Source organism: Geotrypetes seraphini, chromosome 2, assembly GCF_902459505.1.
Source record: "Geotrypetes seraphini chromosome 2, aGeoSer1.1, whole genome shotgun sequence".
Lineage (NCBI taxonomy): Eukaryota > Metazoa > Chordata > Amphibia > Gymnophiona > Dermophiidae > Geotrypetes > Geotrypetes seraphini.
In genome coordinates, this window is record NC_047085.1 from 264402878 (window position 1) to 264547056 (window position 144179).

The 144179-nt window shown below is 45.0% G+C and overlaps 1 protein-coding gene across 4 annotated transcripts; it reads right to left on the minus strand.

Moving 5' to 3' along the window:
• Nucleotides 1-2891: 2891 nt before the first annotated feature.
• PICK1 (protein interacting with PRKCA 1) lies at nucleotides 2892-74251 on the minus strand. 4 transcript variants are annotated; one of them, XM_033929551.1, is made up of 13 exons: nucleotides 74183-74251; nucleotides 63549-63628; nucleotides 50301-50412; nucleotides 49924-50046; nucleotides 45570-45636; nucleotides 43711-43800; nucleotides 40370-40423; nucleotides 22613-22675; nucleotides 13114-13247; nucleotides 9739-9831; nucleotides 8345-8395; nucleotides 7440-7584; nucleotides 2892-5707 (listed from the first exon to the last, which is right to left on the minus strand). In XM_033929551.1, the coding sequence occupies exons 2-13, from the start codon at nucleotides 63587-63589 to the stop codon at nucleotides 5490-5492; spliced, it is 1191 nt and encodes a 396-aa protein (XP_033785442.1). In that variant the 5' UTR covers nucleotides 63590-63628; nucleotides 74183-74251; the 3' UTR covers nucleotides 2892-5489. The 4 variants fall into 4 exon arrangements, with proteins under 4 accessions (XP_033785442.1, XP_033785438.1, XP_033785439.1 ...); XM_033929547.1 differs by having other exon boundaries at nucleotides 49918-50046; XM_033929548.1 differs by having other exon boundaries at nucleotides 49918-50046; nucleotides 74169-74234.
• Nucleotides 74252-144179: the final 69928 nt, after the last annotated feature.

A 144179-nucleotide genomic window follows, 5' to 3' on the forward strand; every position in this document is an offset into this window, starting at 1 on the left:
TGTATTATATTACCTTTTCCTTGCAGTAACTAGTAACTTCAATATATTATTTTTACAAAGTAACGTGCCCAACACTGCCTGAACATCAGATTTGAACCATGCAATAAAGTTTGTTGTTTGACACAATGGGGAAAGTATCTATAATGTCCAAGTAAGCACCCACCTGGTTTAGTTTGATATAATAGCTAAAGTGGAAGGCAGCCACACGAAACTCAGAGTTCTTAATTTCAAATGTGTGGACTTTAGTAGCATGGGGGAGTATCTGAAGAAAGAGCTAATAAGATGGGAAGTCATAAGGGAAGTGGAAAGGCAGTGGTCCAAGCTGAAAGGAGCAATACAAATGGTTACAGACCTTTATGAGAGGAAAATAAACAAAAACAAGAGAAAAAGGAAACCAATATGGTTCTTCAAATTAGTGGTGGAGAAAATAAAGGCAAAAGTGTTTGGCGTTTGTGAATATAAAAATACTCAAGAAGAAGAGCACAAAAAGGAATACTGGATGAAAATGAAAGAAGCTAAGAGAGAGATACATCTGGTGAAATTGCAGGCAGAAGAGCAAATGGCTAGAAATACTGTATAATAAAAGGGAGACAAAAATTTTTTCAGGTATATTAGTGAAAGAAGAAAGATGAAAAATGGAATTGTGAGACTGCAAGAAGCTAGGAACCGCTATGTGGAGAGTGATGAGGAAAAAGCAAACATTCTAAACAAATACTTCTGTTCTCTGTTCATGGATGAAAATCCTAAACTGTGATTGGCTGGCAAAATTACAAATGAGAATGGCGTGAATTCCGCATCATTCACAAAAGAAAGTATTTATGAATAACTTGAAAAAATTGAAGGTGGACAAACCATGGGACCAGACGGCATCCAACCAAGGATATTGAGGGAGCTCAGAGAGGCTCTGGTGGTTCCACTTAAAGATTTGTTCAATAAATCCCTGGAGACAGGAGTGATTCCAAGGGATTGGAGAAGAGCAGATGTGGTTCCTCTTCACAAAAGTGGTCACAGAGATGAAGAAGGAAACTACAGACCTGTAAGCCTCACTAGAAAAATAATGGAAACATTGTTGAAGGAGAAGATAGTGAAATTCCTAGAATCAAATGGATTACAAGATCCAAGAAAACATGGCTTTACTAAATTGTGCCAAACGAATCTGATTGAATTCTTTGACTAGGTAACCAGAGAATTAACATAACATAATTAGATCAAGGAAGTGTGCTAGATATAATTTACTTACATTTCAGCAAAGCCTTTGACACAGTTCCTCATAGGAGGCTCTTGAACAAACTTGACCGCCTGAAGTTAGGACTGAAAGTGGTGAACTGGATTAGAAACTGGTTGATGGCCAGATGCCCAAAGGGAGTGGAAAATATGAAAAAGGATTTGCAAAAATTAGAAGAATGGTCTAATGTTTGACAACAAAAATTCAATGTGAAGAAGTGCAGAGTGATGTACTTGGGGAGTAGAAACCCAAGGGAGCCGTATGTCCTGAGAGGATGGGGAGAGGGACCTTGGATGGATGGGAAGAGGGACCTTGGGATGATAGTGTCTGAGGATCTGAAGGCGATGAAACAGTGTGACAAGGTGGTGGCTGTAGCCAGAAGGATGCTGGGCTGTATAGAAAGAGGCATAACCAGCAGAAGAAAGGAGGTGTTGATGCCCCTGTACAGGTCGTTGGTGAGGCCCCACCTGGAGTACTGTGTTCAGTTTTGGGGGCCATATCTGGCTAAGGATGTAAAACGATGAAGTGGTCCAGAGAAAAGCAATGAAAGTGGTATGGGGCTTATGCCAAAAGACATACATGAAGAGATTGGAAGACCTGAAAATGTATACTCTAAACAGAGGAGAGCAGGGAAAGGGGAGATATGATACAGACGTTTAAATACTAGAAAGGTATTAATATAGAAACAAATCTTTTCCAGCAAAATGAAAATGGTAAAACGAGAGGGCATGAATTGAGGTTGCAGGGTGGCAGACTTAGGAGTAATATTAGGAAACTCTTTTTCCACAGAGAGGGTGGTTAATGTCTGGAATTTCCTCAAGAAACCATGAATACAGAGGATCTCTAATTAGAAAATGAATGGTATAAACACAAACTAAGGCAGGTACTGGGTAATCCTGTATGATCTGTGTCTCAAATATGGTGATTTGGTTTAGAATGAGCTGGGGTGGGTTTTGATAGAAGCTCCAGTGACAGGAAAGTTAGGATAGGCTGGAGAGGGCTTCTATAGCAACTCCAGCAGTAGGAACTTAAAGACAGTACCGGGCGGACTTCTATGATCTATTTCCCAGAAATATTAAAGAAAAGACAATTTAACCATGAATATATTGCATAATGAGTGTGACTACTGGGCAGACTGGATGGACCGTTCGGGTCTTTATCTGCTGTCATTTACTATGTTATTATGTAACCTTTCCTCTCTATAGATATGAACAGGTAATAGCTCAGGTATGGCTCTTACATCTCTCACCTAAATTAAAATAATCACTGCACTTAACAAATTATGGGTTCTTAAGTGGTCTATGACATCAATTTAGAATCCCTTCTTTCTTCTTCCTATACTATAAATTTGGTTTGCTATATCTGCTAACCAAGAGGCAGTTGAATTTAGTGTTTTTATCCCAATGTGCCTCCAATTAATGCTTTTGATAACAGGGTTCACCAAAAGTATGTTTCTATTATACAATCTTTCGACAAAGCCATTGGATTTGGTTATCTTCAATTCTGTTACCACTTCAGATGTTTTTTTGTGGAGGAAACGCTATTTCTATGGATGGACAGATTTAATAGGCTGTATGGTTCTTATCTGCCATCATTTTTTGTGTTTATGTAATGTTGTTAATTGTCTAGAAATCAAGCTGAGAAGTAACTCAATTCACAGTCCTCAAACATTTCTCCTTTTATTAGACATATACAGTAGTATGACAGAATAACATTGAGGTTGACCCCCCCATAGTCCAGTGTATAATGCCAATATTTCCACAAGGGAAACCAGGACTCTGGAACCACCTTGGCTATATCATTTCGTAGCACACACTGATGCCTGTCCAAGAGCAGATATGCAGCACCAAGAGGCTGGTCTGTCAATTATACCCCTCAAGGCTGAGAACCACAATGCTCCGAGGCCTCACATACTACTTCACCAACAGTCACCAGGATATTCCCCTGACTGGATATACTCCTTCTGTGGAACAGATAGCCATAGGAACAGGAGTGAAGTAGTGGTCTGAGTTATGAGTGAAAAAAGGCCAGAAAAAAAATTAAATAAATAGAAAGGCAAACCAACTAAATTCTACATTATTGGACTTAATGTTTCCAATGTAGGGGTTTTCAACCCAGTCCTTAAGGACACATCAGGCCAGTCAGGCTGATAGCCACAATAAATATACATGAAATAGATTTTCAAGCACTGCTTTCATTGATTGCCAAGTTATCTCGTAATACTAAATATGGATATAATGAAAACCAGACAGACTGATGTGTCCCGAGAACTGGATTGAAAACCTGTGCTCCAGGTAGCAGAAAGGTTGGGGCTCACTGCCCTTTTAGCACAGAAAAAGACAGAGAAAAACAGAAAACAGAAAATATTCCCAACACAAGAATATATAGTTCAATAAATTAACCCCAAACCACACCAGCTAACTATGCTTTCAGCTGGCCTAGATTCTACATTTGTGAAGGGTATGTAGTGTTTCTCAGTAGCATTATGCACTTTACTCCGAAAAAGAAATATGGCTGTAGCTGCCTTAAAAAGTTGCTCAAAAACAGCAGTGGTTTCTGCTGCCAGTCCAGTGGCAGAACAAATTACAAACTGATCAATAAAAATTACTGCAGCAGCCAAGAGAACCAATTACAAAACGGCTTTAACCCACGCATGTGTAGAAATTTATCAAGAGCCTGCCCTAAATGTATTACGTTAGTTCAATAAAGAGGTACCACCTACAGCTTTGTTTGCTGACCCTTTATTTCCACATAATTCTTTTCAAAACGAGAATGTGGGGTTCTGCTCCATCATGTAGCTGAGGTACTTTTCCCTAAAGTAAACCGGCAACATCCCCAGGTTTTAGATGCGGTTGCTTTTTGTTTCTAAAGTAAATGAAAACTTTTCGATGTTAAAATCTCTTTTTCTCTTCAGTCCCATCGTTATGGATCTAGATTTTCTAAGACAATCCAGAGACTATGACACTTACTCTTACTGAGGAATTTTTTACTGATGCACAGGAATTGTTTCTATCACAAGCCCACTTAGGATCCCCTAGAAATATTCACCACATACTGAACTACAGGCAGTTAAAATATATTAGCTTAGATCCATCACAAAAATTAATACTTCTAAGGGACTTTGGAGCAAACCTCTGCATTATGGTTCACACGCTCAGAGAATATAAATATAAAGTAGGTTCTTGTTCTTTACTGATGTGCAGAGATTGTTCTAACAGTGTTAAAATATACTATTCTTTCCATACTGATATGGGGAAGGAAGCACCAACATGCCACCCAGTCTTGCAAAGCTGGGTTGCCCAACCTTAATGTATTCAAGATGTGTTTATGTTTTGGTCTGGCAAGGTATTATTCTGCTTAATCTCATCTTTGGAAAAACAGAGCAACCAATTGATAGCAACAGCCAAGCTCTCATTTCTGCCTGAAGCCACAGATGTGGTGTTTTGGTGTTAAAAGCACTTGGGACAAGAATTGACCACCCTATTCAATGTTGCAGGCTGCAAGGCTTTTGGTTGTGTCTAGTGTATAGGAACAAACTCTATAAGTATGGGAGTGTTCCACTATAACATCTAAAAGGTTTCTTTTTAATTTAATGAAAACAAATGCTATGGCTTACAAATGTGTATTATAAGGCTCCCAAACATTCTTCATAGCCCAAATAGAAAGATTTTGTTTGCTATTCTAGAGCAGAAGAGATTCTGATTTTGTCTTCCTGAATGGTACATCTGATAATGGAATCTTTGGTCGTCTCTCCAGAAAAAGCAGACTGCCAGAACATCAAAATGTTCCAAGAGCAGGGTTTCAACATTAAGTTTGCATTGTGCTTGCCTTTCAGTGAAACTGATTTAAAAAAAAAAAAAAAAAATCCCCCACGCAAAGTCTTAAAACATACCTTGGTGGGGCATGGAAGAATCCCTTCTTACCTTTAACTGCTAACCTATCTCTGAATCTAGAATGGGACCACACTGTGAGCATCAGGGAGTCACAGAGGATCTGGCAAAATATGGACCTCAGTCATTTCTGCAGAACTTTCCATGACTAAATGTGCAAAGAAAATTCTCATGAAAAAATCTCCTTCTAAACAAAGTCAGAAAAAAAATAGAGGGTAAAACAAGGAAGGTGAAGAAAGGTCTAAATTTAAAAAAACAACAAAAAGCAACAAAACAAAACATATATACTGTGACCTTCCCAGATTGGAATGTGCGTAGCTTCCAGTGCTGTTTCTGCTGGGCCATGAAATCTGTAGGATCCCTGCACAGTGCATCTAAGCATCGTCGATGAGTTTCTCCTCATTCTCTTCCACTTCCTCTTCCTCCTCAGCATCATCCGTGAAGATGTCCTTCTGCCCATAACTCAGGGTGGTGCGGGTGAGGTCCACCTCAATGGGAAAGACATCAGCGTCCTTCAGCACAGCGTAACAGTCATCGTAGTATTTGGACATGGTAGAGACAAAGCGCTGAAGCTGGAACACAATGTCTTGAACTAGGAACACAGTAGAGGACGCAGTAGTTACTATCAAAAACTGTGCCAGCGCTATCCACCCTTCCCCTTTATATGCCAAGCAGTGTTGCCTAACCAGACTGTAAGTACAATTCAAACCATCATCATCTTTTAGTACTTTCAGCACAAGCCTTCATCTTTTTCTCCCCCTCTAGACTGATGTGTTAGGAGAAAGAATGACCTATTGATTACAGTAGTGCACTAAGAACCAGGCAAGCCAGAGTTCAAATCCCACTTCCACCACTGCTTATGATTCTGGGCAATCCACTTGTATTTCTTTCTGCTGCAGGCACTCGCTTAGACTAACCCCTCTCCCCTTCCCCTTTTTACAAAACTGCAAAAACGGTTTTTAGCACTGGCCGGTGCGCTGAATGCTCTATGCTGCTCCAAAGCTCATAAAGTTCCTATGAGCATTGGGAGCAGCGCAGAGCACTCAGCGCGCCGGCCGGCGCATAAAAACGCTTTTGCGTTTTATAAAAAAAAGGGGGGGGGAGGGATAAGCTTATTGTAGTTAGAACTTATTGTAAATGAATTGTAAAGAGCTGTAAATTATCCCAAGCATCATTTGTGGGCTAAAAATTCAGAATTTTTCTATTATACTAGTCTGCGCATCCCATCACACTCTCTCTTTTCAATCTCAAGCATCTCCTGTTTTTGCTATTCCCCATGCTGTGACAATTCTCTTTTCTTTCAAGGGGAAGTAGGAGGTTGAGAGAAAGTACTATGGGCTGGATAAAATTGCTTAGCAGTCTGAACATGACTTTTTTGCACTATAGTTTAGGGCCCTTTGCTACAAATCATCTTGTTACTACTATAACGTGCAATAATTTGCTGAAGCCTTTTCACCAGCCTATTCCTTACAGCTTCTAAAATAGTCTCTAATTTCTGTATTCCTTTATTTAGCAACACAAGGAAGTGGTGATGACCAGGAGGGAAACAAAGTACTCAAAGGACACCTTAGCTATACGTGTTTATTGTAATATCTAATATTGAGGCATACGGCTCAATACAACACAGTTTCAGCATAGTCTGCCTGCATCAGAGGTCTAGGACTGAATATATGCCAGATCCAGTAATTGGGACACCAGGAGCACACATCACCCAGCCGGAAACAAAAAATCAGACACTCTTGATTGATGCTCCAGTACTGCAGGTCCAGCTCTGTCTTTTGCTGACCACTTTCCCCCCCTCATCTTCTCTAACCTGACTTTTGATAGGAGAAAGCAAGGAGCCATGCCAGCATTCTATGCCTTCCTGCCGCTGTGTGCCGTGTTTATACCTGCTCTCAGATGCCACAAGATAACGTTGTCTCTCTAACTATTCAAAAATAAAAATAAAAGCACCCATCTCCCTATACCAGGGATAGTTCAATTCCAGTCCTCGAGAGCAACAGGCAGGTCAGGTTTTCAGGATATCCATAATAAATATGCGTGAGATAGATTTGCATCTCCAGGAGGCAGTGCATGCAAGTCCATCTCATGCATATTCATTGTGGATATCCTGGAAACCTGAACTGCCTGTGACTCTCGAGACCGGAATTGCCTACCCCTGCCCTATACAGATAACATATCAGAATCCAAAATATACACCACTGAACACAGCCTTAGCACTGCAAGAAATTCCCTACAAGTGAGTTTCTGCAGAAGAATTGAAGCTTCTATATGCTGGCAGCATCTAGGGGTGAAAAAATAAAATCAAAACAGGTCAGACTTACCATGTTTCTGATCCAGGAGCTCAACCTTCTCCAGGACATCTTTCCTCATTTTGGCAAATCGGGAGCGAGCCTCCTGCCGGCAGCGTAAAATCAGACGGTATTCATAGTTGCCTGTGCTGACCCGATACAAGGGTTCACCCAGGGCCTGCCAGACAGCAATAGTATTAGGCAGAGGACTGAACACATTAAGAGGGTAATTTTATAACAGGATGACTAGAATACAAGAGATTCACGAGAACTGACTGCAGCCATTCTGAAAGCAGGGCGGGCCCAGGCAGCAGCGCAGACAGCACACTCCTGCCGGCCCATACGCCGCTGGACCACCAAGCTTAAGGGGCACTTAAAAAAGTACTGCGGGGTGAAGGGTGTTTTAAGAAGAAGGGCGGGCAGGGGTGTTTTAAAAGGAAGGGCCAGCGGGCATGCCATGTTTTAAAAAGTAGTACCGTAGGGGGGGAGGAAAAAATTGTTAGTCAGCTGGGACAGATCCCTCCTGTTCCAGCCTACCACTAGACCACCAGAGGTGAAGGGGGTGATAGGTTACAGGTCAGGGAAGGGGGGGATAAGGTGCAGAGCCTGGCAGGGAAGGGGGGACAAGGTACAGAGCCTAGAAGGCGGGGGGACAGGGTGCAGAGCCTAGCAGGGAAGGGGGGACAGGGTGCAGAGCCTGGCAAGGAGGGGAGGACTGAGTGCAGAGCCTGGCAGGGAAGGGGAGATAGAGTGCAGAGCCTGGCAAAGAGTGTGGGATTGGGTGCAGAGCCTGGCAGGGAGGGAGGGAGGATGGGTGCCCAATTTGGTTGAGAATGTTTTTTTTCTTGTTTTCCTCCTCTAAATCTGGGGTGCATCTTATGGAACGAAAAATACGATACATATGTATATACTAAAGGTATACATGAACCAATACTCACAATGCAACTGTATTCCTCATCGTCCATCTCCTTCACCTTCAGACAATAAGACTGAAACAACAACATTCAAAGTCTTAGTGCAAGACAAAGCTTTCTTATTCACAATGAAACCCCAAGAGTTAATCACACCACCATAGAAGAAAAAGAAAAATGGGCACAAAGGGCCTGATACCATAAATTATGCTTCTTGGCGTGGCGCCTTTTACAGAATCAAGCCTAGCGATGCCTAAGTGTTCTTAGGAATCAGTAGGTGTCCTTATAGGGTTTTCCTGGCCTAATTAACTGGTGCCTAAGACAGACACCTAATGATGCCTAAGTCCTACCATGCCTATTCTCTGCCCCTAACCATGCTTACTTTGCGGGTAGGTGTGAGTAGGCACACATAGGCTCTGAATTCCAAACGGAAATCTTGTTTTTTTAATTTTTTTAATGAGCTTTTAATGGTGTGCACAATTACTACGCCAATTAAGCTCCATGCGGAATTCTGCTAGGTGTTCCCAATTAGGGCACCCTTTATAGTACCTGGTCCAAAAGTACATAAAAATGCTTTATTAGGTGGATATGTACTATATATTTTTTTCAGACAAGCTTTCAAGAGATGCATTGCACACCTTTCAAAAAGTTAAATGCAAGCAGGGCTGTCACCTGAACCAACTGCACCCAAGGACTTTTACAGTGAAACACCACTTGTATGTGCACCATTATTACACAGTCTGGATTATGCATGAGAGCAAATGCCTTCAAATGATGCTGGGTTTATATGTGGGACTTGTTTTGTTTGCAGCATAACTTAAAAAAAATCAGCAGTCTCCTAGAGTTTGCCTACAAAACACGTCAAAAAGCACACACACAACCAGGTTTCTTTGTGGCCTTCTACCTTCTGCATGAGGCATTAAAGCATTGGATCACTGAAGGGTGACTTTTTTGTTTTTTCACTGATGCCATGGGAGGGATGACCTACCCCAACCCACAACACCCCTCTGGCCCACAGGTCCAGGATTTCCAACCATAAATCCTTTCTCCACCTAGGTCTTTGGTGCTGGCAGCAATTCACACAGGCTATTTGCCCTCTGCCATAGCAGAAGCAGGAAGTTAGTCATAAGGGGATGTGGCACAGCAGAGAACAGACTCTGGGCTTGGGAAGGCAGCCTGTGTGAATTGCTGACACTGTCAAAGACTTGAGGCTGGGGAGGAGGGGGAGCTTTGGGAAAGATGCAATGAGATACAATACTCAGAGGAGGTGAGGGGAGAGAGAGAGAGGACAAAAAAAGAATGACTCTGGTCACCCAGTCAAAGAAATGGATCAGGGCAATAGGTAAATGGCCCACCACATTTCTAGCTTGCAGCTTCTCTGATTATTATGGTTACTGAGAACAAATGCAGGGCCTACTTACCAAATACTCAAACTTAACATCCAAGTACTTTCGGATCGTGAGCTTTGTATCAGGAATAGCTTTGTTAAGATAAGTGTTCAAGTCATTCAACATCTGCATCAAAAAAATCAAGCAAAGAGTTAAAACTGGTCTGCTCAAGGGAAGGGAACACCTAAAGAAACTATCTTCAAGTCAAAGGTGATATTACAGCAATTTTTAATCCTTTGCAAGGGCTAAGCCCCATGAGGCAGTCTTACTACAGAACAGAAACTCCTGCTATTCCATTTGTATGAAACAGTAACTGCAAGGGACGGACTGTTTCCTGTTACTACCAAGACAGTGTACATGGAATTGAGTACTTTCATTTTTAATCCATACTAATTTTAAAAAATACAGAAAGGGGCCACAAAGAGGAAGAACACTCACGAAGGAGCCATGGATGGAGGAAATCAAGACAAGAGAAACAGCACTTGAGAAAGGCCTTAGGGGACCAGCATTCAAGAAAGGATTGTGCTGGGCAAATGTAAGCAATAGAAAGGTAGAAGGGCCAGTACTCTGGGAGAGACCATGAGGTAAGGCACCTAGGAAGACACTACTTGCAAGCAAGCAGGAGAGGACCAGGGAAGAGTTGCAAGGGAAAGAGCAGGAGAGGGAAATGACCAAGGAAGGGACAACAGAGGGAAGAGGGCAGAAAGGAAGGCACTCAGAAATGGTCCTGAGGGAGGACAGGAGAGAGAGAGAAGACTGGGAAATAACCACCAAGTATCATTTTGATTAGTAACCACAGATTTTAAATGTGGGGATAAAAACCAGAACCACTACCAGTCCTAGAATTTTTAAAGGGAAACTCTGGTAAGTTTCCTTTTAAAAAAAATTCACTCATAGACCCATAGGTGACAGAGAGAAAAAAATTTAGTGAGGAGATCATTGAGATGGAGAAACAGAGAGAAAACTTAGTGAAGAGTAGCTGGAGAGACAGTGATGAGGCTTGGCAGACAAAATATTAGAAGGGTATCAGCAAGACTGGTGGTGAAGGGCTGGATGAGACTGAAAAAAGAGCAAGACTAGTGGTTTGGCAACATAGAAGGGCAGGGAGCCATTAGTAAGGTAAAGCAAGAGAGAGAGGATAGTGGGGAGAAGAGGGTGGTCAGGTAATGGAGATAGACTAGTGAGGTGCAAGCTAGAGGGATAATATTCTAAGATGAGAGAGATGTATAAATCTCACAAAAAAAGAAAATATCCCTGACCAGTGATTGGACCTAAGCGGGCCTTAAGATCCCCCCAAAATGAAGAAAACAAACTTGCCAAGGAAAACTAAGGAGCAAGGGAAAGTAAAAAAATAGAAAGAAACAAAGACACACACACACAAATAAAAGAATAAAAACAAACACATGGAGGGATTAAGGATGGTTAAGGAAAAGAATGTGCTGTCTGCTTGTGAAGCCCTTTCTCCTGAGAAAACAATCTGAATGTGAAACAAGGCTCTTGTTGAAGAAGGGTTTGTTTTGTTTTGGTTTCTTTATTTTCCATTGGCTGTGAGTACACTCTGGGAAGTTTGTGAACAGTTTGCCTTTGGAATCAAGTGTGTGCTACAACTGAAGTTGGCTCCTGTGGGAACTCTTTGTAAGAGTGTGTGGAAGCACGGCTAGTTTTTCTTTTTTGTACTTGCTATGTGCTCACTGTGCTGCCAGCCATTGTGAGACCAGAGTGTGTGCAACTGGAGTTGAGACAGTTCCTGAACTGACCTGGAGGACCCACTACTATTTTTTCTCCCAGCTAAGTACTTGGCTTTTTTGTATGAGTGTGTTTTGTTTTGTGCACTTTTTTGTTTAACTTTGTGGCACACTGCTGTGTGACTGTACACTGGTGATTATACCTTACTCTACAGTCAGGTAGGGTTCAGGTTTTTCTCAGACTGTGTCTGAGTTTTTTACTGAATTTCCCACCTGACATGTAAGAGGAGTCGATGATTTAGGACATGTTGCCTTATTGGCTAAAACTACCTGACTTATATATTCAGTCAGTGTGTCTGAGACTCGTTTGATTAATCTCCTTTACCCTTTCCTCTCTCCTACCTACCCACCTTCCCTCTCTCCCTCCCCATTCTCTCGCCTCTCTTTATAGTCGCCTTGAGCCAGTATAGGTATGAGCGACGCACAAATAGAAGATTAGATAAACACTAACCACATTGAGGTGAACACTTACAGAGCTGATTTTCAACAGACTCAGAAAGGCATACAAGCAGTTTTTTGTGTAGGACAAGAGAGAATCTAGGATCTTATCTAACACCAAACAGCACACCTCCTCCATTTGAAAGCATAATGCCTCTGGGTGGAGTCTTTCCTGGAAGCCAGTCAGATCTTGGAGACATCCTCAGACAGCTGTAGAGATATAGATTCTCAACATCCAGGCCATGAAGGCTAGGGACTGGTTGTAAGGATGCAGGAGACCCTTGTTCTGCATAATGAGGGTCAGAAAACACTCCAACCTCCACAGTTCTTAAGTCTGAAGCAGTATTGACAGACCTTGTTGTTGAGATGAGTAGCAAAAAGATAAACCGATTTGGTGCCTCACTCTCAGAAAATCTTGCAGACAACACCCAGGTTGAGAGACCACATGTGTGGTTACATCATTCTGCTTAGTTTGTCCGCCAGACTATTGTCTCCTCCTGCCAGATATGTGGCTGGTGGCCCACTGACACATCTCAACTGCTTCTTAACACAAGGGGAAGGAACCTGAACCCCCCTGTTTGCTGACAAAATACATGACAACTTGTCTGTCTAGATTAGAATAATGGGTTCATCAGCCAATATCTGACAATCCTTAGTGCATTGCAGATTACCCATAAAAATTCCAAGGACTTCACGCACTTTACATTGTGACATTTTGGGAGCTTATTAATTTTTTCATTGCTCCTTTTCCCCTGGTGAGAATGTTTGAAAATGAATTACACTATTTAACTACACAAAACAGGACTAAATGATGTATGAGGCAGTTCTCATTTAGACTGATGTCTGGTGCTGGTCACCCATGAGTTTCTGCCTGAGTCCACAATCCCTCGTGTCGAATCTGAAGGGCTCATACTGATGTCCATCACTTTAAGTATTTTTTCTTTTCATACATTCCCCCCAGGAGAATTAGAGTGTTAGCCAATTCTACTTTTAGATTATTGAACGGACAGTATTGGCAGTACTAGTGTTCAAAGGGTTTTACCATTTGAACTAATACTGAATATCCAGGCATAACACTGGTAAGTGGTAAAAAAAAACGCTGACTACCGCCAGCTGAATATTTACCCCAAAGTTAATAACCTCTAAAGGTTTGGACTATTGAAGGATTTATATTTCACAGCAGTGTTATTTGTTCAGTTCATATTTTGTTCATTATTTTATTTACCGGTTTGATGGTCTTCAGCAGCCGGATTCCAAACTTCTCAATACTTCGGTGTGCATCAGCAAATTTTACAAAGGCCTCACTGGCAGCAGGCTGGGGCTCCCGCACGCCAATCACAGAGAAAACATCTCCAAATACTGTAGCAAAACCGTAGATAGGGTAAAAAAAATAACAGAGGTTAGATGGGGTGCAATGGCCTGCAATTGCTACCTCAGACACGGAGGTTCGAAGCTGAGGGACACTAATTTGTTGAGGCATGAATGCACAGATGCAGAAGAACACATGGCACCATGGGGCTAGGAATGCTTTTCTTGTATCATAAAAAAGATATAAAAATGACCCTAAGTGTTTGTGGTACCTCTACTTTTTATTCCAACTACCCCAAGTGATACACAAGGGCACTCAAAAGGAATTTTCCAAAAAGATGACCTAGAAATGGTATTTCTACCTGAAGCAGCAGTACCCTTATTGAGGCACTGGTAATACTGATCATATAGGAAATCAGATCTTGATTCTCATGTGTGGTTTCTGCTCCTTTTACCAATACAGGCTAGGAACACTGTAGGAGCAGCGCTCAGAATCTCTGGGGGAAAATGTGTAGGATTCGGGGTGCCTCTATATACTAGGTCTTCAAAGGAGAGTCAAATATGTGGATCCCTACTCAGAACGGTCTATGACAACTTGATTGTAGAGGGAGAAGGGTAAAGCCTAAGAAAGACAAAAGACACTTAGGGCCAGATTCTCAAAACAAAAATATACCTGTGGGAAGTGCCTTAAACAACCTGGGCCAGTCAGAGCCTTAGGCCCCTCTATGGATGCACTGGGACGGGGTTTAAGGCTTTGATTGGCCAAGGTTGTTTAAGGCCCCTCCTATGGGTGGAGTCTTATGTGTCTAGGCTAGAGTCTTAGGCTCCTACCCGGCCTAGACGCATAAGGCTCCACAGATAGGAGGGGCCTTAAACAACCTGGGCCAATCAGAGTCTCAGGATGCACTGAGGAGAAGGCCCACAATTTTGAAGAGGCAGGCCAGCTGGCCAGAAGGAGTAAGCATCCCTCTGGCCAGCCATCTAACAAAGATAAGGGAGAGAGGGCAGGGGTCATCGGAGGCACAGGGAGGGAAGAGTGTTGCATGGCAGCGGGAAAACATGGCCATCTCTCTCGCTGCTGAGGGGTGTTTCTTGGCAGCAGGAGAGACTGGGCATCTCTCCTGCTGCAGGGGGAGGGGATGGTATTGCATGTCTGTGGGAGAGCGTGAGTATCTCTCTCACCACTGAGGGGTATTGGGGGGGGGGTTTCTTGGCAGCAGGAGAGACTGGCCATCTCTCCCACTGTCGGGGGGGGACCGGGGGGTTGATGGGTGTATTAGTAGGCAGCAGGAGTAATGGGCATCTCTCCAACTGTCCGGTGGTGGGTTACTTGTCTTGGTGGCTCGATATTTTTTTTGCATTTATTCTGCGCATGTGCCCATCGCTATCACCAGCGATGGGCACATGCAAACTTAGCGAATATTCGTTACTTTCCACCAACCTCATTAGCATAAGCGTTTTTTGGAGAATGACTTGCTGTTTTTAAAATCAGTACTATAATGGCTGCGACAGCGGCCCACTTGGATTTTTGAGAATCTAGCCTTTAGTGGCTGTAAATGAGCACCAAGGATGTCTCAGCTTTAAACTACCACCCTCCTCCCAACTCTAAATGGCTGAGTCAATAAGTTGGAGGTTCAGGTAGGAAGCAGGTGAGTCAAGCCAGAAAAAGGGGCCATTTTGGTATGAGTCATCAATTAACCTTAGTATAAGACAAAACAGAATATTTTTTCTGAAAAAAATCCTGTTAAAGGAAAGCAATATAGCCTAGATAAGTGGAAGCTAAGAAAATAGGCAATAGATCCTTTTTTGTCTTCCTCTCCCTCCTCATTATCCCCCCACCCACTTTTACAAAACCACAAAAGTGGTTTTTAGTGCAAGCCGGCATGCTGAATGCTCTGCACTGCTTCCCACACTCATAGAGTTCCTATGAGCATTGGGAGCAGCACAGAGGATTCAGCGTGCCGGCCTGCACTAAAAACCACCACTGTGGTTTTGTAAAAGGGAGAGTATATATCTAAACGCCAACTGGATGTAATAAATGGCAAAATGCAGCTTGCTAAAACCGCTTCTCATGTTCTGTGAGGTGACAGCAACAGATACATTGTAAGCAGAATAGAGAGTTGCACAGGGACAGAAATCTAACCCATTCCCACTTGTCCCCATTAAGATCCTTTCTATTCCCACCTATCCCTGCTAAGATCCTTTCCATCCCTGCCTGTCCTCACAAGTGATCTCTTCCATCTCCACCTGTACACATAACCTTCAGAAATAGTTATTTAACTTTGTTCTATAGGATGCATCCTTCCATAAGATGCACCCCCCTGTAGAGGAAGAAGAACCAAGGAAAAAAATTCTGCCCACCGCCCTGCCCTTTACCCTGTCCCCCATCTGGTGGTCTAGTGGTAGGTAGGGACAGGGTACAAGGCAGGTCTAGTGGTAGGCATCCCCCCCCCCCCCATGCCAGGCATAGCAAGTCCATGCAGATGGCCCTGGTCACTGCCTGGATATCTTTATATACCTCTTCCTCAGGCACCCCCCTGATCCTCAAATTGCACCTTCTGGAGCGATTCTCCAGGTCCTCAGACTTGTCCCACAGAGCTTGCTCATTCTGGTATGTAGAGCCCAGTTGCTGTTGTACTGCAATCGCATCTTCCGTCACCTCATCTAGCCGAGTCTCCACCATCTCATGTCTATTCCGCAGGACTTCTATCTCAGATTTAATATACGAGACTGCTTGCTTTAAGTCAGAGCGCATCGAGTGTAACTCCTTTCATCTCTTGCATCAGCCCCAACAGAGCACTCCACATTTTGATCTGCGGCGTCCTCGTGTTCTTCTATCGGCGCTGCATCTAGAGCCCCCCCTTTTACTAAACTGTGCTAGTGGTTTTTATCGTCAGGAGCCGCACTGAATGCTGTGTGCAGCTCCTGACACTCATAGAGTTCCTATGAGCATCGGAAGCTGCGCTCAGCATTGAGCGCGGCTCCTGGCGATAAAAACCACTAGTACAGTTTAGTAAAGTTTTTTGTGCCACCATCTTGGATGCCTTCGTGGGACTCACCGGTGTGTTTCTATCGGCCCCAGCTACACCACTTGTGTAGTAGTAAGCCTCTAATTTTTGCTGTGTTGTCATTGGCACTTTAGAGAGTAGGGTAACACTTATCTGAGCTTTTACGTTTGGGGGAGGAGGTCTTGTTTGCAAATGTTTGCTAGGCCTCTAAAGAGCTTTCCTCTTAGGCAACCAGCTGCCCAGCGAGGGACAGGCAGGAGCAAGGAAAGCTCCTGCCAATACAGCGCTGGAATAGTAAAAAAAAAAAAAGGTACCAGGAAGGGGGTGGGGGTATTCGCTCCATAAGACGCACCCTTATTTCCAACCATTTTGGGGGGGAAAAAAGTATGTCTTATAGAACGAAAAATACATTACAATAAATTATACAACAAACCAAACAAAGCTCATTTTCTTGTATCTATTAAAAGAGATTCAAAACTTATTCCCATCTCTCACCTTCCCCTCCTCCTATCACAATGTATTTTCTAGTATAACTTGTTATGTCAGTAAAATTAACCAATAAAATTACAGCAAAATTTCAATTAAGCTTTCCTTTAGGCCAAAAATATAACTGAACATATTTAGCAGAACCCAACAATATCTCTACCATTCTCTACCCAATAACCCCCAACAATGTCTATCAGCCCAGATCAAAAGCAAAAGAAGAAAGCTGTGGAGCCAATGTTCGTGATACCAGGATTTACTGAGTTAATATATAGATGTAAATGTATACACAATCTCAAAAATCCACATTGACTTGGAAAGTGCAGACTGGACATGGGCTGTGTTTCAACTTAACTGTCTTCTCAGGGGTCATAGGAATAAGCATAAGTGTCTTTTGAAAAAAATCTATATGTGAAACAAAAATGAGTGAATGTAGAGGAGTGAAAGTGGGTGGGGTGGTAGATATTAAATGTGATGCATTTGCAATCACGCAACATCGAGATGTGATCTAACCATAAAATGGTATGGTGCAAAAAGAAATGTGAATGTGATCTAGCTACATGAGATAAAAAGAATGTGAGCCCAGTCATTTTGTGGATGAATGAAAAACAGTGCTCTTGATAATAAACTATGGATAATGATAAACTCTTTGAGAATCAAAATGGATTTTCTTGACCAAGAGACACAAAATTGTGTGTAGATACCATTGTTCAGATGGTGATAAAAGATAGGAACTAATTATATCTGTGAGGGAGAACAATACATACCTAAGAAATGAGGTTAAAATAGGCAAATGTGGATGATGGTAAAATGCGCTAGAGCACCTCAAAAATAAAAAGAGAGTTAATAATAATAATAATAATAACTTTATTTTTCTATACCGCACCAATCTTGCGACTTCTAGGCGGTTCACAAAAAAGAAGAGCTGTACAATCAGCGAATTACAAAATAAGTGATAAAACTAATTTATTAAAAACATATAGAAAAGCGATAAAAACTTTTGTATTATAAATGGTACAGAAATAATGATAAAAAGCTGAAAACAGAATGGACACTTGGGCAATCTAAAACATGCACAGTTTTAGTATGGGTGAAAAAGACATAGCCATGGATGGGCAATATAAAAATGACTTATCTGAACATGGAGTGATCAAACGAAGAACTGATAAATGGACAGCAATATCAAGACTAGTGCTACTTATGACATGTGAATGGAAAATTATATTCTGCAAAAACGTATTGCATAAAAAAATCTATTACAGTGATTTTATAGACTGTTATATAAGCTAAAAGAAATTAAAAATTAAAGGCAGAGCTGACAATAAGCCTGCACGGAGCACAACTAGAGACTGGTACAACCGTGATCAAGAAAATTTGAATATCTGAATGAACTAAAAAGTAAATGCGACAGAGGTAATATATACTGAGGAAGACAGTTAAGTTGAAACACGGCCCATTTGGGTTTCCGTTTTGTTTGTTATCAGCCCAGATCAAAAAGGAAGAGAAGTCTTCAAAGGGAAAACAAAGAAAAAGCATCGCAACAAACTTAGCATTATCACTAGTCTCCGTTATTGGAAGTGTAAAACCCCTCCCCCCTCAAAAACTCCCAGCCCCATAGTCCCAAGTCCTCACCTATCATCTGGGAAGAAACTAAAAATTGTAGTATTTTAGAAGCTCTGGCAGAGAACCATTTACAAAGTTTACAGTTTATTTCGAATTTGATATATTGCCTAGCCCAATCAGTGTATAGGCGATTTACAATATATGTACACATAAAAATACTAGAGAAAAGAACACCAATATAAAAATAGGAAAGACCTATACATTCAACGAATCACTGCCACACAAAGATCCCAAAGGTCCCTCCCCCTCCCTTTCTGTTTGTTTCTTAGAGCACTAATACCATATATACTCGAATACAAACTGAGATTTTGGGGTCAAAAAAATGAACCAAAAATGGGGGTCTCGGTTTCTATTTGAGTGCTTGACTCTGTGCCCCCTTCCCCAGACCTGTTTCAGGTCTTCCTTAAGCCCTGGTGAGCCGGGACAAGAGCAATCCCTCTTGCATCCTGTCCCAGTCAACTCTGAACCACCACACTGTCCTCCCATCTCCTTGCCCTCTCTTTACCTTACCTTTAAAGCCCTGGTGATCCAGCGGTGAAGCGGGACAGAAATGATCTTCCTATGCTCCTGCCCCATGTAGAACTGTGATCAAAAATGGCTGCTGAGAGTTTCTGCGGTGGTCTTGTGAGCTCCTGTGGTCTCATGAGGTTGCTGTGGGAACACACAGCAGTCATTTTTTATCATGGCTCTGCACGGGGCAGGAGCATAGGAAGATCGCTTCTGTCCCACTTCACAGCTGGACCACCAGGGGTTTAAAGTTGTAGAGGGTCCAGGAGATGAGAGAGAGGCGGGGTGGTTCAGAGTCAGCTGGGACAGGACACGGAGGGATTGTTCATGTCCTGGCTCACTGGTGGACTACAGGGGTTTATGGAAGGCCTGTGAGAGGCCTGCTGTGAGCATTGCAGTTGGGTGCAGAGCTGGGCAGGAAGGGAATAAGGGAGGGGGGAGGGAAGGAAGAAAGGAGTGCTCCCTATCTACCATTACTATCATACTGACAGACCCTCACCAAATAAGGAACAAGGGATCACAAATTAGAAACAAAAATATATAGACAAAAATTGAACTGGGAACCTCAAAAAATTTAACTCAGCAGGTACTTCAACACTGGAGAAATAAAAACAGAAATGCATTTATTTTTCTATTGAACACAATACAAAGACATCTGCTATACACATTTCCCAAAGTTAACATATTTGTATTTCAGGCAATAAATTCAAAATAAAATGCTTTTTTTTTTTTTAACCTTTGTTGCCAGGAAATGTTGTTTCAGATTTCTCTTTTTTGCTTTCCTGTCTACTGCAAATTTTCTTCAAGTGGTTGCTGTTCATTTGTCTCTTCTCCTTTCTCCTGTCTTGTTCCATTCCCTCACTACAACTACCTCTGACATATTGACCTTTCCATTTGGCTCTTTCCTCCCTTATTTTTTTTCTACCTCAGTCCACTCAAATTTCATCCTTTCTCCCATCTCATCTTTAATTTTCAGCTACCTATCAAATTTCCATCTTCTCTCTCACCCACTCTTCTGTTCTATCTTCAGTCTACTCCCCATTGCCATATTTTTACCCACTGTAATCACTATTCTTTGCTCATTCATTAACACCTGCCGACACACACACACCTCTCCCACAAGGTACCACCATTCCAAGCTTCTCCCTCCTTTCACTCTTCCTGCCCTGCATCTGCTCCCTCTTTCTCCTCTCCCCACAAATCTCCTTGTTCTTCCCATTGCATCCCCCCCAGCATCCTCCAGTCCCGTCTACTGTGGTCCAGTATATCACCCTCTTTCGTCCTTTCCTCACTCCCATTGTACAGCATCCTCATTCCCTTCTGTTCATGGATCCAACATCTCACCCTTTCTTCCTTTCCCCCTCCTGTACAGCATTTTTTCCTCTCTCTCTCCTCTGCTCCCATGTCTCCTTCTTTCTCTTTGTCCACTATCTCTCTCTCTCTCCCTCCCTCCCTTGCTGCACAGGGAGTAGGAAATCAGAGAAAGATTGGATCCAGGGATCATCTCTCCCATCCCCTCTATATGTTTTTGTTGTCTATATGTTTTTGTTTCTATTGCTATGTCCAACATTCATCTCTCTCTCATCTTTACTCCACCCCATGCAGCATCTCTCGCCCCTCCCCACCAGCCCCATGTCTAACATTTCTCCTTCTATCACCCCTCTCCTTCCCCCCTTCCCTTCTCTCCATCACCATGTCCAACGTTTATCCCTCTCACATCCCTTTTGATTCTCATGCAGGATCTGTCCCACCCTTCCCTCTCCACCATCATCATGACCTGAGGTTGTGGGTCCAAACCCATGCTGCTCTTTGTGACCCTGGAAAGTCACTTAATCCCCCCTTTGCCCCAGGTATATTAGTTAGATTGAGAGCCCGCCAGAATAGACAGGGAAAATGCTTGAGTACCTGAATAAATGCATGTAAACCATTCTGAGCTCCCCTGGGAGAACGGTATAGAAAATTGAATTGAATAAATGCATCTCTACCTCCCTCCACTCCACCACCATACCCAACAATTCTCCCTCTCTCCCCACTGTACAGCAAATTAAAGACCTATTTATTTGACAAATAAGAATATTAATTTTGATATATTTAAATGAGGTCTTTTGTTTCTATTCTTATTGTTATAGTATGTTTTAATTTTTTAATAATTTTTAACATTGTACTTGAATGTTTTTAACAATTGTATTACTTTTATTATATAATTTTAGATTGTACGTAGATAGTGTGTTCTATGAAACTGTACCATGTGTTGAAATGTCTCAGTATTCTCCTGTTATGAACCACTCAGAATTACTGGTTGGGCGGTATACAAGAAAATAAATTAGACTCCAGCTAATCCAGAATACTGCAGCCAAACTGATCTTCTCAAAACGCAAGTCTAACCATGCCTCCCCACTCCTTGCCAAACTTCATTGGCTCCCAATAATCTCCAGAATCCATTTCAAATGTTCCTGCCTGGCTTTCAAGATCATTCACGGAATCCTGCCTCCTCTTATCCCACTGTCTTTCAACTCCTCCAGTCCCGACTCCTCCAGAACTGCCCAAAGGCTTAAACTAGCCTTCCCCTCTCCACGCGGCATCCACTATTCAGGCAAACTGGGAAAATCCCTTCTCTTCAAAATCACAGGTCTTTGGAACGACCTCACCACCCCGCTGCGGAACCTGAGCTCCCTTCAGTTATTCCGCAAACAACTGAAAACCTGGCTTTTCAGCAAATTGTAGCTCTATCCTTCCCCCCTTTCTCTCCCCCCTTCTACACATAAGTTCATGTAATCCTTTTTCTTCTTCTCTACTCACTATTTTAAGTTCTTGTAAAACCGTGTCGAGCTCCATTCTCATGGAGATGATGCGGTATATAAACTTAAGGTTTAGATTAGATTAGATTAGATTATTATATCTTTTTGTCTCCTTCCCACCCACTCCCATGCCCCAAAATTCTCTCTTACCTTCCTCCCCATAACTAACAATTCTTCCTCTTTCTTCCTTTCCTCATATGCACCATCTCTCTTTCCCTCTCAGTCCACACCCATGTCCAATAATTTTCCTTTTGTCTTCCTTACCCACTTGCAGCATCTTTGTTTCCCTCCCATCCCTCCATTCTATGTCCTAACAGTTCTCCTCTCTTCCTTTCCATTAAGCAGGTCTCACTCCCTTCTACCTTCATGGCCAACAATTCTCCCTCTCTCTCCTCTCCTTCCCTTGCAGGTATCTCTCTTGAAAAGGCCATGGGCAGTGGTTCCTACACATTGCTGATGGTTGACTTGGAAGCCTTCTTTCTGATGCATTCTGCCCGAAAGCTTCAGAGGGAAAGCTTCTGGGTCAGCTGCCAGTAGCATTTAGGGAACTGCTACCCATGACCTTTTGAGCAAAAAGCAAGTGTGGCTATGCTGAATTATTTACAGGTAGGAGAAGCCAGTACTTGGATGTTTTGGAGGACCCTAGGCAGGTAGGTGGGTCACTAAGAGGTATGTACACTCATGCAGAAACCCTGCATGAACTACTTCCATCTCCGCAGGATTCCCACAACCCTGGAGGAGATCCTCATGGGTTTCTCATGAACCTGGAAGGGAATCCCATGGGATTCCCACCAACCCTGTTCCCATGCAGCTCTCTAAAGCAGACATCATCCCTCCTTTCTTATTCTCCAGGGACTAAGTGCTCTGTTAACAAGGAGCAGAAAAGGGTCTAATAGATGTCTTGCTTGACAACACACAATGGAACCAATATATATCTGGTCAGTTTCCTCTGTATAGAAAACACACTGGGGCCTAAACATATACCCAGATTGCTTACCTCTGTGGGTCTGAGACAACTCATAAAAGGAGCGCAGGAGTCGTTTAGTGTGCTCCATCATCCCTGAAGGGAGAGAGATGCAAAAAAAAAAAAAAAAAAAGTAATCAGTAATAGATGGAAGCAAAAAAAAAAAAAGACAAAACAGAAATGACAAAGCATGATGTTTAGTTTTGGTTTATTCTGTTATTTCCAATATCACATTTTGTTCAAAAATATAACAAAGCTGTCTAGAGCAGAATTATGAGAGAAACACAGTAATCTGTATAGTGAACCCTGAGACACAGAGGGAGATCTCATGCCTCCAATAGGCCTCAGCAAAAAAGTAAGTTTTAACATTAGTTTTAACATTAGGTGTTGAGGACTCTCTCCTTAGACCAACAGGTACAGCATTCCAGAACAAGGGACCAAAAGTATTTGAAGGCAAAGTTTTGGGTAGTGTGAAGGCAAATAATGGAGGGCAAAAGTAGTGATAACTGATTAAATGCCAAGATTAAAGTGCGTGACAGGAACGCAGGGGAATAAGAGACTGTTTAAGCAATGAGGAATTCCAAAAATAAGTAAGCTTTATCAATCATGAAAGATCACTGAGATCACCCTTAAAAAAGCACAGCAAGTTTCATGTTTCAAGTTTATTACAGTCTTGATTTATTAATAATAATAATAATAACAGTTTATATACCGCAGGACCGTGAAGTTCTATGCAGTTTACAATGGTTACAAATGCTACAAATTAAATAAAACTAACAGAGTAAAAGCTAGTGATTAACAGCTCTAGAGATCAGTTATTGTGGAATAAGATTGTACAAGTCAGCTACCCAAGTACTTCAGGAACAGATATGTTTTTAGGTGTCTCCTAAATTCCCCATAGGTATTAGTAAGCATAAGTAATTGTTCCAGATCTTTACCCCATAATGCTGCCTGATATGAGAAAAGATGTTGATGATGTTTTTTAAATTTACATCCTCTAACCCAGTGTTCTTCAACCTTTTTACACCCGTGGACCGGCAGAAATAAAAGAATTATTTTGTGGACCGGCAAACTACTAGGACTAAAATTTAAAAACCCCGTTTACGCCCCATCTCTGCGAGCTCGGTCCCCGCAAACCATCTGATCCCATCTGCACAAGCCGCAATTATGATTTTATATTGAACGTATTTTATTAAAGTATAAAAAGAAACAATATTCTGAACAATTGTGATTTTATAAATACAAATATACAGAGCACGGACCAACAAAACCCCTGTCTCCCCTCCCCTTCACATATATCCCCTCTACTATCAAGAAAACTGAACAAGCCAAGTTATTATAGAATACTACATAGAAATATCATGCTAACAGAATACTGCAGTCCCCAGTTATGTCTCTAGCAGGATATATATTTCAAATCTGATATATTCTAATGACAAAATAGAAATAAAATTATTTTTTTCTACCTTTTGTTGTCTCTGGTTTCTGCTTTCATCTTCTTTTCACTCTTTTCCTTCCAGCATCTGCCCGTTCCATCCAATGTCTGCCCTCTCCCCCTTCCATATGTATCTGACTTCTTTCTATGCCCCTCTTCCCTGTCCATCCAGCCTGTTCCTCCTCTCTCCTTTTTACATCATTCATTCCAGCTTCATTGCCTTCTTCATTTTTATCTCTCCTACAAAAGATCTAGCATCTTTATCCCTCTCTCATTTCTCTGCTGACCCCCTTTCCAGCATCAATGTCTCTCTACTTTCTCATTCCTCTCTCTCCCCTTTCCCTCATCTGATCTCTCCATTCCACCCTGACCCCCTTCCCCTCCTGTAATCTCCCTGCCAGCTGTTTCCTTCCTTTTTTCTTTCTCCCTTCCCTCCTTCCTTTTTTTCCCTTCTCCCTTCCCTCCTCCCTCTATCCAACATTAACTCTCTTCCCATCCCTTTCCCTCCTCCCCTCCCAGCAGCATCTCTCCTTCTTCTCCCTTCCCTCTTCCCTCTATCCAACATTAACTCTCTTCCCATCCCTTTCCCTCCTCCCCTCCCAGCAGCATCTCTCCTTCTAATTCTCTCCAAGTCCACTAACAGCTCTCTCTTTATCCAGCAGCTTCCCAGCCTCCTACAGTGGCTTCCTCCCCTTCCAGCAGCTCTCAGTACTTGCCTGCAGGAAGTTGCCGGTAAATCACTGCCATGGCAAGTAGGAGAGCTGGTGGGAGGGGAGACAGCCACTGTGAAGGCTCCCCAGGATCTTGCTCGCACACGCTGACCATCTCCCTCTAACTGCACCTGTATCTACAGCTCTCTCCATTCTACTTGCGACTTCCCCGCGGCCCTCTTCAGCAACTCGGCAGGGGCGGCGATCAAGACAGGCTGCCGACATCGGGACCTTCACTCTCTGAGTCCCGCCTATTTTGTTTCAACTTCCTGTTTCCTAACAGGCGAGACTCAGAGAGGGAAAGCCCCGACGTTGGCAGCCTGTCTTGATCGCCTGAGGCTGGGAGGAACATTAGTCGGGAGGAACCGCAGTACAGTGGCGTACCTAGGGTATGTGGCACCCGGGGCCCATCATTTTTTGACATCCCCCCATGTAAAAAAATATTTTTTGTAATGACCATGAAACGGAATAAATGGTCAGAATAGAAACAGGCAGTGAAAATTTTCTTATATTCCAAACATAACATAACATAAATTATGTCTGAATTGTCATGACATCAGAAGTACATATGGAGTAGTTGCAGGTGATGCTTGGGACAGTTCTGATTGTGTTAGTTCGGTTTTATGTGTTTTTTGAAAAGAAGGGTTTTTATTTCTTTTTGAAGGTTTTGTAGTCTGTGGTCGAGGTCAATAGGTTGTAGAGTTGGGGGTCGAGTGTTGCAGCTCGAATGGCTAGGAGATTGTCGAACAGTTTTTTTCTTTTGACGTTTTTGGTTGGAGGGTGTGTGAATGGTGTGTGAGTTCTCCTATGTCTGTTTGAGGTGGATTGAATTATTTGGCTGAAGAAATTAGTTACCCCTTCATCCCACACACATTAATTCTCTTCCATTTTTGTTCCCATTATTAAAAACACTGATAAGTTCCCAGAAAAAAAATACATTAAAATAAGAAGTGAAAACAAAGGCCCCTACAGATGAGAACATAACATAAGAATAGCCTAACTGGGTCAGACCAATGGTCCATCATGCCCAGTAGCCCATTCTCATGGTAGCCAATCCAGGACACTAATACCTGGTCAAAACCCAAAGAGTAGCAACATTCCATGCTACCGATCCAGGGCAAGCAGACACTTCCCCCATGGACTTTTCCTCCAGGAATTTGTCCAAATCTTTCTTAAAACCAGCTACACTATCTGCTTTTACCATAACTTCTGGCCACTTCATTTTTAAGTTTAGATCTTTCCTTTCAAACAGAGACCTTGCTAGATGTCAAATACAGCACAAGGTAACTTCACATGGACTTAGCTGTGCAGGAAATGTGAATCTCCTCATACACCCACCATATAGTGCAAAAATGTGCAAAGTTCTGGTTTTTTCTTTCGATCACTACATAGCCTAATGCCACACAAGCAGCGCTGTTACAAACATATTCTGTAGGTCAATGCTAAGGATAACAAAGTTTCCTTCCTTGGACCAGAAGGAGATACTGATAAACCAATGGAAGAGATCCCAAAACAACACCCAAAGACCCACTCAGTGTGTGAACCAGTTGAGTGGAGTGGACTAACTAGGGGGTGGAAATGGGCCCGGAGTTTGCTCAGCAGAATTTCCCAGACCACCTCTTCCTCTCAACACATTGACACTCTGCCACCACCACCACTAGGAACACCTTACTGGGTAGGCCAGCTATGCTATAAACTTTATAAAACACATTATTATATTTTCTTATAAAGCACATATTTTAACTGAGCTCTCTGACATCCTCAGCCTTTCCATTCACAAAAATAGAAGGAAGAAAAGTTCCCATTTCCTGCTGTCTCATGTCCCCGGCCTATACAATATTTTTTTTCTGCAGACCCTTCAAAAGTCTGACCAAATCCTCGTTTCACTTGCATTATAAAGTACTGAGGATGCCATCTTTCCCCAATCCCAGGTCCTAAAGTCTAAGACAGTAGCGCAAACTAATGCTGCCAGATTCAGGAAAAAAAATTTAGATTCGATTCAGCCTATTGAATTGTTTTTTCAATTCGATTTTCCTGCCCAGTTGGGTGATTTTTTTCAAAAATCCTGGTGGGTTTTATAGCTTTTTCACCCCCTTTGGCTTCTCCTAACCACACTGGCGCTGTGGTGTAAATAAAATAAAGAAACAAAAAGGACTTTTCCTCTCTCTGTTAAATCCTAGCTCCTAGTCCAACACCAGCTCTGGCAGGATACACATTTCAAATCTGACATATTGTAATCACAAAACAGAAAATAAAATTAATTTTTCTACCTTTTGTTGTCTGGTTATATTTCAAATCTTGTTGGTCCAAGGCTTTGGTTTTCTTCTGATAACTTGCTTGCCAGGGTCTCTTTCTTTCTTCTTTCTGCATGCTAACCATCCATCTGCCAACTCTGTCCTCCCTTTCCATTTCCCTTCCCTCCCCAGGAAGTCTGGTATCTTTCCTTTTTTCATCTCCCTCCACAGATCCACCTTTTCTTAACTACCCTTTCATCCGGCATCTCTCCCTCCTTCCCCACCAACCCAGAGTCCACCATCTCTCCCTTTCTTTTCCCAATTACCCTCCTATCCAGTATCTCTATCCCTCCTCCACACCATCCCTTGTGTCCAATTTCTCTCCCTTTCTGTTCCTTCCCTCCCTAAATCCCATGGTCCATCATCTCTCTCCCTCTCCTCTATTTTCAGACCCATTATTTCTCCCCCCCCCCCAAAGTTTGGCATAAGCACATCTCTTTGAAAACCCCCTTCCCTCCATGTACTTCTAAACCAGGGTCCCCCCAAAGGCCTGTCCCCCCTTAAAGGTCTGACTGCCCCCCCTTGAAGGCCTGTCCCACCCCCTTGTAGGCCTGTCCCCCCCCTTGTAGGCCTGTCCCCCCTCCTTGAAGGCCTGCCTGCCTGTCCCCCCTTGAAGGCCTGCAGCCCCTTGAAGGCCTGCACCCCCCCGAAGGCCTGTTCCCCCCTTGAAGGCCTGTCCCACCCCCTTGTAGGCCTGTCCCCCCATTGAAGGCCTGCCTGCCTGTCCCCCCCTTGAAGGCCTGTCCCCCCCCTTGAAGGTCTGCACCCCCCCGAAGGCCTGCACCCCCTCTGAAGGCCTGTCTCACCCCTTTGTAGGCCTGTCCCACTCCCTTGTAGGCCTGTCCCTCCCTTGAAGACCTGCTTCCCCCTTGAAGGCCTGCACCCCCATGAAGGTCTGCACACCCCCTGAAGGCCTGTCCCCTCCCCCTTGAAGGCCTGCCTCCCCCCTTGAAGGCCTGCCTGTCACCCCCTCCCCCTTGAAAGCCTGCCTGCCTGCCTGCCCGCCCCAACCTGAAGGCCTGATGCCCCGATCCACCCCGAAGGACCGCTCGCCCCCCTGGCCTCCCCGCACCACCTATGAAGCAGCCTGCAGCAGGATCGCGATGTCAGCGATCCCTGCGCTGCTTCGGCGCTGCTTCCTGCGCCGCGGTCCCGCCCCTCCTCTGACGTCAGAGGAGGGGCGGGACCGCGGCGCAGGAAGCAGCACCGAAGCAGCGCAGGCGATCCTGCTGCGGGCTGCTTCATAGGTGGTGCAGGAAGGTCAGCGGTCCTTCGGGGGTGGGGGGGACTGAACGGCAAGGCCGGACCGCCCCCCCGTCCCCCCTTAGTACGCTACTGCTGCAGTCGGCAGGAAATTTAACTGCCAACTGGATCTCGCCGGTCCTGTGTGGACCGGCAGAAATTTTCTGCGGACCGACACCGGTCCGCGGACCAGCGGTTGAAGAACTGTGCTCTAACCGGTGGAGAAACAAAATTCAAGTGTGAGCTTCTCTTATGTATATTGGTTGAGAAAGAGAAAAGGTCAGTGGGGCGAGCGGTCCTTCGGGGGTGGGGGGGACTGAATGGCAAGGCCGGACCGCCCCCCCCGCCCCCCCTTAGTACGCTACTGCTGCAGTCGGCAGGAAATTTAACTGCCAACTGGATCTCGCCGGTCCTGTGTGGACCGGCAGAAATTTTCTGCGGACCGACACCGGTCCGCGGACCGGCGGTTGAAGAACTGTGCTCTAACCGGTGGAGAAACAAAATTCAAGTGTGAGCTTCTCTTATGTATATTGGTTGAGAAAGAGAAAAGGTCAGTTATATATTTAGGGGCTAAACCAAATAGTACCTTAAAGCAAAAACATCCAAACTTAAACTTCATACGCGCCTCCATCAGCAACCAGTGCAGAAGTCGGTAGGAAGGTGCTACATGATCGAACTTCTTCAACCCAAAAATTAGCCTGACCGCCGCATTTTGCACCAGTTGTAATCACCACATATTCTTCTGGGAAATTGCCAAATAGGCGATATTACTGTAATCAAGTTGACTCAGTATAAGGGATTGTACCAGAATTATAAATAATGAAACATCAAAGTATGCTCTAATGCAGGGGTAGTGAACTCCAGTCCTCGAGAGCCATATTCCAGTTGGGTTTTCAGGATTTCCCCAATGAATATGCATGAGATATGTTTGCATGCACTGCTTTCAATGCATATTCATTAGGGAAATCCTGAAAACCCAACTGGAATACGGCTCTCGAGGACCGGAGTTCCCTACCCCTGCTCTAATGGACTGAAGCTTCAATAGAGTAAAAAAACCCTTTCTAACCAAAGAATCCACCTGGTCCTTCATGGTTAGGCCCTGGACCAGTATTACACCCAAAACCTTTATAGTAGATTGAATAGGATAACTAAGTTTATTGATGCACAGTGATGTTTTAGTATCAAGTGGGTGTGACGAAGCTACAAAAATTTTGTTTTTTCTGAATTAAGCTTCAGTCTAAATTCAGTCATCCATTGCTTCATCAAATTTAGTACTTCTGTTGCCTTAGGAATAACTTCAGAGAGAGAGGTAGCGAATGGGATAATGATCGTAAAGTCATCTGCATAACTAAATAATTTTATCCCCAGCTGGGACAATTGCGCACCTAATGATGACATATAAATATTGAAAAGCAATGGGGATAATGGTGACCCCTTGCAGAACGCCAATGGATTGCTCCAAGTATCAGACAGATCGTAATTAAAACGTACTTGATAGGTGTGGGACATAAGGAAACCTCGAAACCAGTCTAACACCTCTCCTCTGATACCAATTGTATTCAAGCAATGTAACAGTTTCCCATGGTCCACTAAGTCAAAGGCAGAACTCATATCAAATTGCATAATCAGAGCATTAAGGCCCCTACTAAACAAGAAATATAAATTATCCAAAATGGCCGCAATTGCTGTCTCAGTGCTAAACAAAGATCTAAAACCAGATTGAGTTTCATGTAAAAGAGAGAACTGATCAAGATATTCCATCAGTTGGGTATGTACCAATCCTTCCATGATTTTTACAAAAAATGGAATGGATGCTACTGGTCTATAGTTAGTTACTAATGTTAATGATTCTTTACGATTTTTTAGAATTGGACTTACCGCTCATCAAACTATCTGAGCGGTTTTTCTTATTACCCTTACTGAAAGTCTGGAGGGAGGTGAAGGGACCCATAATATGAAGGATGCTGTTAGCCTTTTTAGTCTTTTGAAAGATAATTTTCCATGGCCTATGGGCTACTTTTGCTTTTCTCTGGACTGGATTAGAGAATGTAGGATTGTTTAAACGTAAAGAATTATTTGTTCAAGAAAATGTTCTGTCACATGCCTACTTGCAGGATTTGTTGCATATGAAAATCCCATTTTATAAATACTTTCAAGGTAGAATTCTTCAAAACTCTGCATGACAGGAGTGCATAGAGAGGCACATTTAATTGAAGTTTTGTTGTTTAAATCTCAATGGAGGAGAGTGGTGGAGAGCTGGAATGCTCTTCCGGAGTCTGTTGTAGGGGAAAACACCCTCCAGGGTTTAAAGACTAAGTTGGACAAGTTCCTGCTAAACTGGGACGTACGTACACAGGTAAGGCTGGACTCATTTTAGAGCACTGGTCTTTGACCTGGGGGCTGCTGCATGAGCAGACTGCTGGGCACGATGGACCTCTGGTCTGACCCAGTAGCGGCAATTCTTATGTTCTTATGTTCTATACACCCTATGGTTAGACCCTCCTCTGGGAACTGTGGGAAGAATGGCTGGGTATTCCATTGTCTAAAGCGGAGTGGGTTAACATTTACCTCTGTGCTCACAAATGTTACTTAATGGAAAATTATGTTTCTACCTCGATAAGCTTCCTTCCAGTAGAAAAACACATGAGTCCTGAACTTATAGGTAGTGCATCTTCGCCTGCAAGTTTGCAGAAGGATTCATCTACATTTTCAATTCCACCTCCTTGCATAACCAGGTACTGCCCTCTCTCCTCAGTTTGTACCAAAGCAGAGATAACCCCTGAAAGAGGAGATATAACAAGGAGGGGCACAGAGAAACTCCCCCAATAACAAACTTTTGATCTGCTCTGCAAGAAACACAACTCATTAACAAATGCAACTTAGCATCAACAAGGCAAAACAAAAACATAAGAATTACCATACTGGGACAAACTGAAGATCCCTCAAGTCCAGTATACTGTGGCCAATCCAGGTCCCAAGTACCTACCTAAATCCCAAGTAGTAAAACAGATTTTATGCTGCTTATTTTAGGAATAAGCAGTGTATTTCCCCAAGCCATCTCAATAATGGCCTATAGACTTCACTTTTAGGAAATCATCCAAACTCTGCTAAGCTGATTTCACAACATTCTCTGGCAACGGATTCCAGAGTTTAATTACACATTGTGTGAAGAAATATTTTCTCTGGTTTCTTTTATCTGCTACTTAGTAGCTTCATCACATATCCCCTAGTCCTAGTATATTTGGAAACAGTAAACAAGCAACTCACATCCACCCCTTCCACTCCACTCAGCATTTTACAGACATCTATCATATCACCCCTGAGCCATCTCTTCTCCAAGCTGAAGGGCCCTACCTGCTTTAGCCTTTCCTCATAGGGAAGTTGTCCCATCCCTTTTAACATTTTTGTCGCCCTTCTCTGTACCTTTTCTAATTCCACTATCATTTTTTAGCTACAGTGACCAGAACTGCACACAGTATTTGAGATAGAGTCATACCATACAGCGATACAACAGCATTATAACATTTTCACCTTTGTTTTCCATTTCTTTCCTGATAGTTCATAATATTCTATTTGCTTTCTTAGCTGCCGCCACACATTGAGCTGAGGATTTCAATGTATCATCAACAATGACATCTAGATCCTTTTCCTAACATAGAACCCAGCACAGAGCCCAGAACTCTTAACATAGAACTCAGCATCACATAGCTATAGTTCGGGTTCGTCTTTCATTTATCACTTTATACTTAAACGTCATCTGCCATTTTGATGCCCAGTAATGCCGGTCTGCTCCTTGTTTTCATGCAGCTGAATCAGCAGGCGCATAAAAGATTCCCTCTGTATGCTGCTGTTGGCTTTACCAGACCCACTGCTGGGCAATTTGCTTGAGTACCTGAATAAACTCATGTAAACCGTTCTGAGCTGTCTTAGGAAAATGGTATAGAAAACTGAATAAATAAATAAATAAATGCTGCAAAAGGAGAAGAGACTGAGCTGGCATGGAATGAAGGGCTGAAATCAGGCCCCAGCACTCACCCCACCATAAGGCAATACCTCAACTAGAGCCATTGCCACTACTGCCATCCCTCACCCCCCCTTTCTGAAAGCTGCCTTGCTACCACCTGTCACTTGCCTATACCTCAGCTGCCACTGAAGACAAACGAAGACACAACCAACATACCGGAACCTGAGCAATTCTTCAATGGAAATTAAGCAGAAAAATTAACATTCATGGAAGTGAGCCTTGAAGATGTGCGCAGGCAGATAGATAAACTAAAAATAGACAAATCTCCAGGTCCGGACGGAAACCATCCAAGGGTTCTGAAGGAACTAAAGGAGGAGATAGCAGAACTACTGCAGCAAATATGCAATCTATCCCTGAAAACAGGCGTGATCCCGGAGGATTGGAAGATGGCCAACATCACGCCCATCTTTAAAAAGGGATCAAGAGGTGACCCGGGAAACTACAGACCGGTGAGTCTGACCTCGGTTCCCGGAAAAATGGCGGAAGCACTGATAAAAGAAAACATCGATGATCACTTGGAAAGAAACAAACTTCTGATAACCAGCCAACATGGTTTCTGCAGGGGGAGATCATGCCTAACCAACTTACTACACTTCTTTGAAGGAATTAACAAACAGATGGACAGAGGTGACCCCATAGACATCATATACCTTGATTTCCAAAAAGCCTTTGATAAGGTGCCCCATGAACGATTACTCCGGAAACTGAAGAACCATGGGGTGGACGGAGACGTACATAGATGGATCAGAAACTGGTTGGCAGGTAGGAAACAAAGGGTAGGGTTGAAGGGACACTACTCTGACTGGAGGAGGGTCACGAGTGGTGTTCCGCAGGGCTCGGTGCTCGGGCCGCTGTTATTTAATATATTCATAAATGATCTAGAAACAGGGACGAAGTGTGAGATAATAAAATTTGCAGATGACACCAAACTATTTAGGGAAGCTCGGACTAAAGAGGACTGTGAGGAATTGCAAAGGGACTTGAACAAACTAGGAGAATGGGCGACAAAATGGCAAATGAAGTTCAACGTTGAGAAATGTAAAGTATTGCATGTGAGAAGCAGAAACCCGAGGTACAACTAAACGATGGGTGGGATGTTATTGAATGAGAGTACCCAAGAGAGGGACTTGGGGGTAATGGTGGACAGGTCAATGAAGCCGACTGCACAGTGTGCAGCGGCCGCTAAGAGAGCGAATAGAATGCTAGGTATAATCAAGAAGGGTATTACAGCCAGGACGAAAGAAGTTATCCGATGGTGCGCCCACACCTGGAATACTGTGTCCAGTTTTGGTCGCCATACCTTAAGAAGGATATGGCTTTACTCGAGAGAGTTCAGAGAAGAGCGACACGTCTGATAAAAGGGATGGAAAACCTTTCATACGCTGAGAGATTGGAGAAACTGGGTCTCTTTTCCCTGGAGAAGAGGAGACTTAGAGGGGATATGATAGAGACTTATAAGATCATGAGGGGCATAGAGAGAGTAGAGAGGGACAGATTCTTCAAACTTTCAAAAAATAAAAGAACAAGAGGCCATTCGGAAAAGTTGAAAGGGGACAGATTCAATACAAATGCCAGGAAGTTCTTCTTTACCCAACGTGTGGTGGACACTTGGAATGCGCTTCCAGAGGACGTTATAGGGCAGAATACAGTACTGGGATTTAAGAGAGGATTGGACATTTTCCTGCTGGAAAAGGGAATAGAAGGGTATAAATAGAGAATTACTGCTCAGGTCCTGGACCTGTTGGGCCGCCGCGTGAGCGGACTGCTGGGCAAGATGGACCTCAGGTCTGACCCAGCAGAGGCATTGCTTATGTTCTTATGTTCACTGTCTACTATATCCCCTTTCCTCTCTCTCTCTCTCTCTGACCATGGGGGGAGAAATGAAGAGGGTAGGAGCACAGGAAGATTTGTTGGGAGAAAGAGGTGCAGATGGGAGTAGGGTGGTGTTTGAGAGGGCCAGATTCTGAAAATAGGGATGGAAAAAACAAGGGTAATGGAGATAGAGGAAGAAAGGAGAGGGAACAGAGAAGAGGTTAGCCATGGAAAGGAATGGAAAAGAAAGGAAAGGGAGGGAGATGACGGTACCCATGAATGGCAGGAAAGGGAAGAGAAGAGACAGAAACTAGACAGATTTGAAAAGGAAGATGAAAAATAGAAGAAAAGTTGATTGTGAAAGATGAATTTAGGGCAGGAAGTAAAGAAGAGGAAACAAGAAAGACAGAAGTAGAATCAGAGATGCAGAACAAGATGATTAGAAAAATAAAATCACTTGACAACAAAGGTAAGACAAATGACTTTATTTTTAGTTTAGTAAAGGGGGTAATGGGATTTGATATACTACCTTTCTTTGGGACAACTGAATTGAAATGTGTCAGTTTTGAGAATTTACGTCTGCTATGTATATATTGCACTGTACAGGAGGAAATGAAAGGGGGCACTTTATGTTTGCGCCCGCATCTGGAGTACTGTGTCCAGTACTGGTTGCCGTACCTCAAGAAGGACATGGCAATACTTGAGGGAGTCCAGAGAAAAGCAACTAAATTGATAAAAGGTATGGAAAACCTTTCATACGCTGACAGGTTAGAAAAGCTGGGGCTCTTCTCCCTGGAGAAGCGGAGACTTAGAGGAGACATGATAGAAACCTTCAAAATCCTGAAAGGCATAGAGAAGGTAGACAGGGACAGATTCTTCAGACTGTGGGGAACTACAAGTACAAGGGGGCACTTGGAGAAATTGAAAGGGGACAGGTTTGGAACAAATGCTAGGAAGTTCTTCTTTACTCAGAGGGTGGTGGACACATGGAATGCGCTCCCGGAGGTTGTGATAGGGCAGGGCACGCTACGGGGGTTCAAGGAAGGTTTAGATAAATTCCTGAAGGATAAGGGGATTGAGGGATACAGATAGAATTAGAGGGTACAGATAGATTTAGAGATAGGTTATAGGAAATGGCAGGGACCACTTAACAGATCATAGACCTGATGGGCCGCCACGGGTGCGGACTACTGGGCGCGATGGACCTCTGGTCTGACCCAGTGGAGGCAACTCTTATGTTCTTAATCACGTGATTAAAAAATTTAATCATGATTAATTGTGCAATTTAAAGTTTTAATCGAAGTACAGCCCTAAATTTTAAGTCAGCTATGCTCTTCTGAAGCCAATCAAAAGCTCGTCCCTTGCTTAAACTTAGGAGCTGGTTAGGACTTTTAGGCCTGTTGCTGCTGTGGTTGGGAGCGTGGGGCATGGGCCTGCTGTGAAGGACAAATCATGGAAGTGAACTTACGCCTTTGAGAATATAGGAACCCTTTTGACTTCCACCCAAAACCTCTGAGAAGTAGAGGCCACAGGAACAGAAGGTTGAGACAGGGACTTGATGGTATTGGTCATTTTCTTAATGAGCGGCCTCTTCCATCTAGTTCCCCAAAATATTGTCTCCTCAGGGATCATCCACCAGCTTTTCTTGAACTACCGGCTCTAGGTCTGAAACACGTAATCATGAAAGTCTGCGCATACCGGTACCTAAAGCAGAAAGCCTGAATGCCATAGGTTGCCCAAGCTTTGTGTTTCTAACACTCCTGCTTGGCTACTAGCTGATGGAGCTCTGTGGATATCAGCGACGCCTGTATCCTGGAGCTCCTGGCACTGTGCTTCTTCACTTTCATTTGACACACAACATCAGGATCCCTCGATGCTAGCAAGAACGAGCAGAATCCTCATGCATCAGGTCTGAGTAAGGGGGGGAACCTCCTTGATGCCAATGCATCTCCAGTGGCTGGTATAGTTACTGAAGCCATAGAGATAGATGCCACTGATGCCAATGGACCAGATTTCAGCATGCCAAAAATTTTTCAGAAGGGCTTCCTAACTTTTCTGGGTTCTCTTCTGCATTTGAGCACAAAGAAAATAGTGAGAGGACTTACAATCAATCAAGGACATTCTACTACTACTGTTCCATCGCATCTGTGCACTTCTTAAAAACATCAGAAGGCTTCTGGGACATAATGGGGAGAACAACTGCAGCAAAATGAAATTGCTCAATTGCAAAATCTTTATTTTTTGAAAGACATAAAACCTGGCTGGGAGCTCAGGCCTAAGGAGGCTGCAAGTCGCGGAAAAAGAATGAAAGCTTTAAAAAAAGGCAGAGAATACTATAAAAAATAAAGGGGGCTAAATAAAATGAAAAGAAAAAATAGTCCCAAACTATTCACATTAAAAAACAGAGAGGCAGGAAAGCAACAGCAAACTCCCTGAGAAAAATCACACCATAGGAGAGAGAAGACACGTCTTTATTGTTCAGCAGAGAAAATGAAACTGCAGTTCCCGTGCCAGTTGGGCAGGTGGGAAGGCAAACGAACGTGTGCAGCTGGACCTGACAAAGGTTTCTAGAAGATAAATGAATGCTGGGCAGTATCTGTGCAAAGCTCTATGGATGAACGTTACCCACATGTGAATACGCTACACATGTGAATGTCTTTATACTGACGACATTCAATTCCTGTGGAAAAATCACAGGATAAAGCATACCTGAATGACTGTTTTTGAGTCATTCAGGAACGGATGTCGCAAAATCAATTAAAGTTGAACGTGGCCAAAACCAAAGTTTATACCTTGGTCGTGGAAAGAACTTGGGTTCTTGTCCATCTGAAATTTCACTTACTGGTGAGGTTGTACCTGTGCGTTGGCAGTATAAGTATCTGGGGGTAATGTTTGATTCCACTTTGTCCTTTAAGGCCTAAATTAAGGCAGTGATATCTGGTGTATTCTTCAGGTTGTGTTTATTACGGAGATTGCGTGATTATCTTTCTAATGATAATTTTTGAACAGTCATCATGATGATGACAAAACCTTTGATTGACTATTGTGATTCTATTTATTTAGGATTGCCTAAATGCGTCTTGCAGGCGCTGCAGTTGGCACAGAATGCTGCTGCACGCCTTATTGCTCGTGCTTCGAAATTCGATCACATCACCTCGATACTTCAAGATCTGCATTGGCTGCCAATTGGCATGCGAGTCGAATTCACGGTCTTGTGTGTGATGTTTAAGGTGCTTCAGCATAACTATCCGTCGAGTGTTCGCTCTTTGTTGCAGTGGCATTGCCCTTTGCGTGAACTACGGTCCTCAGACAGTTTAAGTTTGGAAGTTCCGTCATTAATGGTTGTGAAGTTTACTGGGAGCTGCAAGTCCATATTTTCTGTACAAGGCTCAATGTTGTGGAACACCCTGCCTCTGTCTTTGTGCCAATCTTTCACGTTCTTGCAATTTAGGAAAGGAGTGAAAACTGTGTTGTTTGAGTGCTTTCTTGGTGAGAGCCATGTGAAAGCTTGAGCGACAGTGGTTTTCTCCTGTTGTTTTTTATGCTGCTTTTTGTTTTGTTATATTGTTATTGTAATTGTATGTATTATTTATTACGTTGTATGTGATTTTGTTCCCCGCTTAGATTTGTGGATAGGTGGGTTATAAATATTTTTTAAATAAATAAATACATACATACATCCTATCCCGCTTATCCTTGGAGAACCTTAATTTAATTTGATTTATTATCTTAATATATCACCCCTTACTTTAGGTTTAAGAGTGGCTTATATTCCAAATAAACAATAGCTTAACAAGTAAGCTTTACACCAGGGGTCTCAAAGTCCCTCCTTGAGGGCCACAATCCAGTCGGGTTTTCAGGATTTCCCCAATGAATATGCATGAGAACTATGTGCATGCAGTGCTTTCAATGCATATTCATTGGGGAAATCCTGAAAACCCAACTGGATTGCGGCCCTCAAGGAAGGACTTTGAGACCCCTGCTTTACACTCTCATACATTAGAAAATCACAGTGTTTATTTACTGAAATAGAACTCCATAAAAATGATGGCCTATCCTTACATTAGCAAACAACTCTACTTCTAAACATATTAATAGTTGATACTCAAGTCTTTAAATAACATTTTAATAACCAATTACTCACTTCAAAATTAATTTGCTTAAAAAAGCTTAGGGAAACAACTAAGGTTTCAGCACTTTATGAAACATAAGATAAATACTCAAATCAGAAATCATAGCAGGCAAGGTGTTCCAGAACTTGGGACCTGCATAACTGTAAGATCTATTCCTAATAAATGTTAACTTTATTACATGTAAAGAAGGAAGCGCTAGCAAATTCCTTAGAGAAGAATGAAGCGTCTTACCATGTTTAAGTTCTAATAATTTACTTTTAAGATAACTTACTTAATGTAAACAGAATGCTTTAAATAACAGACAATTTGAACATGATTCTTTCAGAAATGGGCAACCAATGAAGTTCTTTAAGTATTGGCGTAATATGATCGTACTTCCCCTTAAATGCAATCAAGTGGACAGCTGTGTTCTGAACCAATTTAGGTCAGTCTTCGAAAGACCTACTTATAGGACATTACAAAAATCCTATCTGCTTATAACAAAGACAAGAACCAGTTTCATCAAATTTTCCTTTGTTAAGAGTGATCTCAGATGCCTAATAAGTCGAAGCTGAAAACAGCAAGACTTGACAACTGTAAAAATTTGTCAAACTTCAGTTTAGAATCACAGCATACGCCAAGTGTTATTATAATCTCTGATTTCATGGGAATTAACTTCCCTCCCAAGTCTGGTTGAATCTGTAGTACGTTGTGTTTTTCAGAAAGCCACAGTGGGACACATTTATCAGTATTAAGGAACAAATCACAATCCTGAAGTAATTTCTCCAATGAACTGAGCTTATCATTTAATTCAGACAAAGGGCTCCTTTTACAAAGGTGCGTTAGGGCCTTAACGTGCGTTAAAATGCCGTGCACGCTAGCCGCTACCGCCGCCTTTTAAGCAGATTGTAATTTTTCGGCTAGCGCTCGCTAATCTTGTGCATGTGCTAAAAACACTAGCGCACCTTATTAAAAGGAGTCCATAATCTCTAATTGATCATCCTTCATGTAAATTATTATCTGAATCAAAACAAAGCAAGGAAAACTGCAGTAACTTGTACAATGATACAGGCAAAGTTTATTAAAATAATTGCGGTTAAAAACAACACCTTAAAATTAAACCACGGGACCCAACACGGTCCGTGTTTCGGTACACGCCTTCTTCAAGGGTCCTAGGTTGGAAAGGAGTCAAATTGAACCGCAAAAAGCATGCTGAAGCCTGTGTGAAGACGAACGTCGAAGAGCAGCTTGTATGTGGGCTGACAGATTTTGAAAAAAAATTATTATCTGAATGCCATCTGCAAAAAATATGAAACTTATAATTCCAGTTTTTTAACAGTCTGGCCAAAGGTATCAAGTATAGGTTGAACAATAAGGGCAAAAGGAATGACCTGTTTATCCCCTCCCCCACTGCAAACTTTCTGGGTTGTTACAAGAAAGAATGCATTTTTTTCATCCTTATTCACCTACTATGGCATTCCCACCCAAAGTATATTCAGCTTGAGCCTACCCTGCTGAGATTTAAGGCATCTTTGAAAGTTTATTAATTTCAATAAGCTTCTGGAAGAAGCTGAATTGGCCAGGGATGGCTGGAAGTCTGGCTCCTCTTTTTCAACCACTCTCTTTTCTCCTTGAGCTCCCTTCAGTTATTCCGCAAACAACTGAAAACCTGGCTTTTCAGCAAATTGTAGCTCTATCCTTCCCCCCTTTCTCTCCCCCCTTCTACACATAAGTTCATGTAATCCTTTTTCTTCTTCTCTACCCACTATTTTAAGTTCTTGTAAACCGTGTCGAGTTCCATTCTCATGGAGATGATGCGGTATATAAACTTAAGGTTTAGTTTAGTTTAGTTTAGTTTAGTTTGAGCCTGACTTTCTTTTCACTTTGTTTCCCACTCTCTGTTACTATATTATATTCTAAACTGCACTGACTTATTTTGCAATGCTATATTTCAAGTCTGTGAATAAACAAAAAACCAGCAGACCTCACCAAATTCTTCATATGAGTGCTGTGGTTTCAAGAGCAGTACTGCTTCTGACTTCTGTGGTTTCTAAAGCATTTTTATTATTGAGAATAAGTGGCAATAACCTGCACATGACAACTGGAGTCAATGATAAAAAAACAAGCACAAATGCACGTGCTGTTTCTTCCTGGGACTTACCTTTGTACAACGCTGCTGTCCTCTCCAGCTCCTCTAATCTCTTCACCAGACCATCTGTGAACACAAAATTGTTAGGATTAAGCCTATGATAGAAACACAGAAAAATTAAAGCAGATAAAAACCATATAGGCTATCCTGTCTGCCCATCCATGCCATTTACTCTCCTTTAGAGATCCTATGTACTTGTCCCAAGCTTTCTTAAGTTCAGATACAGTTTTCATCTTCTACAAAATCCTGAGTGGTGTAGAACAGGTACAAATATGTTACTGGCCGTACTGAGGTAGAAGAAGATATATTTTTCCTTACAGGACCTACGGCAACAAGAGGGCATCCATTGAAACTCAGGGGTGGGAGATTTCATTGCAACACTAGGAAGTATTTCTTCTCCGAAAGGGTGATTGATCGTTGGAATGATCTTCCACTTCAGGTAATTGAGGCAAGCAACGTGCTCGATTTTAAGAAAAAATGGGATAAGCATGTGGGTTCACTTCGAGGAAGTGCTTAGGGGGGAGGGTCCTTAGAGTGGGCAGACTTATTGGGCCGGTGGCCCTTTACTGCCGTCATATTCTATGTTTCTATGTTTCTAATTTCCTACTCTAGCAAAAATTACAAAGACTAGGAGACACTCAGGGCTCCTTTTACGAAGGAGCGCTAAGCATTCTATAGTGCTATAGTGCGCGCTAGCCGAAAATCTACCGCTTGCTCTAAAGGAGGTGGTAGCGGCTAGCGTGTGTGCTATTCCGCGTGTTATGGCCCTAACGTGCCTTCGTAAAAGGAGCCCTCAGAGTTGCACGGAAATACTTTTAAAACCAACAGGAGAAAATATTTTTTCACTCAGAGAATAGTTAAGCTCTCGAACCCATTGCCAGAGGATGTGGTAAGAGCGATTAATATAGCTAGTTTTAAAAAAGGTTTGGGCAAGTTCCTGGAGGAAAAACCCATAGTCTGCTATTCAGATAGACATAGGGGAAGCCATCGCTTGCCCTGGATCGGTAGCATAGAATGTTGCTTGAGTTTTTGCCAGGTACTTGTGACCTGGATTAGCCGCCATGAAGATGAGATACTGGGCTACATAGACTATTGGTATGACCCAGTATGGCTTTTCTTTTGTTCTTATTAGATTCACAATCCACCATAAAGCCATACATCTCTCAGTTCAGGGTAGTGCTGGATTCATAAGCTAAATAACAGCTTGGGGTCTCACAATCTGCAGGGGCCTCATAAACGTTTTGGGGGCTCTGCAAAAATTTATGTGGCTTATTTAAATGTTCGAGAGGTGGAATTTCTTTCATCTGTACTTTTAAAATGGCTTCCTATGCAAAGAATTTAGGTAATATTTTAAGCATAAATCTTCAGGCTTATCAGTTTTCTGATTTTGCAAACAAGTTCATTATTACTTATATTAATAAAAGTGATCCAAATTACTAAGGTGTCCTTTTATTAAGGTGCGCTAACTGATTTAGCACATGCTAAATACTAAGGGCTCCTTTTACAAAGGTGCGCCAGCGTTTTTAGCGCATGCATAAGCTGAAAAATTACTGCCTGCTTAAAAGGAGATGGTAGCGGCTGGAGCGCGCGCTTGCACCTTTGTAAAAGGAGCCCTAAGGCGCCTATATATAATGGATGCCTTAGCATTTAGCGCACACTAAATCAGTTAGCACATCTTAATAAAAGGACTCTTAATTTTGTCAGCATTATATATATATATGCATCTTATCCTGAACCAGTGCCGGATTTAGACTTGGCGAGGCCCTAGTTTGGAGGTCCCTTAAACAATATGTAAATTGAATTTTTAAAATAATTTTAGCATGCTTTGGTTTATATATACTTTGGTGTGTATATGATGTGTGTGTGTGTGCGTATATATATATATATATATATATATAAAATTTAATTTTGTCAGCATTATATATCATACATACATACACAATCATCATACATACATACACACATCATATATATACAGCAGCTGTAAGAAGGAAATTTAGATTCGTGGTTAAGGACAGGGAGGTTTGTCAGACCGGGGCTGTTGTCGGTCTGTCGGTCGGGGAAGCGCCATAAAAGTAAGGGGACCTGGCCGGCTGTGCTGCACCCAGGGCGAGAGAGAAGGAGGGGGGAGAAGGACGCTTAAAGCACTGGGGAAGACAAAGGGGTGGAGAAGGATGCTGAAAGGCCATGGGGAAGACGGGGGGGGGGGAAGGACACTGAAAGCATTTGTGGAAGACAGAAGGGGGAGAAGGACGCTGACAGGACATGGGGAAGACTGGGGGGGGAGAAGGACGCTGAAAGCACATGGGGAAGACAAAGGGGTGGAGAAGGACGCTGAAAGGACATGGGGAAGACGGGGGGTGGGTGGAGAAGGATGCTGAAAGGCCATGGGGAAGACGGGGGGGGTGGAGGACGCTGAAAGGCCATGGGGAAGACAGAGAGGGAGAAGGACGCTGAAAGGACATGGGGAAGACAGAGGGGGGAGAAGGACACTGAATGAAAGGACATGGGGAAGACAGAGGGGGGAGAAGGACACTGAATGAAAGGACATGGGGAAGACAGAGGGGGGAGAAGGACACTGAAAGGACATGGGGAAGGCAGAGGGGGGAGAAGGACGCTGACAGGACATGGGGAAGATGAGGGGGGAGGAGGACGCTGAATGGAAATGGGGAAGAGAGAGTGGGGAGAAGACGCTGGCAGGGAAGAAGACAGAGATGCCAGACTATGGGGGGAGCGGAGGGAAGAAGATGGGTGCCAGACCAATTTGGAAGGGGGGAGAAAGGGAGAGGCACAGTAACAGAGCAAATGGAAGACGCAGAAGGAAGAGAGACAGTGGATGGAAGGAACTGAATGAGAGCATGAGGAAAGCAGAAACCAGGCAACAAAGGTAGGAAAAGAATTCTATTTCTTTTTTTTTTTTTTTGCTTCAGGATAAAGTAGTATATTAGTTGTGTTGATAAAAATTTATAAACAAAAGAGGCTCTGGTAGAAACCCGTTTACAAAGTATGTATTCTTCCCAATTAATATTTCCAAATTAATAAAGTCTTTTTGCTTATTTGTAAATGGGTTTCTACCAGAGCCTTTAATTCAGTAGCATAATTAAATGAAATAACTATTTCTGAAGTTTATAGGGACGGGCGGGGACGGAGGGGATTCCTCACGGGGACGGGCGGGGATGGAGGGGATTCCTCGCGGGGACGGGTGGGGACGGAGGGATTCCTCATGGGGACGGGTGGGGACGGGTGAGACTTTGGCGGGGACGGGTGGGATTTCTGTCCCCACACAACTCTCTACTGCCTACATGACCTGGCTCATTGTTTATTTTGACTCAATGTGAGTCAATGGCATTTACCATTACACAGGATGGCACGGCTCAGTCCTAGGGCATCTGCTGTTCCCGAACTCATGTTCTCCACCAGTCTGTGTTTCACTTTTTTTAACACTGAATAAACAGGAAAAATGTCATGTCATAAATTGTACTTTAGGAACATAAAAGGACACATCACATAAAAAGAATCAGTTGGAAATATTGATATGAATTGTGTAATAATTAAATACTCAACGGGATGAACAACTGATTCTGTGTTCGCCAGCTGCTAGGTTCAGGATAGTTAGGAATGTGTATGATTATACTGTTATAATTATTATTATTTTTTTTTATAATTCTTTATTAATTTTCAAATCAAGTACAAAGTGCAAAGAATATATAACCAATTAATACATCAAACAGCACTTGTATCTCAACATATAATAATACAAAGTACATTTAACCCCTCCCTGGATGTGTGTAAAAATCAATTAGGAATTAAAGGCTTATTCGATTACTCAGTTTTAACAAATTCCGCTAATGGGCCCCATGTTTCCTTAAATTTTTTATTTTGTCCCATTTGTTCAGAATTCATTCTTTCAAATTTATAGTATTGACATAAAGTTTCCCACCAAAAGTTAAAGTTCAATCTGTCCCAGTTCTTCCAGTTTCTTGTTATTAGCTGCATAATTAAAAGAAGTCTGTTTTTTGTTGTTTTTTTTTTGCATCAATTGGACTCTTAGATTGCAATAGAGTCCCAAATAATACAATGTCATACAACATTGGGATAGAAGCTTCCAATATCCTATTAATTTTACCCCAAATAGATCCAAAAATTCAGTATCAAGGGACAATAAAACAACAAATGGTCCAGTGTCCCTACTTCAAGATGACAGTGCCAGTATCTATTAGATTTTGAACAGTCCAACTTTTGCAAACGAACTGGGGTCCAAAAGATTCTATATAACAGGAAAAACCAAGTTTGTCTCATAGATGCTCATTCTCCAAGTCCAAATCTGTGGCCATTGAGTAGCAGAAATCTTCTGCTTTATCTCACTGCTCCAAATATCTTTTAAGCTTGTTTTTGTTTTTTTATTTAAATATTCAGATATTAATTTGTACCACTTGGTGGCCTGATTCCCTTGCAAATCTGTCTGGAAACATAGGCCTGGCAAGCTATACTGATTTTTTTTAAGGTGCGCCAATCAGGGAACCCTTTCAGAATGGCCTGTTTCAATTGCAACCATTTATATCCTTGAGATTTTGAATGTTATAATTATATTGATTTTTTATTCTTTATTCCTTGCTTTGGAAATCTACTTGATAAAATCAACCTAATAGAAGAAGACCATACGCCTCATTGTAAAATAAATTGCTAATGAGCTGTTCTTAGCCCAGCAATACCTTCAATCTTCTGCACCTCCAGTTTGGGCTCCTTAGGCTGTGTGTGCTACTGAATTTTTGCTGTCTGCCACTAAGGTCAGGGATAAATCAAGAACTCTATCATACCACTAGTTGATTATAAAGTAGTAAAGCAGGCCCAAGGTAGCTGCAACCTAATCTTTGGGAAAAGGGAAGTGTTTCTATTCAGGTTGGGGAAGTAAATTTGAGATATATGATCATTATTTCTTCTAGCAGTATCCCACATACAACCCAAAAGCCATATGAAAATAGCCCTGCTCCATTTTTAACACTAACAATTAGTGTGTGCTAAACGCTAAGCTGTCCATGAGAATATAATGAGCTTTAGCATATGCTAAATTCCTCTCTAAAGCTGCCTTAGGTTTCTCATCTGGTTAACTCCCATCTCTGGATGTTTACTAGGAGCACAATGATCTCTGAGAAGACAAAAACTAAATTTCAGAGGAGAAGGGTGCAGGGTAACTAAATAAATCACCTCATACCAATATCCAAAGACTTCCCCTGCTTGGGATCAGCCTGCAGCTTATTGTAGTGAATGGTGACTTCAGCCTAGGAGGAAAAAGCAAAGAAATCCTTTAAAGTCTTCACTTGAAAGGGCAGATGGTCACAAAGTACAAACTTGATTTTAACCCTTTCTCTACCCTAGGTATGTATATATAGCCATAAACAGATCATTCCAAACAAGACACTTTTCCAGCACCTCAGCTTCCTCAACACAAACAAGGGGAAATTTTGACGTATGGTACCTGTTAAATATCCTTTCTTTGATTTCTGCCAGATGAGTTGGGTTATGTCCCTCCGCCAGCATATGGAGCCAGAGATAAACAGCTAATAGTTGACTTCACTCCCCTTTTAGGGAGCCGATGGCGCCTTCAGCTCCTCAGTATCCTTCAATCAAAGCTAAGATTACTGAAAGCAATTCTTATGTTTGCATTTTTCAATTCACACCTGAAGGCAAACCTGGTACAATCAGAATCATCAGTTCATGGTCACTAACCCAGGAATGAGAGTTAATAATATACAACAAGGAAGCAATTACCTTCTGAGTGGGTTACAAACATACATTTAATTCCTGAATTTGTCAGTCCTGAGAACCTTTGACTCACATGGCTTCCATGATTGGGTTCTGGCTTGGTCTGGAAGGACTCAAGGAAAGGAAATTAATAAGTTCAAATATCCCTTTTCTTATTGTCCATGCCAGACTTGGCCAAGCAAGTAGGATGTGCCCTACCTCCATCTAGACTAGCAGGAGGAAGCCATGATAGAGCTCCTAAGCAGTCAAATACCCGGACTTGTAAAAACACACGGAGGTATTTAGTGAAGGGGAGCAACAGAGGCAAGGGCCAAGTCCTACCACTATCCTGTGGAAGACAGAGTCTAACTCTACCTACAAGGACCCTTAAGCACTATGAGTGGGCTAGCTACCTCTCTGGGACTTGATCACCTCAGCCCCCACCAACAAGAGTTGGTATCTTCTGCATGGAGGAGTAGCCTAATGGTTAGTGCAGTGGCCTGAGAATCTGGGGAGCTGGGTTTGATTTCAAAATGAATTGAGATGTAAGGAGACCAACGATCAAATTAAAAACACCGCAGAGGTCTACCCTATAAATAATTAGTAAGACAACTTAATTGCACCCCAATAGACATTTATGAGAGGAAAATGATCTCAGAAACCCAAAAGAGCTGGGTTTGATTCCCACTTCATCTCCTTGTGACTCTGGGAAAGTCACTCAACCCTCCATTGCTCTGGGATAAGAAATTGTATATAATATGTAAATCACTTTGATTGTTACCATAGAAAAGTGATATATCAAATCACTTCCCCTTAACTTTGTAACTTCTTAAGGATTCACCTAAGGAGTCGGCACCCAAGAAAATGATCTAGGTATCATTGTTAGCTTAAATCATTTGTCCAGTGTGTGGCGACAGCCAAAAAAGCAAACAGGATGCTAGAAATTATTAGAAAAGCAATGAAAAATAAGGCTAAGAATATTATAGTGCCTCTGTATTGCACCATGGTGTGACCTCACCTTGAATATTGCATTTAATTCTGGATGCCATATTTCAAAAAAGATATAGCAGAATTAGAAAGGTTCAAACAAGAGCAACCAAAATGTTAAAGGAAATGGAACGCCTCTCATATCATATAAGGAAAGGCTAAAGAGGTTAGGGCTCTTCAGTTTGGAAGAGAGATAGCTGAGAGGATGAGATGACCAAGGTCTACAAAATCCTGAATGGTGTATAACGGGTAAGTAAAATGATTTTTAACTCTCAATGAAGTTATCTGGAAGTACTTTTAAAACAAATATGAGGAAACTCATTGCCAGAAGATGAGGTAACAGAGTTAGCGTATCTGGGTTTAAAAAAAAAGGTTTGGACAAATCCCTGAAGGAAAAGTCCATAGTTTGCTATTGAAATAGACATGGGAGAAGTCACTGCTTGCCCTGGGAACAACAGCATGGAATTTTGCTACTATTTTAGTTTCTGCCAGGTATTTGTGACCTGCCTTGGCCACTGATGGAAGCAGGATACAGGGCTAAATTGTCCATTGGTCTGACCCAATATGGCTATTCTTATATTATGATCTAACTCCTCCTGGAATCAATGCCTTAGAATTTCACTTTACATTATTAGGACACAACAGGGAACCCACACACACACACATAACAATCCCAAACCTTAAAAACATCTCAAAAGAGATAGACAACAGACCTTTTTTTTTTAACCATCAGAAGACAAAGCCTGATTCTGTCAAAACAAAGCACCACCCTCAGAAAAGGGGGGAGGTGGGAAATCTCCCAAGAAGACCAACCTCTGCTCCAAGATTTAAGATATGTTACCTTGCTTCCAAATAACATTGGGCTTTCTGGACTGGCCACTGCCAATTCCAGCCCTCTTTTCTGTTTCCAAGGTGAGGGGAGGGGGAATCTGTCTCAAAGAACATAAGAATTGCCGCTGTTGGGTCAGACCAGTAGTCCATCGTGCCCAGCAGTCCGCTCCCGCGGCAGCCCTTGGTCAAAGACCAGTGCCCTAACTGAGACTAGCCCTACCTGCGTACGTTCTGGTTCAGCAGGAACTTGTCTAACTTTGTCTTGAATCCCTGAAGGGTGTTTTCCCCTATGACAGACTCTGGAAGAACATTCCAGTTTTCTACCACTCTCTGAGTGAAGAAGAACTTTCTTACATTCGTACGAAATCTATCCCCTTTCAATTTTAGAGAGTGCCTTCTCGTTCTCCCTACCTTGGAGAGGGTGAACAACCTGTCCTTATCTACTAAGTCTATTCCCTTCAGTACCTTGACTGTTTCGATCATGTCCCCTCTCAATCTCCTCTGTCCTCTGTTTGAGGGAGAAAAGGCCCAGTTTCTCTAATCTTTCATTATACAGCAACTCCTCCAGCCCCTTAACCATCTTAATCGCCCTTCTCTGGACCCTTTCAAGTAGCATCATGTCCTTCTTCATGTACGGTGACCAGTGCTGGACGCAGTACTCCAGGTGAGGGCGCACCATGGCCCGGTACAGCGGCATGATAACCTTCTCCGATCTGTTTGTGATCCCCTTCTTTATCATTCCTAGCATTCTGTTCGCCCTTTTTGCTTGCAGCATCTCTAGACTCAATCTGTGCTCCACCAAGAAGATGAGCCTATAACTTTTTCTACTTATAGTTGCTGCACTAGGCCACATGTTTGCACTATCTGCTGAAACCAAAGAATACTGAGGAGCTGTAAGACAGGTGGTCAGCTATAAGATGTTTTTCTCTGGCTCCATCTGCTGTTCTCACCAAGTTACACATTGCACCAGCACATTAGAGAAACATAACAAGCAAATGATTGAGTTAGAGACTAAAAACATGTACAGTAAGTAGCTACTTAAATTGTTACATGTTCATTGTTTGACGACTGATAGAAAAAAAGAAAAAGAACTGACACCTCGCTTTCAGGAACCCATCTCATAACAAAGCACTCATGAAGCAATTTTCATGAGCTTTCCTAGGGTTACCATATTTACGGTCCAAAAAGAGGACACATGACCCTGCCCCCACCCCAGACCAACTTCCTACCAGTCTCGCCCCTGCTCCACCTCAACTCCCACCTTTCATCAGCCTCGCCCCTTCCCATCTTCAGTATCCTTTTAGTGCTTCTCTATTTCCCTCCTTCCAACCCCACCGTGGGTGCTTCTCTCTCTCCTTCCCATCAACACCCCAGCAGGTACCTCTCTCTCTCCCCCCTCTATCCTCCCCATGGGTGCTTCTCTCTCTCTCTCCCCACAACCCCCTTCCCTCCTACACAGAACAGTGCTCTCTCTCCTTATGGCTTTCCCCTGTCCCCCACCTACCTCCTCACCAAAATTTAATCTTTGGGCCAGTCGCAGCAGCATCAAGATAAGCCTGCTGCCGTTGACCTGTCCCAGAAGCCACTTCTCTGAAGCATCCCACCAATGTGGGAAAAGGAAGTTGCTCCACAGAGAAGACTTCCAGGGAAGTCTGATGGCAGCAGCTGTCAAACAGCCTGACGATTAAATTTCAGCAAAGCTGGTGGTAGTTGGGGGATAGGGAAGAATACCCCGAACAGGGCAGAAAGCTGTCCGGACACCTGGACAGTCCTCTAAGAAGAGGACATGTCTGGAAAAATCCGGACATCTAGTAACCCTAAGCTTTCCCAAAACTCTGGGGCAAGTTCCTGTAAATCCTTTTCAATCTGAATCAATTCTCCCATGAAATAATTAAGCACACACAAATGCCCTGAAGTAAATTCTGATAACTTCCTCCTCACATCCCTTTTCTGATAAACATTAACAGTTGACATGTGCCCCATGCACAACACCCTCTGACCTTTACATTTTGGATCATCTTGGCCACCTCCACTTTTGTTTTCCCTTTGACAGACTTTCCATTAACACCAGTGATCTCATCGCCAGCTGCCAGGGTGCCATCAAGGGATGCAGGTGTGTTATCAAACACCTGCAAAAGAGCAGAGGAGGTCAGAGAATGCAGAAAACGGAAATAAAGCAAGATTCTGTGTCCTATCTTACAGAAACCCATGCCAATCCTATTTCAGCTGAAACCACTTGCTAGCCTAATTAGAAATCAGTTTTTCCCGATCATTGTTCCACAATCTTCAATTTCTGAATAGGGCCATAGTAGTTTGGACCTTTAGGGTAGAGCAGTACTCCAACCACATCCTTCTAAACTGCAACTATGAGATAAGGGCCTACCTGAACAATGTACAGACATGGGCAGTACTGGGCTCCTCCTCCGATGCTAATCCCGATTAAATTCTGGGCATCCTTTTTCAGTGTCACTGTGCCAGGAACAGTAGGAATTCCTCTGTAAGAAAAGGGAAAGCAAGAGAACAGTTATGCTTACCTGAAAATTGTCATTCCTTCAGTCCTGCCAGATCAGTTATCTCCTCTGCCAAAAGATGGCAACAGAGAAAGTGCTTGTCTCCTGCATATCACTCAATATTCTCTGTCCATGCTACGGAACATTTTGAGTGCTACTTGCAATGTCCCGTTTTATACCAAACACGATTTTTTATGCCATAGAGCATTCAAGCAGGATCCACCACTACTAAAATATCCTACAGTTCCATTGGTCAGTGCTTCTCAAACCAATCCTCGGGGCATACCCAGCCAACTGGGTTTTCAGGATATTCATAATTAATATGTATGAGATAGCAGTGCATGCACTGCTCCTTGGTATGCAAATTTATCTCATGCATATTCATTGTGAATATCCTGAAAACCGAACTGGCTTGGTATGCCTCGAGGACTGGGTTGAGAAGCACTGCCATAGGGGCATCTCAGCTGCTATCCACTATAATAAAACCGTTAGCGCGCATGCGCACTTCAAACTTCGTGCCTCTGTGGTAGAGTGCCGCATATGCGCAGTGCCTGCCTCAGCTGATTTCCTGCCCTGATCTCCAACGCTGGCTGACTTTCTGCCTTCTGACTATGCTGCTGCTGCCGGGATGCCTCTTCTTCTCACCCCCAGACCAGCAGCAGCAGCAGCCGCGGTTTCATCAAGAAGCTGTGGGGCATTTGTTAGGCTGACCCATTTCGATAATGTGAGGCGGGCCGGCCTAGCAAAATCCCCAAGGCTGCCCTGCCTAGTGGATGCTGGACAAGCAGGGAAGGGAGAAGAGATACTACTGGACAGGGGGGAAGGTAAAAGTAAGGGTGAAAGGCTACTGCTGGACAGGGGGAGCAGGGAAGGGGTACTGCTGGAAGGAGGAGGTAAAAGGAAGGGAGAAGGGCTACTGTTGGACAGAGGGAGCAGGGAAGGGGTGCTGCTGGACAGGGAGGAGCAGGGAAGGGGTAGTGCTGGACAGGGGGGAGGTAAAAGGAAGGGAGAAGGGCTACTGCTGGACAGGGGGAGCAGGAAGCAAAGAAAGAAAAAGAAAGAAAGAAAGGCCTCAGTGCCCCATTGTGCTAAAAGTTTACACATCTATTCTAGCACCCGTTAATGTAAAGGGCTTAAACACTAGTTCAGCTATAATGTCCCTGTAGAGTTCTAGAATCCTAAGGAATATCCCCAATAACTCATACCATGGAAGCCATGACCTTACAATCACTCAACCCTGTAAGGCATCTCACAGTATGCCACTGCCCCACAGAATTACCTCTTGGCCATCCAGGTAGGAGAACAGACTTCATTTTGGTAGAAAAGACTCCTAAGAACTTGCTGTATGCTGTGCCATGGGAAATTGAACCGGAGGGACTGCTAACATCAGAGACTCCCAGCACACAAGTATTGAAAGCCCTTTGCAGCGTGTTTCAGAGCTTGTGCTGGACTATCGCTGACACGCCCCCTTTTGTGACATCAGCCTAGAGGCGCAGGGTTTAAATTGCACAAGCTCTGCGCCTAAGGTGTGCTCCTTTGGATGAGACTATGGTGAGGTTTTGGGTAAAGATTTATTTAAGGAGTATGTATAATGAACTGATCACTGTTTTAGAAGGGCAGGGAGACTATGGGATATGCCTTCTTGTAGACGAGAACTACCGGGTGTGACTATAGATTTGAAGAATGTAATTATGCTGAATGAATGTCAAGTTAGGATTAAGTGTAGGTGTATAAATGTTAGATCAGCAAGGAATAAGGTACTAATTTATGATTTATTAAATGAAAGTGGATATGACTTATTATGTTTAACAGAATCTTGGTTCCTTGAATCTGATTTAGTATTAATTAGACAATGTTGTCCACTGGGTTTGATTGGGAATGGGCATGTCGGAAAGGAAAAAGAGGAGGGGGGTGTGGTAATTTTTTCAAGACTGAATTTAGGATTTAAGATGGTGGATGAAATGATGAAGTGACTTGGGTGAATGTGTGGTGGTAAAGAATGATTTTTATGTGTTTGGTCTATCTTCCTCCGGGGGTAGCTGCTAATCATGGTCTCTCATGTTTAGATTTTATAATGGGTTTAAATCTTGATCTTAGTAAACTCTGTATTTTAGAAGATTTTAATATTCCTTTAAATCCTCAGGAATTTAGGGCTCCTTTTATCATGCCGCGCTAGGGAGGTTAACGCGCACGACTTTTCATCACGCGTTAACCTTTGCGCTGGCCAAAATCTACCGCCTGCTCAAGAGGAGGTGGTAGCGGCTAGCGCAGCTGGCAGTTTAGCGCACACTATTACGTGCGTTAAACCCCTAGCGCTGCTTGATAAAAGGAGCCCTTAAAGAGACTGATCCAGATCGTGTTGTTTTTGTGACACTTTCTGCGTTAAACTTGGAACAGGTAGTGAAAGAAAACACACACCAAGCGGGCCATGTATTGGACCTAATTTTTATGTCCCATGACTGCATGAGGTTGCTTGAAGATACTTTGCAGATTGAACAGGTTGATTGGTCTGACCACAAGATGTTATCTTTTGTGTTTGGGCCAATATATAAGTCAGGAGAAGAAAGATGTGCATTAGATAAGACCAGGTCAACACAATAACTGGCTGGCCCACATCATCTCACGCACTTCATCCTACTTAAACTTCAGGAAACTACTAAAAACTAATCTTTTCACCCGATTCATACCCTAAGACCCCTATGCCCACCCTGGCCCCTTCTATCTCACCATGTCCTTTACGCAGATTGTCTTGACCTTCTTCCCTGTACCATTTTTCATTGCCATAATTGTACCCATCTTTGCTGACTGTACCATCCTTCGCCGATTGCACCACTGTTCGCTGATTGTTCCATTTTTTCTCTCTGTTTGTACCATTTTTTTCTCTGCCACCTATTTTCTCTGATTGTAACATTGTACCATTTTCGCTGATTGTCCAGCCCTTCTTTGTTGTAAACCGCCTCGAACTACTATGGCTTTGGCGGTATATAAGAAATAAAATTATTATTATTATTATTATATTTTGATATAAAAGATTTAGAAAAGGAATTCTCTTGTGTAAAGATTGATGAGAATGATTCAGTAGATGTGATGGTGTTTAAATGGCATAATGTGCTGAATGTTGTTGCGCCTGAGAAAATAGTTTTGATGAAGGGACAATACAAATCTTGCCCATGGAGATCTGAGGTGATAGTGAAGGTTAGAAGTGAAGTTAGAAAGGCAGAGCATCTATGGCATAGGACGAAAGATGTTGAGGACTATGATGGTTTTAAAAATACGCTTTATGGAATACCTTAGTTTGTGTGAGAATGAATGGAACCAATATTATAGGGAATGGGTTATCCAGGCTTTGAATAGACCAAAAGAACTGTTTAATACAGTTGGTTATTTGATCAATGGATACGATGGTATAGTTGAATGCTATGACCTGGATGTTGAAAAGTATGCTCAGTTTCTAGTGGAGAAAATGGGAGGAGAACAGGAGAATTCTGTTGAATTTGATGTAAGAGTGGAGGAAAATGTGGGAATAGAGAAATTGGCACAGTTTGATAGAGTGGATGAAATTGAGGTTCATAAAGTTATTTGTGACTGTACGCCAACCCGTGCAAAACAAGGCCCTTGCTCTTCAACAGTTATTAAATGCGTGGATGAGGAGATGGTGTGAGGATGAGGGATTTCTCTTCGTGAGGAACTGGACAGCGTTCTGGGGAAAGAACAAGCTCTACAAGAAGGATGGTCTACACCTGAGCACAGCGGGAACTAGGCAACTAGCAAATAACATCAGAAGAGCGATAGAGCAAGCTTTAAACTAAGCAGAAGGGGAAAGCTGACAGTCGACCTGATATCGACGGTTCGGGAGACAGTACCCAGTGAAGGTACTGAGGGGGGAAAATGCTGGGCAGACACATGTGGACAGCACCATGTTATGAAAAAACAAGGGAGACAGAAGAAGAAAGAGGAGGACATGATAAACATACTACAAGGGGAAGTCAAAAAGGAACGGGAAGATGGGAAGGCACAGGAAAAAGAAAATACGAACACGCCACAGGGGTAAGGCACTAGAAACATACCATAAAGGGAGGACAAAGGAGAAAATATTCAGGAGTTGGCTGGCCAGGAAGAGGACAGAAAGAAGACTGAAGCACATGGGAAAACAGCAAGGAAGACTAAATGCCAGGACTTGAACTGCATGTACACTAATGCAAGGAGTCTAAGGAATAAAATGGGGGAATTGGAAGTCATGGCCAAAAATGAGAACCTAGACATCATAGGGATCACGGAAACATGGTGGAACGAGGAAAACAAATGGGACACAGTACTGCCAAGGTATAAACTCTACCGAAAAGATAGGACTTATCAGAAAGGGACTGTACATAAGGGAAACCATTCACTCAACTAGTGTGGATACAGCAGCGGCAAATGGTCAACTGGAGTCATTGTGGGTTAAAATACCAGGAAAAAACAGATCCGAGATAAAGATGGGACTGATCTACCGTCTACCTGGGCAATCGGAAGCAGAGGATACAGAAATGGTAACTGAGCTGAAGAGGGAATGCGAGAACGCTAACACTATAGTTATGGGAGATTTCAACTATCCCGGGATAGACTGGCATCTTGGAAATTCAAAATGCACGAAGGAAACGGAGTTCCTGGAAGCCGTCCAAGACTGTTTCAACGAGAGGGGCAGCGATCCTGGATCTGATCCTCAATGGGCTAAAAGGACCTGCAAAGGGAGTGGAAGTAATGGGACCGCTAGGAAACAGTGACCACAACATGATTCTGTTCCAAGTGGAAGTAGGATTACCAAAGGGGAAGAGAACAAAGGGAACAGCGTTTAACTTCAAGAAAGGGAACTATGATGCCATGAGACAAATGGTGAAGAAGAAGCTCAGAAACAGCTCCAAGAAAGCTCGGTCTGTGGAGCAAGCCTGGTCCCTACTCAAGGACATGGTAAGTGAGGCACAAAACCCATATGTACCCAGATTTAGGAAAGGATGCAATAAGAATCAGACTAAAGACCCAGCATGGATAAACAATGAAGTAAAGACAGTGATAGGAGACAAGAAAACATCATTTCAGAAGTGGAAAAAGGACAAAACTGAAGGAAATTGGAAAGAGCACAGGAAGCATCAGAAAGAATGTCACCGAGTGGTCAGAAAAGCCAAGAAAGAATACGAGGAGAGACTAGCCAAGGAAGCAAGAAATTTTAAACCATTTTTCAGATATGTAAAAGGGAAACAGCCAGCGAGGGAAGAGGTGGGACCTCTGGATGAGGGAGACAGGAAAGGAGCGGTAAAGGAGGAAAAAGAGGTGGCTGATAGACTAAACAAGTTCTTCGCATCGGTCTTTACAAAAGAAGACACATCCAACGTGCCGGAACCGGAAAAAATCTTCAAGGGGAATCAAGAGGGAATATTATCATGCATGGAGGTAAGCCTCGAAGACGTTCTCAGGCAAATAGATAGATTAAAGATTGACAAATCTCCTGGCCCAGATGGGATCCACCCGAGAATACTGAAAGAGCTCAGAGACGAAATAGCGGAGTTACTCAGGCATATTTGCAACCTATCCTTGAGAACAGGGATAATCCCGGAAGACTGGAGGATAGCAAATGTTACACCAATCTTCAAAAAAGGATCGAGAGGCGACCCGGGGAACTATAGACCGGTGAGCTTGACCTCAGTTCCGGGGAAGATGGTCGAATCAATGATCAGGGAAGGTATCAATGAGCATATAGAAAAAAACAAACTGATGAGAACAAGCCAGCACGGTTTCTGTAAAGGACGATCGTGCCAAACGAATCTACTGCATTTCTTTGAGGGGATAAGCAAACAGTTAAGAACATAAGAACATAAGCAGTGCCTCCGCTGGGTCAGACCTCAGGTCCATCCTGCCCAGCAGTCCGCTCCCGCGGCGGCCCGAACAGGTCACGGCCTGTCTGAGACACCAGAAGGGGCCCCCTTGCCACCTTGGTTTCCCATTGAGTTTTATCTTCCCATCGAAGTCCTAACCCTCCGGTCTTGCACATGCACGACCTGGTCGGATTTCTATACTTATTACTTGGTTTGCTTTCTATACCTGTGTTACATCCCAGCATCTCTCTCAGTATCCCACGATCCCCCTATCCCTCAGGAATCCGTCCAATCCTTGTTTGAATCCCTGTACCGTACTCTGCCTGATCACTTCCTCCGGTAGCGCATTCCAAGTGTCCACGACCCTTTGGGTGAAGAAAAACTTCCTTGCATTTGTTCTGAACCTATCTCCCTTCAGTTTCTCCGAATGCCCCCTCGTGCCTGTTGACCCCTTCAGCCTGAAGAATCTGTCCCTATCCACCCTCTCTATGCCCCTCATGATCTTGAAGGTCTCTATCATATCTCCCCTGAGCCTCCTTTTTTCCAGAGAGAAGAGCCCCAGCCTATCCAACCTCTCGGCATATGGGCAGTGTTCCAGCCCTCTTACCAGTTTCGTTGCTCTCCTTTGGACTCTCTCAAGCACCGCCATGTCCTTCTTGAGGTACGGCGACCAATATTGAACGCAGTATTGGACCAAGGTAACCCCATTGACATAGTATATCTGGATTTCCAAAAAGCCTTTGACAAGGTACCCCATGAGCGCCTGCTGAAGAAACTGTGGAACCACGGGGTGGAAGGGGACGTCCACAGATGGATCCAAAATTGGCTGGCGGATAGGAAACAGAGGGTAGTAGTAAAAGGACACTACTCTGACTGGAAAGGGGTCATGAGTGGTGTCCCACAGGGGTCTGTGCTGGGACCGCTGCTGTTCAATATATTCACTAACGATCTGGAAATGGGCACGAAGTGTGAAGTTATCAAGTTCGCGGACGATACAAAACTCTCCAACAGAGTAGAAACTGTTGAGGAATGCAAAGAATTACAGAGCGATCTGAACAAACTGTGTGAATGGGCAAAAAGATGGCAGATGAGCTTCAACGTGGAGAAATGTAAGGTCTTGCACATGGGGAAAGGGAACCCCATGTACAGCTATACGATGGGAGGAAGGGTGCTAGGGAAAGGCACCCAAGAAAAAGACCTGGGGGTATTGGTGGATACAACAATGAAGCCATCGGCGCAATGTGCAGCGGCCTCAAAGAAAGTAAACAGAATGCTGGGCATTATCACAAAAGGTATCACTACCAGAACGAAGGAAGTTATCCTGCCATTGTATCGAGCAATGGTGCGACCACATCTGGAATACTGTGTCCAATACTGGTCACCATACCTTAAGAAAGACATGGCGATGCTTGAGAGGGTCCAGAGGAGAGCAACTAGGATGATAAAAGGAATGGAGAACCTTTCATATTCCGAAAGGTTAGACAAACTGGGGCTCTCTACCCTGGAAAAGCGGAGACTGAGAGGAGACATGATACAGACGTATAAAATCATGAAAGGCATAGAGAAGGTGGAGAGGGGCAGATTCTTCAGACTAGTGGGGACAACAAAAACAAGAGGTCATTCAGAAAAACTGAGAGGGGACAGATTCAAAACGAATGCAAGGAAGTTTTTCTTCACTCAGAGGGTGGTGGACACCTGGAACACGCTTCCAAATGAGGTAATAGGACAGAGTACAATACTGGGTTTCAAAATGGGGCTGGATGACTTCCTGGAAGCGAAGGGGATTACAGGGTATAGATAGAAGGTTACTCTACAGGTCATAAGCGAAAAGCGTATGACAGTTTTAGGGTATGAGCACTATCAGGTCTTGGACCTGAGGGGCCGACGCGTGAGCGGACTGCCGGGCACGATGGACCTCCGGTCTGACCCGACAGGGGCAATTCTTATGTTCTTATATGACCCCAGTTATTACTAAAATTGTAAACAAATCACTGGAGGAGGGAATTTTTCCAGACCAATTTTGAAGAGAAAAAATCTGGAAACGAGTGTTATGAAAAATTTTCGACCGATTTCTGCTATACCATTTATTGGGAAGGATTTAGAAAAAATAGTTCTTGCTCAGTTAGATAATTTTGTAAAGAAGACCGAATGGATTGTAATCAATTTGGTTTCCAGAAAGCTCACAACACAGAATTATTACTGATTTCTTTAACTGATACTCTGCGATTAGGGATGGATCAACGTACAACATTTTGTCTTGTGTCATTGGACATATCTGGAGCATTTGATTCGGTTGATCTTCATAAATTGCTGTTGAGGCTGTCTAATCTTGGAATGAACGTTGTTATTATTAATTGGTTTAAAACATGCCTTATAGGTCACTCTTTCAAAGTGAGAAATGGTTGTAAGAACTCAGGAGAATATTCAGCTAGGACAAGTGCCCCAGGGTTCAGTGCTTCCGGCACTATTATTTAATATCTACGTGGCCGCTATAGGCCAATTATTTGTATCTTTAGGAGTTGAATATCAAATATACGCAGACAAAATCATTTTCTTTTTTCCAGTAAGTGGATGGGATATAAATTTGGAAAATTTGAGTAATTATATGTGTAAAATTGAGGAGTGAATGAGAGAACAAGGTCTGAAACTAAATGTGGACAAAACTGAAATAATGTTTGTAGGAAAGTCTAATGATCAGTGACCTAAAGAAGTGAAAGTTATTGATGATGTTCTTCTTGTAAATGAGTCTATGACCATTCTAGGTGTAAAGCTTGATTCTAGTCTTACAAAGAAGTTGCAAGTAACTAAGACAGTAAAAGCATGTTTTGCACAAATGCATTTGTTACATTGATTAAAACCCATGCTATCGCCATAAGATTTTCATACAATAGTTCAGGCTATGGTTTTATCGAGACTTGATTACTGCAATGCCCGGTACCTTGGAATAATAAAAGCAAGGTGAAGGCACTGCAGGTAGCTCAAAACACAGCAACAAGATTGATATTTGGATTGTTGATATATGACCATATTTCACCCTATCTCCAACAACTGCACTGGTTACCAGTTGTTTGCAGAATACAATATAAAGCGGTAATGATCTGTCACCAATTCTTGTATGGAATCATACCAGAATTGTTTAAAAATAATATGCTTAGTTATTTACCAAGCAGATCATTACGTTCTGAGAATTTAGCATTACTGAAAACAAATGCCAACCCGAGGTTGGTGGAGATTGGTAAAATGACTTTCTGTTGTACAGCAGTTAAAATATGGAACTCCCTTGTGGGCCAAATACGAAATTGTCGTGAAAGGTGCCTGTTTAGAAAATTGCTAAAGATACAAGTCATGATCTTTTTATTTAAGCTTTTGCTGCTATTTTGCAGATATGTTTTTAGGATTGTTTGATTGTTTTTTTATTATGTTCTTTTATAATGTATGTATGTAATTCATGTAAACCGTTTAGTTTTAAACAGTATAGAAGTTTTTAAAATAATAAATAAATATAAAGCCTCAGGTTGCTACTCTACCGACCACTGGTTCATTAGTGATGAAAGATTCTCTTTCCATGCGTAATGTGTTGGAGCTGCTAGAAAACTCGCTTAGAGCCAGGAATCTTAGGGCTCCTTTTACAAAGGTGTGTTAGCGGTTTTAGCGCGCGCTTAGCGTGCGCTAAAATGCTGCATGCGCTAGCCACTACCGCCTCCTTTTAAGCAGGTGGTATTTTTTCGGCTAGCGCACGCTATAACGCACGCTAATCCTGTGTGCGCGCTAAAAACGCTAGCGCACCTCTGTAAAAGGAGCCCTTAGACTTTTGAATTTTTCTTGGACAAAAATTGATTTCTGCTGAGGTATTGCCATCTAATTGAATTAAGAAGGCGCTATCTATTACAGATTATATAAAAATTTCTCAATGCTAATATTTATTAAATTCATGCAGAAAGTGGAGATGATCGAGCTTTTGACTCTTTAGAGCAGGGGTGTCAAAAGTCCCTCCTCGAGGGCCGCAATCCAGTCGGGTTTTCAGGATTTCCCCAATGAATATGCATGAGATCTATTTGCATGCACTGCTTTCAATGCATATTCATTGGGGAAATCCTGAAAACCCGACTGGATTGCGGCCCACGAGGAGGGACTTTTGACACCCCTGCTTTAGAGGGTGGTAGCTTTAACAAATTTCTTGGCAAATTTCACAGATATTTCTAAAGCTAGACTCCTTGTCAGACATCCATTGCAGAGAAGGATACAATTTTAGTTTTGAAGTCTTATTTTACAAAGGAATTTTTTTTGTGGTGAGAAAATTGAAATATTCCCAGATGCGACACATGCCACGCAACTAAGCGTCTCTTATCAAGCCAAACAGCGCGGGCCAGCGTCATAAATTCACCAAAGCCCATAGGGATTGAATGGACTTCAGTGCATTTGCCATGCGGCACTCACTACTGTGGCTTGATAAAAGAAGCCCTAAGGAACATTTTTCTTGAATAAAAATCTAAAGTTTTGCAAGTGAGAGGTACCTTTTTTTTTTAAGGTTCCCATCTAAATGTTTGATCTCTTGGCAAGAAAAATATTTCATTTTTTTTACCTTTCTCAGGTTTTTTCTTAGATAAGATTACCTGATAAGGAGTATAGGACCTTAAAAGAACTGTGCCACGTAATAGATTTAAGAATCTTGTTTTTGATTGCTGATCTTTTTTTCCTTATGTCTCTTTCCTCCTCATGATGGAATCTACTACACCTGTTTTACTTAGGGGTCCTTTTATTAAGGTGCATGCTAAAAAGCCCAGAGGTATAAAATGGGATAATCCCTCACCTTCCCCAGTCATGGTTCATGGGCTTGTTGTGCCACTGGGGCTTGTGCACATCTGAAAAGCTGAAAGCTATGCCATCGATAAGCTTCACTACCAGCAGGGCCTCCCAAGGCAGACAGGTTTCAGTGGAAATGTCAGACTAACGATGTACCACCCAGATTGGCACTGTTGGAGGCGGAGGATCGCGTTTGATGTGACAACAGCAACAACATAGAATTTAGGGCTCCTTTTATCAAGGTGCGCTACGGGGGTTAGCACGTCGGACATTTCATCATGCGCTAACCCCCGCGGCACACCAAAATACTAACGCCTCGTCAATGGAGGCGTTAGCAACTAGCGCAGCAGGCAGTTGAATGTGCGGTATTCCGCACATTAACCACCTACCGCAGCATGATAAAAGGAGCCCTTATACTGCGCAGAAGAAAAGCCCGGCAATCTAGTTCTGTATTCTGTTACAAAAACTTGATGATGTTCATCAAGTCACAAGGACTCGAATACAAATCAATGACACCTACCAATCCCTCACCTTAGTAAAAGGACACTTTATTGGGGGGGTTTCCTTTTCTGTAAATGTTTCATACTTTTATAAATATGATGTAATTTCTTGATTAAGAGAAAAAAATCTAATATAATCAAATCTTTCCTCTTACATACACTTCACTCCGTATTCGCGGTTTCAGCATTTGCAGTTTCGATTATTCGCAGTTTTTAGCTTGCTGGCTCCTCCCCCCCAAATTACATCAGCTTGCATAGAGAAATCACTGATTACAGGCGTTTACAGAGAAAATCAGCGAGTTGGCTTTGTAAATATGAATTCCATTTTCTTAAGTATAGCGAGCAGTAAACTGTTCCACAAGGCAGTAAAAATGAATGAAATAGAACGAAATCCAAAACTCTTGGACTGAATACCTTTGACTGATGGAAAGACAAATGAATATATAGAAACAGATCTTCAGCTTCTTTGTCTTGATGGATAAAATGTCAAAGAAGCGATTTGATTACTTGACTTTGCATTATTTTATAAGCTAGGCCTAGACACTTAGGGCTCCTTTTACTAAGGTGCGCTTGCGTTTTTAGCGCACGCTAGCTGAAAAATTACCGCCTGCTTAAAAGGAGGCGGTAGCGGTTTGTGCGCTCTAAAACCGCTTGCGCACCTTTGTAAAAGGAGCCCTTAAACTTCACGCTAACCAATGTAAAGTTTTCATCAGTGGAGTCACATGCTCAGATCTATTTTTATTAAATATCAGTCTAATTGCGGTATTTTGTAACAACTGAAATCTTTTAAATTTGCTTCACTAACACTGTAAAAGACTGAATTACAGCAATCTAATTGGGCCAGTATAACTGAGTGACCAAGAGTAGAAAAATGACTTAAGATTTTGAAATTTAATTCTAAAATAACAGAAATCCCATTCTTCTTCTTTTGGACCACACCCTGGTAGCAAATCTCACAGAAAATTTTTCTCAGCTAGCAGGGTAGAGGAAGAATCCAGTTGCTGCCTCAGCCATAAATCAGCAGTTTCATCACACTGGTTTTCTCTTAGTCTGAGCCTCTGTATATTCTGAAGAGTTACCAGGGATATCTGAGTTTGGAGAGATGCCCAATAAGTTGGCACCTCTCCCCTTTATTTCCTCTGGCTTCTGAACACCCAAGCTTCAGTGAGCTTACCTCTTTATTTTTTCAAATTATAATAAGGTTCCTGCTGGCTAACCCAACATAGATATCCAGCCAACTTTCTACAGCTTCCTGGCTGTTTTGTGGCTTTTTACCAGCAAATACAGACCTGAGCTGGTGAAACATTATACTCCCCTCCTGAGGCCTTGGCCAGTGACTAATCTTCATATCCTTACCTTCTGCAAAGTCTGAGCTCACTTGTACCTGTGTTTCAATTCTGGTTCATGACCTCACTGACAAGGTGACCTAAGGCTGGCACCTTCTTTAGACTGCTTCTCCCTCCATGTGAGCAGCTACAAACTACAAATGCTGTAGTCCACATTTCTGCCGCCTACATTAGGCCTCTATTAAGTCTTGCTCTTCATGTCTTTTGCCAACAGGACTACTTCTGAAGAACCCAGAAGCTCCCACCATGCCTTACTCTCACCCTGGTCACTGGGGATTCTGCTGAGACAGATTACTCAGGTTTATAGGTTAGGAAAGTCATTCAAATGAACCAGCGCTTGGCCATATGCCAGGGCTCTGAGGCCAGTATTGCTCCACCTTTTTTTCCTGGCTGCACCAAACCCTATGTCCACAAGTTGGAGGCATACAACAATACCAAGTGATCCATATGCTGCACCAGGCTATCTATGTACAGGAGCCAAATATGTTGATGCTGTCTCCGTCTATTGGCAGTATCAGATAAACTCAATTTGTCTGGACTGGTCTGACATGTGAAAGCCATGTTTGAGCTGGCATTAGCCAGTAACAATTTAGTGATAACCTCGTCACTGAAAGTCTACTCACAGTTTGTCTTCCTCAATGTCAAAATCTGGATCAGCAAACATTTTGTCAGTCTCAGGAAAACGCCAGTTTCAGAGCCTCACCTGAAAACAAAAAGTTACAATCTAAAATTGGATCTTTTCAGTTGTATTAAAAACAATATATATTTAAACAAATGCTGCAAGATACTATGAAACCTGTAGACTCAAGATCCATTCTCACCATTGTAACCATATCTTAAATTCTGTTTACTTATTATCATGCAAATTCTCACGAGAATTCACGGGAGCCAGTAAGAATGCCTCTCAGTACCGAGCAGCAGCACCAAATTGCGCTCCTGCTGCTCAGCGGCCAAAGGAGCTTGCGGCAGCCGGTTTGCAGCAGGGCAGGAACTTGGAAAGTTTGCTCCTGCCTGCTGCACCTCCACCGGGGATCAGCAAAATGAGGTATGAGAATAGGGCAGGGAGAGGGGTAGGGGGAAGAGCCTGGAAGGGATGGAGGGAGAAGAGTCTGACGGGGGAAGGAAGGAAGGGTGATGGGTGCAGAGTCTGACAGGGGAAGGGGAGGAAGGGGGCTGGTGCAATGCCTGACAGGGGAGAGAGGGAAGGGTGCTGGGTGCAGTGCCTGGCAGGAAGGGAGCTGGGTGAAATGCCTGACGGGGGCTGGAAGGGGGCTGGATGCAGATCTTGACAGGGAGGGGGCTGGGTGCAGAGCCTGACAGGGCAGGGCACTTGAATATTAAGCCACCCGACTTAAATTCGAGTCAACTATTTTTCCTCCTTTTGGAGGGGAAGGGGGTCTCAACATAAATTTGAGTATATACGGTATGAATACTATGTTTACACAAGATTATAGTTAACCATTCTAAGTATGCTATATTTACACCCTACAAAACAGGTTACCCATTACAACTAAGTAATCTATATTTACATGCATCCTAAATAGCTCTAGCAGTGTGTACTATAGGACACTCATCCTATTTACTCGGCATCCTAGATAATTCTAGTTACACTCATCCTAATTTATTTTGGTTCTGTTTACTATATTCATCATATCTCAAATATTTCTGGAAAGATCTACTATGTGCAAACATAGTAACATAGTAGATGACGGCAGATAAAGACCCGAATGGTCCATCCAGTCTGCCCAACCTGTTTTTTTTTTTTTTTTTTAATTTTTTCTTCTTAGCTATTTCTGGGCAAGAATCCAAAGCTTTACCCGGTACTGTGCTTGGGTTCCAACTGCCAAAATCTCTGTTAAGACTTACTCCAGCCCATCTACACCCTCCCAGCCATTGAAGCCCTCCCCTGCCCATCCTCCACCAAACGGCCATACACAGACACAGACCGTGCAAGTCTGCCTAGTAACTGGCCTAGTTCAATATTTAATATTTAACATGTCCTGTCTTCCTATAGTATTCCCAGTAGGTGTGGGAGGGGAGCCTGCTAGGTTCCTCTAAGTTGCTTCCTCCCTCTGTTGGCTCACAGCAGTGGTTCCCAAACCTGTCCTGGGGGACCACCAGCCAGTCAGGATTTCAAGATATCCCTAATGAATATGCATGAGAGAGATTTGCATACCTGTCACTTCCATTATATGAAAATCTCTCTCATGCATATTCATTAGGGATATCTTGAAAACTTGACTGGCTGGGGGTCCCCCAGGACAGGTTTGGGGACCATTGGCTCACAGTATCAGCTGAAGTAGTTTGAGAACAGGATATTTTATCCCTTTCTTGAATTTTCCAGTGTCCTTTTCTAGCTTTAATTCCTTCAGCAGGGCGTTTCACATGTTGGAGCCATTGCAGAGAACATTCTTGCCTTTGTGCTTTTGTATCTGATGTCTTTGAAGGAGGTTATTTGTAGTAGAGACTCCTGGCTCGAGCATAGGGCATAAGGTAGAGTAAGGTTATGTAGTCTGGCCGTAAAATATTGCAGTTCTGAGAGGTGAACAGTTTTGTGTGTCAGCAATAAGATTTTGAATTTCACCCTGCTTTCAATTGGTAGCCAGTTTAACTCTTTTAGTAGCAGGGTGGCACTCGTCTGTCTTGATTTTCCTAGCAAAAACTTTGCTGCAGCGTTTTGTACTGTTTGGATCTGTCTGATCATGTATTTCAGTAAACCCAGCAAGGTTGCATTGCAGTAGTCGAAGACCGTAACAGGGAAATTACTACATTGGATATTGCTTGGTGGGAGAGGAAGGGTTTCAGTCCTGTAACCCAGTAAAGTTTGCCATAAGCATTTTTGATGATACATTGGATCTGTGTTGTCATGTATGGGCTTAGATCCAAAATACACAATCCACAAGACGGGATGTCCAATAAATTACAATTTCACAAAATCACCCCTCAGTAACCAGGGCTACGTCTCAAATTTATGAAAAAAGGAGAAAAAGACCTCAGTGTCTAATAGGGGCCATAAAAAAGCTTCCCAAATAGACAAGCCAGTCTCAGACAGAATTTGAAACTGGCAGACACATCCTTGGTCAAAAAACTCCTTTAAACTCAATTACTATTAGATCCAGCCATACTCCTAAGTATCTTGACTGATTCTATAGTATTGCTGTTTAGTGTTAGTTGGAAATTGGGGCTGTTTCCTTCCTATTTATTTATGAGAAGTAGTTCTGTCTCTTCTTTGTTAGCTACTAGTCCAGGGGTGCCCACACTTTTTGGGCTTGCGAACTACTTTTAAAATGACCAAGTCAAAATGATCTGCCAACAATAAAATGAAAAAAAACCACAAAGCACACTGTACACAGAGAAAATATTAATTATCATTTATATTCCACGGGTTTTCAAAGAGGTCAAGGCAGCTGATTTTATGCAATGTCACCTCAGTAACAACTATACAAAAAATAGACAAATATACCCCCTCCCTTTTTACTAAACCACGATAGCGTTTTTTAGCGCAGGGAGCTGCGCTGAATGCCCTGCGCTGCTCTCGATACTCATAGGCTCCCTGCGCTAAAAAACGCTAATGCGGTTTAGTAAAAGGGGGCCATAGTGCAAAATATAGACAGCAGATATAAATTCTCAACACAGACACATTTTGATCACTAAATTGAAAATAAAATCATTTTTCCTACCTTTGTTGCACTTTCTTCTTCTGACTGTGCATCCAGTATTTCTTCCCTTCTTTCAGCCTCCTGTATGCTTCCTCTCCTCCAGACCTCATTCCCTCCCCCAATTTTTTCTTCCTCTCTCCCTGCCCTCCTCCTCTTTCTTTCTTTCTCTTCGTCTTTCTTTCTGTCTCCCTGCCTCCTTTATTTCTGTCTCCCTGTCCCCCCTTTATTTCTGTATGCCTGTCTTTCTCTCTCCATGCCCCCTTTCTTTCTTTCTGTCTCCCTATCTTTCTCTCTCCATGCCCTTTCTGACTGTCTCCCTGTCTTTCTCTCTCCATGCCCCCTTTCTGTCTGTCTCCCTGCCCTCCCACAAGCCACCGCCACTGGAGAACAGGCAACCGCCGTAAAGAGGACACTGAAGCGCCGGGCCAACCAACCTTCCCCACCCGACGTCAATTCTAACGTCGGAGATGAAGTTCCAGACCAGCCAGGCAGCGATTGGCTGGCCCGGAACTTCCTCTCCGACGTCAGAATTGAAGTCAAGTGAAGAACGTTGGTCAGCCTGGCGCTTCAGCATCCTCTTTACAGGGTCAGGAAGCAGGTAGAATGGAAGGCAACACGAGTCTATCATGGAGCCCGGGATGGGCTCCGCGATCAACTCATGTTGTCTTCAAGATCTACTGGTCGATCGTGATCGACCTTTTGGGCACCTATGTACTAGTCTATTTCCTTGAAACTTTCCAAAGATTTTCTCTAGGCCTGTATTGATCGTCTGTTTAGTCTTTGTGTCCTGTCTCTTCAGAGGGATGATCAGTTGGATGTCATCTGTGTAGATGTAGCTTTATCACCCTAGTTTTCTGATGAGTTTTCCCAGTGGTTGAAGGAAGATTTTGAATAGAATGGGTGACATTATTAACAATGCTTATCCGGCCACGTTTAAACTCACCAGTCCACACTTTCACTGTTGAAAATGAAAGGGATGCATCACCATACACAGCATCTAACTCAGATTTAATTTCAGTAGGCAAAGAAGGAATTTTATCATGGTGCGATTATTGTTATATGACTGGGTCAAATGGTCAACACTCATCACTTATCTCTGCTGCCCAGGTCCCTCTGGTTTTCACTAGGTTCTGGTAAAACACAACAGTTAACAACACATCATTCATACATTCTTAAAACTCCTGACCAGGTCCATCCAGACTCTTCCTAGTCATCTCTGGGACCTCTACAGACTCCACGGTCTTCCGGTCCTTTCCTGACCTTTCACTGGTCTTCCGGGTCTTCCAGTGCCATTACCAGTCTCTCTGCCAGTTGCCACCGGCCCCATCCCTGGTTGCTTCAGGCTGCTTCACTGGACTCCTCTGGCAACTTTCAGTGCCATCACCAGACTTTCCACCGATCGCCACCAGTCATACCTCTGCTGGTTGTTTGGCAAACCCCCTCAGCCTTGGACCTTCACTCTCATGGTTCTTCTTGTGGGACCACTGCCAGTCCCTATGCTACTCTGCTTCCTGGGTCCCCATGGGTCCTGGAAACTTCATCACCGGTCCCTCCGCCAGTCGTCAAGCCTTAGCCCCTCCTTGTGCTCCAGGCTCTATCGGGCGGACCACCGGCTACTCCTTCCAGGCCCTCTCACAGTTGCTCAGTCATCTTCTCCCAGATGCACGCACTGAGGACTCCTTTCCAGACAGTCTCTCTCTGAGGGCTCTTCCTGAGGACCCTGTCCTCAGCCGCTCTCTTCCTTACCCAAAGTGCAGCAAATCAAAACAGGCTATCCCTGGCAGGGCCTTTCCTCTGACGTGCCACTTCTGACACATCAGAGGATAGGCCTTGCTGGGGATGGCTGCGAGTAGTCTGTTTTGAGGCTGCTTCCTGTGCTTTGGGTAAAGAAGTGAGAGAGAGCGAGGGGAGTTCGTGGCTCAGGACCGCCACCTGCTTCTGAAACTTCTGGACTTGAGAGAGAAAGGTTTTGGGGCTCAGACTACTGCCACTCTGGTGCTTCAGGACAGTGGGGAGGGGGGCAAGGAATTGAGACTGTGTTCAACAAGGTTTCTAACACACTCTTAATTAACCAGAAAAACAGTTATCCAGTATCCACCAATCCCCATGGGTGCTGGATAGCTGAGAATCTACTGTACATCCATTTAAATGCATTTCAACACAGTTTGTAGCAAAGTTTAGTGTACACGTTAACATCCACGCTCCAGCATTTGAGCATTCTGTGCACAATAACCTGTGCACAAATCAAGTACTAACTGCTTCTTAACACTGGCGTTTTGAGCAGCAGCTCTTCTGTCTTCCAGTTAATGTGGAGGTAGTCCCTGATTGGCTCCTTCCTTAGGCTCCTTCCTAAGGAAGACCCTGATTGGCTCAGACACCTCAGGTGGTGTCTAAGCCAATCAGGGTCTTAGGCTGCTCCCCGTGCATCACATGATGCACCGAGAAGTAGCCTAAGGCCCTGTGTCATAGTCGGAGGGAGGAGGAGCAGGAAGTGTTCTCAGTACCTCCTACTCCCAACTTTTAAGAGGTACGGGGCAGGGCGGCCTGAAGGGGTAGGGAGGCCTCCGGTGGCATCCCTCCTGCCTTTGTTTGGGGGGGAGGGGGAGTGCCTTCATGGCAAGTAGGGAGTGGGCATCCCTCCTACTTTTGGGGGGAAGCAGGGGAGGGGCCTTAAACAACTTGGGCCAATCGGAGCCTGAGGCTCCTGGTGCATCCTGGTGGGAAGGGAAGGCCCATTTTAGATGATGCAGGCAGCTGGGAGGAAGGAGGCCGCATCCCTCCAAGTCATCTATTTTGAGGTAAAGGGGTGGGGTCACTTGAAAAAAGGAGGAGAGGGGGCATCTCTCCAGCTGCAGGGGGGAGGGGTTCACGAGCACGATTTTAGGACAGCAGGAGATAGTGGGCATCTCTCCCACTGCAGGGGGGGTGTCGCGCCGTTAAGGGGGGGAGGGATTCACTGCCTCTGCAGGGAAGGGGTAGGCTTTCTAGCAGTCTCTGACACTGACCGGCACCCCTGGCCCAATCGCTTATTTTAGTCACCAAAAGCCGATGCTACTTTTTGAAAAAGGCTCGGCATTTTTTAAGAATCCACCAGAGGGTTCATTTCAATGTTGAAGAGCCCATTTGCATGTCAGTGTCACAGACTATTAGAAATCCTGCTAAAGACAGAGATAATCTGTTATGATAATCCGCTGCTAAACTGCGTTCAGGCTAAACCGCCGGAAAACAGTTTAGTGACGGTGTTATTTTGAGAATCTGGGCCTTGGATAGCAGATTTATGTATCGGGTCAAGGAATCCAATCCAATCGATCGCTAGACAATCGGTGAATTTTGTGCATCCCCCAGTTAGTGATAGGGGAGCATGTAGTCTGGGAACAAGAGAAGCCAGAGTTCAAATCCTGCTTCACCCACTGATGCTCCTCTTCTATTGCTTGGAATTTACCTGTATATTCTTTTTTTTCTTAAGAGATTCACCCAAGGCATTGTACAGCAGGTACAATTTAACATAAACCTCACAATTTTGTTAACAGTATAATAGTAGTAAAACTGACCAAATATAAACATAAATTCAATAATTGAGGTAAACTTGAAAACAGCAAATTGAAACCTAATTGGACTACCGTGAATGGTATCAAAAATATACACATTTAACGTCCGTGAAATTCAAATAAGAGGTACAATATGATGTCAGCATAATAAAGCACACATTAGAATATTAAAATAACATAGGTGATATGTTGTTTGTGCCACAAGACATATGGGGGGGAGATTTGATGACCTGAAGATGTGTGCCCTGGAAGAAAGGAGAGACACAGGTGATATGATGCAGACATTCAAATATTTGAAAAGTGATATGCAAGCAAACCTTTCCCAGAGACAGGAAGGTGATTGAACTAAAGACATGAATTCAGATTGCATGTGGAGGGGGGGGGGGGGGGCGGCCACTCAGGAATAATGAGAGGATATACTTTTTTTACGGAGAGTGTGGCTAATGCCTGAGATGGGGATGGTGTTGGAGTTCAAGGGTGCGTGGAATAGACGCAGGGAAATCGTGTGTGAAAGGTATGGAAACATTAGTGGTTGGGACTCAAGGTCAGTGCAGGGCAAATTTCTAGGTTCTGTGTCCTGTTCATGGCTGGACAGATTTGGATGGGCTAGAGTGGGACTTCGATGACAGATTCAGTAGTTGGGTAGCAGGAGCTGTGTTGTGCAGACTTCTGCGTTCTGTGCCCTGGGAACAACAGGAGCAAATCGGGAATGTGCATGTGTAGTACAACATCATGCCTTGTGCTGTGGGTTGTCTTATTGGGCAGCCTGGATGGACCGTACATGTATGCTGACATCTACTTTGTTACTATATGATGCTAATGTTTTTTTACAATTACAGCTTACCATGTAGCAAAGATATAGGATAATTCATTGCAGCCATTTCAATGTGGCCAGTTCAGAATGGCTGTTTCAGCGGTGAATCGGCCACTATGAATCTGTAGAATTACAATGGCTCTTCTCTCCTCTCCATGGTCCCCGTCATCTCTGCCTCTCTCTTCCACTCTCCTCAGTTCAGCATGTCTCCCTCTCTCCTCCCATCAAACTTCTACCTGAGGTCGCCCACCACCATTCCTGCAGCTTTCCTTCTCCAGTGTCCCATCCTCTCCATTAAGGCTTCTCTCCCTCTCAGGCTTAACATAAGAACATAAGCATTGCCTCTGCCTGGTCAGACCAGGGTCCATCGTGCCCAGCAGTCCGCTCCCGTGGCAGCCCCCCAGGTCCAAGACCTGTAAGTGATCCTTTACCTAAACCTCTTATTCCCTAATCATTTATTATCCTGTATAGTAACCCTCTATCTATACCCTTCAATCCCATTCTCCTTCAGGAAATCATCCAATCCCTTTTTTAAGCCCAATATCATACTCTGTCCTATCACTCCTTCAGGAAGCGCATTCCAGGTGTCTACCACCCTCTGAGTGAAGAAGAACTTCCTAGCATTTGTTCCGAATCTATCTCCTTTCAATTTTTCTGAATGCCCTCTTGTTTTTGTTGTCCCCGCTAGTCTGAAGAAACTGTCCTACCTTCCAAACAGGAAATTGTGTCAGAAGAGGGCAGACGCAACTGAACTGAAAGGAATCTTCAGGGGAGGGCAGGGCGATGGGTAAGGAAAGCTACGGGGCCTCAATTGTCCCATTCCATGGTTGGAACCAGGATATATACCAGAATTAGGTAAGATGTGATGTGAACAATGCTGCGGTGCCTTGTTTGGGGGGATAATATCCCCACATAATACACACATTGAATTGTCTGGGAGAGGATGGCTGGATCACCCTCTCCCAGACAATTCAATGCGGCTGCAATGAAACATCTCACGATGAACTGGCCATAATGAATTGTCCCATTCTGTAAAGCAGAAGGATCAAGAGCAGATATACAGATGGGGACAAGGTGGATGGTACAGCCAGTTCACTAAACTCAAGACAAGTTATTGCACAATTAAACAAGATATAAGAAACTGGTCTAAGTTACATAGTAAATGACAGCAAATATAGACCTGAATGGTCTATCCAGTCTGCCCAATAGTTATATTTTCTTTGATATTACTGAGTCATAGACTGTAGAAGTCCATTCAGCACTGTCCATAGGTACCAATTGCTAGAGTTACTGTTGAAGCTCTGTATCTTAAATTCCAACTACTGGATTTGCCATCGAAGCCCACTCCAGCTCATCTGGACTCTCTCATCGTTTGCAGAACACAGACTGCAAAAGTCTGCCCAGCATGGTCCTCATGTTCCAAATCACTAGAGGTCCTGTTGAAGCCCTCCCCAGCCCATTCTAAAGTGAATAGGAATAGGAGTGTGTAGTGCAGTGGTTGGAGCTACAGCCTCAGCATCCAGGGGTTGTGGGTTCAAACCCCACGCTGCTCCTTGTGACTCTGGGCAAGTCACTCAGTCCTCCATAGCCCCAGGTACGTTAGATAGATTGTGATCCCACCAGAACAAATAGGGAAAATGCTTGAGTACCTGATTGTAAAACCACTTACCGTAGATAACCTTGATAGGCGGTATATAAAAAAACCTAAGAAACTTAAACTTGAATTGCCCAGTATCGGCCCTAGTTCTTCAATTTATTCATTTTCTAATTAGAGATCCACTATGTTCATCCCATGCTTTTTTTTTAATTCCATCACCATTTTAATCTCCACCATCTCTCCTGGGAGAGCATTCCAGGCATCAATCACTCTCTCTATGAAAAATAATTTCCTAACATTACTCCTATGTCTATCACCCTGCAACTTCAATTTATGCCCTCTAGTTTTGCCAGTTTCCCTTCTCTGGAAATGATTTAGTTCTATTTTAATACCTTTCAAATATTTAAAGGTCTGTATCTTATCAGTCCCATCCCTCCTCTACCCCCCTACTATTTTTGTCGCCTTTCTCTAGACCACTTCCAAGTCTTCTTATATCCTTAGCTAGATACTGCCTTCAAAACTTAACACAATACTCCAAGTGGGGCCTCACAAATGACTTGAACAGGGGCAAAACAAGGAAAACTGCACATACGCGTACAATGATGCAGGCAGAGTTTATTTATATCAATAAATTGAATGCGGTTAAAAACAACACCTTAAAAACAAATCAAGGGACCCAACATGGTCCGTGTTTTGGTAACACGCCTTCATCAGGGGTCCCAAGTTGAAAAAGGGAATCAAATGGAACCGCAAATGAACTGAAGCCTGTGTAAAGATGAATGCTGGAGGTCAATCTGTGCGTGGACTGCTAGATGACGAAAAAAAGGTTGACCTCCAGCATTCATCTTTACACAGGCTTCAGTTCATTTGCGGTTCCATTTGATTCCCTTTTTCAACTTGGGACCCCTGATGAAGGCGTGTTACCAAAACACAGACCATGTTGGGTCCCTTGGTTTGTTTTTAAGGTGTTGTTTTTAACCGCATTCAATTTATTGATATAAATAAACTCTGCCTGCATCACTGTACGCCTATCTGCAGTTTTCCTTGTTTTGTCTTCGTACCCTTCACTGCAGACTCCGTTGGTTCTTCCTTTTTGTTTGTGTTGAGCAGGGGCAAGTCATTTCACCTTCTATTACAGGCCCAAACAGATTGTACAGGAAAAATACCTGCTGTTCCCAAATGCAATTCACCTTAGGCCTCTCTGGGGAAAAAAAAACAAGAGCTAAATACGAAAAAAAAAAAAAAAATTTTGAAAATAAATGTTTGCAAATATGCCCCATAGTCAGCATGATAAACCTAACTTGGATAAATACAGAATTTACTTAATATGGAGGGGAGAGTTTCCAGGAACAAAACTTCACAGTTGCGCATATGGGATGACATTAGCAGACTAAGAATCTCCTTATGCCCTACAGAGAAACGCATTTGACAGCTCTGACACGTCAAACACACCCCTTCACACACATCCGGGGACCCCGCCTCTCCCCTCCCTCCTGCTAGCTACCCCTCTCTCCCCTGCCCAGCACATCTCCCCCCCTCTCAACGCCCCGTCCTCACGAGCCCCTCATTGTGACGCTCCCCTCGTGCCACCGTCAAACTTATTTTCCCAGATCCCCTGTAACTACCTCGCAGTTTTTACCTTCTCCGGCGTCCCGCCCCTTCTGACGCAACGTCCTTCCCTTGGTAGAGTCCCGATGCCTCTGATGCGACTTCCTGTTTCCGGTAGGGCGGGACGTAGGCAAAAGAAAAGACGTTGCGTCAGAGGGGGCGGTAGGTTACGCCGGGAAAGAAAATGGTGGTGACGGCTACAGGTGATCTGAAAGATAAGGTTGAGTTAGGAGGTGTTTCGGGAATGAGGGGAGGGGGAAACAACGTTACCGAGGGGCTCGCGTGCACGTTGTTAAACAGCGACTTACACTCCTGCGGGATGCTTAACTTGACGCGTGCTCGGACTTCCACGTGCACTGCACCTTCCCACACTTACTTACTGCCTTTTGAATCGGTAAAATGCAAAGCTTTTCGATGCTCTCTAGCTTTATTTTACTGTTTTTGTGATTGTGAAAAAGAATTTTCCTTTTTAACCACTTTGAATATAATTTCCTACAGCATTTTCCACGGACTTTTGTAAAACTGTGTGGATGTGTATGCATGTGTTAGTTCACGTGCCACAAGAGCATATGTATTTTTAAAAGTATCTTTCTCTCCTTCCTTCTTTCCTCCTTTCCCTATGTGTACCATCTTCCCCCCCCCCCCCGCATCTCTACCTCCCTTCACTCCACCACCATATCCAACAATTCTTCCTCTTCCCCCACTATACAGCATCTTTCACCTCAATGCCCAACAACTCTCCCTTTCCTCCGGAAGAGGTGCTAAATGAAGATTTGTTAAGGGAAAGAAAACTCCATTGGAATATCTTACCTGGTGGCATTCAAACTTGGGAAAAAATAAACCTTGTACATCAGTAAATTATTTAATTGTCTTTCTCTCTTACTTTTTTAATTCAGTACTCTGCTTTATCCCAGGACAAGCAGGCAGCTATTCTCACTAGTGGGTGATGTCATCCGACAGAGCCCCGATACGGACGTCTCACAAGCATGTCTTGCTTGAAGAAACTCAGAAGTTTCGAGATGCCCGCACCGCGCATGCGCCAGTGCCTTCCCGCCCGATGGTCCGGGTGTGTCTCCTCAGTTCTTTTTCTTCCGCGGAGCTGAGAAGTTTACTTCATTTCTGCACCCATTGAATTTGATTTTTTGCCTTCTGCATCGCCGCGGGTTGAGTTCCTTTTACTCTTGCTGTGTGTTGTTTCTTTCTTTGATTTCTTTTTTTAAAAAAAAAAAAAATTTTTTTCTTCCGACACCGGGTCGGCCGCGTGGCTTGGGCCTCGCGCCTTCGACCTTGCGGCGGAGCTTTTCCGGCCTATGTCCCGGCCGATAACCGGTTTTAAAAAGTGTAGCAAGTGCCAGCGCGCGATTTCGCTCACAAACCCGCATCGACGCTGCCTCCAGTGTCTGGGTCCGGATCACTTTCAGAAATCGTGCCGGCCTTGCTCCACTCTGACAGCGCGAGCGTTTAAGCGTCACTGTCTTCTGTGGAAGTCCATGTTCAAGATAGAAGCTGCGTTGGATCCTTCAGCTTCGACATCGACTGGTGCTTCGACTCCATCTGCGAAGCCCTTGGCCTCCCCGGCTGTTTCGAGTCTTCTGAAACCGGCATCATTCACGCCGGTTTCGACCTCGGCGCCGGTGCCTTCATCCGTCTCCTCGGACCAGGTACCAACCCCTACTGTTCCACCGGTGGTGCTCAAAGTGCCGAAGGCTGGCAAGCAAAAGCACTCGGCGCGGAGACCGTGCGGAAGGGCCCCCTTTTGGTGCGGATCCCTCCATATCGGCTTCGTTGCGGTCCCTCCTGGAGGCTCAGTTTGTGGAACTCATGACCACCATGGGACCCCGGCTGATTGCCTCGATCCAGGGTGACCTCCCAGTTCCGATTCCGAGGGGCGGGCCGCCCCCTTCTCCTCCGCCGCGCAGCTCGACCTCGTTGCTCGGCGAGGAGGAGCAGCGGTCGGCGTTCCGTGCCTCGAGGTCGGTCTTGGGTAGTGCCATGCCCCCCTCGGAGCCTAGTGCCTCGAGGAAGGCCTCCTTTAGTGACATGCCTCCCTTGGAGCCTATTCCCTCGAGGAAAGCTTCCCTTATTGACTTACCTCCCTTGGAGCCTGTTACTCCTCCCCATGAGTCAGTGTGGCGCCCACCTTCGAGGCCTCCCAGTCCTGGGCATAGCCGGAAGCAGGACGAGTTCTTCCGAACCCCCTATCAAGCCTGGGCGGCGTCTGGGGAAGCGACAAGTCTTCCGCCTCTCCGATCTACGTCCTCGAGTCCTATCTGCTCTATGGAGGCTTCGGGGGATCAGTATTCTAACAGACGGGCTCGATCCCCATCCAGATATCATGAGGGGCATCGATCCAGACACTCTTCGAGGCATTCCTCTCGACACTCGACCGTCTCTCCTCAGAAGAAATTGCCTCGTATGGGGTACTCTGCTTCGGCTGGGTTTCCTCCTCCGGGACCGGAGTTCGAGGACCCCGAAGTTTTTTACTCGCCCTGTTGTTCTCAGACCTCGGTAGAGCCCGAAGCCTCGACTTCTTCCAGCCCTTCTCGAAGACCAGCGCTGGCGGACCAACTGTCTTTTTCCTCGTTTCTGAGGCAGATGGCGGATGACCTGGACATTACCCTCGATTCTGGCTCTCAATACTCCAAGGAGTACCTCGATACCATGCATTTGCCTCGTCCTCCAGCCGAGTCCTTACGCCTCCCGCTGCACAAGCTCCTCGACCAGACCTTCATGAGGTGTTTTGAGTCTCCTTACTCTATCCCTGCGGTCCCTGGAAAATTGGATGCTCGGTACCGCACGGTGCATCATAAGGGCTTCGAGGGACCTCAGCTTTCACATCAGTCCCTCCTGGTCGAATCCTCGCTCAAGCGGTCTCATCCGGCCCAGGTGTATGCTTCGGTGCCTCCGGGACGCAAGGGCAGAACCATGGATAAGTTTGGACGACGCATCTATCAGAATTCTATGATTGCGTCCCGGGTTCTAAATTATAATTTCCATTTTGCCACCTATTTGGAATTTTTTTTTCCTGTGCTTCGAAGGTTTACGCCCTACGTCGAATCCCAGGCTCATTTTGAGTTTGAGGAGGTGGTTGCTTCGCTGTCCCAGCTTCGACTTCAGTTGATGCAATCTTCCTATGATGCCTTCGAGCTCTCGGCCCGGGCGGCGGCCTGCTCTTTGGCGATGCGCCGGTTGGCCTGGTTGCGGACCATTGACATGGACCCGAATCTTCAGGACCGCCTGGCGAACGTCCCGTGTGCTGGGGCGGATCTTTTTGACGAATCCATCGAGACCGTCACGAAGAAATTGATCATGAAAAGTCCTTTCAGTTCATTCTTCGGCCGAAGCCTAAGCCTCAGCAGTCTCGACCCTCTCGACCGCCATTGATCTATCAACAGCGTTATCAGCCGAGGCAAGCTCCGTCTGCGAGGCAACCTGCGAAGCGGCAGCCTCCTCAGAAAGCTCAGCAAAAGCCTCAGCCGTCTACTGTCCCCAAGGCTCCTCAGCCTTTTTGACTGTCTCTTCGAGGGCATAACCAGTCTCGTTCTGCCTCCCCCTGTTTTTCCCATCGGGGGGCGGCTCCATCATTTTTGTCATCGTTGGGAGGCGATAACCACCGACCTCTGGGTCCTTACTATCATCAGGGAAGGGTACTCTCTTCAATTCCTTCGGGTCCCTCCGGACCACCCTCCAAGAGAGTATCCTTCAAACTTGACTCAGGCCGCCCTTCTTCTTCAGGAAGCTCAAGCCTTGCTCCGGCTTCGTGCCGTCGAGCCAGTCCCTGTGGACCAACACAACCAGAGGTTTTACTCCCGGTACTTCCTTGTTCCGAAGAAGACGGGCGACCTGCGACCCATTCTGGACCTAAGGGTCCTCAACAAGTTCTTGGTCAAGGAGAAGTTTCGCATGCTGACCCTTGCTTCTCTTTATCTCCTCCTCGAGCGGAACGACTGGTTGTGCTCTCTGGATCTCAAGGAGGCCTACTCTCACATTCCCATTCATCCAGCCTCCCGCAAGTACCTCAGATTTCGGGTGGGACATCTACATCTGCAGTATCGAGTGCTTCCTTTCGGCCTATCCTCGTCTCCCAGAGTCTTCACGAAGTGTCTGGTAGTGGTGGCCGCGGCACTCTGGAGCAATGGTCTTCAGGTTTTTCCCTACCTCGACGACTGGCTCATCAAAGCCCCCTCGGCTCCGGAGGTCATCTCGGCGACCCTGGCCACTATTTCCTTCCTGCAGAGTTTGGGCTTCGAGATCAACTTCCCCAAATCTCATCTCCAGCCTACCCAGTCGCTCCCCTTCATCGGGGCGGTCCTGGATACCATCCGTCTCAGAGCATTCCTTCCTCCTCAGCGCATGGATGCTCTTCTTCATCTCTGCCAGTCTGTGTCTTCCCGCCAGTCCATCTCAGCGAGACACATGATGGTCCTCCTGGGGCACATGGCCTCTACAGTTCATGTGACGCCGTTTGCCAGACTCCATCTCAGAATTCCGCAGTGGACCCTGGCGTCTCAATGGACTCAGGTGTCGGATCCGTTGTCTCGACACATCGTCATCACTCCTGCTCTTCGGCAGTCTCTACTTTGGTGGATGACCTCTTTGAATCTATCCAGAGGTTTGCTGTTTCACACTCCTCCCCACCAGAAGGTTCTCACGACCGATTCCTCGACCTATGCCTGGGGGGCGCATCTGGATGGTCTTCGCACTCAGGGATTTTGGACCAGTGCGGACCGACTCCATCAAATCAATCTTCTGGAGCTCAGAGCCATCTTCAATGCTCTTCGAGCTTTTCAACATCTGCATCACGACATGGTGGTCCTCATTCGCACAGACAATCAGGTCGCCATGTATTATGTCAACAAGCAGGGGGGCACGGGCTCGGCCTCCCTCTGCCAGGAAGCTCTCAAAGTCTGGGATTGGGCTGTTCGCCACAACGCCTTCCTCAAAGCTGTCTACATTCAGGGGAAGGAAAATGTCTTGGCGGACAACTTGAGTCGTCTCCTCCAGCCTCACGAATGGACACTTCATTCCACGTCCCTTTATCAGGTCTATGTTCAATGGGGAACGCCTCAGATAGACCTCTTTGCGGCTCCCCACAACTTCAAGCTGCCTCAATTTTGCTCCAGGATCTACACTCCTCATCGCCTCGAGGCAGATGCTTTCCTCCTGGATTGGGGGAATCGCTTTCTGTATGCGTTTCCTCCATATCCTCTCGTTCAAAAGACTCTGGTCAAGCTGAAGTCTGACCATGCCACCATGATTCTGATAGCTCCTCGGTGGCCCAGGCAACCTTGGTTCTCCCTTCTACTTCAACTCAGTAGCAGGGAGCCCTTCCTCCTTCCGGTATTTCCTTTACTGCTTACTCAGCATCAGGGATCGCTTCTTCATCCCAACCTGCAGTCTCTCCACCTGACAGCTTGCTTCCTCTCAACGTAACCCCTCACCAGTTTTCCCAGGCGGTGAGGGATGTCTTGGAGGCTTCCAGGGAGCCTGCTACTCATCAATGCTACTCCCAAAAATGGACTAGATTTTATTCATGGTGTATTTCCAACTCTAAGGAGCCTCAGCGAGCCTCTCTATCCTCTGTGTTGGACTATCTTCTACACCTGTCTCAGTCTGGTCTCAAGTCAACATCTATACGAGTCCACCTGAGTGCGATTGCGGCTTTCCATCAGCCTCTAAAGGGGAAACCTCTCTCTGCTCATCCTGTGGTTTCCAGATTTATGAAAGGACTTTTTCATGTCAATCCTTCTCTTAAACCGCCTCCAGTGGTTTGGGATCTCAATGTTGTCCTTTCTCGGCTTATGAAACCTCATTTTGAGCCTCTCAACAAGGCTCCCCTAAGGTTTCTCACTTGAAAAGTGGTTTTTCTAGTGACACTCACATCTGCTCGCAGGGTCAGTGAGCTTCAGGCCTTGGTGGTGGACCCACCTTTCACAGTATTCCATCATGACAAGGTGGTCCTCCGCACTCATCCTAAATTCCTGCCTAAAGTGGTCTCTGAATTTAATCTCTGTTTAATCCATTGTTCTTCCAGTGTTTTTTCCAAAGCCTCATTCTCATCCTGGAGAATCAGCTCTTCACACTCTGGACTGTAAACGTGCTTTGGCTTTCTACTTGGATTGTACCAAACCACACAGAGCTGCTCCTCAACTATTCGTCTCCTTTGATCCGAACAAGTTGGGACGACCTGTAACAAAGCGTACCATCTCCAACTGGTTGGCAGCTTGTATCTCTTTCTGCTATGCCCAGGCTGGATTACCCCTTCTCTGTAAGGTCACAGCCCATAAGGTCAGAGCGATGGCAGCCTCTGTAGCCTTCCTCAGATCGACACCGATTGAGGAGATTTGTAAGGCTGCCACTTGGTCCTCGGTTCATACCTTCACCTCTCATTATTGTCTGGATACTTTCTCCAGACGGGATGAACAGTTTGGCCAAACAGTGTTACAAAATTTATTCTCCTAAGTTGCCAACTCTCCCACCATCCCATTGAGGTTAGCTTGGAGATCACCCACTAGTGAGAATACCTGCCTGCTTGTCCTGGGATAAAGCAATGTTACTTACCGTAACAGTTGTTATCCAGGGACAGCAGGCAGCTATTCTCACGTCCCACCCACCTCCCCTGGGTTGGCTTCTCTGCTAGCTACCTGAACTGAGGAGACATGCCCGGACCATCGGGCGGGAAGGCACTGGCGCATGCGCGGTGCGGGTATCTCAAAACTTCTGAGTTTCTTCAAGCAAGACATGCTTGTGAGACGTCCGTATCGGGGCTCTGTCGGATGACATCACCCACTAGTGAGAATAGCTGCCTGCTGTCGCTGGATAACAACTGTTACGGTAAGTAACATTGCTTTATCCCAGGACAAGCAGGCATGATATTCTCACATGTGGGTGACGTCATCTACGGAGCCCCGCGCGGACAGCTTTTCAAGCAAACTTGATTGAAGTTTCAAGTTTGCACACTGCACCACGCATGTGCTAGCCTTCCTGCCCACTAGAGGGCGCATCCCCACCTCGTGGTCCTCAGTTCAATTTCATCCGCGGAGCCAGAAGCCCTGTGGAAAATTGTGCTCTGCATTTGCCTTCTGTCGCCGCGGCTGTGTCCTATTTTCGACGCGGTCGCTGCGTTTTGTTGTTTTCTTACATTGTTCGTTCTTCTAAAAAAAAAAAAAGGATTATTTTTCTGTTGCTCCGGGGGCTCCCGGGAGCTGCGGCCGAGGGACCTCGCCTGTTCTCGGCCGCTTTTTGGGCCCATGTCCCGGCCCGTGACGAGATTTAAGAAGTGCGGTCGGTGTGACCGACTCTTGTCGATTACTGATCCTCACCGGTGCTGTTTGAGGTGTTTGGGGCCCCAGCACCCGACAGAATCTTGTGCCCGGTGTGCCACTTTCCAGAAGTGGGCTCTCAAACGTCGCAAGGCCCGCATGGCGGAACTTTTCGCCGTTGAGTCCCCGACCGGGAGGGCCTCGAGTTCGGCTTCGGCCCCGGCCTTGACCTCGGCCTCGGGCCTCGCGGCTTCGCCTCGACCTTCGGCTCCGCCAAAGCCTGTTGCCTCGTCCAAGCCATCCTCGGGTAAGTCTCCACTTCCCTCCTCAGCTCCAGGTTCAACCAAGAAGCCGTCCTCGGGCTCTTCGACGGCGGGAGGGTCTGCCTCCGCCCAGCCCAAGGTATCAAAATCGATTGCCCCGAGGGAATACTCGAGACCGAGGTCGCCCTCTGAGGAGCATCGACAGGTGTTACCACCGGGGATGACGATCCCGGCCTTCCAGGACTTACTCCGGGCTTTGATCGCCTCGGAGCTGTCCGGGGCCATTGAGCACCTGCAGCAGGCTTCGACCTCGACTGCTTCGGTCTCGGCTGCCCCACAGTTGGCGACCTCGGCCTCGGGCGCTTCGGCCCCAGAGGTTCGTACTGCCTCGCCCTCGGCTTTGCCCTCGGATCCGGCATCGGTGGGACAACCTGAGCGTAGCGTGCGGCCCCGTGATAAGATGCGCCGGGTGCGGAGACTCTCCTCCTCTTCTTCGAGGTCCTCGCGAGGTTCCTCGCCTTCGGGCAGGCCTCGGTCGAGGCGCCGTCCGAGGAAGGCGAAGCGATCTCGTGCCTCGCCTCGGAGGCGAGGTCGCTCGGGGGCGAGACCTTACAAGTCTCGGAGCTCCGACTGGATAACCCCAGTCTTTTCCGCTCCCCGGTCGGGGAAGGTTCCCGTGCCTCCTCGCCGAGGCGGAAGGGACGGGCCTCGATTCCTCGTACCCCGGGGGGTTCCCCCGAGGTTTCTCTCAGGCATGATCGGTCCCCGACCCCCTCGAGGTCCCGGGAGCGTGCCTCGTGGGGATCGGGGTCCGGTAGAGAGCCGAGGTATTCCCGCGAGGCCTCCCCTTTCGGCTCGGCGGGGAAGTCTCGGTCTCCTTCTCCGCCTGCCAGACCTTCGTCATTCTCCCGGTTTGTGCAGGATATGGCGGGGGCTTTGGGAGTGGACTTGTTGGCAGGTTCCCACTACACCAAGGAGTTTTTGGAGGAGCAGGATCTTCCGGCTGCCCCTCGGGAATCCCCTCGCCTTCCGCTGAATAAGGTACTTCATCAGACCTTACTGAGAAATTTGGAGACCCCTCTTACAGTCGCGGTGGTGCCGTCCAAGATGGAGTCGAAGTACCGGACCCTCCCTCCTAAGGGGTTCGAAAAGGCGCAACTCTCCCACCAATCGCTCCTGGTGGAGTTGGCGCTTAAGAGGACTCAACCTTCCAGGGTGTCTGCAGCGGTCCCGCCAGGGAGGGAAGGACGGACCCTTGACAAATTTGGTCGTCGCCTGTATGCTAACTCTCAGATGGCGACCAGGGTCTTAAATTATGCATTTTCCTATTCTTCCTTCTTGCGCACCATGGTGAAGGATCTTTTAGGGAAGTCATACCAGATTCCCATCTGTCACAATTGCGCTTGTACCTATTCCACGCTGTGTACGACGCCTTTGAGCTCGCCTCGAGGGTCTCGGCCTGTGCGGTGGCTATGCGCCGGCTGGCGTGGCTCCGGACCCTCGAGATGGACCCCAACCTGCAGGAGCGTTTGGCGAACTTGCCCTGTGTGGGGTCTGAACTGTTCGACGACTCCCTGGAGGCGGCGACCAAACGTCTGTCAGAGCAGGAGCGCTCTCTGGCCTCCCTGGTCCGCCCCAAACCTAAGGCCCCGCCGCAAAAACCTTTTAGGCAGCCCCTGAGAAGATATCCGCAAAAATCTACGCCGGCCTTCTCGAGACCTCCGCCTCGACGCCCACCCCAACAGGGTAGGGGAGGTCAGTCTAAACCCCCAGCGCAGGGAGCGTCCAAGCCCGCGCCGTCTTTTTGACGGGATCTGCGGTTGGGGGCGGGCCCCCTCCGCGATATCGCCGGACCCCCTCCCCATCGGGGGTCGACTCAGGTCCTTTTACGGGGCTTGGACCGAGATTACATCCGACGCATGGGTGCTCCGGACCGTCTCCGAGGGCTATTCACTAAACTTCTTTTCACAGCCTCCAGACAGGCCGCCCAGCGCTTGCCCGTCCAATCGGAGCCAGTTGCCACTTCTCCTGGTCGAGGCCAGGGCCTTGTTGAGCCTACGGGCAGTGGAGCCGGTCCCTTCAGACCAGCGAGGTCGGGGGTTTTACTCCCGTTACTTTTTGGTCCCGAAAAAGACCGGGGATTTGCGCCCCATTTTGGACCTCCGGAAGCTCAACAAGTTCCTAGTCCGGGAGAAGTTCCGTATGTTATCGCTGCCGGTTTTGTACCCCCTGTTGGAGGAAGGGGATTGGATGTGCTCGCTGGACTTGAAGGAAGCGTATACCCATGTTCCGGTGCATCCCGCTTTTCGCAATTTCTTAAGGTTCCAAGTGGGAGAGTTGCACCTTCAGTATCGGGTCCTTCCCTTTGGTCTGGCGTCGTCCCCTCGGGTATTCACCAAGTGTATGGTGGTCGTCGTCGCGGCAGCCCTGCGCTCTCGCGGGCTGCAGGTCTTTCCCTACCTGGACGATTGGCTGATCAAGGCCCCGACCAGGGAGGGAGTTATCTTAGCGACCCAACAGACTATCATCTTGCTTCAACGACTAGGGTTCGAAGTGAACTTTCCCAAGTCTCAGTTGTGCCCGGCTCAGTCTCTACAGTTTATAGGCGCAGTGCTGGACACGGTTCGCCTCCGCTCTTTCCTCCCCCCCTCCTCGGAGGGAGACCTTGCTTCGGTTAGGTCGACAAGTTTTGAAGCTATCCGTGGTGTTGGCTCAGCGTATGATGATCCTTCTGGGCCACATGGCATCGACGGTCTACGTCACTCCCTTCGCTCGCTTGCATCTGAGGCTTCCTCAGTGGACTCTGGCCTCTCAATGGCGACAGGATCGCGACCCAGTCTCTTGTCCGATAGCAGTGACTCCCTCTTTGAGACGCTCGCTCCGTTGGTGGACCGACTCTTCCAGTCTTTCAGGGGGTTTGCTGTTTCTCGTTCCTCCATGTCGCAAGGTCCTGACCACGGACTCCTCGGAGTACGCGTGGGGGGCACATCTCGACGGTCTGCGAACACAGGGCCTATGGTCGGCCGAGGACCGTCTTTGTCACATCAATGTGTTGGAACTTCGTGCCATTTTTCTGGCTGCACGAGCTTTCTGCCACCTACTGCACGATCAAGTAGTGCTCGTGCGGACGGACAACCAGGTGGCAATGTATTATGTAAACAAACAAGGAGGGACGGGCTCTTGGCCTCTGTGCCAGGAAGCCCTGCGCCTTTGGGAATGGGCCGTCTCCCAGAACATATTCCTGCGTGCGGTTTACATCCAGGGAGAGAAGAACTGTCTGGCAGACAAACTCAGTCGTCTTCTCCAGCCGCACGAGTGGTCGCTGAACGCCCGGGTTCTCCGCGAGGTCTTCGACCGCTGGGGGACTCCGCAGGTGGATCTGTTTGCCTCCCCGGAGACTCACAAACTACCCCTCTACTGTTCTCGGATGTACTCCCGGGACCGTCTCGAGGCCGATGCCTTCCTTCTCGATTGGGGGGGAGGTTCCTTTATGCGTTCCCTCCTTTTCCTCTGATCTTGAGAACGCTGGTACATCTCAAGTCGACCAGAGCCACTATGATTCTCATTGCGCCTCGTTGGCCCAGACAGCACTGGTTCTCCCTGCTCCTTCAACTCAGTGTCAGGGAACCTCTACTTCTGCCTGTCTTTCCCTCTCTGCTGTCTCAGAGTCGGGGTTCGCTGTTACATCCCAATCTGCAGTCTTTACATCTGACCGCTTGGTTCCTTTCCCCTTGACTTCGGTTCCTGTTTCTCAGTCGGTGAGGGAGATTTTGGAAGCCTCACGCAAGGTCTCGACTCGGCTTTGTTATTCCCAGAAATGGACCAGATTTTCATCCTGGTGTTCCTCGAACCATCTGGACCCGAGTTCAGTTCCCGTGTCTTCGGTGCTGGAATATTTGTTGCATCTGTCTCAGTCTGGTCTGAAGACGACTTCCATTCGGGTGCATCTTAGTGCCATTGCGGCGTTTCATCGGCATCTCGAGGGTCGATCTCTCTCTCTTCATCCTCTGGTAACTCGTTTCATGAGGGGTCTCGGGAATGTCCATCCTCCTCTGAAACCTCCCCCTGTAGTTTGGGATCTAAATGTGGTCTTAGCTCAGCTGATGAGGCCTCCTTTTGAGCCTCTTGATAAATCTCATCTGAAGTTTCTCACTTGGAAAGTGGTCTTTTTGATTGCGCTCACGTCCGCTCGTCGGATTAGTGAGCTGCAGGCTTTGGTTGCGGATCCACCTTTTACGGTGTTCCATCATGACAAGGTGGTTCTTCGCACCCATCCTAAATTTTTGCCTAAGGTTGTGTCTGATTTCCACCTCAATCAGTCCATTGTTCTTCCGGTGTTCTTCCCGAAGCCCCACTCTCATCCTGGTGAGGCAGCGCTTCACACGCTTGACTGTAAGAGGGCGTTGGCCTTTTATCTCCAACGTACCAAGTCTCATCGGAAGGTTCCTCAATTGTTTTTGTCCTTTGATCCTAATCGGTTGGGACATCCTGTTTCCAAGCGCACCTTGTCCAACTGGTTGGCTGCTGGTATTTCTTTTTGCTACGCTCAGGCTGGTCTCATGCTCCATGGTCGAGTCACGGGGCATAAGGTCCGGGCTATGGCAGCTTCTGTTGCTTTCCTCCGGTCTACTCCTGTGGAGGACATATGTAAAGCTGCCACTTGGTCTTCGGTTCATACGTTCACCTCCCACTACTGTCTGGACACTTTGTCCAGAAGCGACGGCCGGTTTGGCCAGTCGGTGTTACGTAACCTGTTTTCCTGAATTGCCATCCTCCCACCTGCCCTTTTTTGGTTGGCTTGGAGGTCACCCACATGTGAGAATATCATGCCTGCTTGTCCTGGGATAAAGCACAGTTACTTACCGTAACAGGTGTTATCCAGGGACAGCAGGCATATATTCTCACAACCCGCCCACCTCCCCGGATGGCTTCTTTGCTTGATATGGAACTGAGGACCACGAGGTGGGGATGCGCCCTCTAGTGGGCAGGAAGGCTAGCACATGCGTGGTGCAGTGTGCAAACTTGAAACTTCAATCAAGTTTGCTTGAAAAGCTGTCCGCGCGGGGCTCCGTAGATGACGTCACCCACATGTGAGAATATATGCCTGCTGTCCCTGGATAACACCTGTTACGGTAAGTAACTTTGCTTTTTCAGCAGTCGGTTTAGGCAATAATGTAGCATTTAGAGTCTCTTTTAGGGTTTTTATATACAAGTAGACTCAGTTAACCTGCACCCATAGGGATTATTATATGCCGGATAAATATAGTCTCCGGTTGCTTGAGAGTTATAGGTATTCCTCTGCTGCTGGACGCGCTTGACATAATGTTCAGCTGTAGGTCTGCTATCCCACAAGCACAGGAAACAGCAGAATTTAGTGAATCCTCCTTGCATTCCCATTAGTATTCCAGTGACCTTCAGATCACCACAGATGTTCCACTGGTGTGTTTTATAACTGATTGCGCCTAGTAAATACTTCATATTATCCCAGGACAAGCAGGCAGGTATTCTCACTAGTGGGTGATGTCATCCGACAGAGCCCCGATAAGGACGTCTCACAAGCATGTCTTGCTTGAAGAAACTTAGAAGTTTCGAGATGCCCGCACCGCGCATGCGCCAGTGCCTTCCCGCCCCATGGTCCGGGCGTGTCTCCTCAGTTCTTTTTCTTCCGCGGAGCTGAGAAGTTTACTTCATTTCTGCGCCCATTGAATTTGTTTTTTTGCCTTCTGCATCGCCGCGGGTTGAGTTTCTTTTACTCTTGCCGTGTGTTGTTTCTTTCTTTGATTTCTTTAAAAAAAAAAAAAAAAATTTTCTTCCGAATCCGGGTCGGCCGCGTGGCTTGGGCCTCGCGCCTTCGACCTTGCGGCGGAGCTTTTCCGGCCTAGGTCCCGGCCGATCACCGGTTTTAAAAAGTGTAGCAAGTGCCAGCGCGCGATTTCGCTCACGGACCCGCATCGACACTGCCTCCAGTGTCTGGGTCCGGACCACTTTCCGAAATCGTGCCGGCCTTGCTCCACTCTGACAGCGCGCGCGTTTAAGCGTTGCTGTCTTCTGTGGGAGTCCATGTTCAAGATGGAAGCTGCGTTGGATCCTACAGCTTCGACATCGACTGGTGCTTCGACTCCATCTACGAAGCCCTCGGCCTCCCCAGCTGTTTCGAGTCTTCTGAAGCCGGCATCGTTCATGCCGGTTTCGGCCTCGGCGCTGGTGCCTTCCTCCATCTCCTCGGACCAGGCACCAACCCCTACTGTTCCACCGGTGGTGCTCAAAGTGCCGAAGGCTGGCAAGCAGAAGCACTCAGCACCGAAGGAGAGCGGAGAACGTGCGGAAGGGCCCCCTTTTGGTGCGGATACCTTCATATCGGCTTCGTTGCGGTCCCTTCTGGAGGCTGTTTGTGGAACTCATGTCCACCATGGGACCCCTGCTCATTGCCTCGATCCAGGTTGACCTCCCGGTTCCGATTCCGAGGGGTGGGCCGCCCCCTCCTCCTCCGCCGCACCGCTCGACCTCGTTGCTCGGTGAGGAGGAGTGGAGGTCAGCGTCCCGCGCCTCGAGGTCGGCCTCGGGTAGTGCCATGCCCCCCTTGGAGCCTAGTGCCTCGAGGAAGGCCTCCTTTAGTGACATGCCTCCCTTAGAGCCTATTCCCTCGACAAAAGCTTCCCTTAGTGACTTACCTCCTTTGGAGCCTGTTACTCCCCCCATGAGTCGGTATGGCGTCCACCTTCGAGGCCTCCCAGTCCTGGGCATAGCTGGAAGCAGGACAAGTTCTTCCGAACCCCCTATCAAGCCTGGGCGGCGTCTGGGGAAGCGACAAATCTTCCGCCTCTCCGATCTACGGCCTCGAGTCCTATCTGCTCTATGGAGACTTCGGGGGATCAGTATTCTACCAGACGGGCTCGATCCCCATCCAGACATCGTGAAGGGCACCGATACAGGCACTCTTTGAGGCATTCCTCTCGACACTCGACCGTCTCGCCTCAGAAGAAATTGCCTCATATGGGGTACTCGGCTTCGGCTGGGTCTCCTCCTCTGGGACCGGAGTTCGAGGACCCCGAAGTTTTTTACTCACCCTGTTGTTTTCAGGCCTCGGTGGAGCCTGAGGCCTCGACTTCTTCCAGCCCCTCTCGGAGACTGGCGCTGGCGGATCAACTGTCCTTTTCCTCGTTCCTGAGGCAGATGTCGGATGACCTGGACATTACCCTCGATTCTGGCTCTCGATACTCCAAGGAGTACCTCGATACCATGCATTTGCCTCGTCCTCCTGCTGAGTCCTTACACCTGCCGCTGAACAAGCTCCTCGACCAGACCTTCATGAGGTGTTTTGAGTCTCCGTACTCTATCCCTGCGGTCCCTGGGAAATTGGATGCTCGGTACCGCACGGTGCATCATAAGGGCTTCGAGGGTCCTCAGCTTTCACATCAGTCCCGAGTTCTAAATTATAATTTCCATTTTGCCACCTATTTGGAATTTTTTCTTCCTGTGCTTCGGAGGTTTACGCCCTACGTCGAATCCCAGGCTCGTTTTGAGTTTGAGGAAGTGGTTGCTTCGCTGTCCCAGCTTCGACTTCAGTTGATGCAATCTTCCTATGATGCCTTCGAGCTCTCCGCTTGGGCGGCGGCCTGCTCTGTGGCGATGCGCCGGTTGGCCTGGTTGCGGACCATTGACATGGACCCGAATCTTCAGAACTGCCTGGCGAACGTCCCGTGTGCTGGGGCGGATCTTTTTGACGAATCCATCAAGACCGTCATGAAGAAACTGTCTGATCATGAAAAGTCCTTTCAGTCCATTCTTCGTCCCAAGCCTAAGCCTCAGCAGTCTCGACCCTCTCGACCGCCTTTAATATATCAACGGCGTTATCAACCGAGGCAAGCTCCACCTGCGAGGCAACCTGCGAAGCGGCAGCCTCCTCAGAAAGCTCAGCAAAAGCCTCAGCCGTCCACTGTCCCCAAGGCTCCTCAGCCTTTTTGACTGTCCCTTCGAGAGCATAACCAGTCTCGTTCTGCCTCCCCCTGTTTTTCCCATCGGGGGGGGCGGCTCCATCATTTTTGTCATCGATGGGAGGCGATAACAACCGACCTCTGGATCCTTACTATCACCAGGGAAGGGTACTCTCTTCAATTCCTTCGGGTCCCTCCGGACCACCCTCCAAGAGAGTATCCTTCCAACTTGGCTCAGACCGCCCTTCTTCTTCAGGAAGCTCAGGCCTTGCTCCGGCTTCGTGCCGTCGAGCCGGTCCCTGTGGACCAACACAACCGGGGGTTTTACTCCCGGCACTTCCTTGTTCCGAAGAAGACAGGCGACCTGCGACCCTTTCTGGACCTAAGGGTTCTCAACAAGTTCTTGGTCAAGGAGAAGTTTCGCATGCTGACCCTTGCTTCTCTTTATCCCCTCCTCGAGCGGAACGACTGGTTGTGCTCTCTGGATCTCAAGGAGGCCTACACTCACATTCCCATTCATCCGGCCTCCCGCAAGTACCTCAGATTTCGGGTGGGACATCTACATCTGCAGTATCGAGTGCTTCCTTTCGGCCTATCCTCGTCTCCCAGAGTCTTCACGAAGTGTCTGGTGGTGGTGGCCGCGGCACTCCGGAGCAGTGGTATTCAGGTTTTTCCCTATCTCGACGACTGGCTCATCAAGGCCCCCTCGGGTCCGGAGCTCATCTCTGCGACCCTGGCCACTATCTCCTTCCTACAAAGTTTGGGCTTCGAGATCAACTTTCCCAAATCTCATCTACAGCCTACCCAGTCGCTCCCCTTCATCGGGGCGGTCCTGGACACCATCCGTCTCAGAGCATTCCTTCCTCCTCAGCGCATGGAGGCTCTTCTTCATCTCTGCCAGTCTGTGTCTTCTCGCCAGTCCATCTCAGCGAGACACATGATGGTCCTCCTGGGGCACATGGCCTCTATAGTTCATGTGACGCCGTTTGCCAGACTCCAGCTCAGAATCCCGCAGTGGACCCTGGCATCCCAATGGACTCAGGTGTCAGATCCATTGTCTCCACACATCCTCGTCACTCCTGCTCTTCGGCAGTCTCTACTTTGGTGGATGACCTCTTCGAATCTATCCAGAGGTTTGCTGTTTCACACTCCTCCCCACCAGAAGGTTCTCACGACCGATTCCTCGACCTATGCCTGGGGGGCACATCTGGATGGTCTTCGCACTCAAGGATTCTGGACCAGTGCGGACCGACTCCATCAAATCAATCTTCTGGAGCTCAGAGCCAATTTCAATGCTCTTCAAGCGTTTCAACATTTGCTTCACGACATGGTGGTCCTCATTCGCACAGACAATCAGGTCGCCATGTATTATGTCAACAAGCAGGGGGGCACGGGCTCGGCCTCCCTCTGCCAGGAAGCTCTCAAAGTCTGGGATTGGGCGGTTCGCCACAATGCCTTCCTCAAGGCTGTCTACATTCAGGGGAAGGACAATGTTTTGGCGGACAACTTGAGTCGTCTACTCCAGCCTCATGAATGGACTCTCCATTCCAACCCCCTTCATCAGATCTTTGCACAGTGGGGGACGCCTCAGATAGACCTCTTTGCGGCTCCCCACAACTTCAAGCTGCCTCAGTTTTGCTCCAGGATTTACACTCCTCATCGCCTCGAGGCAGATGCCTTCCTCCTGGATTGGGGGAATCGCTTTCTGTATGTGTTTCCTCCATTTCCTCTCGTTCAAAAGACTCTGGTCAAGCTGAAGTCCGACCATGCCACCATGATTCTGATAGCTCCTCGGTGGCCCAGGCAACCTTGGTTCTCCCTTCTACTTCAACTCAGCAGCAGGGAGCCTGTCCTTCTTCCAGTGTTTCCTTCACTGCTTACTCAACATCAGGGTTCACTGCTTCATCCCAACCTGCAGTCTCTCCACCTGACAGCTTGGTTCCTCTCAACATAACCCCTCACCAGTTTTCCCAGGCGGTGAGGGATGTCTTGGAGGCTTCCAGGAAGCCTGCTACTCGTCAATGCTACTCCCAAAAATGGACTAGATTTTCTTCATGGTGTTTTTCCAACTCTACGGAGCCTCGGCGAGCCTCTCTGTCCTCTGTGTTGGACTATCTTCTACACCTGTCTCAGTCTGGTCTCAAGTCAACCTCTATACGAGTCCACCTGAGTGCGATTGCGGCTTTCCATCAGCCGCTAAAGGGGAAACCTCTCTCTGCTCATCCTGTGGTTTCCAGATTTATGAAAGGACTTTTCCATGTCAATCATCCTCTCAAACCGCCTCCAGTGGTTTGGGATCTCAATGTTGTCCTTTCTCGACTTATGAAACCTCCTTTTGAGCCTCTAAAAACGGCTCTATTGAAGTTTCTCACTTGGAAAGTGGTTTTTCTAGTGGCCCTCGCTTCTGCTCGCAGGGTCAGTGAGCTTCAGGCCTTGGTGGCGGATCCTCCTTTCACAGTATTCCATCATGACAAGGTGGTCCTCCGCACTCATCCGAAATTCCTGCCTAAAGTGGTCTCTGACTTTCATCTCAACCAATCCATTGTACTTCCAGTGTTCTTTCCGAAACCTCATTCTCATCCTGGAGAATCAGCTCTTCACACTCTGGACTGTAAACGTGCTTTAGCTTTCTACTTGGATCGCACCAAACCACACAGAGCTGCTCCTCAACTTTTCGTCTCCTTTGATCCAAGCAAGTTGGGACGACCTGTATCGAAGCGCACCATCTCCAACTGGTTGGCGGCTTGTATCTCTTTCTGCTATGCCCAGGCTGGATTACCCCTTCCCTGTAAGGTCACAGCCCATAAGGTCAGAGCGATGGCAGCCTCTGTAGCCTTCCTCAGATCGACACCAATTGAGGACATTTGTAAGGCTGCCACTTGGTCCTCGGTTCATACATTCACCTCTCATTATTGTCTGGATACTTTCTCCAGAAGGGATGGACAGTTTTGGCCAAACAGTGTTACAAAATTTATTCTCCTAAGTTGCCAACTCTCCCACCATCCCATTGAGGTTAGCTTGGAGGTCACCCACTAGTGAGAATACCTGCCTGCTTGTCCTGGGATAAAGCAATGTTACTTACCGTAACAGTTGTTATCCAGGGACAGCAGGCAGCTATTCTCACGTCCCACCCACCTCCCCTGGGTTGGCTTCTCTGCTAGCTACCTGAACTGAGGAGACACGCCCGGACCATCGGGCGGGAAGGCACTGGCACATGCGCGGTGCGGGCATCTCAAAACTTCTAAGTTTCTTCAAGCAAGACATGCTTGTGAGACGTCCGTATCGGGGCTCTGTCGGATGCCATCACCCACTAGTGAGAATAGCTGCCTGCTGTCCCTGGATAACAACTGTTACGGTAAGTAACATTGCTTTCTCATAAGACTCCTTTAGATGAGCAGAATCAATGAAGAGTCACCATTCATCTGGACAATACACTTGTGACTAGTGCTGACGATTCATAAGAACATAAGAATTGTCGCTGCTGGATCAGACCAGTGGTCTGTCATGCCCAGCAGTCTGCTCACTCGGCGTCCCTCTGGTCAAAGACCAGCGCCCTGAGACTAGCCCTACCAGGGCACGTTCTTATTCAGCAGGAACTTGTCTAACTTTGTCTTGAATCCCTGGAGGATGTTTTCCCCAATGACAGACTCCGGAAGAGCATTCCAGTTTTCTACCACTCTAGGTGAAGAGCTTCCTTAAGTTTGTACAGAATCTATCCACTTTCAACTTTAGAGAGTGCCCTCTCGTTCTCCATACCTTGGAGAGGGTGAACAACCTGTCCTTATCTACTAAGTCTATCCCCTTCAGTACCTTGAATGTTTCGATTCATGTCCCCTCTCAATCTCTTCTGTTCGAGGGAGAAAAGGCCCAGTTTCTCTAATCTTTCGCTGTACGGCAGCTCCTCCAACCCCTTAACCATCTTAGTCGCCCTTCTCTGGACCCTTTCGAATAGTACCATGTCCTTCTTCATGTACGGCGACCAGTGTTGTACGCAGTACTCCAGGTGAGGACGCACCATGGCCCGGTACAGTGGCATGATAATCTTCTCCGATCTGTTCTTTATCATTCCTATTATTCTGTTTGCGTTTTTGCCGCCGCCACACATTGCGCGGACGACTTCGACTTGTCGATCAGAACTCCCAAGTCACTTTCCTGGGAGGTCTCTCCAAGTACCACCCCGGACATCCTGTATTCGTGCATGAGATTTTTGTTACCGACATGCATCACTTTATACTTTTCCACGTTAAACCTCATCTGCAACGTCGATGCCCATTCCTCGAGCCTGATTATGTCACATTGCAGATCTTCGCAATCCCCCTGCATGTTCACTACTCTGAATAACTTCGTATCATCCACAAATTTAATCGCCTCGCTCGTCGTACCTGTGTCCAGATAGTTTATTAAACTGTTGAAGAGCAAAAACCAAGCCCTACGGCACGCCACTGGTGATGCTCTTCCAGTCCGAGTATTGTCCATTTATCCCCACTTTCTGTTTCCTATTTTCCAGCCAGTTTTTAATCCACGTGAGTATTTCACCCTTGATTCCATGGCTCGCAATTTTCCTAAGTAGTCATTCATGCAGAACCTTGTCAAACGCCTTCTCAAAGTCCAGATATACAACGTCGACTGGGTCGCCCTTGTCTGTCTGCCTGTTTACTCCCTCGAAGAAGTGCAGCAAGTTTGTCAAACAAGATCTGCCTTTGCTGAAACCGTGCTGGCTGGTCCTCATCAGACCGTGTCCATCAAGGTGATCAATGATGCAGTCCTTATCAGCGCCTTTACAATCTTTCCCGATACCCAGGTCAGACTCACCGGTCTGTAGTTTCCCGGGTCTCCCCTCAAACCTTTTTTGAAGATCAGCGTAACATTCGCCACCTTCCAATCCTCCTGAATCTTTCCCAATTTAATCGACAGATTGGCTATTAGTTGAAGCAGTTCAGCTATGGTTCCTTGATGACCCTCAGATGGATGCCATCCTGTCCCGGGGACTTATCGCTCTTAAGCCTATCAATCTGCCTGCATACCTCTTCTAGACTGACCATTAACCCTGTCAGTTTCATGTTTTTACTTCCAGCATATAGCCTGATGGGTTCCGGTATGCTATGTATATCCTCTTCGGTAAATACAGACGCAAAAAACATGTTCAGTCTGTCGGCGATTGCTTTGTCCTCCTTTAGCGCTCCCTTTATTCCTTGGTCATCCAACGGTCCCACCAATTCACTTCAGGTGAATCGATTCAAGTCGATTTAAAACAAAAAAATCGGCCTCCTGATTCGGTAACTGACCCTTGCTCCCTAAAGCAGGAGCAGCAGCACTACCTCTTGCTGGCCAGCCACTGCCACAGCTGCTTTAGAGAGCAAGGGGGGAGGGTCAATCAGGAAGTACTGGTGTCCAGCTTTCCCCCTGGCCTCCCGCTGTTGTCCGGCTTCCCCCCTGACCTCCCGTGCACCATTTACCTACTAGCAGTAGCCTTCAGAGAAGATCGCTGGGACTAGCAATCTCTGCAAGCTGTTATAGGTCTTCGGAGCTGTTTCCATTGCCACAGTCCTGCCCCTCCTCTGACGTCAGAGGCAGGATCTCGGCAGAGGAAACGGCTCCGAAGACCTATAGCAGCTTACAGAGATTGCTAGCCCCAGCGATCTTCTCTACAGGCTGCTGCTAGTAGGTAAATGGTGTGCAGGAGGCAGGGGGGAAGCCGGCCACCACAACTGTTTATTTTGGAATTTTTCTGTTACAAATAATAAACCCGGTGAAGTTTTGTTTGAACTGAATTCAGTGTCTGGGTTTTCTTTTCACCGGAATATGAAATGGAAACGTGCTTGAGTGTCCAAAGAACGATACAAAGACCAACAAGCAAAATGGATCACTCAATTATTACTTATAATGTAATTTTAAAACAGAGGAGAAAAGACCTCAAAAAACCCCTGGAATATGATCAAACAGACCATAGCTAATTGGGGTTGGTTTTCATCACCGGTCAAAAACCCCTGTATAGTTTTTTAATTTTTTTATGTGATTTTAATTCTTTATCAAATATGTGTTATATTTTTTAAAAATTTTTTAGATTGCCAAAAGTTGTTCTATCAGAATCTCTCTTAATTATGATTGAGCATAATAAACCAGCAGCTCTAAGTAAGTTTCAATGTTAGTAAAACATATTGCTTTTAAATGTCAAGCACTTATCTTAGTGACCCGACGGAGGTCCCATCCATTTCGCTCCAACGGACTTCTTCGGGGGTAACAATAGAGCTTGTATAGTGCCGGTATGCAATAATTTATCAAATTGCTCACATATTCTAAAAAAGAGAGGAGAAGAACATTATATGAATGATTTAATGGCAAATTAGGACCCATTAAATATTGGTTAATGACTGTTTGAATATATAAATATATCAAGAGTAATGTTAATACGTAATACAGCATGCCAGTCATACAGTAATGATTAAAGAAAGCGTGTGTGATTTACAAACGCATATGAAGTATCAACAACGGATACTGCACTAACTATAATAATGAAGCTTTAATACAAAGCTAAAATGACATTGATCAATGACATCAAGTACAAAGGAGTATGTATATATGTCAGAATTAAATCAGAGTAAACTCACCCGTGATCTTACTGAATGCTCAAAATTCATTTCATCAATCGCATTACAAAATGGCGCCTGTTTTTAAACAGGACGCTAAGAAAATAGGACCAATGAAATCAATGATGATGTCACAGTTAGTGACGTCTGTGAATCATGTGGGTGCAGCGTAAACGTCAAAATGATTGAACCAATGAGATCGAAAAACGATCTCGGACTGAAATGCTGCAATATTGAAAGTGCTCTGACAATATATAAAAAACTTATGATGCAATATAATCCTCCCTCTCCTTTTCTCTTGTGTTTCCATACAGGTAAAAGACCTCAGGAAGTGGAGCTGTCTCTTGTGCCGACAGGAATGAGAATTCCTCCAGAGGATACGGGAAGAATTGCATGCCAAAGCTGGTGAATAATGAGTCCATCTCATAGACCCTCCACCTCATAAGCATCTCTATGCCAGCTACTAAGTGCAAATGTTAACACCAAAGAAGATGGTTGATATACAAAGGAAACAATGTACCTTGTAGGAAGTTTATTTTTCTATTTTCTCCCCTTAATGTAGAAATATAGAAACATGATAGACGATGAAGGCCAAATGGCCCATCCTCAGTAACCATCCTCTAAGACAGGGGTCCCCAAAGTCCCTCCTTGAGGGCCGAATCCAGTCGGGTTTTCAGGATTTCCCCAATGAATATGCATTGAAAGCAGTGTGTGCATATTCATTGGGGAAATCCTGAAAACCCGACTGGATTCGGCCCTCAAGGAGGGACTTTGGGGACCGCTGCTCTAAGAGATTCTGTATGCCTATCCCAGGATTTCTTGAATTCAGACACAGTCTCTGTTTCTACCACCTCTTCTGGGAGACTGTTCCACGTATCTACCACCCATTCTGTAAAAAAGTGTTTCCTTGGATTACTCCTGAGCCTATCACCTCTTTAACTTCATCCTATGTCCTCATTCCAGAGCTTCCTTTCAAATGAAAGAGACTCGGCTCATACACATTTACATCAGGTAGGTATTTAAACTTTTCTATCTATCATATCTCCCCTCTCCCGCCTTTCCTCCAAAGTATACAGATTGAGATCTTTAAGTCTCCCAATACACAGAGCCAAGGCTCCAATGGTTCCAGGGACAAGTGCAACTGCTACTATAGATGTACCTGGCCTTGGAATCCCAGATGTATGGGAAAGAATGGGGGCAATGCAGGAGGTGAGGAAGGGATGAGAAGTCCTGTAAGCCCAGGTGAAGACCCCTGAGAATTTCCCCAATATAGCAGAAACAGGCCAATACAGCTAAGACCTAAAATGGTTGCTGAAAGAGCAAAATGGACACTCTGACTAAAACTGTCAGCTCTGAAAGACACTTCTGCTTTCTTGGAAGCAGGGTCAAACAGAAGGCACAGCTGGAGAGAAAAACAATTCTAGTGAAAAAGAGATCTTAGCCCTATAGTGGTATGATAAGCTTATGGAAGTTTCACAAGAAGAAGGACGAATGCTGTGCAGGAAACAAGGGATATGAGAATGCAAGAAAGCTGACCACAGAACTGAAAAGCCATTAGGCCCAGGTGCTCGAGGGAGGTTCTTGATATATTAATAGGACATTTATGGGGAAATAAGGTAGAAGTAGGTGAAAAAAGGCGTGACACACAGTATCACTCAATTATGCTAACCAATCTGTAGATTAATAAATGAGGTAATGAATATGATTAACCAGTGAAAGTGTGAAATGTAACAAGCACCAACTTGGGCCAGAGCTGCCAGAATCATATAAAAGAAAGCTCCTTGAAACAAGGATTCAGAACTCTTCAGAAGTTCTCCATCAGTCTGGCCAGCCTGGTGTATGCTCTATTACTCTGTATGATGTGTGATTTGTTCCTGTAAGCTATTGCTATTTGATTATTAAATTCATATTATTTGAACCAGCATAAAGAGAGTCAAGTGGTCTGTCAGTGAAGGCCGTAATAGCAGGTTCTTCAGAGGTCATTTGCCACAGACTACTGGCACCGGAAGAGCAGATGGAGCATACCATAGGGAACCTTTCTGGTGCCCTAGGCCATGCTCCATTCCAAGGGCAAGACCCCCTCCTACAGCCAGTACTCCGACCCCCCTCCTGACTGACTGGCTGTCTATAGCCCCTTCCAAGCAAGCACTCAGGGTGGTCCACAGATTTATTTCTCCATCCCCCATCTCTCTTGCAGTCCATAGCTAGGCCCTCCCCCGCTGCCTCTGGCTGGCTGGCTGTAGCCCCTTCCAAGCAAACACTCGTGACCTCACTAGCCTTGCTATTTAATTTGAACCCTCTCTGGGTGGCACATGATGTGTTGTGCAACGAAGGAGCGTATGCTCCTTTGGGCGCCTCCATATTTTATATTACATTGATGTCTTCTATCCCACCAATACCTTTCAGTTCTAGACGGTTTACAACAAGAAATTAACCTGGGCATTTCCAGGGAGATTACAAGGTTGATAGCTAAAGTATGCGTCGGGATCTGGGAATGGCCAATACGGTTTGGTTAGATCTTTTGACAAATTTCTTGAATATTATGGTTTTCAGTTCTTTCCTGAATGTGTTGTAGTTGGGTGTCCTGGTCAGCAGATTTGAGAGGTAGCGGTCTATTTTTTGCTGCTCTGGTGGCTAGTAAACCGTCATATTTTTTTTTGCTTTGCATGCCTTTGATTGGGGGGTGGGTAAAGTGTGCTAGAGTTCTCCTTGGTCTGGATGTGTTTTTCCAGATTAGGTGGTTATTCAGATAGCTTGGTCCATTTCCATTTAGGGCTTTGAATAGGGTGCAGTAGAATTTGTGTTGTACGCATACTTGTACTAGGAGCCAGTGTGAGTCTTGGAAAGCTGAGGTAATGTGCTTGTATTTTTTCAGCAAGTATATTAGTCTTAGGACTGTATTTTGGACTGTTTGTAATTGTTTTAGCATGTTGGCAGGGCATGACAGGTAAAGCATGTTACAGGAGTCCAGGAGTCCTAGGATTAGTGCTTGTACTATGAGTTTGAATTGTTCGTTGAAGTATTTTCGGACTTGTCTTAAGTTGCGCATGGTTGCGAATGCCTTTTGAACTTGCATGGTGCAGCCTTTGTCTATCATTATTCCCAGCAGTTTTAGATTGGGTTGTAAGGGATATGTGATAGAGTTTATTTCTAGGTTTGTTATGGTTGGGGTTTTGTTTCTTTCTAGAAGTAAGAATTTGGTTTTGTCTTGGTTCAGTTTTAATTTGTGGTCTCTCAACCATTTTGACACTGTTTCTATTGTAATGTGTAGTTTGTTGTGTTGGGGGTGGTTTAGTCGAAAGGCAGGAGGATGGTGATATCGTCTGTGTAGCTGTATGACATTATACCTTGTTTGTCTAAGCATGTGCCAAGTGTGGCTATGTAAAGGTTGAAGAGTGTTGGTGATAGTGGGGAGCCTTGGGGGACTCCACAAGGGTTGTTCCAGGATTCTGATTGTTCATTGTTTGCTTTTACTCTGTATCTTCTTGAGCGGAGGAATCCTTCAAACCAATTGTAGACTTTGCCTGTGATTCCTATTGCCTCCAGTGTTTGTAGTAGGATGTCGTGATCTACTAGGTCGAATGCCGCTGTGAGATCGAGTTGTACGAGTAGCATTATTTTTTTTTTTTGCCTTTGCTTAGGTGTTTGGCTGTGTCTAGGAGAGAGACTAGTAGTGTTTCTGTACTGTAGTTGCCTCTGAAGTCTGATTGTGAGGGGTGAAGAATGTTGTGTGTTTCTAAGTATTCGGTGAGAAGTTTTCTATGAGGCCTTCCATTAGTTTGACGTATAGTGGCTGATCTTTTGCTCCCTTTGGGCCTTTCAGAATAGGGGTTATGATGATTTCGGCAACTTCTTGTGGAAATTGACCCTCTGTGAGCATGAAACTAATCCACTGCATGAGGTGGGTAGGGAATCTAGTGCTGGCGGCTTTTAACTGGTATGGGGGACAGTGGTTGAGGTCGCAGGCTGCATGATTGTATTTTTTGTAGAGTTTGTCTAGGTCGTGCCATTGTGTGTCGGGGAAATCTGACCAGTTTCTGTCTGCTGTGCAGGCCTCGTTTTCTTTAGGTGGCATCGAGATTTTGTTGAGATGGTTTGGGGTCCCGGTGAAGGTATTTCTGGCTGTTGATATTTTGTTTCTGAAGAATTCAGCCAATTGATTGGCTGGGGGGAGGGGTGGGGCAGTTTTGGTGGCCAAGTAGGGTTTGATGTCCAAGTTCCTTTAGTAGTTTGAAAAGTTTTTTGGTGTCTGGGATTTATCCCAGGACAAGCAGGCATGATATTCTCACATGTGGGTGACGTCATCTACAGAGCCCCGATGCGGACAGCTTTTCAAGCAAACTTGATTGAAGATTCAAGTTTGCTGTGCTGCACCACGCATGTGTGCCTCATGCTCCACTAGAGGGCGCATCCCCTCCTCGTGGTCTCCAGTTCGTTTTTTTCCGCGGAGCCAAGAAGTCCTGTATTTCTTAGGCTCTGCCCCATGTGCCTTCTTGCACCGCGATTTCTTATTTTAAATTAGTTGGAAGTCGCTGTGCGCCTGTTTATTGTTTTATTATTGTTCCTGCTGCCGAATCGCGAAGTCGCAGTTCGTTTTTGACCGCCCGGGGGCTCCCGAGTTGTCGCGGCCGCGTGGCCTCCCTGGCCGCGGCCTATTTTTCATCTTATGTCCTGGCCCCTGTCCGGGTTTAAAAAGTGCACCCGGTGCGAGCGTCTGCTTTCGCTCACCGACCCGCATCGTTGGTGCATCAGGTGTTTGGGTGCTGATCATCCCACCGAGTCCTGTCCCCGGTGTGCCACTTTCCAAAACCGGGCGCTCCGTCGGCGTAGGGCCAGGATGGCAGACCTTTTTGCGGTCGACCAGCCCTCGGCCTGGAAGTCGGCCCCGGCCTTGACCTCGGCCTCGGCTCCCTCGGCCCCGCCTCGAGACTCGACCCCGAAGACCTCGGGTTCCCTGAAGTCCTCGGCTCCGGGTAAGTCCCTGCTTCCTTCCTCAGGTTCCGCATCAGTGAAGAAGCCAGACTCGGGGACGCCGGCTGGGCATGGTGGAACCTCCCTGCCTTCGGTCCCGTCGAAGTCCTCAAAATCTTCGGGCTGTGCCTCCACCATACGGGATTACTCTGATACGAGGTCGCCCCCGGTGGAGTGCACTCCGGCCTCGGACATGCTCTCGATGCTGGTTTTTCAGGACATGCTCCGGGCGATGATATCGTCGGAGCTGTCCGTGGCCCTCACTCACCTTACTCTGACCTCGACCTCGCGTGCGCCGGACCAGCCTGAGCCTCGCGTCGAAGTACCTCGGGGCAAGATGCGCCGATCCCGACGCCTATCGTCCTCCTCAGATTCCTCGTTGAGGTCTTCTAGGCGTTCTTCCCCCACGGGACGAAACGCCACGCGAAGCATGCCGAGACCTCGAGCCGGCGGAGTTCGAAGAAACCCCAGAGCTCGCCTCCGCTGCGGGGTCGCTCCCCGACACCTTGCTTCGGGGGATGGCTCAAGATGGCGGAGTTGTCGCTTACCAACCCTCGCCTCTTGTTAACTCCCCCTCGGTCCGGGGATCCGGTCCGAGACTCCAGGCTTTTGCCGAGGGAGTTCGGGGAGAGGTCTCCGACCCGCCGTCGGTCGGTGCCCCTTACCCCGGCGGCGTCTCCGAGGGGCTCCTCGAGGCGGCGCAGATCCTCTACCTCAGAGCGCTTTCACAGCGTTTCCCTGGTCTCGGATAGAGGGTCTGAGTGTGAGCCTCGCTACTCAAGGGAAGCTTCTCCTTCCTTTTCAGCAAGACGGAGGTCTCGTTCCCCGTCCCCGCATGGGGCTACGGGAACGTCCCGCCCTTCTTTTATGAGGTTCGTCCAGGACATGGGACGCGCCCTTGACTTGTACCTCCAATCGGACTCGAGGTTTTCCAAGGAGTACCTGGTGGAGCTGGATATTCCCTCTCCGCCCCGGGAGTCCCTCAGGCTCCCGTTGAACCCCGTGCTCCGGCAGACCTTCATTAGGAACCTCGAGACTCCCTACATGGTGACGGCTGTCCCCTCTAAAATGGAGTCAAAGTACCGTACGGTACCCTGTCCGGGGTTTGAGCAACCACAGCTCTCTCACCAATCGCTGTTGGTGGAATCTTCATTAAAGAAGGCTCACCCCACCCGGGTCTCCGCTGCGGTCCCTCCGGGGCGCGAGGGCAGGACCCTGGACAAATTCGGCCGCCGTCTGTACCAGAACTCTATGATGGCCTCTAGAGTGCTGAACTACACGTTCATTTTTTCATCCTATCTTAAACATCTGCTTGGGCTGCTAAGCGCCTTCACGACGGATTTACCGGCCTCTCGCCGAGGGGCGTTTGGCCTCCTACTAGAGGATTTTTCTAGCCTCCGTCTCCACCTGTTTCATGCAGCTTACGATGGCTTTGAGCTTTCCTCGAGGGTCGCTGCCTTTGCTGTGGCCATGCGCCGGATGGCGTGGCTGCGCCTGGTCGACATGGACCCCCGACCTCCAAGACCAGTTGGCTAATCTTCCTTGTGTCGGTAAGGAACTCTTTGACGACACTATTGAAGCGACTACAAAATACTTGTCGGAGCATGAGCGGTCGTTCACCTCCCTCGTGCGTCCCAAGCCTAAGCCGGCCGCTTCTTGTCCCCTATGGGGCACGCCTTGCCGTTACCCGCAAAAGTCCACCCCGGCTTTTTCTAGACCTCCACCTAGGCGTCAGCAGGCTCATTCTAGGGCATTGTCGAAATCCCAGCCGACTGCCCCTGCCAAGCCGTCTCCGTCCTTTTGACGGGATGCGCGGATGGGGGCTGGCCCTCTCCGCGCCACCGTCAGGCCTTCTTCCCATCAGGGGCCGCCTGCGAGCCTTTTACCCTCGTTGGGAGTCCATCACGTCGGACGCTTGGGTCCTTGGCGTGATCTCATCCGGGTACTCTCTCAACTTTCAGGAGATCCCTCCCAACAGCCCTCCGAGCGTGTGTCCTCCCAATCGGGCGCAGTTGCCCCTCCTTCTCTCGGAGGCTCGAGACCTTTTTCGCCTGCGGGCGGTGGAAGTGGTCCCCCCCTGCCAATGGGGGCAAGGGTTTTACTCCCGTTACTTCCTGGTACCGAAGAAGACGGGAGACCTGTGCCCGATTCTGGACCTGAGACGCCTCAACAAGTTTCTGGTACGGGAAAAGTTTTGGATGCTTTCCCTCCCGATTCTTTACCATCTACTCGACGAGGGCGATTGGCTCTGCTCCCTCGATCTGAAGGAGGCCTACACACACGTTCCGGTGCACCCCGCTTATCGCAGATTCCTGCGCTTTCAGGTGGGAGACCTGCATCTACAATATCGGGTCCTCCCCTTTGGCCTGGCCTCATCCCCTCGGGTCTACACAAAGTGTCTCGTGGTGGTCGCAGCTGCCTTGCGCTCCCAGGGTCTTCAGGTATTCCCCTACTTGGATGACTGGCTGATCAAGGCTCCGTCCAGGGAGGGGGTTATCTCAGCGACCCAACAGACTTATTATCTACCTCCAAGGTCTGGGGTTCGAGGTAAACTTCCTGAAATCCCAACTGTGCCCCTCTCAGTCCTTACAGTTCATTGGGGCCATGCTGGACACGGTTCGTCTCCGTGCCTTCCTTCCTCCTCCACGTCTGGAGGCATTGGTAAATCTGAGTCGACAAATCTCGATGCTGGACTCTGTCCCAGCACGACGAATGATGACACTTCTGGGCCATATGGCCTCTACCGTCCATGTCACTCCCTTCGCCCGTCTCCATCTGCGGATTCCGCAAAGGACCTTGGCCTCTCAATGGCGTCAGGATCGAGACTCGATCAACAGTCCCGTGACTGTGACTCCTTCCTTGCAAAGATCGCTCCGTTGGTGGGCCGACTCTTCGAATCTTTCCAACGGTTTACTCTTTCTTGCCCCTCCACACCACAAGGTCCTCACCACGGACTCGTCGGAGTACGCTTGGGGGGCTCATCTGGATGGTCTACGCTCTCAGGGGATGTGGTCGGCAGAGGATCGCCGCTGCCACATCAACGTGCTGGAGCTTCGGGCCATCTATCTCGCCGCTGAGGCCTTTCAACATCTGCTTCACGACCAGGTGGTTCTCGTCCATACGGACAACCAGGTGGCGATGTATTATGTCAACAAACAAGGTGGGACAGTGTCCTGGTCCCTTTGTCAGGAGGCTCTCCGTCTCTGGGAGTGGGCAGTGTCCCACAACATCTTCCTTCGAGCAGTTTACATACAAGGGGAGCGAAATTGTCTGGCGGACAGGCTCAGTCGCCTCCTCCAGCCGCACGAGTGGTCTCTGCATTCTCAGGTCTTGCGACAAGTGTTCGACAGGTGGGGGACGCCTCAGATAGATCTGTTCGCCTCTCCCCTCAATCACAGACTGCCTCTCTTTTGTTCCCGGATATACTCCCCGGACCGTCTCGAGGCCGACGCCTTCCTCCTGGACTGGGAGGGGAGGTTCCTGTACGCGTTTCCGCTTTTCCCTCTGATTCTGCGGACGCTGGTCCATCTCAAATCGGTGCAGGCCACTCTGATCTTGATTGCTCCTCGGTAGCCCCACCAGCCTTGGTTTTCCCTACTACTTCAACTCAGTGTTCGAGAACCTCTGCTTCTGCCTGTGTTTCCCTCTCTACTGTCTCAGAGTCGGGGTTCACTGTTACATCCCAATCTTCAGTCTCTTCCTCTGACTGCTTGGTTTCTTTCCCCCTGACTTCTCTCCCTGTATCTCAGTTGGTCAGGGAGGTATTGGAGGCCTCTCGGAAGGTCTCGACTAGAATCTGCTATTCCCAGAAGTGGACTAGATTCTCGTCCTGGTGCTCCTCTCACCGCCAGGACCCGGTGTCGGTCCCTGTGTCTTTGGTTCTGGAGTATTTGCTTCATTTATCTCACTCTGGCCTGAAGACCAATTCCATTCGAGTACATCTTAGTGCGATTGCTGCCTTTCATCAGCCCCTGGAGGGGAAGGCTCTTTCACTCCATCCCTTGGTTTTTTGAATGTCCATCCTCCTCTCAAACCTCCCCCTGTGGTTTGGGATCTTAATGTGGTTCTAGCTCAACTCATGAAACCTCCGTTTGAGCCTCTGGATAAATGTCATCTTAAGTTTCTCACTTGGAAGGTGATTTTCCTGCTTGCCCTCACTTCCGCTCGGCGGGTTAGTGAGCTGCAGGCACTGGTGGCGGACCTGCCTTTCACTGTATTCCATCATGACAAGGTGGTTCTCCGCACTCATCCTAAGTTTTTGCCTAAAGTGGTGTCTGATTTCCATCTCAATCAGTCCATTGTTTTGCCTGTGTTTTTTCCAAGCCCCACTCTCATCCCAGAGAGGTGGTGCTCCACACTCTTGACTGTAAGAGAGCGTTGGCCTTTTACCTTCAACGCACTCAGTCTCATCGGACAGTTCCACAATTGTTTTTGTCCTTCGACCCTAATCGGTTGGGTTGCCCAGTTTCCAAGCGCACCTTGTCCAACTGGTTGGCTGCTTGTATTTCTTTTTTCTATGCTCAGGCTGGTCTCGCGCTGCATGGTCGAGTAACGGGACATAGGGTCCGAGTGATGGCAGCTTCGGTAGCTTTCCTCTGGTCCACGCCTATTGAGGAAATCTGCAAGGCTGCCACGTGGTCTTTGGTTCATACTTTCACCTCCCACTATTGTCTGGATACACTGTCCAGGAGCGATGGCCTTTTTGGCCAATTGGTATTGGGTAATATGTTTTCTTAATCTTGCCAACATCCCTCCATCCCTTCTCAGTTAGCTTGGAGGTCACCCACATGTGAGAATATCATGCCTGCTTGTCCTGAGATAAAGCACAGTTACTTACCGTAACAGGTGTTATCCAGGGACAGCAGGCATATATTCTCACAACCCGCCCGCCTCCCCGAGGTTGGCTTCTATGCTGGTTATGTGAACTGGAGACCACGAGGAGGGGATGCGCCCTCTAGTGGAGCAGGAGGCACACGTGTGGTGCAGCACAGCAAACTTGAATCTTCAATCAAGTTTGCTTGAAAAGCTGTCCGCATCGGGGCTCCGTAGATGACGTCACCCACATGTGAGAATATATGCCTGCTGTCCCTGGATAACACCTGTTACGGTAAGTAACTGTGCTTTCTATGCCTATCTGATTGGTGTAGTATGCCATTCTTTCTTTTTTTCTTTTAGTTTTTGTTTGTATTGTTTATTCAGTGTTCTCAAGGTTGTTTTTGTGTGTTCCTGGTTGTTTTTTCTCCATTCTCTTTCAAGACATCTGCATTGTCATTTGAGGTGCAGTAGTTCGTTGTCAAACCATTTATCTGAGCATCTACAGATTCTGGTCTTTTTCTGTGGTTGTGTCATGTCTTCGAGGATGGATGTGCTTAGGATTCACCAGTGGTTAATGAAGTCCTTGGGGTTTCCATCTTGTATCACGGTGTCTACTTAGTTCCAGAATTTAGGTGGATCAATCTTTTTGTGTGCTTCGTATGTTAACTTTGGTTATTTTGTTTGGTTTTGCCCTGTGTCCAGTTGATTTTGAAGGTGTATATGTAATGGTCTGACCAGAGGGTGTTCCGTTTGTGGTGTGAATTTCTGATGTGGTGGGTTGTTGGGACATGAAGACTGCTATTTCAAGTTGGTAGCCCTTCTCGTGTGTGGTTTGTGGGTCTAGGATTCTGTAGGATAGGGTTTTGAGGAATGAGAGGAGGTTTCTGTTTGGTTGAAAGATTCGTCTTCCAGGTGTAAGTTAAGATCGCCTAGGATTAGGTTGTATGTTGATGTGAGGGAGTTTCTGAGTTTAAATTCTTCAAATTCCGATTTTACTATGTTCCATTTTCTTGGTGTTATGTAGCAAAGTAGGCAGGTTAGGGTTCCTTTGAGTGTGGGGCCCAATAATTGGCAGGCGAGTAGATTCATGTGTAGGGTGGAGGTTTTGTCCTGTAGCACTATATTTAGAGTATTTTTGGTCAGGATGGCTAGTCCTCCTCCTCGTTTTTTGTCTCTACAAACTACTTGTATTTTGTAGCCTTGTGGGCAAACTTACTTTATTCTGGGGTCAGTGCCTGAGGTTAGCCATGTTTCTGTGAGGAGGAGGCATCCTTGTTTTTCTGTTTCTATCCGGTCCTTTATGATCTGTTTTTGGGCCTAGGGATCGATGTAAATTCAATTTTAGTGTTGTGTGATATTTTTGGGTAGATGAGGGTGTCTGCTTGGGGGGGGGGGTTTGATCCTGAGATGTTTTTGGGAGGCGTTTGTGGGTTTTCTCCCCCAGGTCTGGGGGATGCTGTGGTGCATGCAGGTGCAGCAGTCAACCACATTTATATGGTTACTCCCTGCTGGGTGGTGGTTTCTGTAGCTTGTTACTATAACTGGAATTTGTGAGTTATAGTTTCCTTTTGCTTTCCAGAATATTATGATCAAGTATATTAGGGCGATGACTATTTGTTTCTGTTTTATTGTTTTCATTTTTTGTGGAGTTGGGAGGTGAGGATTGGGTGGAATGAACTGTTTCTTTTGGTGTTTTCACTGGTGATTTTTGTGGTAGGGCGAGGATTATTTTGTTGTAGGGGGGTCTTTTTAATATAGTTTGGAGGGCCGCCCAGATGGTCCAACGGCAGGATGTGTCATTTTTTTGGGGTGGCCCTCAAACGGGGTTGAAGAGGTGCCGGAGCTCTGTAGTGGGCGGAGCCAGGCTTAATTTTCATGTCTGGAGTAGCGTCGTGCAGAGGAAGAAGAGGCCAGATGGAGGGAACCTTCCTCCATTCTCTGCCTTGCTGTTCTCTGTGAAGACCTATCGGCAGCCTCTAATAGGGCTGATGAAGAACAGGAACTCTAGTGGATGGAGCCTGATCTTCGCATCTGGAGCAGCGTTGGGCACGGGAAGGAGGAACTAGATGGAGGGAACCTGCCTCCTTCCTCTGCCTTGCTGTTTTCAGAAAGTTAGAAATGATGCGTGAGTCAGACGGCTGGCAGATGCCAGCTGCAGCTTACTGAGGTATTTGAAATGTTCCAGTGGCCAGGAATGCCAGGGCATTAGTTACTCACACACAAAATGGAAGGGCCTGTCCCCTGAATGTGGTAGGCTCCAAATCCTCCTGCAGTTGCTCACGCAGATGAACTATGATCTCCCGATTAAACCAGAAGAGACCTATACATTGCTCATCTGTCATATCTAGGAAGTTCACCCTGGGCCTATATACCCTGGGTGCCTGTTGTTGTTCTTGGCCTCAGTATCTGACCTGGCCCAGCCCCAGGGCTAGGCCCTGGCTTCTTCTTCTCCTTAACAACCTATGACCTTCCACATTCAACAACAAATGGAAGAACTCAGCCATCCCTCACACCAGCACCAACAGACACCTGGATGGCTGTAGCTACACCCATACCTAAATACAAATACAGCAACTTGCACACAACAGCTCCACATACCCAGCCACAAACAAAAGAAACTTGCATACACAAATGTGGGGTCCAAAAGAGAAAGGAAATAAAACAAAAGAGGATAATGGGACTGGAAAAGCGTCATGAGTGGAGTGCCGCAGGGTTTGGTGCTTGGGCCCATGCTCTTCGACATATTTATAAACGACCTGGAAATTGGTACGACGAGTGAGGTGATTAAATTTGCAGACGATACAAAGTTATTCAGAGTAGTGAAGACACAGAAGGATTGCGAAGACCTGCAACGTGACATAAACACGCTCAAGAAATGGGCTGCAACATGGTAAATAAGGTTTAACGTGGATAAGTGTAAGGTGATGCATGTCGGTAACAAAATCTTATACACGAATACAGGATGTCCGGTGCGGTACTTGGAGAGACCCCCCAGGAAAGAGACTTGGGAGTACTGGTCGACAAGTAGATGAAGCTGTCCGCGCAATGTGCGGCGGTGGCAAAAAGGGCAAACGAAATGCTAGGAATGATTAAGAAGGGGATCACGAACAGATCAGAGAGGGTTATCCTGCCGCTGTACCAGGCCATGGTACACCCTCACCTGGAGTACTGCATCCAGCACTGTTTGCCGTACATGAAGAAGGACACAGTGCTACTCAAAAGGGTCCAGAGAAGAGCGACCAAAATGGTTAAGGGGCTGGAGGAGTTGGCATTCAGTGAGAGGTTAGAGAAACTGGGCTGCTTCTCCCTTGAAAAGAGGAGACTGAGAGTGGACATGTTCGAAACGTTCAAGATACTGAAGGGAACAGACTTAGTAGATAAAGACAGGTTGTTCACCCTCTCCAAGGTGGAGAGAACGAGAGGGCACTCTCTAAAGTTAAAAGGGGATAGATTCCGTACAAACGTAAGGAAGTTCTTCTTCACCCAGAGAGTGGTAGAAAACTGGAATGCTCTTCCGGAAGCTGTTATAGGGGAAAACACCCTCCAGGGATTCAAGACAAAGTTTAGACAAGTTCCTGCTGAACCAGAACGTATGTAGGTAAGGCTAGTCTCAGGGCACTGGTCTTTGACCTAAGGGCTGCCGCGTGAGCTGACTGCTGGGCACAATGGACCACTGGTCTGACCTAGCAGCGGCAATTCTTATGTTTTTATATGGGAGGTATATGTGACAAGACAAAGCACGAGCAGCAAGGATAGTAGAACAAGGATATGAATATGAAATAAGGTCACAGCACACTGCAAAATCTCACAGTATTGCCAAGAATCACCAGAAGCACAAACACACTCTGGGAATCCTAGACAAGAGTCATCTACAGTTCAGCACTTTTTAATAATATGAACGTCATTGGCTATATATATATTCTGCACAGATTGCTGTGTGCATTTGGCGACATGAGTCCTAATTGCAAACAAAATTTCGTCCCTGGGGGTTAGGATTCTTGTCGCCCAGGTGGGTACCAACAATGATTCCCTCTTTGGGAGAGAAGCTGATAGGATAGGCTCAGAGGATCAGCAGGCTATCAGGAACCAGATCTGCAAGGAGATTGATGCCATTTACCACGAACACCATGATGCAGAGGCATTAAAAAAAATGCTGGCAGGCGAGGCAGAGGCAAGTCCAGCAGAAAGCGATGATTGCTGCACAGGGTCCTGAATGCCCTGCAAAGGGAGCTATTGAGCATAGCTGAGCCTGGAACCCCGGTTAGTATGGGAGGCATTGACACTTCCTGGAGACACGCAGGTAAGACAATGTAACGTATACCCACACAGCTATTACCTGTTTCCACACTGAAAATGTGATGGCACTCCTGCCAAGCTAACGTGGGGTATGTGGCACATGTTCCTTATTTCAACCTCTCACCTATTGCCTAGAGAGGGGGCCCTATCCTATATGATACCTTCTCCCCATCTGTGAATGAAGAGACACTGTGCTGATAACTGAGATGGGATATCTACATGTACTGTTCTGGGACCTGTATTGCTAACATGAACCCCCTATAAGTCATCCATTCAAAAAATGTTAAACTGATCTAAAAGCCTCCTTATTTACAGAGCCTCAACAATCTATGGATAAAGAAGGAGGGAGAGAGGAAAAGAGAGAGAGTGGGGCTTTGGAGAGGAAGAAAGAGAGCGACAGCACTAGTGACTCATGGGAATGTGGGTGGGAGCATCATGAGACAAACTTCCCCTGTGCTAGCTCATAAAATCATCACTGAGTTCCTATCTAGTCTATATACTAATGTGTCACAGCCCCCACCCCTCCTTTGCACCCTCAAATGAAAGCTTATGATCTTACCTATGAAAAGGCAGATATTACAGTGGAACCCTAAAATATCAATACATCTACTAGGAAAACACACTCACACTATCTCTCTCGCTGCATGTAGTACAACATCAGAAAAAGAGATGCATTTCCTCTGTCCTGTATAAAATGTAAAGATAGTACTTGTCAGGGAAGGTGCAAATATGGCAACTTCCCTTAGGCCCTTGACCAGAGAGGGCCCTAGCCACGATAATCTGCTCTATCTTCCTCTGTCCAGCATCTACCCTGTGTTCATATCCCCCAGCCATCATCATTCATTCTCCCCCAGGTCTAGCATCTCCTTTCTCCCTCATATTTAGTATCTCCCCACTGTGTCCATATACCCCTCCTCACACATCCAGTATTGACTCTCTCTTTCTCTGCCCATATCCAGCATTGCCCTTCTGTATCCTTATGCCCCCATGTGTCCAGCATTGCTGCTCTGCATGCCATTCTCCCCATGTCCTGCTTTGTTCCTTTGCCTCATATCATCCCCCTCCAGTATCTCCTTTTTGTGTCATTTTTCCCATGCCCATCATGTCTCCTATGTGTCTCTATACCTATCCAGCTTCTACCCTCTTTCTCCCACATATGGTGTAGTATCTCTCCATCTATAAATGACCCTACCCTTTCTAGCTTCTCTCCCTATTGCACCCCCAGTCCCCTCTCCGTATCCAGCATCCGCATCTCCCTCCACCCCCAAGTGAATTCACCATTTGTCCCCTTTCTCCCAGCATCTAACCCTTCCCTCTCGCCTCTGGCATCTCTATATCTCCCTCCCTTTTCTTACAGTCCTTCAACCTGTATCGACACAGGCAGTGACTTATGAAGGCCAGCTCCAAGGCATTCTCTTTGTCACATCCTGCCTTCTCTGATGTAATTCCTGTTTATATGTGGCTGGGAAGGTCAAGTGGGAGATGGAGGAAGATCTAGAGAAGCCAGACCTATGGAATAGGGTTACCATGTGGCTCCAGAAAAAGGAGGACAGATTGAGACATCTGGGTTTTACTTCCATTGCTTTGAATAGAAGTAAAGCCCAGATGTTTCTATCTGTCCTCCTTACTTCCATTGCTTTCAGTAGAAGTAAAACCCGGATGTCTCAATCCGTCCTCTTTTTTTCTGGAGCCATATGGTAACCCTGCTATGGGAGATGAGAGGAAAAAGAGAGATGCTGGACCATGGGGATGAAAGGGAGAAATATTGAACCTACAGTGAGGGAAGGAGAGATGCTGGATCTGGGAGGGCTGGAAGTGGGGACTGCAGGAAGAAGGGAAGAGATAGGGAGAGAATCTGGAAAGGGTGGGGTCAGAGAGAGACAGTTGCCACATTTCTTCCTCTGTATTCACTATTCTCTCATTCATCTTGTCACTCTTCCACACACACCCCCCCCCCCCTTTTGAACTCTCCCACATGATTCTACCATTTCCAGAATTCCCTTTCTCCACTCTTATAGCCTACCTTACTTCCATTGCCTGACATCTCCTTGTCCTTTCCTTCTACCTCCTAGCATCTCCTTGTTCCTTTCCTTCTACCCCCTAGCATCTTCCTTTCTCATCTCTCTTCCCCCCATGGGCTCATCTCTCCTCTTTCTCGCCACCCTGTATGGTCCAACATTACTATCTATTCTGTTCTTTTACCCCCTTTGATGCTGAACAATGGAATGGAAAGAGGAAGAAGATGCTGCATTTCCCCTCCCTTCTATCCCTAGCCCAAACATTTTCCCCTCTCCTCCCCTCACCAATTTCTTCTCCTTTTCTTCCACACTGACCTTCCATCTCTCCCCACTACTCCCAGGTCCACCATCTCTCCCTTTTTCTTCCCAACTGCCCTGTCATCTCATATCTCTCCCTACCTCTTCTGGGTCCACCATTTCTCCCTTTCTCTTCCCAACTGCCCTTCCATCTCGTATCTCTTCTTCCCCCATCCCCTCTCGGGTCCACTCTCTCTTTTACCAAATTCCCTCCCCAACCTCCCCTGGGTCTATCATCTCTTTTTTTTCCCAACTGCCCTCCCATCCAGTTTCTCTCCCCCTCCATCTCCTTCCCTTCCCTCCAACTTATTGTCCACCAACTCTCTCTCTCTCTCCTCCGTTTCCAAGCCCATTTCTGCCCCTTCATTATTCCACACCCCTGATCTAGCATTTTCCCCCTATCTTTAAACCCTTCTCATTATTATATAATTATTCATTAAAGCCATTGTTTATTAAACCTATTAGTGAACAGAACACTGAAATACTTCAGCAACGTGCACAAAAATTGTGATGTTCACACATGCTTTTAATACAAAAAAATATAATTACAGCTCTAGAGGTGCAGTTGAACTTTTTCATTAATAGCCACATTAACCCTATAGTTAAGTCAGCTGATTTGTATGGGGTTTTTGTTTGGTTTTTTGTTTTTTTTTTGCTTCTAGTAGCTTTATATGAAAAAAAAATCTGCATGTCACTACTAACACAAACTTGTTAACTCTTCTTTATGTCAAACATTTTTTATTGAAAGAACAAAGTAAAAATACATTCATATTATACATAAAGATATTCCTTACAAATAATTTCACAAATTTAAAATTCCAATCCATCCATATGATATATATAAAATATCATAAATACTATAATTCCTCCAAACATTCTATATAACAAAACCATAATCCCCCATTATCATCCCCTCCCTTCTCCCCTCCATCCCAGGGATCTCAAAGTCCCTCCTTGAGGGCCGCAATCCAGTCGGGTTTTCAGGATTTCCCAAATGAATATGCAGTGAAAGCAGTGCATGCACATAGATCTCATGCATATTCATTGAGGAAATCCTGAAAACCCGACTGGATTGCAGCCCTCAAGGAGGGACTTTTGAGACCCCTGATCCATCCCATTCTCCCTTCCCTCCCAAGATGAAAGATGACAAAAACAGCCAGGTTTTTTAATACAATGAAGGCAACCCTAGCTTCAGTGTAATTCATTAAGAATTAAACTTCTTGCTCTAAATGAAAGTTTTTGAATATATGGGTCCAAAGTTTTCATAAAAAGATGAGTTCGTGGGGAGATTGGCAAACCTCAAATAAAAGTAAATGATGCAATTGGTTCCTCCAGTGCCAAAAACTTGGAGATTAAATATTGCATAATACATTTATGATCTATCATACATGCTTTCTGAAATAAAAGACATCTCCCTTGACCATATACCCCACAAGCAGCTGCCTTACCAAAAAGTACTCCCCTTGGAGAGCCCACAACAGGATAATCCCATAATGAACCCAAATATAATAGGATAGCAGACTAGAAAGACTTAATTAAAATCGGAGTGAGGAGTTGGGGATTCAGATATCGCTTCTTGAGTCAAGCAATTAATAGATTACCTATGGGTTTTGTATGGAGGGAATGTACTTATAGAGTGATACATAGGGCCTATTTCTCAAAAATTCAAGCTTTTCATGCAGATTTGGTAAATTCTCCAATTTGTATTAAATGTGATAAAGATCTTAACACATTATCTCATGCTTTTTGGCTGTGTCCTTTAACTCTTCTTTAATGTGTATTAAATGTCAAACACTTTTTATAGTTTCTCTAGCAGCTATCAAGTATGATCACTAGATGGTGCCAAATCATCAGGGCCAGCCTAAATCAGATATAATTTATCCTTTTTGCATCAGTGTCCTTGTCATAAGTCAGTGTGATGAGGAATCTGACAGCAGCACAATGGAAACACTTCTGCTGTGGCCCCAGGAACTGGTGCAAAAAGAGGACAATCTCATATCACATGATCCACCTTAGCTGGGGTTTGGACTGATGGCCTAGAAATGTAAGGCTCTGACCATTAACCTGAGCAATGCAGTTCCTATTCCTTCTACGAAATTACAGAACCTGGAGCTACAAGTTCAGGCATTCAGCTTGAGTAAAACCTGGACTGGCTCAGCATGTCTGACTTGTAGCAAAGTGCTTACAAGCTGCCTATAGTGGTTCAAAGTTGTCTTCAATGGAGGCAATATACAAAAGCTTTTAGGAAGGTAATTGTGTGTTTACCCAGATAAAATTGTGGCTTTTAAAACTTGCTTCTCCCCTAACCCTCTGCTGATATGTATTTTAAAATGGTCACTGTTAGATTGAAAGAGGGGCATTTCAATGACATTTAAATCTGAGTTTACAGTAGATGTTTTGCAGGACACACACCTAAATCCAGTACCAAACATGGCCATTTTCAAAACTGCAAAATGTCTATCTTGTTTTCTTGAAAAGTCCATTTTTCAGATGTGCATCTTTCTTTATGAGCCATTAAAAAAAAAAAAAAATCACATCCAAAAGAAAACCACAGAAAACAAGCCATTGAGATGTAAGAGGGGCCAGCATTTTTAGTAGACTGGCCCACACAGACATCCCAGCAGAGCAGAGGGGCACCTTAGGGGGCGCTGTAGTGAACTTCACCTAAAAAGGCCCAGGTCTACATCTCACCATAACCCCCTTACGGTAGGGTTACCAGATAATGGCATCTGGAAAAAGAGGACACTTGGCCCCGCTCTGTTCCACCCCCTGGCCCTGCCCTGTTCTGCCCTCCAACCCCAGCCCCACGCAAACCTCGTCTGTTCGGGCCAAGTCTGGAGTGCATCTGCACATGCAAAGATGTGACACGATTGCATGCATGTGTGTGACATCACCACATATCCATACGTACGCAGATGCACTCAACTCAGCCCTGATCTCAACAGCTTTTCAAAACCCGGACAAACTGCCTGGTTTTGAAAAGCTGTCCAGACACCTTGACAGTCCTCTAAAAAGAGGACATGTCCGGGTAAATCCAGAAGTCTGGTAACCCTACCATATGGTGAGTTCTCCAAAACCTTCTGAACCCAACGGTATAACACACCAATAGCCCTTATGCCTGCAGGTTGCACCTTTCAAAGCATAACCAAGATGGTAAAGGGGATGGAACTTCTCTCATATGAGGAAAGACTAAAACAGTTAGGGTTCTTCAGCTTGGAAAAGAGACGGCTGAGGGGAGATATGATTGAAGTCTATAAAATATTGAGAGTTATACAAGGGGTACAAGTGAATCGATTTTTTTAACTCTGTCAAAAATTACAAAAACTAAGGGACACTCAGTGAAGTTAAAGGGGAATATTTTTAAAACCAATAGGAGGAAATATTTTTTCATTCAAAGAATAGTTAAGCTCTGGATTGGAACTTTTGCCAGAGGATGTGGTAACAGTGGTTAACATAGATGGTTTTAATAAAAGGTTTGAACAAGTTTCTGGAAGGAAAGTCCATAGTCTGCTATTGAAACATGAGGGAAGCTACTGCTTGCCCTAGGATTGGTAAAATGGAATATTACTACTATTTGGGTTTCTGCCAGGTACTTGTGACCAGTTTTGGCTGCTGTGGAAACAGGATACTGGGCTAGATAGACTGTTGGCCTGACTCAGTAAGGCTAGTCTTATATTCTTAAATGATGATTCAGTAGGGTTTTGGTAGGCTCACATATTCCACCATAAATGTAGTAGTTAGAGTAGGTTATAGGCCTAAGTCTCCATCTCTATGGTTGACTACACTGCCTACAAGGCCACTCCAGGAATCTGCTTGCTGCTCTAAGAGAGCTGGCCATAACATCTGAAGCTATCATATGGGCAGGTATGTACTGTTTCATTCACTTCTTTGGGGAGTGGGAGGGGAGTCAGTGACTACTGGGTGAGTGTAGGGAGTCATGTTTACATCCCCCCAGTGTTCATCAGGTCAGTTAGGGCACCTTTTTGGCACTAGTCTCAGCGTGCCTGCACTTTTCAAGGCTGTATTGTTTGTTCCCCTGATGAGCCAAACATTGGTGAAATAAGGTCGCTTGTTGGGAAGATTGGAGAAGACGTGACAGCGTTGGAGCTCAAGTCGTCTTTTGTCAGCTAAGTCCTTGAATGTGCCTCCGGGTGACTTTGCCCTTTTCTAAACCTGAGCTGTTCTGTTAGGGAGTTTTTTGCCAGTGGGAGTATCAAAAGCAGTGTTGATTTGTACCTTTTGGTTCTATACTGCTACATTAGTCTGAGGCTTTTTCTCCCTCTTTTTGGGTGCATGCTGGGTTTGAAGAGGGAGTACCTCGGTACCATGATCACACAACATTTTGAATCGTTATATGAACATATTGTATATTGTGCATCCTCGCATAATTTGTTAACACACTTGTTCAATATTAAAATAGATCAAGCCTCAAACTAGAGAATGACATGGTGGTTGTTACCCGTGGCTAGCCACGGGTAACCTGCCAAAACGGTGACCAAAAAAAAAGGTCACCGTGAGTTCGGGGACAAGGCCATTCACTGCCCCGTGGAGCGGTGAATGGTAGCATGGGGCGGTGAACAAGTAGTGAACGCGCGGTGTACGAGCGTTCGATCCGGCAGCCCACTCTCTCCCGCTGGCCGTCCATGCATCTCCCTCCCTCCTTTTCCTTTACATTTTCTTCTTGAAACTGGCGATTTCTATAAGGCTACGAGCTGTATTACAGCCGGAGCCTTGAAGTTGCGTCGCATTGCCTGCTGGAAAAAGTCTCCTCTGACGCAACTTCCTGTTTCCGGTTGCATCGGAGGAGACTTTTCTAGCAGGCAACCCAACGTGACTTCAAGGCTCTGGCTGTAATACAGCTCGTAGCTTTATAGAAATCGCCAGTTTCAAGAAGAAAAGGTAAGGGAAAAGGAGGGAGGGAGCTGCTGGACCGCTTGAAGGGTGCTGGGGGGATGGAGAGGAGAAGACGCTGAAGACTGGGATGGTGACGGAGCGGTGAAGGGGACGGCAGAGACAGGGACGGGGTGGTGAAAGGACCAGTGGGGACTGGGCGGTGCAGAGGATGGTGGTCCGGGGACGGGACGGTGATGGGACAGAATTTTTCCCCGTGTCATTCTCTACCTCAAACGTCCAAATTGTGCCCTGAATGTATTCTTAAGTTTGATTATGGCAGAGAAATGTCCAAGTCATAAGCCCTCCCTAGTGCTGCCCACACCACATCTTCTAACACCCCTCTTGGGTTTAGATGAACTACAGATCAACAGCATAGATATCCTTCTAGAAAATAGGTTTTGAAAATAGTGAATTGAAGGGGTTTGGCGGGAAAAATGATCATCTGCCACTATTAAGTACATTCATGATACCTAAAATACATTACATAATAGTAAAAAAGTATTCAGGATGTGGATTCCAGCTGCATTTTCAAAGGGAAATTCTATAAGAGTTTCTCTTTGAAAATGAACTTGCAGGCCACCGTGCTACTCAAGTGAGAGAAGGGGTGGATAGCATTGCAGTACTAACATTAATATTCGGTAAGCTATTTTCATAGAGGGCAAGTGATAGGCTGGGCAATAATTGTACTTAACATTAATATGTTTGTTATTTTCTGGGGTTGGGGAAAGGTTGGATATAAACTGGTAGGAAAACTTTACTTTTTGACATATAGCTCCATTCAAGCTTATGTGTAACAAAATGATTGCAGAGAAATTAAACTTCAGATTCCAGTTATGAGCCCCCATCCAGGTGCATCGTATAACTTTCAGCCTTGTCGCTTCGACAGGGCAGGTGTTCATGGAAGAACAAAGCTTACAGTGTGTAACCAGAGTCTTCAAACAGGTCTGCAGCTAAATGGTGATCAGCAGCAATCTGGGCAAATGTACAGCTGACACTTCCGTCGCTGTGAGAAACTGTAGTTCAGCCTGGAAACTATACATTTTTGTCTTGTATTTGCTGTGCTAAAAGGTCCTTATTTTGGTTTTGTGTTTTTATTTTTTTGAGGAGCAGCCTAATAATTAAAGCCTGTGGGCTGATAATCAAGGAAGCCAAGATTCAAATCCTTTGTGATCTAGCGCAAGTCATGGGTGAGGTAATTCTATAACTGTGTGCCTACAAATAGGAACCTAGAGGGCACCTGATAGGAGCATTGCATGAATAAATGGGAGTCTTGCCCATGCTCCGCCCAGATTCCAGCAACTAAAGGCTAATATTTTAAGACTTGGAACTCAACCAATCTCTCTATAACCAATTCCAAGTGTATACTTCTTCCTTTTACTCATATATCACATCATTTCAGACCTTCATGTTATACTTTTTTATTTGCTTTTGGACCTCAGAACCACCCTCCTCCATCCGTTACTTTCGTGTTTTAAAACGGGGAGCTTCACAGGTGTAATATCCTCACTGGCCCGTACTAATTGTTCAAATGCAAATTTAGCACTGTTTTAACACTTTTTTTTTTGTTTTTTCTACATTTCAGTTTGTACTTAGCTTTTTTGTTAGTGCAGCGGTAGGACCCGACATGTTTCGCTCAGATTCCAGGCATGTCTACACCTACCTGTCAAATAGGCACTACGTACGTAAGATATGTGCAAAGTCACAGAATAGCACATAGCCAGATTTTTTGTATTTGCACGTGTATATGCACATACTGTACTTATATGCTACTACTACAGTGGTGTGCAATAATCTGGCGCTACTCATGAATTTTGCATTCTTCCAATTTTCTGACCTATTATTTTAATTTTTTTGTTGACAATAGATTTGGCTGTGCACCACATTAAAAGGGATACATTTGGCTATTAGCATTAATGTTTTATTCTACCAAAGTTGCCATATTAATTGTTTTTCTATGTAAATCAAGTAATGTACTTTGCTGGCAAAAAGAGTACATACGAGCATTATCTATTCTTCATATTCATCATCTAGGTGGCCTTGAAAAAGACTGTTTTGTGTGTCAGTGATGGCTCAGTATTTGGTAGACCACCTTCTATTCTTGATCACCTATCTGCACTATGTTGGCATTGAGTGAACTAGTTTGTTCAGTTGATCATAGCTGACAACCCGGTTCCAGGCTGCAATGACTGACTTGATCGACTAAGTTTTGATGTTGGATGTATCTTGGATATCTTCCTGGCCACAACATAAGAACTGCCATCTCCGGATCAGACCTTCGGTCCATTAAGTCCGGCGATCTGCACATGCGGAGGCCCAGCCAGGTGTACACCTGGCGTAATTTTAGTCACCCATATCCCTCTATGCCTCTCGTAAGGAGATGTGCATCTAGTTTGCTTTTAAATCCTAGAACAGTAGATTCCGCAATCACCTCCTCTGGGAGAACATTCCAGGTCTCCATCTCTCGTTGCGTAAAGCAGAACTTCCTGATATTTGTCCTGGACTTGTCCCCCCTTAGCTTCAGTCCATGTCCTCTTGTCCGTGTCACATTGGACATTGTAAATAATTTTTTTTCCTGCTCTATTTTGTCGATTCCTTTCAGTAATTTGAAAGTCTCAATCATATCCCCTCGCAGTCTCCTTTTCTCAAGGGAGAACAATCCCAGTCTCTTAAGTTGTTCCTCATATTCCAAGTTCTCCATACCTTTTATTAGCTTCGTTGCTCGTCTCTGCACCCTCTCCAGCAGTTTTATATCCTTCTTTAGGTTGGGAGACCAATGCTGGACACAGTATTCCAAGTGTGGTCTGACCATTGCCCTATAAAGCGGCATTATAACTTTCTCTGATCTACTCGTGATTCCTTTCTTTATCATGCCTAACATTCTATTTGCTTTCTTTGCTGCTGCCGAACATTATGCTGACGGTTTCAGGGTCCTATCTATCAGTACACCCATGTCCTTTTCTTGTTCGCTCTTACACAGAGTTGCACCTGACATTCTATACTCGTGTTCCTTGTTCTTTCTGCCTAAATGTATTACTTTGCACTTTTCCACATTAAACTTCATCTGCCATTTCTCCACCCATTTCTCTAACTGACACAAGTCACTCTGGAGTTCCTCGCTATCCTTCTGCAATCTGATTGCCTGGCATAGCTTTGTGTCGTCTGCAGACTTGATGATCTCACTGGATGTTCCTTCTTCTAGGTCATTGATGAAAATATTAAATAAGATGGCCCCAAGTACCGAGCCCTGGGACACACCGGTAGTCACTTTCTCCCAGTCCGAGAACTTCCCATTTATGCCCACTCTGCTTTCTGTTCTCCAGCCATTTGCCTATCCATCTTAGTATATCTCCCTCTATTCCATGGCTTTGTAATTTCCTGAGAAGTCTTTCATGTGGCACCTTGTTGAACGCTTTCTGGAAGTCCAAATATATTATGTCCACCAGTTCTCCACTATCAATTTGTTTGTTCACGGTCTCAAAAAATTGAAGTAAGTTTGTCAAATATGATTTCCCTGTCCTGAAGCCATGTTGACTGGCTCTCATCAGGTCGTGAGTATCCAAGTGCCGGATTATGCTATCTTTAATCAGTGCTTCAACCATCTTTTCAGGGACAGACGTAAGACTCACAGGTCTGTAGTTGCCCAGTTCTCCTCTTGATCCTTTTTTGAAAATTGGTGTGAAGTTTACTAGCTTCCAATCGTCCAGTATCTGTCCAGTTCTAATTGACAGGTTGGCAAGTTTTTGCAAAAGCTCTCCGATTTCAACCTTCAGTTCTTTTAAGACTCTCGGGTGAATTCCATCAGGTCCAGGGGATTTGTTGCTTTTAAGATTGTCGATCTGGTAGTATATCTGGTCCAAGTCCACTTCTACTGTGGTGAGACTGTCCTCTATTACTCCTTTGAATACTTTCACTGTTTCTGGTATTGTTGCGGTGTCCTCCTTCGTAAAGACAGATGCAAAGAAGGAATTTAGTCTGTCTGCAATTTGTTTGTCCTCCTTGATGTACCCTTTTCTTCCCTGGTAATCCAGCAGTCCCACCGCCTCTTTTGCAGGTTTCTTTCCATTTACGTATCTAAAGGAGAGCTTGAAATTTTTGGCCTCTTGCGCTATTTTCTCCTCAAAGTCCTTTATGGCATCCTTCACTGCCTTGTGACATTTCTTCTGATCATCTTTGTGTTTGTTCCAAGCTTCGGTTGTTTTCGTGTGTTTCCATTTTTTAAAGGAGTCCTTTTCTTTTATGGCTTCCTTCAACTTCTCAGTTGGATTCAGATCCAGAGATTGGGCAGGCCAATCGATTGACTCGATGTTCTGATGCTTCCACTTGACCACCATCTATTTTCAAAGTATTTAGGAAGCTAATTTGTAAAAATTTTATTATGCACTATTTTGATCATTTTAGTGTCTCTAATTATTGTCTTAACTTTTTTAGTTCTATTCAACTTCTTTTATTTTTTGTTGTTTTTTTTAACTACTGTAAACCGCATAGAACTTTACGGCCTTGCAGTATATAAATTTATTATTATTATTAGAGCGATGTCAAAGTGCGTTGTAATCTTGGAACAGGAAATAGCCTGGAAACAGCTGATAAACTGATGCTACCATGCAGTTTTGCATTATTGTGATGTACTTGGTCCTGTTGACCATTCCTTCAATGGCACTGGCAGCCAAGCAGCCCCAGACCATGACCTTCAAAAGATGCTTCACAATGAGGATGAGGCCCTCAGGCTTGAACTCCTTTCTAGGAAACCTCCTCACAGAGGTATGGGCCTGGTTACCAAACAGACAGAAGGTGATTTCATCATCGCTGAAAAGCATCTTTTCCCACATTTCACATGTCAAGCTTGAGTACTTCCATGCCCACTTGATCCGGTTGTACCTTTGAATGTCTGTCATCAGTGGCTTGTTGCATGTTTTGCAGCCCTGCAGACCAAACTGCAGGCACCAGCGATGAACTGTTGATTAGTTGACACTGGCTTGACACTCTTCTGACCACTCGAATAGTAGCTGAGGTCAACTTGCGATTGGTCAATGAAATGCATAGAAGTGCACAGTCTTGGCATGATGTTGATGCACATGGACAACCGGACCGAAGCTTGTCTACCACTGAATCCATCATTTTTTTCATACATACAATCTTTACTACTGCATTGTGCCTGCAGCCAATTTTGCTGGTGATCTGGAGGCATGAAAATCCCTCCTTGCTCATCACTGACACCATAGGAGCCAACTTTTCAAAATGATTGGGGGTGCTCAAGCTGCACCCCAGATTTTGACAAGCTCTGCCCCTGACCCCACCCCCATAATAGTACTAATTGTAATGCTGTTTTTCCCATTCATTTTTCATATATACACACAATGTAATCATATTAACAATACATAATGGTTAACCGCAAAATTAAACTACAAAAAGCACACTGGCGCTTCTCAACATTCATTCTTATCAAAACACCTGGCCTTGGTCACACATGCAGAACACAGATAATCCCCTAGGCAAATACAGGACCACAAACTAAAAAAACCAACAAAACCTAAGATGCCAGATTCTGCATGCAGTACAACACCAGAGAAATAGTAACAAATGCATTCTTCCTGAATGGTGCAAAATATAGACAGCAGATGTAGATTCTCAAAACCGTCATATTTCAATCACTACATTAAAAATAAAAATCATTTTTCCTACATTTGTTATCTGGTGACTTTTTTTCCAGTACTCTGGTTGAACTAACTTCCGTGTTCTTAACCTCTCTGGGTAGTCACATTCCCCAACAGATTTCTGTTCTCCTTTCATTTTTAATTCCCTAATGGCAATCTTTTTGAGACAGCAAACCAGTGCACCTTTTGCTAATATTGTTATTATTTATTTATTTTAAAGCTTCTTTCCCACCTAAAAGTTAGGTGGGTTACAAAACAAAGCATACATTATAAAATCAGTAAAAACTATCAAGACTGCTCATCACAAGCATTCCATATCACATATTCAACAGAAAAATGCATGTGCAAGCAATTTTTTTTCCAAGAAGTAGTGAAACTGTTTCCAAGTCTTACACAAGCGCAGAGTACCTGGTAACAAGTTCCACCACCTCGGATCTGCCAATGAAAATGCAGCTGCATTTGTAGACACATAAGAGCAAATTCTATAAATGGTGCCATTAGTTAGGCTGTGGTAGGTGCTTTACCACTGCCTAACTTAATTGGTTCAAACAGCAGAGTAATTGACTGCAGCAATTAAAAAGAAATTTTAAAAAATGGAGGCACCTGTAAGTGCCTCCAAAAATGGCACTGTTGTCAGCTAAAGAGGTGACTTGTGGCGCTTAAAGCCACTGTATGCATGGTTAATGCCAGAAGTGGCCTTAGGTGCCTTCTTAGATGCAATTCTCATAAAACGTAGGTGCAGAAAATGTAGGACTTTAAAATCCTGACCTACATTTCCGGCACCTACCTTTCATGTAGCTGTGAGTCTCCAAATGGAGCCATTGAGTGATTGGTGCCACTTTTGAAGGCAGCTGCTGATAACAGCACCATTTAGAGAATCTGGCTTATAATGGGCAGAACTTACTAATAGATGCTTAGCTGCCTCAGAGCTTATTTTTCTAAGGGAATTTTTTTAATTTTTTTTTTTTAATTAAAAATGTATGAATGGGAAGTACCTACCCTTGAAATGTTGATGACTGGCACAGCTGCTTTAGGTTAGGTTTCTGGTAATTCAACCCCTTGAAGTGTCTTTTATGGAGAAATGGCCCCATCTTGTGGCTTCTTGAAATATAGCAGCTCTTTGTTTCCTATATGAGTTGAAATTTTCCTTTCAACTTAAAAGAACAATGATGCCAGGGCTCTGGTGTGCTTGGAATAGTTTCTAGGTATTTCAGTCTTCTTTTTTTTTTTTTTTTTTTGGGGGGGGGGGGAGGACTACGCCTTGAGTTGTGGTTGATAATGGAAAATTGATGATAATGTTTTCATTGCTTTGCACTGATGTTCTTTCATCTCTGAATCTTTTGTGTGTTTGCGTTTCATGTATGTTCTGCTTGTATAGCAAATAATCATCAATAAAAATTGTTTGAACTTAAAAGAACAATGATGCCTAGCCATATTTGTAATAATTCAAAATAATACAGTTCTGTAACGCATTTATTAATTAAGTCACACAGATAAATATTCCTTTTTGATCCTAACAGAACAATTGGAGCATTAAATATTCTCAAATCTGAACAACCAGTAATAGCATTAACATATGGAAATTTATGCAAGTTAACTTGAAAATGCTTAATTAACGCTGGGCTTTACTAAACCGTGGAAGAGTTTCTTACTGTGGGCTGGCTAGCAGGGCAAGTGTTAGGGAGGGAGCAAGCAGCTGACCTGGACCCTGTGGTTCGGAAGGCCCCCTGTGAACCAGCATGCCTTCCCCCTTCTATCCGCACCGGTCTGATGCTGTCTTTACCTTCTGTCACTGACAAATCCATTTTTGCTGCAGGAGGTCTCCAGCCACGGCAGCCAATCTGAATAATTGCCCACAGCTCCCTTCCCTGCTTTCCTTGCCCTGGTCTTCCCAGGCGGAAACTGGAAGTTGCGTCATTCACAGACCATGGCAGAAGGAAAGCAGGGAGGGGAGCTGTAAGCAGGGCTTCAGATTGGCTGCCGCAGCTGAAAGTCCCCTGCAGCAACAATGGATTTTTCAGCAATGGACGGTAAGAGCAACATCAGACCAGTGTTGATACTAGGAGGAAGACATATGGGTGAGGAAATCCCTGTTATTAGCTGTAAGTTTTTTTAAAGTAGAAAGGGGGACTGGGGAAGAGAGTTAAAAGAAGTGCCAGACTGAGTGTGGGAGTAGGTAAAGGGGGAGAGCTTATGGGACTGGAAACAGAGGAGGAGGAGGGAGGAAGGGGGGGAGAGAGATGGTGGGCAGTGATCTTAAAGGAGAGAAGAGAAACAGAGAAGTTGTATGTGGGGTGGGGTGGAGTGAAGGAAGGGGAAAGAAACTTGAAGAGAGGACTGTTGGGAAGAGAAAGGGAGAGATTGTGAACCTGGGGAGGGAGGGAAAGATAGAGGGGAGGCTAGTTGGGAAGAGAAAGGGAGAGATGGTGGACCTGGGGATGGAAAGAAGGGAGAAAGGGAGACATGTTAGGTCTGGGGATGGAAGGGAGAGAGAGATGCAACATCTCTCTTTCCCTCCAAACCTCAGTTCAGCATTAAGGGGAGGGAAGAACACAGTAGAAAAGAGAGGAAGCAAAATGTTGGACCATGGGGGAAAGAGGAAGAGTTGAACCCTTGGGAAAGGGAAAAAAAAAATCAATATGTTGGAGACAGGCATAGTGAGGGAAATGGAGCAAGAGAGGAGAAAAAAATGAACAGACACTGGAAAGAGAATTAGTAAAAGATAAATAAAAAGCAGAAAGAGAAACTGGGACCAAGATGATGGAAAAACAAAATGTCCAGACACCAAGGTAGAAAAAAGTGTTTTATTTTGAATGTATTAACTGGATATGTTATCTTTGGGATATGTGCATCATAAATATTTTTTTTATTGTAGTCAGTGGCATAGTCATACAACTGATTTGTGGGGAGGGGCTGGAGCCCAAAATGGGTGGATGGGCACAACATTTTCTCCCCGCTTGAATGCAAAATATAAATACTTGAGCTGATGGAGCTCCCCATGCCCTGGCAACTGAAAAGCTTCCCATGCTCTGCCAACTATAAGTCTCCCAACTTTGCACCTAGTGGCAGTATCCTAAAGCATGAGAGCTAGGCGGAAGGGGGGAGGGAGGGAGGGAGGGAGGGAAGGCAGTGGCTCTATAATACTGCTGCCAGCTACAGAACTTTGAAAGTTCTGGTCATTGGACCTGAGGAGGGAAAGGATGTGGTCATCGGCTGATGAGGTTTGGGGATCTCTACCAGCTACATCAAGGGAGATGTTTATTTAGAGGAGGCCTAAGCTCAAAGTGGGAGGCCCAGCCCCTTCTCATGGTTATGCCACTGATTGTGTTCAGTACAAAATGAAGTACTTGCAGAGTTAATTTTTTGGGTTTCCAGTTCAGTTTTGGTATTCATATTTCTATTTCTAATTTGTGATCCATTGTTCTGTATTTGGTGAAGGTCTGTCTGTGTTTTGTGTGTGAAGAAGTCATTTAAAGATGGATGGGAAATTGGGAGATGAATAGGTAGAAGAGGGGCCCCCTCCTTAATATCTGCCCTGGGCCCCTTTATGACTAAAACCAGCTCTGCTGGTGAGGTAAATGCTCTGACACTCACAGGAATAGAGTGAGCATCAGAGCATTTACCTTGCTGGTCCATGCTATGAAGCTCTTCTGTGGTTTAGTAAAAGAAGCCTTAAGTGGTTAGAATGGTTTTAGTAGATGACATGTATTGTTTTTGAAAATTTGACTTTTAAAACATTTCCCATAATTTTTTCAGCATGTTTCATGCTTTCATGTTAATGGTTATTTTTTACCTATATTAGAATGTGTTAATACATGTAAATCAATTGTAGGTTAATGCACATTAAATTGATATTGAAACATAGAAACATGGCGGCAGATAAAGGCCAAATGGCCCATCTAGTCTGCCCATCCACAGTAACCATTATCTTTTTCTCTCTCTGAGAGATCCCACGTGCCTATCCCAGGCCCTCTTGAATTCAAACACAGTCTCTGTTTCCAAAACCTCGTCTGGGAGACTGTTCCAGGCATCTACCACCCTTTCCATAAAAAGTATTTCCTCAGATTACTCCGGAGCCTATCACCTCTTTTTTTTTTGTAGGAAAAGTGTGTTGGGTTTTTTTTTCCCATATCTTTATTCATTTTAAAAGCTAACATCAAGTGCAACATATTATCAAACAATGTATAAATAAACAGCACTTAATTCCATCAGCTGAAATATTGATATAATAAAAACATATCCCTCCCCACCCACCCACCCTTTCATATAACAAAAAGACAATCAAGAATAATACAAATGATCAAACAAACAAAATTGCGATCAAATAATAAATTAAAGGCATATCCCCTCTCCCCTCCCACCCACCTGTCCTGGACGTGTATAATCAAAGAGCTAAAACCAATAATCAATCTTTACAAAATTTTGTCAATTGTTCCCAAACCTCCTGAATTTCTTATAATGTCCCAATTGTATTGCACTCGTACGTTCAAGTTTATAAGTTTGGCACAAGGATTCCCACCCAAAACTATAATTTAACCTATCCCGAGTTTTCCAATTTTTCAAAATAAACTGTATGGCAACTCCCATCATAATGAGAAGTAGTCTATTATTATATGGAGTTATTGGACTCTTGGCCTTCAATAACATACCAAACAGCACTACGTCATACGTCAATGCCAATGGAACTTCTAGTATTCTATTTTTTTGACCCCAAATGGATCGCCAAAATTGAAGTATCAAGGGACAAAAGAAGAGCAGATGATCCAATGTCCCTATATCGAGATGACAGTGCCAGTATTTGACTTAGAACTATCAAATTTTTGTAATCTAACAGGGGCCCAAAAACTTCTATGCAACAATAAAAACCAACCATGTTTGTCTCATAGATGCTAACACCGTACATCTCATCCTCCGTGGCCATTGAGTAGTAGAAATTTGCTCCTTTGCCCCAATGCTCCAAATGTCTTTTAGATTAGTTTTTGTTTTTTTTTATTCAAAAATTCAGATATTAATGTATACCACTTGGCTGCCTGATGCCCCAGCAAATTTGTCTGGAAGCACAGGCCCGGCAAGCTATACTGAGTTTTCAAATTTCGCCAATCAGGAAACCCTTTCTGAATGGCCTGCTTCAACTGCAACCACTTACATATTTGAGACTTTGCAATACCAAATGTTTGTTGCAGTTGTGAAAAGTCAAGCAGCTTTCCATCTGATAACACGTCATCCAGTGTGCGTATGCTCGCCTGCAGCCAGTGCTTCCAGAGGATCTTAGACTCACCAATTTGAATCTTGGAGTTCAACCACAAGGACTGACACATGGATTGATGAATCTGAATAGGTATTAGGTTATTAATACATTTTAATGTTTGCCATGTGGAGAATAAAATTCTATTGTCCTTATAAATCCTGGGTAACTTGATACTTAAAATATGACATAATCTCATTGTTTAGTTGAAAACTGAAGAAGTCAATAAGAGTTGGGGAAAAAATTTTTTTAAAAAAGTACTGTTAAACCTTTTTGCATTAATATTTATGTATAATAAAATTTAAAATTTTTAAAGTTTAGTGGAGGTTAGGGACTAGAGGTTTGCCGATGATTGGAGCAAAGGAGCTGAAAAATCTACGCAGACTTGTACGGTCAGAGTCTATGACTTGCGTAGGCTCCTTAACTGAGGCCCCTCTAGTTAGGTAATAGTGCTTGCACTTTTCAAAATATAGTGGAGATTGATTAGCTTTTATAATTATTATTTCTCCACTACGGGTTATATACTATAATCTCAATGGAGACAGGAGTTGCCATTCTAAGTAAAGCCAATCAGGAAGATGTTCCATGAGCTCAGGAAGGATCCAATACCTCGGGTTCTAACTATAGGCCCATTGCTAATATTCCTTTATATACTAAATTGTTGGAGGGTTTGGTCGACCTAGAATTAACTACCTATTTTGACAAGTTCAATATATTACAAAATAACCAGTCAGGCTTCAGCACTGAAACAGTCATAGCTTTTTTGCTGGATTATCTCCATACATTATTTAGTCAGGGTACAGGCGCTATGATTTTACAACTTGATTTAAGTAGCCCGTTTGACCTGGTAGATCATGCTATCTTAATTGACTGTTTAGAATCTATAGGAATTTTGGGAAATGTCCTGAACTGCTTAAGAGGTTTTTTTGGGTAGTAGATCATATCAAGTGTTTAAGGAAGATAAATTTTCCTCTCGTTGGGTAAACTCCATATGGGGTTCCTCAAGGCTCACCTTTATTTCCAACTCTATTTAATATTTACCTAGCTTCATTGGATAACCTTTTGCAAAGCTTAAATCTTAGGTTCTATATATATGCTGATGATATCACTATAGTCGTTCCATTTACGTGTCTGACAGTAGAGTTAACAAATTCTATAGCAACCATCTTAAAAAAGATCAAATTTTGGATGATTGATTTCATCAGAGGAGAAATTTTGGGGCAGCCGCATGCAACTAGTGAGAACGGCTTCACTGTCAGGGCCCGTCTGACAGAGAAATTTGGTTTTGGAAAGCAACCCCAAAGGTGATGGGAAGGGAGGGAGATGGTCCGATAAGGGGAAGAGGTTGAGTGGCGCTTTAGGTTTATTGTGTGCAGAAAGAGAGGGACAGACTAGGGTTACCAGGTCCGGATTTGCCCGGACATGTCCTCTTTCAGAGGATTGTCTGGGCATCCGAACGGTTTTTCAATACCAAGTACTTTGTCCGTGTTTTGAAAAGCTGGTAAGATTATGGCTAAGTCTGGCGGGCATCTGCGCATGCACAGCTGCATAATTGTGATGTCGTCATGTCGCATCTGCGCATGCGCTGATGCATTCCAGACCCAGCCCGAAGAGACAAGGTTTACATGGGGCTGGGGTCGGGATGCAGAATTGGGCCGGGCTAGGGGTGGAATGGGGCAGACCTAGGGGCAGAATGGGGTGGGGTCACGTGTCCTCCTTTACCAGATGCAAAATCTGTTAACCCTAAGACAGACGCTGAATTGAAGGGTGGTGAGAGAGGGGAGCAGACACTGGAAGGAAGTGGGGAGGAGAGAAAAAAGGGCACATGCTGGATTGGGATAGAGTTAGCTACTGGGAGGGTGAGGGAAAGAGGTGGCAAGGTGTAAGTAGACACAATGAAAGAGGGAAATTGAGGACTGAATAGTAAGCAAGAATTTAGACAGAAGCATAAAATAAATTAGGAAGGAAGAGGAGAGAAAGATGCCAGAGCATGGAGGAAAGGGGAAGAGACAGATACCAGATCTGGGGGAAGGAAAGGAGGAGAAAGAGATGCTGAAATCTGCTAGGAAGGAGGGAGAGATGGGAGGGGAAAAAGATATATGCACATCATGGGGGGAGCGGAGGGAAGTAGATGGATGCCAGACCAATGGGGAGGAGGGAGAGATGGAAGGGAGAGAGAGGCAGACAGTTTCTGAAAGAAGTATAGAAAGAAAGCAGATGTCATATGGAAGAAGCAGAGCGAGGGCAGACAGTGGATAGAAGGAAGAGAATGATGAGATGAGGAAAGCAGAAACCAGACAAAGGTAGAAAAAAAATTATATTTATTTTATTTATTTCTTATTGCTTTAAGATAAAGTATTATAGTAGCTGTGTTGATAAACTTATATAAATAGATAATGGAAATAAGGTAATCCTTTTATAGGACTAGTTTAAAAACATTTTTTTACTAATTCAGAGACCAAAACTCCCTTCCTCAGGTCAGGACAGGGATACTATAAGAGCAGTATAGTTTTAATCTCTGAAAGCTAATTGAGAAATGTATTAGTCCAAAAAAATGGCGGGCACTAAATTTTCTTCCCGCCATGTCCCATGCCTCCTACCCAAATGTAAAATATAAATTGGTGGGCTTCCCAAAGCCCTGCTAGCTGAAGATCTCTTCCTCTTGGAAAGAAGGGGGGATTTGTTAAAAGAAACATGATGGCAAATAAAGGCCAAATGGCCCATCCAGTCTGCCCATCCACAGTAACCATTATCTCTTTCCCTCTTTAAGAGATACCACGTGACTATCCTAGGCTTTCTTGTTCAAAGATGTTTGGAGGTTGCATTGAAGAAAAACTGTACATTGGCACTGATATGGTAATCTTTGTTGATTGTTTTGAATTTTAAAATAAAAGAAAAAAAAGAAATCAAGTGGAAATAAAGAAGTAAATAAAAAAACAGGTAAATAAATGGGGATGGGGCACGGGGCCTAGTAGTTGTGTGCCTAGGGGCCCTCGAAGAATTTATCCTGCCCTGGGCGCAGCTCTGGCCTTTCCCCATTTCCCTTCTGGCACACATTAGAACATTCACATAACATAGATATGGTGATAATGCTGTTCGTATAATTCAATTAAACATTTTAATAGGTAGCCAAAGGTACAAGTGCAGTTAATATATAGATTGAATAAGATGGACAGTACAAAGTCACTGGGATAAATAATGTAGATGTGGCACTAAACTGAAGGCAAATTATATGCACAGTAAAATAAGATACGTGGAACAGATCTAAGTTAGCTAGTCCAGGTGTTGAGTGAGTGGTTCGTCAGTCATCACATATATTAAAGCCTTGGGAAAGGAGCCAAGCTTCACCTGCTTCTTGAGGTAGAGATAGTTCTTCTGGGAGTGAGTTACAGAGTGCAGGGCTTCTCCTGGAAAGGTATCGCACTGCATAATTTCTTTTAACAAAGTTACATGAAGCACCATGATGCTGTAGGGTTGTCCAGAAAAACCTAAAGTTGGAAAAACTGTGTAAATTGAAGTTGTTCCCTTGAGTTTGATTGTACTTGTATCAGAAAATAATTTTTTTAAAAAATTTTGAAGCCCCTCCTAGAGTCACTCATAGCCACTGATTACATTAAGCTTCATCTTTCTTAAAATTTGATATTATTTTTGCTTATTGGAGTAAATTTCTTGGTATTATAACTTGTATGTTTTCACACTCAGCATTGATATATTGATAAAAAGACATGTTATGCAAGAAATCTAGCAGCATTTCCTCTCCCCCCTCCCCCCTTTTGCAAAAGCACAGAATAGGTTTTTAGCTCTGGCCGGCATGCTGAATGATCTGTGCTACTCTGATGGTCTTAGGAACTCTATAAGCATCGGAGCAGCACAGAACATTCATTGTGCTGGCCGTACGGCGCTAAAAACCACTTGTGCAGTTTTGTAAAAGGGAGGGTTTATTAAACTAAGCTTCAAGTTTTCAAGTTAGACAAAGTTAGAAAAGTTCCTGGAGAATAAGAGCGGACACGGGTAGGGCTAGTCTCAGTTAGGGCGCCAGAGGGCCACCGCGTGAGCGGACTGCTGGGCATGATGGACTACTGGTCTGACCCAGCAGCAACAATTCTTATGTGCTTATACCGCCCAATCAAGCTTTCTCGGCGATGTACAAAACGCCAAAACAATACGCCAATTAAAATACAATTTAAACAAAGACAAACCAAGGGAAATGACATTTTTTTAATGACATTGACAAACAGGAACAAAAGTGAAAAAGGGTTAGAACTACAATTGATCGAAAGAAAGAAAACACTCAAGGGAAAGAATAATAAAGGGAGGGGGAACTGAAGGTAGAAACCTTTCTTGAATCTAAGTCGTCCTTAAAAGGACAGTTTAAGTTACAAAAGCATCAAGGAAGAGAAATGTCTTACCTTCACCTTAAAATTGGCAAGAGTTGTTTTTTTACGTAATTAATTTGGGATACGGTTCCAAAGAGAGGGGGTATTAATGGAGAAAATTGTAGCCCTCATTGTACTGATATTTTTCAATGATGGTAAGAAGGTTGTGAGCTGTAGATCTTAAGGTCCTAGTTTGATTATATGGGATAAGTAAGTTATTTATAAATTCTGGCTGGTTATTTGCTCTGGTTTTAAAAGTTAGTAGAATAATTTTATAGGTGATCCTATGTTCTATTGGTAGCCAGTGAGGTTTCTGTAAAAGAGGAGTAAGATGGTCATATTTTTTTTGCATTATCTGCACTTTATTGTTGAAAATAACAGAAATTTACCATACTTTGCTAATAGCTAAACACGTACACTTTGGTATAGTCATCTACCAATGGTGTTCCAAACACTCAAGAATTCAATGTTTTCTTGGAATAGTCAAGATAAAGCCTGCATTGCTGTTCAACTCCTTGCAACAATGCCTCACGTTGGTCTTCCTTCTCCTTCCCCCCAACTTGAGACTTTTTCCCTTACCCCTCCTTAACCCAATCGGGTGTAGCATTTCTTTGCCTCTGGGATGGGTACATCTCTCTCTCTCTGGGGCATGTTGCAAGGAGTGCAGATATTGAAGGTTCATTTAATAAAATGCTGCTAGATTTTTTGCATAAAATGTCTTTTTATCAATATATCATTGCCAAGTGTGAAAACATAAGTTACAGCTATAATACCAAGAAATTTGCTCCATTAAGCTTTAAGAAATATGGAGCTTTATTTATTTAAAAACATAAGAATTGCTGCTGCTGGGTCAGACCAGTGGTCCATCGTGCCCAGCAGTCCACTCACGCGGCGACCTTTAGGCCAAAGACCAGTGCCTTACTTACATATGTTCTGGTCCAACAGGAACATATCTAACCTTTTCTTTAATCCCTGAAGGTTGTTTTCCCCTATAACAGCCTCCAAAAGAGCGTTCCAGTTTTCTACCACTCTCTGGGTGAAGAAGAACTTCCTTACGTTTGAATGGAATCTATCCCCTTTTAACTTTAGCGAGTGCCCTCTTGTTCTCTTCACCTCGGAGAGGGTGAATAATCTTTCTTTCTCTACTAAGTCAATTCCCTTCAATATCTTGAATGTTTCGATCATGTCCTCTCTCAGTCTCCTCTTTTCAAGTGAGAAGTGGCCCAGTTTCTCTAGCCTCTCATTGTACGGCAACTCCTCCAGTCCCTTAACCATTTTTGTCGCTCTCCTCTGGACCCTTTTGAGTAGTACTATTTCCTTTTTCATGTACGGCGACTAGTGTTGGACACAGTATTCCAGGTGGGGGCATACCATGGCCCGGTACAGCGGCATGATAACCTTCTCAGATCTGTTTGTGATCCCCTTCTTAATCATTCCTAGCATTCTGTTTGCCCTTTTCATCGCCACTGCACATTGCCTATATCTAGGTGGCATTACAGTAATAACATGCACAGAATATGACAAACAGGGCTTTTACAAACATGTTGTGTTACAGGTGAATAATCGCATTTTAAATAGATCTTTACAGTATAGTTTATCTTAAAACCAGTATTCAACATTTCAAGTTTATTGAAATGCTTCTAAAAATAATGTAATCAGTGCAGCATGAGGCCTTTCTTTAGATTTGGAACAGTATTAGGGGACAGTATTACTGTTTCTGTTGTGTTGCATTGTATGTAGAGTCTGGCTTCTTGGCAGTTCAGTTTAACTTTTATCTACATACATGTATTTCTATTTTTTGTGATTACCTATTCTATACTGGCAAGGGTGTATCTGTGTTTTGTATGCATGAAAAAGATATAGTTTTCTGTTAGCATTGATCTGTACTAACCTAGCTTGTTTAGTTTTACAATGGATGTATTGATGTTCTAGTGCTCACTGCAGTGTTTAAGATGCTGCCTTTTTTTTTTTAGGTGCACCCTTGCTGTGTGACTCATGGATTATTACTAAAAATGTTTTTTATAGAGAGGAAGGGGTGTTTAAAATGATCAGCCACGGGTGTCAAATATACTAGGTACACCTCTGATTAACCCTAATTTGTGCAAGCAAAGAGAAAGCTTGTTCCCTCACTGATGCTTCTCCAGGCCCTGTGTGGGGTGCAGTGAGTGATTAGAGAATTCAGAGAGAGGTACACTCTTGCAGTGATGCCCTGACTGTACAATGCTAGCGTTTAACCAGAGAAGATGTGGGGGAGACATGTTTGAATTTAGCTAACATTTTCAATCACTAAGATTTAATTGCCTGTTTAAATAAAGAATTGAACAGAGAAACGGAGAAAATCATGGCAAAATAAAGACCATATGGCCTATCAGGTTCCATAAATTCTTGGGAATGTTATGTCTAGTGGCAAAATTTGATCAGCTACACCAAAAATTATGCTTGTTTCATCAATTTAAAAGCAAGAAAATCCACCCAAAAAGTGTGCCCTGTCTCCCCTGTTCCTCCCATTCCCCCACCCAAGTGCTTGATTGTTAATATTCATTCCCATGCTCCTGGGATCCAAATTTGTACTTTTGCTCAGCTTGGAGTTTAACTAGGGTGACCCCATGACCTACATGACCTGAAGGGGTTTGATGATTAAAGCTCTGGGGATGAAAGAGACTGGTAGCTTCATGGCATTTTGAGCCTCAGCAGTATCTATGTCTCTTTTGTTCTGGAGCAGCCACTAAAGGGACAGAGCCCAATTGTTCTTCTGCAAAGTTACCCAGCATGCAACTCCTTTGCACCTCTGTCCCCTTTCCTACAGAAGATTGCTGATATTTTTATCTTCTGGCCTTTCTTTCCTCTACTGACTGCCTCTCTCTCTCCCTTTGCTCATTCTCTGACTCACCTCCTCCTCCTTATGTCCCTATACATTTCCTTGCCCCTGTTCTGTCTTCTGTTCCTTTTTTACAGTCCCTCATGATGTTTTTTCCCATCATCTTTTGTTGTTCAATTTTGTTGTCCCTCATAGCTCCAGAAGCAGATCAAGTGGCAATGAGGGAGAATTAGGTTCTAATTTGAATTTAAATAACTAAGATGACTGTAGAGCTTGGTTTTAAGGGGAGGAGGGAAAAACTAAGCTTTCCTTAGTTTTAGTCCATTCTCTCTGACTCGAGATATAATTCCTCTAAGAAAACCAAGTATGCAATGGGGTAAAAACAGAAGTTTGTCTCTCCATTTTGATAGAGATGTGTGTTAGCACGCATTTGGTTTATTAATGCCCCTTAAAACATTTTCCCTCTCATTCTACAACAGAGAGTTTAAAAATTAAGCACCATCCCTTGGATTCTATATATGGTACCCGTATTTATGTGCCCAAATTTGCACATGCTTGTTAAAGAATTACGCTTTAGCATTGATTTTTTTCTGGTGCAGAATTTTGAGCACTATGTATAGAAATCCCATCCATTTATGTACATAGATTATAGAATCCTAGCACTTATGCACATATACCATATACATATGCACAGAAGTGTGAGCTGCACCCACATCCATGTTCCGTAATGTGTGCACAACAGTCATAGCACATAAATGCAAATGTGGGCGGAGCATGGGCATGGCTCCTATTTATCCGTACAACTGTTTGTGTAGTGACTCTACAGCAGTGCTTCTCAATGTTGTCCTTGAGGTACACCCAGCCAGTCAGGTTTTCAGGATATCCACAATGCATATGTATAAATAGTTCTGCATATCAAGGATGAGTGCAAATCTCATGCATATTCATTGTAGATATCCTAAAAACCTGAGTGGCTGGGTGTGCCCTGAGGACTGGGTTGAGAATCACCGCCCTTCGGGTGATAGTGTCCGAAGATCTAAAGGCGAAAAAACAGTGTGACAAGGCAATGGCTGCTGCCAGAATGATGCTGGGCTGTATAAAGAGAGGCATAGCCAGTAGAAGAAAGAAGGTGTTGATGCCCCTGTACAGGTCATTGGTAAGGCCCCTCTTGGAGTATTGTGTTCAGTTTTGGAGACCGTATCTGGCGAAGGACACAAAAAGGTTTGAAGCGGTGCAGAGGAGGGTAACGAAAATGATAGGAGGTTTGCGCCAAAAGACATATGAGGAGAGACTGGAAGCCCTGAATATGTATACCCTAGAGGAAAGGAGAGACAGGAAGATACGATTCAGACGTTCAAATACTTGAAGGGTATTAACGTAGAACAAAATCTTTTCCAGAGGAAAGAAAATGGTAAAACCAGAGGACATAATTTGAGGTTGAGGGGTGGTAGATTCAAAGGCAATGTTAGGAAATTCTACTTTACGGAGAGGGTGGTGGATGCCTGGAATGCGCTCCCGAGAGAGGTGGTGGAGAGTAAAACTGTGACTGAGTTCAAAGTAGCGTGGGATGAACACAGAGGATCTAGAATCAGAAAATAATATTAAAAATTGAACTAAGGCCAGTTCTGGGCAGACTTGCACGGTCTGTGTCTGTATATGGCCGTTTGGTGGAAGATGGGCTGGGGAGGGCTTCAATGGCTGGGAGGGTGTAAATGGGTTGGAGTAGGTTTTAATGGAGATTTCGGCAGTTGGAAACCAAGCACAGTACCGGGTAAAGCTTTGGATTCTTGCCAAGAAATAGCTAAGAAGAAAAAATTTAAATTGAATCAGGTTGGGCAGACTGGATGGACCATGCGGGTCTTTATCTGCCGTCATCTACTATGTTACTATGTTATGTGGAAACCACCTATCTTGAGCATTTCTATTTTGGGTGCCAAAGGCCTACTTTCAAATGAGACCAGACACTTAACACAAAAACTGCAAAAAGATGTTCAAAATCAATATAGCAAACTTGGCAAACCATAGCCAGCCTAAGCCACCTATGAAAAGTCAGTGCTGTAAGTATTACGCTGGGCCCTAGAGCCCCAATACATGGTCCCGCCCCCAGGCCTGCTGAGTCCCACTCAGCCCTGCCCCATTCTGCCCAAATCATGCCCCGTACTGCCCCAGTCTCGACCCCCCCCTCAACCTGTTCTCATCCTCTGGACCATGCTCGGAGGGCATCCACGCATGTACAGATTCAACGCATGCGTGCATGTGCGCGATGTCACCGTGTTGTATCCTCGCATGCCAGATGCCCTTCCGATGTGGTCCGGAGGTGGAAACTTTTCAAAACCTGGACAAAGTGTTGGGTTTTGAAAAGCCGCCCGAACACCTGAGTAGGTCCTCTAAAAAGGGTTCATAGTCAAAAGCGCGCACCGACAAAGGTGTGCTGAGACAACTGAGCGCAAGGTGGAAGCCCGCGCCGAAGAAAAACTGTGTTTTAAGGGGCTCCGACAGGGGGTGTGGGTGGGGAACCCCCGCCCCCCACTTTAATGAATACAGATCGCGCCGGCGTTGTGCGGCGTTGGGGGTTTGGGGGGTTGTAACCCCCCTCATTATACTGAAAACTTAACTTTTTCCCTGTTTTTAGGGAAAAAGTGAAGTTTTCAGTATAATGTGGGGGGTTAAAACCCCCCACAACGCCGGCGCGATCTGAATTCAGTAAAGTGGGGGGTCCCCCCCACACCCCCATCGGAGCCCCTTAACACACTGTTTTTCTTCAGCGCAGGCTTCCGCCTTGCGCTCGGTTGTCTCGGCGCACCTATGTCAGCGCGCGCTTTTGACCTGTCACCCTAAAAAGAGGACGTCCGGGTAAATCCAGACATCTGGTAACCCTACCAATACACCTACTATTTGGAAACTAGAGTTTCAAGTTTAAGTTTCAAGTTTATCATGGCTTGATATACCACTTTAAATACCAAAGCAGTTTACATTGTGCAAAATTAAAAAAAAAAAAAAGAACATAAGAACATAAGAAGTTGCCTCCACCGGGATCAGACCAGAGGTCCATCGCACCCAGCGGTCCGCACCCGCGGCGGCCCATCAGGTCCATGACCTGTCAAGTGTTCCCTGCCCTAAAAAAAAAAAAAAAAACCTATCCTTACTTCTATCTGTATCCCTCAATCCCCTTTTCCTTCAAGAATTTATCCAAACCTTCTTTGAATCCCTGTAGTGTCTTCTGCCCCACCACTACCTCCGGGAGTGCGTTCCATGTGTCCACCACTCTCTGGGTGAAGAAGAACTTCCTGGCATTGGTTCTAAACCTATCCCCTTTCAGTTTCTCCGAGTGCCCCCTTGTATTTGTTGTTCCCCACAGTCTGAAGAATCTGTCCCTGTCTACCTTATCTATGCCTTTCAGGATCTTGAAAGTTTGTATCATGTCTCCTCTAAGTCTCCTCTTTTCCAGGGAGAACAGCCCCAGCTGTTCTAGCCTGTCGGCATATGAAAGGTTTTCCATACCTCTTACCATTTTCATCGCTCTTCTCTGGACCCCCTCAAGCAATGCCATGTCCTTCTTGAGGTACGGCGACCAATACTGGACACAGTACTCCAAATGCGGGCGCACCATTGCACGGTACAGTGGCATGATGACTTCCTTTGTCCTGGTCGTGATACCCTTCTTGATGATACCCAGCATTCTGTTTGCTTTCTTTGAGGCTGTCGCGCATTTTGCTGATGCTTTCATTGTTGTATCCACCAGCACACCCAGGTCTCTTTCAAGGGTACTCACATCTAGCAATGTTCCCCCCATTGTATAGCTGAACATCGGGTTCTTTTTCCCAACATGCATGACCTTGCATTTCTCTATATTAAAACGCATCTGCCACTTTTTGGCCCACTCTTCCAGCTTCGTTAGGTCCCTTTGCAGGTTTTCACAGTCTTCCGTGGTTCTAACCCTGCTGCAGAGTTTGGTGTCATCTGCAAATTTGATAACCTCACATTTCGTCCCTGTCTCCAGATCGTCTATAAATATATTGAACAGGAGCGGTCCCAACACCGACCCCTGCGGAACTCCGCTCGTGACCCGTTGCCAGTCTGAGTATTGGCCCTTCACTCCAACCCTCTGTTTTCTGCCCGCCAACCAGTGTTTAATCCATCGGTATACATCCCCCTCCACTCCGTGGTTCCACAGCTTCCTAAGCAGTCGTTCGTGGGGTACCTTGTCGAAAGCTTTTTGGAAGTCGAGGTAAATTATGTCTATGGGTTCCCCTTTGTCTATCTGGCTGTTTATTCCCTCAAAGAAATGTAGTAAGTTTGTGAGGCAAGATAATTAGAAACAGGTGAAAAGACATACAGTACAAACAAAAAATTTCAATTGACACAGGAGGGAAATGGGCAGGGTTACAGTTCATAAAATTAAAATGAGGAGGTAATGGAAAGAACGTTATGAAGACGGGAAAGACTTGAGTGAGCCATTTGTCTAAGTCTCAAAATCACCCTTAAAGAAGTAGGTTTTAAGGTTAGATTTGAAATGATTAGAATTAGTTTCCCATCTTAGAGCTATGGGGAGGGCATTCCATAGTGTGGGAGTAACTACAGAATAAATGGTTTTGCGTGTTGTGTCATAAAATAAATAACGGATGGGACTGTAAGATGATGAGATGACTGTAGCGAACGCGAGGTTTCATACGGGATCAGAAGCCTGTCAATAAATGAGGGGGATTGATTGGTCTGAACATTGAATGCAAGAAAAAGAATTTTAAATGTAATTCCATGGGAGATGGGCAACCAACGGGCCTTTTTTTTAAAGAGGGATTACATGGTCAAACTTCTTTGCATTAAAGATAATCTTGATGGCAGTAGTTTGAATAATTTGTAATCTCCTGGACTCTTTTTGGGTGATTCCATAGTCTAAGTCGAAATGAGTAAGCTGAACTGTTAAAGATTCTTAAACATAAGAATAGCCTTACTGGGTCAGAGCAATGGTCCATCAAGCAAAGTAGCCCGTTCTCACGGTGGCCAGTCCAGGTCACTAGTATCTGGCCAAAACCCAAGGAGTAGCAATATTGCATGTTACAGATCCAGGGCAAGCAGTGGCTTCCCCCATTTCTTTCCTCAATAACAGACTATGGACTTTCCTCCAGGAAATTGTCAAACCTTTCTTAAAACCAGCTACGCTATCCGCTCTTACCACAACCTCTGGCAACGCATTCCAAAGCTTTATTCTCCGAGTGAAAAAAAATTTCCTCCTATTGGTTTTAAAAGTATTTCCCTGTAACTTCATCAAGTGTCCCTTAGTCTTTGTAATTTTTGATAGAGTAAAAAAATCGATCCACTTGTACCCATTCTACTCCACTCAGGATTTTGTAAACTTCAATCATATCTCCCCTCAGCCATCTCTTTTCCAAGCTGGAGTCCTAACCTTTTTAACTTTTCCTCATACGAGAGGAGTTTCATCAAGTTTCAAGTTTATTTTTAATTTGTTGAATCGCTTAATTTAAATTGCTAAGCGATTTACAGATAAAAAATAGGTACAACAGAGTAATTATAAACGTATACATAAATTTAATATATTATCATAAAGTCAAACAAACTAACTAACAGACACATGGAGAAAGAAAGGGTAGAACTACAATCGTATATATTAAAGAGAACATAAATGGAAAATACACCAGGTAGGGGAAATCACAGGGGAATAAAAAGATTAAAAGAGTAAAAATTTTTATAAAAATCCTTAATAAAATTCACACATCAAACGTATCTTTAAAAAGGAAACTCTTTAAGCTGCTTTTAAACTGTTTCAGATCGCTTTCTATTCTAAGATACTGGGGTAAACTGTTCCATAATTGTGGGGCTATAACAGAGAAAATATCAGTGCGACGAGTTCCAATAACTTTTAATGATGGAACCGTTAGAAGTTTTTGATCAGTGGATCTTAATGAGCGTGAAGTACTATATGGGATGAGTAATCTATTAATGAATTGAGGTTCATTTGTGAGTAATGTTTTAAAAACTAATAGTAAGATTTTAAAAGTAATACGATGAGTTAGAGGGAGCCAGTGTGATTCGATCAAGAGTGGTGTTACATGGTCAAATTTTTTGCGGTTGTGTATTAATTTGATTGCTGTATTCTGAACTATCTGAAGACGTTTTTTCTCTTTTTGGGTAACATTTATTAATAATGAGTTACAATAGTCGAGTTTTATCATCCCCTTTATCATCTTGGTCGCTCTTCTTTGAACCTTTTCTAGTGCCACTATATCTTTCTTTAGATAAGGAGACCAGAACTGAACACAATACTCCAGATAAGGTTGCACCATGGAGTGATACTGGGGCATTATAACATTCTTAGTCTTGTTAACCATTCCTTTTTTAATAAGTCCTAGCATCTTGTTTGCTTTTTTGGCCGCCGGCACACATTGGGTGGAAGGTTTCATTGTATTGTCTTCAACGACACCCAGATCCTGCCCACATTCCGCCCTAACCACTCCTCCAAAAAGGCCCCTTTCAGCTCTGGGTGCACAGCAACATTCAGAGCCTATAAAGTCCCTGGATAAATCTAAAAAGCCGTTTTGATTATCTGCACTTGGACGACCTGACTTAGGTGGATGTTTAGACTTATTTCAGTTTCAATTATGAGCCCCATAAGCTTATATATAATAGATGTAGGCATGTTTGGGTGGCTTTCAGGTGGCATTGTGAGTTATGCAATTTACATAAATACTTTCAGGAAAATTCTAAAACAGGCACCGGTAGGTGCCCTACTGGCTTCTGTTAATTGAAGAATGCCATTAGAAATGGCAATAAAGATGAGGTTGACGCGCCTAAATAAAAGGTACTGGAATCGCACCTATGTAGGCACTTTAGGCTGCCAAATGTCAAAGTAGGTGTGGCCACCGCTGGAAGTGGCATTAGGAAACCTACAGCACCTATGTAGACATGATTTACGTAAAGATAGGCACTGGAAATGTTGGTCCGGAAAACCCAGGTCTATATTTCCAGCGCCTATCTTTGCTGGGAGATCACAAAAATAGTCCACAGCTTGCCATCAGCTGATTACAGCAGGGGAATCCCCAATCAGCTGAGCCGGCAGCACTCCTCAAAATCGTGGCTTTGGGGAGTCCTGCCGACTCAGCAGATTAGGGATTCCCCTGACGCAATTAGCTTAACCAGCAGTGAGATCCCCGAGTCCTCTCTGCCTCCCTCTCAGCACTCCTTCACTGATCCCTCCCAGCACCTTTCCAAAGAAAGCCCCCTTCCGCCGAGCCCAACACCCTTGACATCCACACACACCCCACTACATCTCCTTTGTACCTTTGGATGGAAAATCAGCAGGAGGGATGCCCACTCTTTCCTGTCCTTATATCAAGAAAACTCCAGTTAAATATAAATCTTCAAACCTTCATAAGGCAATACTTTGATACTCGATCCTCAGAGGGTTAATCTCCCGTTGGTTCCAGTGGACAGAGCCCACCGAACTCGATCTTCATAGGATCTCATTGGATCAAAATATAACTTTTTTTCTTTTTTCTTTTTCTTTTATATCAATTATTTCAATTATAAATAGTGAATGTAAAACTTTTACTTAGCTTTTATAATTTGTTTTAAAGGGGGAGCGCCAACATGTCCATGTTTCACACGCTTTCCTCAGGGTCGAGGCTCCCTTATTATATTATTTTGTTCTGCAAGGATCGCTCCGTTCGATATGATGTCATTCTAGTTTAGAATTCATTCATGTTGGTGGAGGCGCTACCCCTTTAAAACAAACTATAAAAGCTAAGTAAAAGTTTTACATTCACTATTTATAATTGAAATAATTGATATAAAAGAAAAAAGAAAAAAAGTTATATTTTGATCCAATGAGATCCTATGAAGATCGGGTTCGGTGGGCTCTGTCCACTGGAACCAACGGGAGATTAACCCTCTGAGGATCGAGTATCAAAGTATTGCCTTATGAAGGTTTGAAGATTTATATTTAACTGGAGTTTTCTTGATATAAGCACATGTACTGATTCCAGTTATAAGTATAGCCACCAGAGGATTCTTCTTCACTCTTTCCTGTCAGCAGGCCCACCTCTTCAAAATGGTGGGCCTTACCCTTCTTGGTGTACCCTGGGATGCACTGGGCCAATCAGGGCCTTAGGCCCCTTCGGAAGGGGAAGACCTGCCATTTTAAAGAGGCAGGCTTGCCAGCCGGAGGGAGTGGGCCTTGGGTGCCTGGGCCAATCAGAGTCTTAGGATCCTCCCAGTGCATCTGAGGCATGGCTTCTTTTTAGTCATAATTTTGGCTGCTTTTGTGGATCAATTGTATAAAGACAGATAGGCACCTATTTGGCTTCCCAACCTTAGCAACTTGTTTGACTTTTTTTTACCTTGTATGTACCTTGTATGCGCACAACTTTGGAATAAGGCAAGTTAAAAATTTTAAAGAAATGAAATAAAATTGCTTGCCTTGATGGCAGGTTGACAACTAATACAGGAAGCAGAGTACCTGGCTGGCCTAGGGGCTTGAAATTTGTTTGTTCTAGAAAATATAACCTTGAATGTTTACATGGACCCATTAATTATTATACATAACAGATCACAGAGTTCCAAGGCACCTGCCTGAGATAACGTAAAA

Bases quoted from the DNA above. Each gene is read 5' to 3' on its own strand.
- PICK1 (XM_033929547.1), bottom strand. From the start codon at position 63,589: ATGTTTGCTGATCCAGATTTTGACATTGAGGAAGACAAACT. The intron at 13,248-22,612 runs GTAAGCAATCTG...GTTTTGCTACAG, and splicing joins GTTGTCTCAGACCCACAGAG to TATTTGGAGATGTTTTCTCT. The intron at 8,396-9,738 runs GTAAGTAGGCCC...TTGTTGTTTCAG, and splicing joins ATGTTAAGTTTGAGTATTTG to TCTTATTGTCTGAAGGTGAA.